Below are 117722 nucleotides of genomic sequence, written 5' to 3'. Positions count from 1 at the left end.
CTTCCAGGGCAACTCAAGAAGGCTACGTCAGAAAACACACATTGAACAGAAAGAAGTAAAAATACAGCTTCTATGTCAATAGCTGAAACAAGGAAGACTTTTTATTCTACACCCTTTTTTCTGGGTTTTCCAAGATTCTGGGCAGGCATAAGCATGTAAGCCACATGGTGTTTTGGAAAAGGCCAACCCCACCCAGGTTTTGCTCGTTGCAACATCAACAGCCACTTTGACAGATCCACATCACTTTCATGCCTCCCTAGTTGTCTACCTAGCAAAAAACTCAGCACATTTTTGGAGCTTAGTTTGGGTTTTAAGTATTCATCTGCCTTCCTTTTGGTACTCCGTGCCGGTGCACTGGGACTGACTTCACGTCTTCCTTTATCCATGACTGGTTGACTCCACACACAGTCTCGAGAAGACAGCACGACTGAGAAATCCTAAAAAAGACAATGAAATCCAGATAACCAAGTGGACCCATGGACCTCTTCCTCACAGTCACCTCCCTGCTCAGCCACTTGTTACCAGCAGTATAATAATCCCTCCTTATCCACAGGTTCATTTTTCCAGGGTTTTTAGTTACCTGTGCTCAACCTATGGTACAAAAATACTAAATGGGCAATTCTATAAATAAACAATGTGTGAGTTTTAAATTGTATACCATTCTGAAGTGGTGTGATGAAAATCATATGCCATCCCACTTTATCCTGCCCAGGAGTGACATGAATCATCCTTTGTCCAGCAGATCCACACTGGATATATGCTACTTGCTTATTAGTCACTATTTGTGTTCAAGTAACCCTTATTTTATTTAATAATGGCTCCAAAGCACAGGAACAATGATGCAAAGGAGGTACCAGGGCATAAAACATGGAAGAACAGATAAACTTATGGTACAATGTTGCAGAACATATAGGAAAAAGCATAGTTCTTATATAGTTTGGTACTATCTATGGTTTCAGGCATCCACAGGGTTCTTGGAACATAATTCCCCTCAGTTAAAGGGAGACTACTGTATTTATAACAGAGTACCATGGGGCATCATTTGATTTGCAATATCAATGTTATCATTTCATTTTGTTATTCACATGAGTCTGTGCCTAAAATCTATTTTGTTCTACTGATGTATGTACAATTCCTGTTTTAATTTCTAAATCTACCTTCTAGGTTTTCATATCTTGTTGGTCAAGTCCCTTACCAAGATCATCCCCATATATGTTCTCTTCCTTTTAATTGAATAATCAATTTATTGTATTTCATGACAAAATTCTGTTGAAGTTCATGCATGACATTGCACTAAATTCAGACATTAATTTGGAGTAAGAATTGATATAATAATTAATTTTCCTAACTAGAAAAAATGGTATTTTAGTGTGAAATGGGAAACAAAAAGTATTTAATGTATATTTCCTGCTATTTTAAGACAGCAAATTCATATATGTTCAGTAGTCAGTTTAAACTGGACATATTATTTCTATTATGTCATAATTTATTCTTAGAGGAGTATGCAACATCTTTTATGTGTTTCACTTATGTATACCTTTCTTTGGCAAACATCTAGGGAATTGATTTGGTTGATGAAAGAGAAGAGTGGCATTTTTTATAAAACCCTTTTGTTCATAGATTACATTATATCAATAGCATCAAATAAAATGCAAACATTGAAAAAAATGAAGGATTTCTCTATGTACGTACATAGGCTCTCCACAAAAGGTACTTAAAGAAAGAAGCTTTAAAACAATATATGTCTATCTTAGTTTTGTTTCTTCACTGAGCCATCTATATGAATAAAAATGGGATTATTTCAAACTAAGAAGCCTTTGGACAGCAAAGTAAACAATCAACAGAATGAGGGGACAATAGAATGAGAGGAAACATTTGCAAACTATTCATCTGACAAAGAATTAACATCCAGAATATATAAGGAACTAAAAAAAAAACCTCAATAAAAAAAAAACAACTAAAAAATGTACATATCTGTCAGATTAGGCATCTCTTAAAAAGAAATGCAAATGGTCAATAAATACATGAAAAAAAATATTGATATCATTAATCATCAGTGAAATGCACATTGAATATAAAACAAGATACCATTTCATCCCGGTAGAAGAAGGGCAAAAAGACAAATTAAGTGAATAAATGAATGAATGAATAAATGCTATCCTGTGGAGAAAAGAGAGCACCCGAAAGGCTGCTCATAACCCTGTTGGTGAAAATATAAATTAGTATAGCCATTGTGGATAACAGTATAAAGATTCCTCAAAAAAATGAAAAATTAGCACTGCCATATGATCCAGCTATCCCACTTCTGGGTGTATATCCAAAAGACAGGAAATCAACATATCGAAGAGATACCCACACTCCTATTTTCACTGCAGCATTATTTACAATAGCCAAGATACAGAATCAATCTAAACATCCATCATTGCATGAATGAATAAAGAAATATGATTCAATTATAAAATGAAATACTGATTAGGTTACAGTTCTTATAATCTAATAATTTCACCTCTTAATATTTCCTGCATTATCTCACATAAGCTTTTGGGGGACATCTCATGTCCAAACTATATCAGGCACAGAGAGACAACACCATCACAGGTTGACCCACATATATTTGCTTACCTGTTTCTTCCAAAGGAATTATCACTAGAACTATAACACAAAGAAGGAAGCTAGTCAGAGGGAAGGTACCCAAAATCAAAACCAAACCAAACCAACCAACCAACAACAAAGCAAACAAATAATAAAACTACACAGTGAAACTGACAATGGTGTTCAATGCAAGAGAGCAGACTTAGAGAAGAATCTTGACTCTATGACTTTAAGAAATTCTTATTCAGGAGGAAAAAGAAGAGGTGATGAGTCTCATTCTCCAAGTTCTTAGGCTCCCTTGGCCTCTCCCATTTTACCAGTAAAACAGTAATGAGCAGAGTAACACCAGCTATACCAGCCAACTGTTAAGGGATGTCTTGTCTGTCTTACAGTCACTTTTCCAAGGGTTTTACATACAGTAGCTCATACAGCTGGGGTGTAGCAATGTTAGTACTGTAGGTGTACATCCAGTAGCTTATTTAACCTCATAACAGCTTGGGGTGTGTGCTATCATTCCTATTTATCCAGGGCAGGAAACTGAGGCACAGGAAAGTTATGAAACTGGTCCAAGGTCACACAGCTAGTATGTGACAGAACCCAGATGTGAACCCAGTTAGTCTGGCTTTAGAAACCCTGGATTTTCACTCTTACAGGATGCCTCCTTTTGATCCTCATGGAAGACAAGCAAATGATTCTTGTCCTCCATTTTTTTTTTTTTTGGTCACAGAACATGGTATCAGTGTCTTTACATGGTTTTATTTAGAGTAGGAGAAAACCCAGATGACTGGGTCTTTCCTGCCACTCAAGAAAGGGAATGTGTGACCTGGGTGCCACTTACAAGCATCTGTGTTTCAATTTCCTGTTGTTATGAGACCAAGTTGGATGGCCAGTGTGGGGATAAGTCACATCTCTCATAGTAACTGTATTAGTTCCTCAATAGGACATTACAAAAAAACAAACAAACAAACAAACAAAAAAAAAAACAACCCTGTCCTCACCACTAACCATCTGACAGCCTACAAAGAGCCCTGTCCTACATCTCAATAATACCCACATGGGTCATACTTTAATAGTAACAATATAATTTTTCTGGATCAGAGACTTAGAAGGTACTATGGTTTGAGGAAATATGGACTATTCACAGCCAACAGTTCTGCAATTAAATACCCATCGATGTGAATTGTGTATTATAAAATTAGTGACTGCAGAGTCATGATCAAGGCTGATCTAGACATTAAGAAAGAATAGAGAATCCTACCTGGGAATGAGTTCCCTTGCAGCACTCACTGGTGATTGGATTTTGAGACCCAAATTGTGATCACTGCCCAATGCGCTTGTTTGGAAATGTGATGAACACCGTTAGGATGTTTTGGTAAGTCTTACCACAAGAGAAGATTCAGCGAAGAGAGTTCATATAAGGTAGGGAAGAGCTTTGAGGTCAAGATAGTTGAAGTGTCAAGAGAAGAGATATGGAGGTAGTACCTAAACATAAGTTTTATCTGTCCCCTCTTTCAGAACATCCTACTCACTGTATTTAGCCCTGAATTAAAAGTCACCAAGGCAGTGGTGGCCAGGGCTCAGATCTTGCCATTGTGTGCAGTATCAACATTCTGAGATCCATTATGAATCACCATGACTCCACCCAACCAATCAGGTACTGGGACAGGGAAAAAACTTGAGAGGAAGGATTTTTCCTCTCTTTTCCTACCTTCTCTTCCAGACCAATGCTACTCTTTTAGGAACTGAGGCTGCTCAGTGGTCTGAGAGACAAATCATCCAGATAGATCAAGAAAATGTACTCATCATCAACAAACTAATCAAATTAATGAATAACAACCCCACTGTATAATGACAAGGTAGGATTGTCATTTGCCCAAATTTGTAAAAAATCCCTGCATACAACATGATTAGGAACACAGGCTCAAGAGACAAGTGGTTTCATTTCTAATCTCAGCTCTTGGTGACTTGGGGCAAGTTCCTAAACTTCTCTGATCTTCATTTGAAAAGTATAAACAATAGCCTTCACCCTTGGGTGTTTGTGAGTATTCAAGGAGATAATACCACCAAAGTACTCAGAAACAGTAGATGGCATGTGGTGAATTTGCAGATGACCTTAGTATTTATCACTGTGGCCATCTCAGCCCACCTCTCTGAATAAAGCAGTTTTCATTGAATTTTTTCATTTCCTTGAAAGTCGGTCTCCCTGGTGGTATTGTTTCCTCTCTTTCCCTCATTTCTAAAGAAGAGATCTTGGGGTAAGACAAAGTTCACAGTACTCACAGTTATCAGAAAAGGAAGGCTCCTGGATGTCAAGCTGTTCTGTACCGCAGCTGATAGGAAGGTCCTTGGCTGTGCAATCACTTGTATTCTCTAAAGAGAGGATATTCTGTTTTTTTTCCCTGAGAGTTTAGCCAACACATGCTGTTGGGACCCTCAGGTGGGGTAATTCAGGATAAGCCAAACTCCCAGAGAGCTAAAATAACTACCCTTAGAGGTCATGCATAAGCTCAATTCCACTTCTTACCGGGACAGGGAATTCCAAGGTCTGCCTGTGAGCCCAGTAGGTCCCAGTCTGCACAGTTAGGCCTGAAGCACTGCTACTAATGATATTGATGGTGCTTGCGTGAGTCATGACCCCATGTCACATGAAAGATCATGAGATCCTATAGCCTAGGGCACACTGACCTTCAGCCTATGAATATAGTTGCTGGTGGCAGGGAGGAGAGTGTGTCCTCAGGCAAGAAAATGCATTTTTATTAATGTAGTAAGAGGCACAAATGAAAAGGTGAGCTTCATGTCCACTTGGTACAAAAGTTAATATAATACAAGCAACATCCTGTATTTTAAGTGGAGCAACTTTAGTAGTGAATACTAAATTTATAGAAATCTAGACACAATAAGACTCTTCCCTCTTACCTTGCAAATCAACTTGTTATAATTCAAATGCTTCCCAATTTGCCTCACCTGGATCAAGAACATAATTACTAATGCAAAGTAAATGTATATTCAAATAAACTTTCCATATCCCTGTTGTGCTGACTTTTCATCTTTTTTCATCTCTTGTTTTTCTTGTCTGTAAAGAGGGGTCCTAGTCACTCCTATCCCACAGTTTGTTAAGAAAATGTCCCTCATTCTAGTGTTGTTGAATTTATTTGTTTGGTACTGGGGATTGAGCCCAGGGGCACTTTACCTTTGAGCTACATCCCCAGTTCTTTTTTTTTTTTTTTAACTTAAAAGCAGGGTTTCAGTAGCTGGGCATGGTGGTGCATGCCTGTAATCCTAGCAGATCAGGAGGCTGAAGTAAGAAGACTGCAAGTTCAAAGCCAGCTTCATCAATTTAGCAAGACCCTAAGCAACTTAGTGAGACTCTTATCTTAAAAATAAAAAAATAAAGTGGCTGGGAAAGTTGCTCAGTGGTTTAGCACCTCTGGGTTCAATCCCAGGCACACATATGTATACACACACACACACACACACACACACACACACACACACAGATAGGTTTTCACAGTTTTCCAAGGCTGGCCTTGAACTTGCAATCCTCCTGTCCCAGCCTCCAGAGTCACTGGGACCAGGTTTGTGCCACCATGCCTAGCTCATATTCCAGTTTTGATCTTTGACTACAGACAGATTTTAATCCCTACTTTGCAAATCACATTCTACTCTCCAGAAAACCTCAGTATGTGTCATAAATATGTTCATAATCTCTTGGAGCATATATGGTATCATTAGGCTCAAGATCTAAATCAAATTTGAGCATAGCTGTAGGGTTGATAGGTATTAGTACAGTCAGCAGGTTGTCTAGACAACTGCTGCCACTTGGTATCTTTCATCTCTTGCTTTGTTTCCCTCACTGGCAGAAGAGATGTGCTCTGAGTTGCTTTCTATAGGCCATTTGCTTTTTGAGATGTGCTGCTTTGATCTGCATTTAATGAATCTTATAAGCTTCCATTTAAATTGCCTAATTTGGAAATTTCAAAGATTAGCTTTGGGGAGTAGAACTATGGGATTGGGGCCCTCTTTCTTAAAATGACTCTGGATTATGGGTCTCATTCCAGAGAGATCTGTGCATCTCAGATTTCATTGGGTGTGTTGATTCCAACATAAACCATGACTGGCACTATGCATTATGCTTAGGGAAATGACTCTTATCATGTGGCCACTGGTTATGCATCTCAGACATTGGTTCACTCTCCCCCACCTGCCTGTGCAAGGGATTGAACCACTGAGCTGCATCCCCAACACTTTTATTATCTATCTATTTATTTATTTATTTATTTTTGTGGTGCTGGGGCTTGAACCCAGGGCCTTGCACATGCTGGACAAATACTCTATAACTGAGGTACATCCCCTATCCTTTTTATTTTTTTATTTTGAGACAGGGTCTCTCCAAGTTGCTGAGGCTGACCTCGAACTTGTGATCTTTCTGCCTCAGTCTCCTGAGTCTCTGAGATTACATGCATGCACCATCACTCTCAGCCCACTGGCCTACATTCTATCAAGCTCAATGGAAAGAAGTATGCCCTTTGCAATATGTATGCCCCTTGGTTATTCATTTCTAGGAAGAGCAATTACCATATGTGATGCTGATTTAATGTTCCTAAAGGCAAATGTCTCTCTAGGACCCTGCAAAATGTTTTTGGTATTGTTTTAACCATGACTCTGTTACAACAGACCTTCTGACCCTCAAGGTAATGAGGTTCATGGCATCTCTATGGCAGAACCAAGAGGTTAATTAATGCAAACATAAATTAAGCTTGGGACCCTTATCCACAGTAAAGCATTCACTGCTGTTGGGGAAGCCTCTAATTGTTCACAATGACTTGAGATTATCTGAAAGAAGAAATCAGTAAATACCAGCAGGGTTTAGAGCATACCCTGCAGTGTATCTACTATTCCTTTTAAAAATCTGGATATAAGAAGAAAATTTTTTTAAAAAAGAAGCCAAAAGGGAGGTCCATAATTTGACATAATTGGAAAACCAACATGTACCAAAATAGCCAAAAAGTAAAAGAGTGTTGATTGGTTTTTATGCCTCTGAGTTCTGATTTAGTTTTAACATCTACTAAAATGCACCAATTGGTAAACCTTCATGATCTTAATCAGTACTAGGGCACAAAGTACAGCTATATCTGGGAATCCCACTGAATTTAAACAAAATACTTCCTTTTCTCTTAGGGCAGCTATAAAAAAAATAGAGGCTATAGAAGTATATGCTTCACCTTAAACAAAAGAAATATTTCCTTGCCTAAATTTCCCATAATCATAATACCCATTTTCCTAAAATATCGTACAGCAGGCATGGATACTCTGACCCAATGAATAAAAAAAATTAAGCCTTTGGCAATAATAATCAACATTATTTTTAAAAAACCCAGGGAATACCACGTACTCTGCAAGTTGGATAGTTAATATAGCCCAATGTAAGATAAAAACTCATTATGTATTATTATATACTATAACTCATTATATACTATTTAGAGAAGTGATTATCCACACTGCCTCTCCATTTAACAACCCTATTAGACCTGTTCTTAAACTTGGAAAAAAGAACGAATGGCGCCTCCCTGTGGATGTCCTAAACCTTGATGTTAAAGTTCACCCATTAAGGTCCTTATATTAGTTTTTATTGCTGCTATAAAAAAGCAACAATAACTTAGTAGCATGAATTTATGCAAATGTATTATTTTAAAATTACAAAAGTCACAGGCTTATTATGAATGCCAGAGGTCAGAGAGTGGGGCTGGGAATGGGAAAGACAGTATTGAATCGGACATAACTTTCCTATATTCACATATGAATACACAACCACATCATTTACCACCACAAGAATGGGAAGTTATACTCCATGTATGTATACTATGTCAAAATACATTCTACTGTCATGTATACTAAAGAGCAAATAAACAACTTTTAAAAATCAATCAATAAATAATAGATCAGAGGTCACATCTCATTCCCTGAATCTGACAAAGCTATTGATTGACTGTCTCTACCCATATTAAAACAATTCCAACATTTTTAATTATTTGGCGGTTCTGGAGACAACATGTTCCTTATTTAAGAATTTTATGGGCCGAGGTTGCAGCTTAGCGGTAGGATGCTTGCCTAACATGTGTGAGGCACTGGGTTCCATCCTCAGTACCACATAAAAATAAATAAATAAAATAAAGGTATTGTGTCCATCTACAACCAAAAAAAATTTTTTAAGAAAGAATTTTATGTAAGCCTACTTGTATTAATACTTCAAATCAGCTCACCTCAAATAGGACTCCTTCTATGGTTTGCATTCATAATATGCCCCAAAGACTCGTGTGTTAAAGGCTTGGTCTGCAACGTAGCAATGTTCAGAGTTGTGGCTCTTGGGAAGTGATTGGATCATGAGAACTCTATGTCATCTCTGGATTAATCTATTGATGATTTAATAATTTGATGGAATTTTGGGGAAGTAGTGGAAAATAGAGAATGTGGGGCCTACTTGGGGGAAGTAAGTTATTGGGCCTGTATCCTTGGAAACTATATCTTGTCTTTGGCCCCCTTCCTCTCCCTCTCCTCACCTCTCTGCTTCCCAGGTGCCATGAGTTGAGCAGCATTACTGTTATGCCCTTCAGATCTGAGCAACTCAGCAAAACCCTGTCTCTAAACAAAATATTTTTAAAAGGACTGGAGTTGTGGTGATGTGGCTCAGTTCTGGGTTGAGAGAGAGAGAGAATCAACTACAGAAACCTGGTCTTCCTTGGTTTCTGTTAGCTCTGGAAAATTCTAGGTAAAGATGTTTTCAAGATGGAAGAATAGAGGAGGTCCCTTTACTGGCTGCTTAGTGGTGTGAAACCAAGAAAGCAGGTAGGCAGCTTCTCAGCAAGGCGGGTGAAAAAAATGGGGGCACTTTACTGGGAATTAATGTTGGACATTCAAAGCAGATCAGGGACTCAGGAGGCTGGAGATGATAGGGAAGAAATCCCCAGCACCAGCACTACTACTGCCACTGCCGCCACCAGCGCCTGCTGGAACAGCTCCCGCTCCCCCAGCAAAGTAGAGGGATAAGAGAATTAAAGGAAGCCACATTTTAGGAGGTGTATGGTGTGTCTGGGTATGGAGAAAGCAGAGACCAGAGACATTGCCAGACTAACCTGAAAGGCCTGCTTCACAATATCCTTGTGCTATAAAGAAGCCACATCACCCCTGGAAGCCTGTAAACCAGGAAGGAGCCGTTTTGTAGCTGTGCCACAGGCCTGGACGTGGGGGAAGCAAACCTGACAACCCAAGCGGGGCACAAAATACAGACCTGTAAAACCCACACCACTAGACACAAAGAGTACCTAAGTGATGAAGAGAAAATCAGCTGGAGAAAGGGGTTTATATAGGGGAACACAGGTCGTGGTAACTCACCCAGGTCCGCCTCCTCCTTAACTCCAGCCACTTGCAGGACTGGCTGGGAGAGACACGCCCTGCCGGAATTCAAAAGGGAGGGGGAAGGAGTGGGAGTGATTGAGTTTGGAGACTGAACCTGAGAGACCAGGAAACATGGGGTCTGTGGGTGACAGAGGTGACAAAGGATTTGCTTCTCTGCCAAGGGAGTGGGACTCATGAGAGATTCCTGGGGTGCAATCCCCCAGTGTGGACCAACAACTGCTGGGCCTCGGAGGTGCGCTGAGTTAAAATCTTCAGACCAATCACCATTCAACAAAGAACCTGGAGCCTACCTAACCATAAACCCAGCCTCCAGGAGCTCCACCTATGGGTTCTCCTCTCACATGCTAGTGAACCAACACTGAGGGTGGAGCAGAAATCACACTCCAGCCAAACCTAGGACTGCTGAGAAGGGAAGCCGAAAAATGTTTGAACTCCACCAGAAAAAAAATTTTTGAACTTTATATGGAGATCTTTCTCCCCCTCCCCCTCTCTAATTGTGACCTGACTTTTTTTTCTCATTTCTAGCATTTTTTTTGGGGGGGATACCAGGGACTGAATTCAGGGGCATTCAACCACTGACCCACACCCCCAGCCCTATTTTGTATTTTATTTAGAGACAGAGTCTCACTGAGTTGCTTAGTGCCTCACTTTTGCCAAGGCTGGCTTTGAACCCAAGATCCTCCTGCCTCAGCCTCCTGAGCCACTGGGATTACAGGCATGCACCGCTGCACCCAGCTGTAGCACTTTTAAAGGCAGTTATCTTTCATGGCTCTGAATTTTGAGGGCTAGGATGTATGATTTGTTTATTTTTATTTTGAATTTTATTTTTAATTAATTTAAATTGTTTTTTTAATTTTGGTGGACACAGTACCTTTATGTTATTTATTTATTTTTATGTGGTGCTGAGGATCAAATCCAATGCCTCATATATGTGAGATAAGTGTTCTACCACTGAGCCACAATCCCAGCCCTTATTTATTTATTTTTTAATTTTTTTAAAGAGAGAGTGAGAGAGGGAGAGAGAGAGAATTTTAATATTTATTTTTTAGTTATTGGTGGACACAATATCTTTGTTTGTTTGTGGTGCTGAGGATCGAACCCGGACCGCACACATGCCAGGCGAGCACGCTACCGCTTGAGCCATATCTCCAGCCCTATTTTTAAATTTTTATTTTATGTCCTTTTTTTCTCTAACTTATCTTCTTTCCCTTGATTCTTTCTTTCTTCTGCCAAAATCCAAACTCTATTGTTCTCTCTTTAACTCTTCCTTTAATATTTTACTTCTGTTTTTCTCTTCTCCTCTGTCATAATCATCATATCCTACTCCTCCTCTGTTCTCTCCCTATCCACCATTTGCAATTTTAAACCCATTTGCAAACTTACTGTTCTTACAGATGACAACATTTCTGTTTATTGTGACAATTAGCATTTAGATGTCATAGCAGGAAAAATGTGGTTTAATGCTGTATATTGTTTGCATGGGTTGTTTTTTATTATTTGTCTCCCCCTAAATGGTGAGGTACTAAAAACATTCAGGGACACTGTAAGTCCATAGTGTAGACACTCTACTGACTGCCTCAGATCCATACTGGTAGATGGGTAGACACACAAACAACATGAAAAAGCAAGGGGAAAAAAAAACACCTCAAACAAACCAAGATACTTCAGTAACAGAATCCATTGACACCACAGTGGAAGAAAAGTCAGAGAGGGAATTTAGAAGTTCATAGTTAAAATGATCTGTGAGGTAAAGGATAATGTATTAGTGAAATCAGAGATAAAATACAGGAAGTGAAAGATCAGTTCAATAAAGAGAGATTCTGAAAGATAATCAAGTGGAAATTAAGGAATCAGATAATCAAGTGGAAATTCAAGGAAAAGCATTACCAACAGACTAGACCACCTGGAAGAGAGAGTTTCAGGCAATGAAGATTATATATATATATATACACATACACACACACACACACAAACACACACATACATAAACACACACACATATTGTACTGGGAATTGAACTCAGAGTCATTTGACCACTGAGTCACATCCACAGCCTTATTTAGTATTTTATTTAGAGACAAGGTCTCACTGAGTTGCTTAGCATCTTGCTATTGCTGAGGCTGGCTTTGAACTTGTGATCCTCTAGTCTCAGCCTCCCAAGCCACTGGAATTATGGTGTGTGCCACCACACCTAGCAAAATATATAACCTTTAAAGTAAAGTTGATCATGAAGTAAAGATGTTAAGAGACTATGAACAGAACTTCCAAAAAATATGGCATAACATGAAAAAACTGAATATAAGATTTATAAGGATAGATGGAGATGCAGAGGTATAAACCAAAGGAATGCACAATCTTTTCAATTAAATAATATCTAAGAATTTCCCAAACCTTAAGAACGAATTGGACAATTAAATACAAGAGGCTTACAGGACCCCAAATACACAAAATTACAATAGACCCACACCAAGGCACGTTATTATGACAATGCCTAACCAACAAAATAAGAATAGAATTGTAAAAGCTGCCTGAGAAAAATGACAGGTCACATTTACAGGGAAACCAATAAAGATCTCAGCTGAGTTCTCAACCCAGATCCTAATAGCTAGGAGGTCTTAGAATAATATATACCAAGATCTGAAAAAAAAATGGATGCCAACCAAGAATACTATACCCAGCAAAATTAAGCTTCAAAAATTGATGATGAAATAAAAACCCTCCATCATAAACAAAAATTAAAAGAATTCACAACTAGAAATCCTATACTACAAAACATATTCAATGAAACATTTCATGAAAAATAAAATTAAAATCCATCAAACAGAGGAACTACACTAGAAGAACAGTCAATCAATGTAGAAAATAATTCAAAACCAGAAAAAAAATAAAAATTATAGGGAATAAAAACATTTCTCAATAATAACATAGAATGTAAATGGCCTAATCTCATCAATCAAGATACATAGACTGGCTGATTGTATTAAAAAACAAGCCTGAACAATATGCTATCTCCAAGAGACTCACCTACAGAATGAAGGTAAAATGATTTGGAAAAAAAAATATCATTCACATGGATCTTGTAAACAAGCAGGGGTTTCTATCCTCATATCAGATAAAGTTGACTGAAAGCTAAAGCTAATCAGAGGGGACAAAGAATGTTATTTCATACTGCTTAAGGGAAATATAGATCAACAAGACAAAATAGTCAAAAATATTTATGCCCCACACAATGGAGCATCTATGTATATCAAATAAACCCTTCTCAATTTCAAGAAATAAACAGACCACAACACAATAATACTGAGTGACTTTAACACTCCTCTGTCACCACTGGACAGATCATCCAAAGAAAAACTAAATAAAGAAGCTATAGAAGTAAAAAATACAATTAATAATTTACACTTAACAGGCATACATAGAATATTTCATCCATCAATGACTGAATACACTTTCTTCTCAGCAGTATACAAATCATTCTATAAAATAGACAATATCTTAGGTCACAAACCAACTCTAAACAAATACAGAAAAATAGAGATAATACCTTGCATTCTATCAGATCATGATGGAATGAAATTAAAAATCAATGATAAAATTAAAAATAGAGGTTACTCTAACACCTGGAGACTAAATAATATGCTATTGAATGACGAATGGGTAGCAGAAGGAATTAGGGGGTTAAATAAAAAACCACTTAGAGGTAAGCGAGAATAGCGAGAGAACATTTCAAAATCTCTAGGATGCTATGAAGGCAGTTCTTCGGGAAAGTTCATTGCATTGAGCTCATTCATTAAAATAATAGAAAAATGACCAAATAAATAACCTAGCATTACATCTCAAAGCCCTAGAAAAAGAAGAAAAATCAAAAGCAGAAGACAGGAAGTAATTAAAAATAGAGCCAAAATTAATGCAATTGAAACAAAAATTTTCAAAAATCAATATAAAAAATTGTTTATTTGAAAAAATAAATAAAATTTATATACCTTGAGCCAAGCTAAGCAAGAAAAAGAGGGAAAAAACACAAATTACTAAAATCCGTGATGAAAAAAGTTATAGCACAATGTAAACACTGAAATACAGAGGATAATCAGAAACTGTTGTGAAAATTTATACTCCAATAAAATAGAAAACATTGAAGATATGAACACATTTCTAGAGACATATGACCTACCCTTAAATCAAGAGGACATAGAAAATTAAAACAGATCAGTTTTAAGCAAGGAATTTGAAGATGCCATTTAAAGCCTACAAAGAAAGGAAATCACAGGACCAGATAAATTATCAGCCAAGATCTACCAGACCTTCAAAGAACTAACACCAACTCTCCTCAAATTATTCCATGAAATAGAAAAGGAGGGAACACTTTCAAGCTCATTCTACGAGGCTAGTTTTACCGTGATACCAAAATCAGACAAAGACATATCAAAGAAAGAAAACTACAGACCAATATCCCTGATGAACACAGACTCAAAAAATCTTAAGGAAATACTGAAAATTGTATTTAAAAAACACATTATAAAGATAGTGTAGGGCCAGGGTTGTGGCTTGGTGGTAGAGTACTCGCCTAGCATGAGTAAAGCACTAGGTTCGATCCTCAGCACCACATAAAAATAAATAAAGGTATTCTTTCCATCTGCAACTAAAAAATTTTATTTTTAAAAGGTAGTACACCATGATCAAGTGGGGTTCATACCAATGATGGAAGTTTGGTTCAACCTACAGAAATCAATAAATGTAATTCACCACATCAATAGACTTAAAAACAAAAAAATCACATCATCATCTCAATAGATGCAAAAAAGCATTTGACAAAATACAGCACCCCTTCATGTTCAAAACACTTGGAAAACTAGGGATAGTAGGAAGATACCTCAACATTGTAAAAGCTATATTCATTAAACCCAATGCCAACAACATTCTAAATGGATAAAAACTGAAAGCATTCCCTCTAAAAACTGGAACAAGAAGGGGTTGCCCTCTTTCACTGTTTCTATTCCACACAGTCCTTGAAACTCTAGCCAGAGAAATTAGGCAAAAGAAGTAAATTAAATGAATAGGAATAGGAAAAGAAGAGCTCAAATTATCCTTATTTGCTGATGACATGATCCTATATTTAGAAAACCCAAAAAAAAATTCTACCAAAAAACTTCTAGAACTAATAAAAGAATTCAGCAAACTAGCAGGATATAAATTAAGACCCGTAAGTCAATAGCATTCCTATACACCAAAAATGATGAATCAGGTGAGATAGAAATTAGCAATAGCCTCAAAAAATATGGGCTGAGGTCGTGACTCAGTGGTAGAGTATGACACATGTGAGACACTGGGTTGGATCATCAGCACCACTTAAAAAATTAAAAAATAAATTAAAAAAATAAAATTCTTGAGGGGCTGGGGTTGTGGCTCAGTGGTAGAGTGCTTGCCTGGCATGAGTGAGGCTCTGGGTTCGATCAGCAACGCCACATAAAAATAAATAAATAAACAAAATAAAGTTATTGTGTCTAACCAAAAAATAAATACTTAAAAAAATAAAATAAAATTCTTGGGAATTGATCTAATAAAAGAGGTGAAAGAACTTGACACTAAAATCTACAGAACACTAAAGAAAGAAATTGAAAAAGACCTTAGAAGATTGAAAGGTCTCCTATATACTTGGATAGGTAAAAATAATATTCTTAAAATGGCCATACTACCAAAAGTGTTTTACAAATTTAATGCAATTCTTTTAAAATCCCAATGACATTCTTCATTGAATTAGAAAAAAAAAGCAATCATAAAATTCATTTGGAAAAATAAGATACACAGAATAGTCAAACAATCCCTAACAAGAGGAGTGAAGCAGGGTTCATCACAATACTAGATATTAAACTATACCAAGAGCCATAGTAAGGAGAAAGGCATGGGATTGGCACCAAATAAGACATGTAGACCAACGGTACACAAATTCATAAGTCATAGAAATGTTTTTGATATGCACTACACCTGAGAATATATATTAATAGTATGATTCTGGATGGGGATTGACTATACAAGAAAGAAAAGTAATATGTCAAGAGGAACAAAACAAATTCTAGGCACCCTGAGGTGACATTTTTCACTCAGATCTCTTTGTCACCCTCCTAGAATGCCAACCTGTAGGCCACACTGGACCATCAACTATAAAGCATGAATGACTGGAATGTCTAGCAGCAGGGATGTGTCTGGATAAATTGTGGGGAATCCACGATGGATTACACAGAAGCCGCTGGAGCCATGTGCTGGGTTTAGTTGTGCCAGGGGGCAAAGATAGACACATAGGTTATCGCAAGACAGCGGCAAGCAACATTGCAGGTCAGAGTACATATCATGACCCAATGTCTGTAAAAACTGGCAGTTTTGAAATATTAAAGTATTAGGGTGGGTACACAGTAACACGCTGGATACAGCATAACTGGGGGAGGGGCGTGGGATTTTTGCCTCGTGGGCTATACATTTGATTTGTTTTCAATTTGCATTAAATGTTTTATATCACATGATGTGTGTCCAGCGCATATATGGGAGTGTAAGCTAATATGGTAAAACAGAAAATAAGTCGGGTTAAACATCAGGACATCAGGAGGGGCCTTTCAGGGTTTTTTTTTACACAAGCGTAAACAAAAAATGTTTAAAAATCTCATTAATCAAGTTTCATGTGTATCTGAGTTTCCATTTTCAACACTCCAAGTTTGGGAAAACTATTCATCCTGGCTCTGGTGTGGTTTACTTTCCTCAGCTAAACACAAGCAAACTGTGTTCAGCTGTCCCTTTTGAAGTGCCTTCACAGCAGTGCAAGGTGGCACTTGTATGCTCAGATCACTGCCATCCTCCTGCTACAGTGTCTGGCCTGCCTCACTTGCCAGTGAGTTCTAAAAAGGATCAGCATAATGCCGCAGTCTGGCTGGGCACAATCAGGAGCCACTTGTCAAAAGAAACTAACTTTATTTTTAGAACCACACACGCCAAACAAAACAGCCTCTCAGGAAAAACCCTCAGAGCCTCAACTGCCACCACCGGCTTTCCACAAGCCTCTCTCTCCCCCACAAGCTTCTCCCCACCTCTCCCACAATCCTCCTGCTCTTGAGGCCAATTGGCTGGGTCACGTGGGCGGAGCCAAAAAAGTCCCCCAATGAGCAGCTCCGTGGTCTGAAAGGGCAGGGAAACAGCCCAATGAGCATCACCACAGAGGAGCCAATCAGCTAGATGTTGCTGGGGCCGCTGTGAGCCAATCATCAGCCGGCAGCTGGAAGTTTGCTGGCAGCTGGAAGTTTGCTGGGGCCCCTTCGGCTGTGGCTCTCAACATCTACCCCTCTCTGTTTAAACAACAAGCATGTGGCTTAGGGACCGTGCCTGCCTTAGGTTGTCCAATAGTACATATGGTCCTTAGGTTGGTACCATTGCAATTGGATCTTACCCGTCACTGACTACCGGTCCAGTATACAGCCACACCTGTGGAGAGGTCTTTGTACCAGCGGGGGGGTGAGGTTCTTTGCCTCACCTCTGTTGGCCCCCAAATTTTAGCTGGACGATCATGACAAGCAGAAGGGAGGAAGATACACCAAGCCAATTGACGGCTCCTTTTGGAAAAATTGTACCACTGATGACATCATCAGCAAAAATACGCCAGCACTACCACAATTCGCTGCACCAACAGATAGTTCACAATGCATACAAGTGATACATAGTCCAGGCAAGTTCTGCAAGCAGTTCAGTGATGGCTATTGTAGAAGCTGTAGATTGGTTTTATCTTTGACTTCACCACCACTGGGATGAAGATAGGAATTCTGGCAATAATGGCTAAAGAAAAAATTATGTAACATTCCAGAAGGCACTAAAAGAAAACAATTTTCTTAACAATTTACATTGTCTTCACCGGCACTGGGATGAAGATAGGAATTCTGGCAATAATGGCTAAAGAAAAAAATTATGTAACATTACAGAAGGCACTAAAAGAAAACAATTTTCTTAGCAATTTACATTATCTTTAAGAGAATTATTAAATATAATGAAAAGGAAAGGTGAAAGTAAACAAACAGATCTGTTAACCTTCTTTTTTGTTTACATATTAAAACAATCCTCAACAGTTGTTTACCCAATTTAAATTAAACCATATAAATCACGTGAAAAAAATATTTGGATCCATTTTATCATGAGCGCTCATCATATATGATATATGGACATACGTACATTCAAACATATAACACAAAACACAAGTGTGCACACATAATATAATACATACAACACATAACATTATAGTAAAGGCCTTATAACTTTTTACAGGTGAAATCTCCATTGCAATGTTTAAAAACTCTATAGTCAAAAAATAGAACTGATCAGCAAAACATTAACCTAGGTCTGTATGAGCTCAAAAAACAAAATAGAACTTCATGATATGGCAAAGGGCAATAATAAAATAGATATTGAAAAAAGCATCCTGGTTCTGTTGCAGATGTAAGAATAGCCAAACTGGAGTTTTGGATATCAGTTGTTATGGATTTGAGCCAAATCATCTTCTTTTTGGTCTGTAGAAATCGCTTTAGTTAATCTTTCTGGAATCCAAATCGGCTGCTGTTCTCCCTGTGGAAACACATAAACAGACCCCCGACTTCAGACAATCACTGGGTCAGGACCTTGGTTAATCTCTCTGGAATCCAAATCGGCTGCTGTTCTCCCTGTGGAAACACACAAACAGACCCCCGACTCCAGACAATTACTGGGTCAGGACCTTTCCATTGTCCTGTTAGAATATCCTTCCAAAGTACCTTGGGCTTATGCACATTTTTTGGACACATATGCCTTTCCGCAGCACTAAGTCCTGATGAATCCAAATTTAAAAAGTTTAGAGTAAAAAGGGTTATTTTAAGTTTATCTTTGGGGAATATATACCCCTTCCCAGCATAACCCTCTACCAACAGGGGGCCCACACTCTGAATGAACTCTGTGGTGGGTGCAGTCAACAGACTACCCTGCATTTATTGAAAACTTCATCAGGTTCTGTGTGCTGATGTCCAAAGAAGCACATGCATACATGAAGTGAGGAAAGCAAGTTCACAGTAGAGTGTGTCTACCAGGTCCCCATTTTCAAATGGGGGAAAAATCTCTGGTAAAATATCTGGAAGGAGACATAAGACCTAGCCTGGCCACCTCTAGAGTCCAGAAGTAGAGAAGGAGAGTTTGTGCCATCCACTCCATGTCCTCCATATACGTTGGTAATTTTCAATGAGCATGTAAATCTCCATCACAATAAAGAGAATCCCTGGAAATATTCTCTGTGTAAAACAATATAGAAACACACAAAAATGCAGCAGTCTCACTGTTCCAGGGACCTGTGGTGTTTGGTCCACAATTCACATAGGTAAAATTTGTTAGAATCTCATCTTGGAGAAGGTGGATTCTCTGGGATGCAGAGGATTCAGAAAATGATTTGTAAAAGCGGGTTGTGTCCCTTGAGAAACAAATAGGTGAGGTTTTTGAACCAGGCAGGGTTTAATTTCCCAAGTCAAAAAAGGATCCTTGAACCAATGAGGGAGGAAAGAGCACAGCCCTACCTCTGAAGTACACACAAACACAGGTACGCAGAGTGGGCATCAGCATAACGGAGATGCAGACTCTAAGCGGGCCACAGAAACTGCCTCCTTGACTAGCAAAGTGAACAAAGTGGCAGCCCCGTGAACTGCTAGGACCTCTCCTTGGAATTCACACAGCATCACTTCTGCTGTGATAGATTATTGCTGAGGGCCTACCCTTCAGCATCGACTGTGGGGAGCTTGACGGTGGAGACACACTCCTCTGGAGATGGTTTCAGAGAACTGCGTCTGCTTTATTGCGCAGCAAAAAGAGCTTTCATAGTGGGTATGTGTCAATTTACACAGAACAGTCACAATAGGCCAGAGGAGACACATAACCTATCATCTTACAGGAATCCAGACACCAAGAGTTCAGAAACTGCCACGCAGGGTGACCTTGTACCAATGGGGAATAACTTCTTGTCAAAGGAGCAAGGAAATGGAGCTTCCCAGTGTTCTGACAGCGCTTTGTAGCAAATCATAGCTTTCTTTGTTAGGACTTCCCTGCTGCACAATGAGCAAGATGAGCATTCCTCCATGAGGGTCCAAGGTCAGCCCCTGCAACAGATTATAGGTGACTTCCCTCAGATGAGCACATCATTCAGCGTGAGAGCGGACATTCTGCAGTAAGAACCACAGGGGTTTCAAATGCATCCTTCAACCTTCACGCACTGAGGGTCTCTAGCACCTGCAGTGTTGTCCTGAGAGGAACATCTTGGAAGGCCCAGGTAGTCAGAAGAGTCTCAGGGGATGTAACATGGAGGAGCTCCCCTGCACCCACACACAAGGAGGGGACCTTCTGCACCCACTGTCTGCCCTCCACACTCCCTGCTTCTTAGTCAGGGAACCTTGGTGGGAAGCAATGGAGGAAGAACAGTCTACAAAGCCCAAGGCTGATTAGACTCAGGAGGCCACTGTCAGTTAACGTCTACTCTTCTAGAAGGGTCTCACATTTTAGGGTTTGAAGTTACCTTCAGGATGGCATCCATTCCACTTCCCGTGTGTAGCATTAGAGACATGATGGAAGGTATTTACAATCTATCATATGTATGTGTGTGTCATATCTGAAATGTCAGCGTCCTTCACAAACGGGTTAGATGCCTGAGAAGTCCCGTCTGACCACATCAGCTGGAAACAACCAGTTGGGAATAAGAAAGCCCCCAGCTACCCAAACTCAGTTGCTAACACCCAAGACATGGGGGCTGGCCAAGTTCAGCATGAATGCACAAGAGAGGCTCAGGATGAGCTCACCCTGTCCATCCAATGCACACCTGCTGTCTGCACTGCACAGGACTCAGGGCTGGGCCTGGCCTTAAGAGTGAGATTTGGTAAGTTTTGAGAAGATTCTGCCCATGTCAGAGGCTAGAACAGAGAGAGGGTTGAGGACCAAGGCTCACACAGTTTCCTGGAGGTGCAAGAGACTGTCCTTTCAGAAGGCCTGGGGACCTCAGGTGTAGGAGGCAAAGAGCAACGACTCTCCTCTGCCACCTAGTGGTGAGACTCTTGGGCACCCACTCCCATGTATGTTCCTATTGTCCTGGATTAACCTCCTTGGCACACTGTGAAACAACCCCTGCTGATTCATGAGGTTCACAGCCACAAAACCCACCCAGGGTCCCCTGCAGGGACTCTCTGCTGACAGGAGGACCAAGAGCTATGCCATGGCTGCATAGCCTTAGGAGAGCTGCTGCGGGATCTGTCTGTTCTTCGGAAAAAGACAGCGATGGATCCCTGAAGGTGAGCCTTCTCAGAGGCCAGGGCTCCCCTACATCCTCAATATAGCCTTCTGTATTGACTGCCAGCCTCAAAAACTAGGCACCTGTTATAAACTGTGCTTTAGCTTCCTGAAAATTGGCCCAAAAGAACTTGTCCAAAGGAACACAGGGAACAAAGCTGCAGGCCATCTGAATGCCACTCCACATTGCTGTTCCGGCCCGAGTGCCAGGGATGCTGCCAAAGACTCGAAATTAGAGTCCCCAGACTTCTCTCCAGGAGTGTGCCCTACAAACCCAACCCTTATTTCCTGTGATGCATGTGAAAGAATTCACAAATATCTAAATGATTATTCCAAAGCAGAAATAGAAGGGATGTCATTTATTAATCAAAATGCAATACAACCAAAATGGACAGGGATACATCAACATTGGGAGCAAAGAGGAAGTGACATGAAAACTTCACTATAAGTAGTTGTAAAAGCACAAGCAAGAACATTATCTCAAAGTCACGGAAGGTGAGCAAAGCTAGACTCCAAGTCAAACCGGAGGCCCTACTTGCTTTCATCGTTTTCAAACAACAGGCAAAATCAAGGCAGCTGACACTTATTGGAAGCTTCTGCAGGGCAGAGCCTGCAGGTTAACAGGTTCTGTATTCTCACCATAGTATTTGTGTGGGCTTTGTGTGGTGGGGACCCTCTGCTGTGCTTCACTGGCTGCTGTCCCCATGAGTTGGCCTTATCTCTTTGAAATGGTCCACATGTCAAAAGTGGACCATGCCATCAACAAATTTCTAGAGGCATATGATTTGCCCAAATTGGATCAGGTTGATCTACACAACTTAAACAGATCAATTTCAAGCGATGAAATAGAAGACGCCATCAGAAGCCTACCAAGCAAGAAAAGCCCAGGACCAGATGCATACACAGCTGAGTTATACGAGACCTTTAAAGAAGAACTAATACCAATATTCTTCAAATTATTTCATGAAATAGAAAACACGGGAGCACTTCCAAACTCATTCTATGAGGCCAATATCACCCTGATTCCAAAACCAGGCAAAGACACAAAGAAGAAAGAAAACACCAGATGAATACTTCTAATGAACATAGATGCAAAAATTCTCAATAAAATTCTGGCAAATCAGATACAAAAACATATCTAAAAGATCGTGCACCACGATCAAGTGGGGTTCATCCCAGGGATGTAAGGTTGGTTCAACATTCGGAAATCAATAAATGTAATTCATTACATCAACACACTTAAAGATAAGAATCATATGATCATCTCAATAGATGCAGAAAAAGCATTTGATAAAATACAGCACCCCCTCATGTTCAAAACACTAGAAACACCAGGGATAACGAACATATCTCAATATTGTAAAAGCTATCTATGCTAAGCCCCAGGCCAACATCATCCTAAATGGAGAAAAACTGAAAGCATTCCCTCTAAAATCTGGAACAGGACAGGGATACCCTCTCTCCCTCTCTCACCACTTCTATTTAACACAGTTGTTGAATCACTGGCCAGAGCAATTAGACGAAAGAAAATAAAGGGATGCATATAGGAAAAGAAGAACTCAAACTAGCACCATTTGCCAATGATATGATTCTATACCTAGAAGACCCAAAAAATTCCACCAGAAAACTTCTAGAACTAGTAAATGAATTCAGCAAAGTAGCAGGATATAAAACCAACACCCATAAATCAAAGGCATTTCTGTATATCAGTGACAAATCCTCTAAGGAAATGAGGAAAACTACCACATTTACAATAGCCTCAAAAAAAAAAAAAAAAGACTTGGGAATCAACAAAAGAGGTAAAAGATCTCTACAACAAAAACTACAGAATGCTGAAGAAAGATATTAAAGAACACCTTAGACTGGGGATATAGCTCAGTTGCTAGAGCACCTGCCTTGCATGCACAAAGCCCTGGGTTCAGACCATAGCACCACCAAAACAACAACAACAAAAGAAGACCATAGAAGATGGAAAGATCTACCTTGCTGTTGGATAGACAGAATTAAATTTGGGAAAATGACCATAATACCAAAAGCACTATAAACATTTAATGTAATTCCAATCAAAGTCCAAATGACATTCCTCATAGAAACAGGAAAAGCAGTCAAAAATTCATCTGGAAAAATAAGAGACCCAGAATAGCTAAAGCTATCCTGAGCAAGAAGAGTAAAGCAGGTGGCATCACTATACCAGATCTTGAACTATCTACTACAGTGCAATAGTAATAAAAACAGCATGGTATTGGCGAGAAAATAGACTGGTAGACCAATGGTACAGAATATAGGACACAGAGACTAAACCACATAATTACAGTTACCTTATAGCAGACAAAGGCACCAAAAACGTACATTGGAGAAAAGGCAGCCTCTTCAACAAACGGTGCCCGGAAAACTGGAAATCCCTATGCAACAAAATGAAATTAAACTGCTATCTCTCACCATGCAGAAAACTCAACTCAAAGTGGATCAAGGACCTAGGAATTCAACCAGAGACACTGCGCCTGTTAGAAGAAAAAGTAGGCCAAGTCTCCATCATGTCGGATTAGGCCCCAAATTCCTTATAGAGCAAGAATTAAAATCAAGAATCAATAAATGGGATGGATTCAAACTAAACGGCTTCTTCTCAGCAAAAGAAACAATCAGTGAGGTGAATAGAGAGCCTACAGTTTGGGAACATTTTTTTTTTCCTACATGTACATCCGATAGAGCACGAATCTCTATCAACAAATGGGCCAAAGAACTGAACAGACACTTCTCAGAAGACATACAATCAGTCAACAGATATATGGAAAAATGTTCAACATCCCTAGCAATTAGAGAAATGCAAACCAAAACTACTCTAAGATTTCACCTCACTCCAGTCAGAATGGCAGCTATTAGGCATAGAAACAACAATAAGTGTTGGCGAGGATGCAGGGGACAAGGCACACTCATACATTGGTGGTGGGACTGCAAAATTGGTGCAACCAATATGGAAAGCAGTATGGAGACTCCTTGGAAAACTGGGAATGGAAACACCATTGGACCCAGCTGTCCCACTCCTCAGTCTATACCCAAAGTACTTAAAAGCAGCATAGTACAGGGACACAGCCACATCAATGTTTATTGCAGCACAGTTCACAATAGCTAAACTGTGGAACCAACCTAGATGCCCTTCAGTAGATGAATGGATAAAGAAAATGTGGTATAGAAGCTGGGGTTGTGGCTCAGTAGTAGAGTGTTGGCCTAGCACGTGCAAGGCCCTGGGTTGGATCCTCAGCACCACATAAAAATAAATAAATAAATAAATAAATAAATAAATAAATAAAGGCATTGTGTCCAACTACAAGTAAAAAAATAAAAAGAAAAAAGAAAAAGTGGTCTATATACACAATAGGGTGTTATTCAGCATTAAAAGAGAATAAAACCATGACATTTGCAGGTAAACGGATGGAGTTGGAGAATATGATGCTAGGGGAAATTATCCAATCCCCAAAACCCAAATGCTGAACGTTTTCTCTGATTTAAGGAGGCTGATTCATAATGCAGATGGGGCACATGGGAGGATTGGATGAGCTGTAGATAGGGGAAAGGGAGGGAGGAGGAGGGAGGGGGCATGGGGGTACGAAATGAGATGGACATCATCACCCTAAGTACGTGTATGAAGACACAGATGGTGTGACTTGACTTTGTGTACAACCAGAGATATGAAAAATTGCTCTATGTGTGTAATATGAATTGTAATGCATTCTGCTTGCTCTCATATATAACAAATTAAAATTTCTTTTAAAAAGGGGGGGAAAGAAGTGGACCATGCGAAAGACCCAAAGGACACAGAAACAGCGCCAGGGCTGCACAAAAGCAGTGCTCCTGGCCTGGCCTCTTGCAGGAGTGGAGAACAGTGCTTGCCCCCATGTTTTAAATATATGTTATATTTTTAGTTGTAGATGGACACAGTATCTTTATTTGTTAATTTTAATGTGGTGCTGAGAATGGAACCCAGTGCCTCACATGTGCTAGCTAGGCAAGCGCTCTACCACTGAGCCAGGACCCCAGCCCCCTGCCCACATGTTTGAGAACAGCATCTCCAGGAGGTTCAGACCTTGAACTGCAAGGTCCAAACCGAAAGAGGGCGAGCCTTGCACTTCCTCCACGGGTCAGACCTTCACGCTTGAAAATACTGCATACCTGCAGAAGGATGGGTCACATCCGCCTTGAGGGTAGGGGCCCCAGGTCCCACAGGAATGCCAGCCTTTCCAGGCCTCTTACTTATGCAAAATTGTGGCGACTTGGGACAAGAACCCAGCGATTAAACCCGATGTTATGCACCTCGCCAGGCAGCAAATGGCAAGAGCAGGAGAACACTCTAGAATGTGCACGCCTGGGAAGGTGCGTTCACACTGGAGCTGAACGCAAAGCTGTTCTGGGAAAGGAGGTCAAACCAAAGCATTGTCCCGCCACAGCCGACCGACCGCAGGCACAGCCCCTTAGGGGTTACAACTGTCACATGGCTCGGGACCCATTTCCTGCACCGGGTTCCCGGGGAACTCTTCTCTGAAGTGCGCGGCCTGGTGCGCGATGAGGCCTGCTTTCTTTATGAAGCTCTTGGAGCAGTGGCTGCAGGTGTAGGGCTTCTCCCCGGTGTGGATTCTCAGGTGGATCATGAGGCTGGATCGCTGCCTGTAGCTCTTCTCACAGTGTTGGCAGGAGAACGGCCTCTCCTGGTGTGAGTCCTCTGGTGCAGAGTAAGAGCTGTCCGCCGGTTGAAGCGCTTCCCACAGCTGACGTTTCTCCTGCGTGTGAGTTTTCAGGTGTCCCATCAGGTTGGCCCTGCTGGCAAACCTTTTGCCGCACTTGTGGCACTGGGAGGTGTCTTTGCCACAGTGCCCCCTCTGGTGCATGGTGAGGTGCGCGCCCTGAGTGAAGCGCTTGTGGCACAGGGAGCACTCGTAGGGCCTCTCCCCGGTGTGGATGCGCACGTGCCGGTCCAGGTCTGAGCGGTGCAGGAAGCCTTTTCCGCAGCCGGGGCACTGGTAACCCAGCTCCCCCGTGTGGATTTTCAGGTGAGCAGAGAGGCGCTTCTTGCAAGCGAAGCACTGTCCACACTGGCCGCAGCGATGGGGTTTCTCTCGCGGCTTCCTCGGCTTGTGGGCTGCCAGGGGCAGGGGCTTTCCCGCCGCACAGGGCCTCAGAAGGTGCAGGCGCTTCCCGGAGGAGCTCAGCAGCTCCACTGCGGGGCCAGCCCTCAGAGGTTCCTGCTTCTGACAGCCCACGCATGGACCAGCACGAAGTGCTTTCGCGTCTAAACAAACGAGACATGGACGTTGCACCCCAGGTTTCTCTGCTCTGGCGCACTTCCTTTGCCTCCCGTCCCAAGAAATGGCAGGTGCAGGAGTCCCCGTGTTCCAGGGAAAACAGGGACACGGAGCCAAAGAAGAGCTCTACTCCCAGCCTCCAGGAAAGGTGGGAACCCCCAGGCACCCTCCCCACCCCCTCCCCCGGAGGAAGGCTGCAGGTTTCTCTTCTTTGTTCCCGGGCGCTGGGGCGCTGGCGCGCTGGCTGAGCCCTAGCCTACCTCTCCTGGACTCAGGTGATTGCTCCATGCGCTGGGCGCCCAGCAGCTCCACCATCCCTGGCTTTCTCCTGCGGTCCAGCCGGCAGCTCCAGCGACACTCTGGGGTGGCATGTCCTGGCCACAGGGAAGATTGGGGAGGAAGGAGAGTGTGAATCACCCCAGGTTTTCCTCTGCCTTGGACAGGCGCCCTCTCCACATCTGCTTCCTCCTCAGTCAGGCTTCCTTTGCCCAGAGCCTCTGCCACACAGTGTTGGTGTGTGTGTTTTAATTCCAAGAAAACAAAAGCAAGTGAGGGGACAAGCCCAATGTGCCTACTTGGAGGCCTTCTCCTCTGATGGGTGGAAGGGTCAGGGCTCCATCCAGGGTAAATTCACTGAACTGAAAGAGCTTCACGGGAACTTTGGGACTGAGAGTATTTAGCTGAGGGGCAAAATGCAAAGTAAATCTTCCTGTTGTGTGTTGGCATATGGAAGCTGAGGGATGTCCTCTTACTACTGCAAGGGGCAGAGAGAGGCAGGGGCAGGGGCCAACACAAGCTGGAAAACCGCTTACTAGTCTCACTTCTGTAACAATGAAAATGACAACTGAATTGGATTGGAAACCAGCCAGGAGCACCTCTGTATGTGTGTCTCAGCTGAAACCTAGAAGCGGATTCCTCTTCCAATACCCCAAGAAAATACAAACAGTGTCCATCTAGAACAACCAGATAACCTCTCTACCACTCGACGTTCCCGTGCCCAACCGTCCCTGCCCTCACTGACAATCCCTGTGGCTGACTACCTCTCTTTCCTCATCTCTGGCCACGTTGCTACTGCAACATGAATTGTCGGTAGAAATGTTAAAGTGGGATCCAAACAGAGGCTGGTATTGAAATTCGAGCATCACTGAACCACAGTGGCAAGGTAGCTAGCTGCACCAGGCTAACCCCAAGAGAAATCTAAGCTTCAGAACATCATATCAAGACACAGGATACACACACACACACACACACGTGCGCGCGCGTGCACCTGAAGTTGAGTTTTTCTTGAGAGACGACTGTATACTCCAGATTCCGAAAAATGACATGCATTTCAAATAAAAATCTGCTTGAATTCACAGTTTCGGTTATGCTCACATGGGATCAGAGGATAAGGAGGCACAGCTCAAATAACGCCAGAGGGCAGAGGTCAAAGGGAAGCTGCCATCAAGTGAATTGGGAGGAAACTGCAACATGGGAGTGGGAGGAAGCGGGAAGGCAGTGGAAGAAACATGGGGGCTGGGAATATCCCCAATGGGTGAGAAGCCAAACAGTATGCGAAGGCAGGAAATGCACCTAGGTCTGCTTCCACACCATTCCCCTAGGACCTGAACCTGTCAAAGTCTGCAGAGTTCATCAAATGTCCCTTTGAAACCAGGCCACACACCAGTCCCTTGGTTGGAATGGAAGCTAAAGACCTAGTCAGGGACCGAGAGCAGCCCTCTAGCAGCATCTAGTAGCCACGAGTTGTGCCACAGGGCAGCCCTGCGTCCCGGGCTTTCCCCTTGGCTCCCATATCCCACTGCTGCTTCCTGTAAGCACCACATACAGAGCAAAGGGAACTGCGGCCCCAGCAGCACGCTCTTGGTGCCAGATTTCAGAGAGGTTGGCTCAAACTGGAGCCTCTTCCTGGGTATTAACCCAATGCATTTTTGGAGTGAGCACCAATTCAGCCCTTCCTGCCAGTCATGATGGTCCTGAGCAGCGCTGGGATCCAGGGGCCTCCATTCCCTGGCCTATGGAAGCCCTACTCCTGTCACTCTCAGTGGTTTGCATTTCCCGACCTTCCGCTCCCAGTACATGGCACCTAGACCCATTCCCCGCCCCCATCTAACCTGGGTCCACATCTGCCACTCTTTTTAGACACTGTTTTTTTTTTTTATTGGGGGGATTTATGTATCTATCTATTTATTTATTTATTGGTATCAGGGATTGAACCCAGGGGAGCTTAACCATTGAACTACATCCCCAGCCCTTTTTTGAAAAAAAAAAAAAATTCTTTAGATACAGGGTCTCACTAAGTTGTTTAGGGCCTCACTAGGTTACTGAGGTTGGCTTTGAGCCTGTGATCCTCCTGCCTCAGCTTCCTGAGCCTTCGGGATTACAGCGGCGTGCCACTGTGTCCGGCCGCCACTCTTGTTACATGGAATAAATTACCATCAATAATACTGAATGAACCTGACACTCATCCACCATATTTTCACAGATCTTGGCACCATTTCTGTGTGCCAAGATGGTGAGGACAGCCGTGGCTCCTGTTACAGGCCAAGAACAAACCATCAGAGGAGACCCAATGTAGGTTAATGCCACAGTCTGGCTGGGCACAAATGCCGCAGTCTGGCTGGGCACACAATCACGAGCCACCACACAGCTTGTAGATTCAAACAGCAACTCTTTATTCCCGAACTCACACCAGCCGTCTACAAACACGTTCTGGGGAAATCCACGTTCTCTGCCCGAATCCACCTCCACTGGGCTTCTATCTCCCCAAAAAATACTGTCTGAATCCCGTGAGAACTCAAGGGGAACTCAGGCAGCAGGATACGCCCTATTCCCAGCAGGAATAATCTTAAACCTTAAACCTGGAACCTAAACTGGGAACGCCCTAAACACGATTATCATAAAACCGGGAACACCCTAATCTGCCTTGGTCCTTGAGCAAGGTCACCTACATTCAATGTCGCTGCAACATGTCAGCAACATGGGGTACGCTGGCAAGGAAATTGTCATACCTACTTGGCTAATGGCTCCCAGCATCTCCCCCCTTCTGATTAATTAAACAACAAGCAATGTGGCTTAAGGACCGTGCCTGGTAGGTTGTCCAATTCAACATATGGTTCTTACCCGTCATCGGAAAACTGACCTTTAGGCGTCAGCCTCCTGTCTTAGGTTGATACCACTGCAATTGAATCATACCCGTCACTGACTACCGGTCCAGCATACAGCCATACTTGTGGATAGGTCTATGCACCAGTGGGGGGGTGAGGTTCTTTGCCTCACCTCTGTTGGCCCCCAAATTTGGCCTTGGTGCCAGTGGGGGAGTGAGGTTAATGTGGCTTATGGACCGTGCCTGGTAGGTTGTCCAATTCAACATATGGTTCTTACCCGTCATCGGAAAACTGACCTTTAGGCGTCAGCCTCCTGTCTTAGGTTGATACCACTGCAATTGAATCATACCCGTCACTGACTACCGGTCCAGCATAAGCCATTGGCCCCCAAATTTTAGACCATCATTAGCAGAAGGGAGGAGGATACAGAAATGCCATGACACCAAGCCAATTGATGGCTCCTTGGGAAAAATTGCATCACTGGTGACACCATCAGCAAAGATATGCCAGCATTACCACAATTCGCTGCACCAAACGATAGTTACATAGTCCAGGCAAGTTCTGCAAGCAGTTCAAAGCAGAGGAATCTATCAATATGTCCATTTCCTCCCAAAATCAGTTTCCTCCCAAAGTAAGTTGACTCTTTGATTGAACATTACTTGTTGAGTTCTTCACTGGCACTGGGATGGAGATAGGAATTCTGGCAATGATGCTAAAGAGACATTATCCTGAAAAGAATTATTAAATATAATGAAAAGGAAAGGTGAAAGTAAACAAACAGATCTGTTAACCTACTTTAAAAACAATCCTTAACAGCCTTTTACCTAATTTAAACTAGTAAACAAACAGATCTGTTAACCACCTTTAAAAACAATCCTTAACAGCTGTTTACCTAATTTAAATTAAACCATTTAAATCACGTGAATAAAAAAAAATAATAATAATAATTCGGATCCATTTTTTCATGAGCGCTCCTCATATAAGAAATATTGACATACGCACATACAGACATACAACACAAAACACAAGAGTGTACAGAAACGTACAACACATAAGAAAATAGTAAAGGCCTTGTAGCTTTACCTGGGTGAAATCTCCATTGCAATGTTTAAAAACTCCACAGTCAAAAAATAAAACTGATCAGAAAAACATTAACCTAGGTTTGTATGAGCTCAAAAAATAAAAATAGAACCTTATGATGTGGAAAAATGCAATAATAAAATAGCTATTGAAAAAAGCATCCTGGTTAATCACTGTCGCAGATGTAAGAATGGCCAAGCTGGAGTTCTGGATATCAGCTGTTATGGATTTGAGTCAAATCATCTTCTTTTCGATCTGTAGAGACTGTTTTAGTTAATCTCTCTGGAATCCAAATGGGCTGCTGTTCTCCCTGTGGAAAAACACAAACAGACCCCCGACTCCAGACAATCACTGGGTCAGGACCTTTCCATTGTCCTGTTAGAATATCTTTCCAAAGTACTTTAGGCTTATGTACATTTTTTGGATACATATGCCTTTCCGCAGCACTAAGTCCTGATGAATCCAAATTTAAAAAGTTTAGAGTAAAAAGCGTTATTTTAAGTTTATCTTTGGGGGATATATACCCCTTTCCAATTCCCTCTTTTTGCTTTAATAAGTATGTTTTAATAGTTTGATGAGCTCTTTCAACTATGCCTTGTCCCTGTGGATTGTATGGGATTCCTGTTATATGAGTAATACCAAATGATGAGCAAAATTGTTTAAAAGAGGTAGAGGTATAGCCAGGACCATTATCAGTTTTTAACTGTTTAGGAACGCCCACAGTGGCAAAATTTTGTAAGCAATGAGCTATAACATCTTTAGTTTTTTCTCCGGCATGAAGGGAGCCCATCAAAAATCCAGAAGAAGTATCGACTGTAACGTGTAAATATTTTAATTTTCCAAATTCTGGCAAGTGTGTGACGTCCATCTGCCAAATATGGTTAGGTATCAGTCCTCTAGGATTGACTCCAAGATTAACTTGTGGTAAAAATGTCACACAATTTTGACATTGTTTTATTATATGTCTGGCTTGTTCCTTAGTTATTTTAAAACGCTTTTGTAAAGTATTAGCATTAACATGAAACCTTTTATGAAAATTTGTAGCTTCTTCAAATGTAGAGAAAATATGTATGTCATGTGTAGTTTTATCTGCTAAATCATTGCCTAAACTAAGGGCTCCAGGCAATCCTGTATGTGCCCTAATATGTCCTATGAAGAATGGATCTTTTCTGTCCCAGATTAGACTTTGTATAGTGGAAAACAAAGAGAAAACAGTAGAAGAAGGGGAAATCCTACCAGCATCTTCAAGAGATACTATAGCATTAACTACATACTGACTATCAGAAAATAAATTAAATACAGAATCTTTAAACATCAAAAAAGCTTGTAAAACTGCATTAAGCTCTACCTTTTGAGCTGATTGTTTCGGTACTAAAAATGTAAAAGTTCGATCTGGGGTAACTACTGCTGCTGTACCATTATTTGACCCATCAGTGAATATATTTGGAGCATTCATGATAGATGTTTTTCTTGTCATTTTAGGAAAAACTACAGGATGCTTAGACCAAAAAGACAACAAAGGATTAGATGGTAAATGATTATCAAATGAAATATTAGATTTACACATGATTATTGCCCAAGTATTTAACTCATTAGCTAACTCATCAATTTGATCCATAGTATATGGAGTAATAATTTTATTGGGAGAAATTCCAAACACTCCCTTCGCTGCTTTTATTCCTTTGAGTATTAATTGTCCTACAGCCTCAGGATACCTAGTAAGAATAGTGTTAGGAGAATAAGATAAATGTATCCATAATAATGGACCTTCTTGCCAAAATACTCCTGTAGGAATATTTTTTGTTGGTAGTACAATAAATAATAAAGGCAAACTTATATCAATTCTATCCAAATGCATATTTTCCATATATGTTTCAATAATTTTTAATGCCTTTCTTGCTTTAGGAGTTAACATGCGGGGTGAATTTGGATCTGATGGACCTTTTAGAATATCAAATAAAGGTCCCAACTCTCCTGTTGGTATACCTAGATAAGGCCTTATCCAATTTATGTCTCCCAATAACTTTTGAAAGTCGTTAAGTGATTTGAGTTGATCTACTCGTATTTGAATTTTTGGTGGACGGACCATGGTTGAGGATAATAGAACTCCTAAATAATTAATTGGAAAATTTAATTGTACTTTATCTATTGCTATCTCTAGATTATAATTTTTTAATAAGTTTGTAAGTGTGGCATAACATTCCAGCAATATGTTTTTATCTTTATGTGCCAATAATACATCATCCATATAGTGAAATATTTGTAGTTCAGGATTTTGATTTCTAAGTGGCTGGATTGCTTTGTTAACATATATTTGGCACATAGTTGGACTGTTAGCCATCCCTTGAGGGAGTACTTTCCATTCATATCTCTGATCAGGACCTTCATGATTTAATGCAGGGATAGTAAATGCAAAACGTGGACTATCCTCGGGATGAATTGGAATTGAAAAAAAACAATCTTTAATATCTATAGCTAAAACATGCCAGGGTTTTGGCAAAGCAGACAATTGAGGAATCCCTGATTGAGCAGGTCCCATAATAACCATCTCATTATTAATGGCTCTTAAATCTTGCAATAATCTCCATTTACCAGATTTCTTTTTGATGACAAAAATGGGAGTATTATGGGGAGATATGGAAGGTTGTATATGTCCTTCCGCTAATTGTTTTTTGACCAGATCATGGGCTACTTGTGTCTTTTCTTTAGTCAGGGGCCACTGAGGAACCCACACTGGTCTTTCTGATTTCCAAGTAATTTTGATTGTCTCAGTGGCCCTTTCTGAAAATCCAACCCATGTCTGTCTGTTCCTTGATCTATTTGTACTGGTGCTGCTATACCTTGCCCTTGTTTTCCTAATCTTTTTTCTTTCCTAAAGCCTTGTCTAGCCCTAGTAGTGGGCGCATTAGGATTGATGTTATTTGTTAACGTCAAACCTAATTGATCTAGGACATCTCGTCCCCATAAATTTATAGGAAGATGATCCAATACATATGGCTGTATAGTTCCTTCACATCCTTCAGGATCCTTCCAATCTAATATCATAGAACTTCTATGGGGATTAGTCGCCACTCCTAGGCCTCGAAGCGTTTGAGTGGCTTGTTGTAATGGCCAATGTTTTGGCCATTCTTGACTAGATATGATGCTAAGGTCAGCTCCTGTGTCCAGTAGCCCATTAAACTCATGACCTTGAATATTTAGTTTTAGCATTGGGCGAGAATCTAAATTTAAAGACAACATAGCCCAATCTACACCTGTGGAGCCTAATCCCCTGGAACCTCTTTCTACACTATGACTAGGAAATTTATTATGTAGGCTGGGTATTATTAACAACTGTGCTATTCTATCTCCTGGTGAAATTACTGATATACCTCTTGGAGAACTAGCTATAATTTTTATTTCACCTACATAATCGGGATCAATTACCCCAGGACTTATCATAAGTCCTTTTAATGTAGATGAACTACGTCCCAGTAATAAGCCTACTGTTCCTTGGGGAAGAGGTCCTTTTACTCCTGTGGGAATGATTTGAACTCCCATCTCTGGAGTTAATACTGCTCTGGCAGAGGCGCAGATGTCCAACCCTGCGCTCCCTCGGGTTTGTCTGATGAGGGATTTAATGGACAATGTGTCCTGGGCACTACCCTGATGGTGTTGCTGGGATCCTCCACTGCCCCGTATATTTGTGGTTGTGGGCCCCGGAGCATTGGGCCCCCCTGTCCGTTTTTTGGCAATGGAGCCTGATGCCTTTCTCCACGATATCTTGGATAAATACCTGGTCTTTGTCCGTTTTTTGATAAGGGAGTACCTTCTATGGTGGTTTGAGAACGGCATTCATTAGCCCAATGTCTCCCTCTACGGCATCGTGGGCAAATACCCGGTATTCTATTCCTTTGATACCTACTTTTGTTAAACCCTCCTCCTATGGGGCAATTCCTTTTAAAATGTCCTGTTTGTTCACAATCATAGCATGTTTTTGGCCTGGCATCTAAAGCCTGTTGTACTGCAGCTGCCAAGACTTGCCCTTGTTCATTAATATCTCTACATAATTTAATATATGTGTTTAAATCTTCATGTCTCCATGGTCTAATAACCTCTCTGCAGCAACGATTTGCTTGGTCATAAGCCAGTTGTTTTATTAATGGCATTGCTTGTTCTGTATCCCCAAAAATTTTGGCAGCCGTTTGAATTAGCCTATCTACAAAGTCAGCGTAAGGTTCATTAGCTCTCTGTATTACCTTAGATAGCTGACCTTGTAAATCTCCATGTCCTTGTAAAGTCTTCCATGCCCTAACTGTGTCTGCAGCAATTTGTGCATATATAGCAGGATCATATTCAATTTGTTGCCGTTGACCCTCATAAGGTCCTTTTCCTAACAACATATCTAGATTTCTTTGAGGGTAACCGGCTGCTGCATTTCGCCTAGCTGTCTCCGTGCAAAATTCCTCATTGGCAACCTTCCATAACAAATATTGTCCTCCATTTAGTACAGATTTACACATGCTAGCCCAATCTGCTGGCGTCATGTCCAAGTTAGTAATGGACTCAACCATGCTTACCGTGAAGGGAGCTTGGGGACCATAGGTTGTTACAGCCTCCTTTAACTGCTTCACTGTTTTAAAATCTAATGCACGGTGAATTCGCTGCCCTCCTGCCTGTTCAAGTACAGGGCATGCTAATCTTTGAGGTCCTGTCTCAGGATCCCATTTATCAACTACGGGGTTTGAGGGCCACTCAGCTGTCTCCATCGGTGGGGCTGTTGGTTGAATTACGCCCTCTTGTGATAAAACGGAGTTAGTAACAGCCTCCTGTTGTGGCCTTTTTCCTAACAACCCCTTTTCCTTTAAATTTTCTTCCTCTGTCTGACTAGCTCGAGAGACCTTCTCTTTTGCTTGATCTAAAATGTCTTTCTCCATGGTCTGAACCTCTAACAATTTACTTAACATCTTTTCGGTTTGTTTTTTACTAATTTCTAATCTACTATAAAGATAACGCAACCCAATAAGATAGCACAAAACAAAGCCGAAACTGAATGAAACAAAAACGGAATAAAAAATCGTTGTATCAATTTTCTCTTCCTCAGGGCTGACAAACTTCAAACCTTTAGCCAACCATTTTTCCCAGTTTGCCTGAGAAATTTCTAGGGATAGGCAGCTTGAAACAAAAACAAGATAAATCAAAACAATAACACATTGTTTTTTGAATTGGTCACCCATTCTTTCGCTCTTCCTCAGGGGCGAGCAATTTCACTTACCTCCAAGCTTTAGACGTCCCCGCACGGACCACCAAATGCCACAGTCTGGCTGGGCACAAATGCCGCAGTCTGGCTGGGCACACAATCACGAGCCACCACACAGCTTGTAGATTCAAACAGCAACTCTTTATTCCCGAACTCACACCAGCCGTCTACAAACACGTTCTGGGGAAATCCACGTTCTCTGCCCGAATCCACCTCCACTGGGCTTCTATCTCCCCAAAAAATACTGTCTGAATCCCGTGAGAACTCAAGGGGAACTCAGGCAGCAGGATACGCCCTATTCCCAGGAGGAATAATCTTAAACCTTAAACCTGGAACCTAAACTGGGAACGCCCTAAACACGATTATCATAAAACCGGGAACACCCTAATCTGCCTTGGTCCTTGAGCAAGGTCACCTACATTCAATGTCGCTGCAACATGTCAGCAACATGGGGTACGCTGGCAAGGAAATTGTCATACCTACTTGGCTAATGGCTCCCAGCAGGTTAACAGAAGGAAACTGACACTCACACAAGCTTCAGCAGGAGGGTGCCGGCACACAATTGTTTGTGAGGACATTTGACCATGTCTATTTATATCTTAAAAGGTCTCCATCCACTGAACAAATGACCCTTTTTTGAGAAATGTCTCCTGTGGACACATGGCCCAAGAAGGATGCTCATTGTGGTTTACGGCGTAGCTCCAGGGTGCTGCTGTCAACATCCAGTGCTACTGACAAGCAAAAGGCGAGTCCCTGGGCCATCTTCTGCTGCAGGGTGGGTGGCTCTTGGCTTGAGCCCTGAGGCCAGCCACTCTGGGTTGTGAAGGAAACTACCTGAGCAGTAGTCATACAACGAACATGACCTGCCCTTTTTGCCCTGGTCCCTCTGTCTCAAACCCTGGTGTCCCTTCTTAGCTCCCATTCCACACTGGCCATTTCCACCTGGAAACCCAGGACTGCCCCAAGTTCCACATGTTCAAAGGTCAACTCATCTAGACCTACAAAACCTGATCCTGCCCAGTGTTGTCTGTGTCGGTGATTAATACTGTCGTCTAACCAGTTCACTGGCCAGCAACCAGGATGCCACCTTTTAACCTTTCGTGTCAATCACGTGACACCCCATCAATCCATGAGTCCTCTATTTCAAAACTGCTCATTATCTTTTGAGTCACCCCTTTTCAATCTATCCTCAATGAAACAGCACCCCTACTCCTGCCCACCCCTCAGAGTGTAGCAGCAGGTCTTCTCTCTGCCCCGGGGCCTCTGCACTTGCAGCCCTTCTGCAAAGGCTCCCCCTCCTCACTCCCAACACTCAATGGCTGACTCCAATCCATCCTAGAGCTACTACCCCAGATCCCCCTCCTCCAGAGGTCTTCCCTCTCAGCCTAATGATGGCAAGGGCCCCTGCTGTGTGCTCTGCCAGCATCCTAAGCCCTCCAACACACGTTCCCATCACATATCCAACATATCTGGACTGTCCACCAGAAGTGGGTGCCGGGACAGCTGGGGCTGCTTTCCTGCCTCGTGGACTGTCTAGTCACAGGGTCCAGCAAGATGCCTGGCTCTTCACGGTGCTCAGAACGTTGACTGTGGGAATAAATGTGGAGAAGTGGAAGGGGACACAGTTGCTAAGCCCTGGCCGTGTGCTAGTGATGGGGGCATCCCACATTTCTGTTTTGCAACATGGACCGTTCTCCACCTATTTTCATCTGCAGGGCTCTTTGGTGCTCTCAGGACTACACAGTGTCTTGGTGTGCCAACATGGTGACGCTGAGCTGCTGGGGAAAGGGAGAGGACTCCCACCACACTTGGGCCCAAGCTTCAGTGGGGGAGGGGAGGGCTGGGACAGGGCGTGGGTAGCGATGTAAGGAAATGGCAAAGGGAAGGGAAACAGGAACACCCAGGCATCCAGTCCCGCTGCCTTTCTCCACCTGGCCTTTTCTCCTGCTAGCACGCACCCATTTGTGTCCAGGGCTGTGGTTCTCAAAGGGTGGTGTGTGCAGCACTTTGCTCAGAGACCTTGTTAAACCTGTACCCCAGGTGGTGCTGGGGCTGAGTGACTGCTTACTCATGAGAAGGGTGGTTACTTTCACCTGTTCCCCATGACGCTGTACCCAAAATGCATTTTCCCCTGCTGTTCCCAGAGAGACATCTCCTCTTCCTCCCGCTCCTTTCCATCCAAGAGGTCCATTTCCACTAGGGAATCCATGTTTCCCAGCAACCCCAACCTTTGAGAGCTCTTGTGCGCTCAGTCAGACACAAAAGAGCAGAAAGAAAACCCCGCCTTACCAGGATCCAGAAAGGGCTGGCATTCCCCAGCAGCACCATAGTTCAGCTCCGGAGGCCCTGCCTGTGGGATCCAGGCCCCTGTCACGGGAGCCTCCTGGACAGGTCCCAGTCCCTGGAGTGCAGATGTCTCCAGGTGCATGTTTGGAGACATGGGTACAGTTCCTGAAGGCGCCTGTTCTTCAAAGAGCAAGTCATGCACGTCAACCTGGGGGAAATGCCAGAGTCCATTGCTCAAGAGTCTAGACCCATTGGGAGAAAATCCACCTTGCCCTCACACCAAAGGAAACCTTGCTGCCTTAGCAGTCAAAATAGAGCCACGTGTGTAGTTTAACATTTTCCAGTATTCGCAGGACACAGTGTAAAAAAGGAACTGGGGAGTCCCCAATCTTAATAGCATGTTGTATTTAACACGACATATGGAAACCATCAGGATTGCAGCATGCAATCAATCCAAACAATTACCAAGTACTACCTCCTCTTCCCCTCACAGCTTCTGCATGGGCTATGCAGTTTACACCCACAGCAGGTCTTAACCAGCACTGGCCACATTTCAAGTGCTCAAAAGCCACACGTGGCCCGTGGCTCTTGTGCTGGGCAGGAGCACTTCAAGTGCCAGTCTAGAGCACTTGAAGACGAAATCTTGTATGGTAAACAAAACTAATAAGACAGGAGGGAAGGGAAACCACTAACGCATTCCACTCCGGGGAGGCAGGATCCTTTAGAAGCCTCCTGGTCAGACCTCTCTGTGCCCTGAAGCCAACAGCTCCTGCAGAGCCCTGCCCAACAGGACACCCAGCACTCCAACACCCTGCTAGAAGCACATGCTCCCCTCTCCCAGACACACCGCCCTCCCCTCAGCCCTGCGTTCCCCAAACACAGGCATCCTGTGGTAGGTACTTCTGAACCCAGGGCAGTTCCAATGCCCCTGTGGAGTCTCCAACATATGCTGGCTGGTGCCGGCTACGGGGATTCGGTGGACCAGAGATGGGAGCATCGCTCACCAACCAGAGTTGTTCCGGGTCCCTACCAACTGTGCAGTTCCCCCCTCAGGCATTCATGTAGTTAAAGTACCTCATCGTGGTGACCAGATACCGAGAGACTAATTTTGCATATTTTAGCATGACTTGGATTTCCTAGGAATGCACTGTGCAAATCAAAGGATGGTTACTCTACTTGTTCTGATTTACTAAGACAGTTTTTCAGTTGGGGAGATCATGCGGCAAGTAGCAACAGCGCATAGTGCTTGAGTCTTACTCAACGTCTGACTGTCCCATCCCAGTGACTCTAAGCAGAGATGTAGGCATCTGACAACTTCATGATGTCTTCCAGTGAAGTCCAGCCCCAGCATGTTTATGCAGAAATGCACATTCGTTAAGAACCAACTATGTTCATTCTCCTTTACATCCTCTCTGGACTCGACTTGACCCACAGTTGACAAACTTTCTCTGAAGAGCCAAAATAGTACATATTTTAGAGTGTGGGCTACATTTACTCTGTCATTTCTTTTCTGTCTTCCTCCTCACTTAAATTTACTTGTTGAGATCTTATATGATTGGTAGGTACTAGGGTTGGAAGCCAGGGAGGTTTTAGCACTTAGCTGCACCTCCGGCCTTTTATGTTTTATCGGAGACAGGTTCTCAGTAAGTTGTGGAGCCTGGCCTCAAGCTCGCCATCTTCCTGCCTCAGCCTCCCAAGCGGATGGGATGACAGGCCTGTGACACCCCTCCGGCTCCTCTTTTGGGGAACCGATTCACGAAGACGGTAAAAATCACCAGGGGCTTGCAGGGCACATACAAACAGACTGTGGCCAGATGAGGCCTGCAGGCCATAGAGCAAATTATTGAAGCTCATGGTTGATGCACGTGGGTAGATGATGTCATTTGTGAATTTCACTTGCGGATAATTGAGGAGACATTACAGAATATGTGTTGTGGATGCGAGACAGGGTCTGATAGGGTTCGGAATCATGGACTGAGAGGCTGATTCCAGGGGAAGGGAAAATGAAAAGGGATCTGGAGAACCACTGGGGCTGTGGACTGACACACAGACAAAATGAGTGTTCCAGGCCCTGCTGCCGTAGCTCTTCTTTTGCACTAATAGCCGAAACCCCAAACTCTTTTCTCACCTGCAGCTCTGGTATGTGACGCTGTCTCTGCCAGTCTTCTATCAGGGCCAAAAGCCTTTCTTTACTCTCCGGGCCATATGCGCTCACCCAGGTCTCCATCTCCGTGGGCAGTATAGTTAGGAATTGCTCCAACACCAGCAGCTCCAGGATTTGCTCCATAGACCGCATCTTTGGCTTCAGCCACCCACAGCAAAGCTCCCAGAGCCTGCTGAAAACTTCCCGAGGCCCCACCGCCTGCGTGTACTGGAACTGCCTGAAATGCTGGCGGAACACTTCACAGTCCTTGCTGAAGTCCTGCAGCATAGGGTCCCGCATGCACAGCCAGGTGGCCTCGGTGGCAGTGCCTGGGCCAAGAGCCATCGCCCCCTCTGGGAGTTTAGTTTATCTGGAGCCTGAGGTCTCAGGTTCGATGGTCCTCCTGGAGCTGAGGGTGAAAAAACATGAGAAAGAAGACACAGCCGTGAAGACAAAAAGGCATTAGAAACTGCCCTCAAGTTTGAGAACCTGCTGCAAGCTTCAAACTCACTTCCCAGGAAAATGCACGTATGCATCCAACTCTGCATTCAGGTCCCCCAACAGCAGGAATAAATACCACGTCTCTCTGAGGCTTAGAGGGAAAAATGCTGAGACTTGAGGAGCTGTCTGCCCTAGCCGAACTATGGACTGCTTGATCACTAATCAGATATTTAAAAAAAAAAAAAAAACTCTCCACCAGATTTTATCAATCATCCGTGATCCTGGAGCCATCTCTGGACTGCAGCATGGCTGAGCCTAAGGAAACTGAAAGCCAGATCCCTGAGTTTGCAGCTAGTGAGCCCAGCAATCCTGTGGAAAGTCGGAAACTGGGAGCATTCCGCCTGGGGGAACACAGGTTAGAGAGCCCTGAGAAAGGTGGGCTCTCCCCAGCTCGGCAACTCCTGAAGCGTGCGGGGACTCATGGGGCTGCCGACTGCAGGTTGGAAGGTTAGAAGAGGGTGTGAGGGCATCTTGCTCTCAGCTCGCACAGCCAGCTAGTCCGCCGCCCACTGGGTTCCTGGTACCCACTCGGGCCAGCACTCACCAGATCCTCGCACTAGCCTGGACCCTGATTCCATCCCCAGTCTGGCACCCACAAATCCCCTGATCCTGCCAGGTCTGGCCTCAGTCCAGCACCCAATAGGGCTCTCCAGCTCACCAATCCCGAGTCTCCCATCCCCTCCCTAGCTCCCAGCCCAGCCCATTGCTTGCAGCTACTTGGCTGGCCCACCAATCTCAGCACCTGGTCTTGATCTGCCCCACAGGGAACAGCTCTCCACCACCAGTGCATAGGCCCTGGTGCCCAGCCCTCAGAACCACCTGGGAGAGAAGTGCCTGACCAGGAATTCAAAACGGTGGGGGCGGGAGAGATCGACTGAGAGACTAAATCAGAGACCAGCAACGACAGGGTCTGTAGGCTATGTAAGGGGCCAAGATCAGGCAGCTACATCACACGAGTGGAAACCAAAGGAGATTCCTGGGGTGCAGTCTTCCAACGTGGACCGACAATTGTCTTCATATATTTTGTCCTCACCATCCTTAGGGTGGAGCTACCATCAAACTCCAGACAACCCCACCTATAGGCTGAGAAGGGAAGCTGAGAAACTTTTGAGCTCCAACGGCAACAATTGCTCTATTTTCCAACAAGATCCTTTCTCTCTTCCTCTCCCTCTCCCTTCCCCTCTCCCTCTGCCTCTCTCTCTCTCACATCTCTACCATTTTTGAAACCAAGTATTTTCATGCATCAGTTTATTGAGGGCTTGAATGTCTGCATAGTATATTACAGTTTTGTTATGTATTCTTTTATTTTTACTTTTTTCATTTCATAATTTCTTTAAATTTTACATACATTTTCCCTTACTTGTCTATTTCCTTGGATTCTCTTTCTCTCTTTTCTCCTGCTAACAGCCAACCTCTATTAATTCCTCTTTCACTCTTCCTGTATTTCGGATGTCTGTCTTCTCTCCTCCTTCCCCATGAACATCACTTCCTACACCACCTCTCTTTGTCCAACATCTGAAACTGTAAACCCTTTTGCAAATTAAGTGTTCATATTGTAGACAGTATTGAACACACCAATTGTGTTTATTGCGGCCAAACTGTGGATGTCTTAATAGGAGTTATTGGGTGTGAGGCTGTATATTGTTTGCATTGGGTACTATTAATATTGGTCTCTCCCTTAAAGGTGAGGTACTGGAAACCTTCAGGGACACTGTAAATCTACAGGGTAGAAACTGTACAGCCTCAGATCCCCACTGCTAGATGGGAAGACACAGAAACAACATGAAAATTGAGGGAACAAAGTGCCCCAAACAAACCAAGATGCTCCGATAATGGAATCCATTGACAACACAGTAGAAGAAATGCAAGAGATGGAGTTTAGAATGTACATAATTAAACTGATCTGCCAGAACCACCTGAGAGAGAAGTGACTGACTGGGAATTCAAAAGGGCAGGGCCGGACAGACCCATGGCGGTGGGCTAAATCAGAGACCAGGAAGGATGGGGTCCGCAGGTGATGTAAGGGGCCAAGATCAGGCTCCTACACCACACAAGTGGAAACATAAAGGACAACGCAAAGAGAGAAATCAGAGATAAATTTCAGGAGGTGAAGTTCAACAAAGAGATAGACATTCTGAAAAGAAACTGAGCAGAAATCTTCAAAATGAAGGTATCAGTAAACCAAATTAAAAGTTCATCGGAAAGTATCACCAACAGACCAGACAACCTGGAAGACAGAACCTCAGGCAATGAAGACAAAAATATAATAATCTTTTTTTAAGAGAGAGAGAGAGAGAGAGAATTTTTTAATATTTATTTTTTAGTTTTTTGGCGGACACAACATCTTTGTTTGTATGTGGTGCTGAGGATCGAACCTGGGCCGCACACATGCCAGGCGAGCATGCTACTGCTTGAGCCACATCCCCAGCCCCAAAATACATAATCTTGAAAACAATGTTGACCACACAGAGAAGACTGTAAGAAACCATGAACAGAACTTCCCCTAATTATGGGATAACATGAAAAGACCAACTCTAAGCTTTATCGGGAGAGATGAAGGCACAGAGATACTAACCAAAGGAATGCACAATCTTTTTAATGAAATAATATCAGAAAATTACCAAACTTAAAGAATGAAATGGAAAATCAAATACAAGAGGCTTATAGGACCCCAAAGGTACAAGATCACAGCAGACTCACACCATGGCACATGATAATGAAAATGCCTAACACAGAGAAGAAGGATAGAATTCTAAGGGCCACAAGAGAAAAATATCAGATGGGAGAAAGCAATTTGGATCTCAGCTGAGTTCTCAACCCAGACCCTCAAAGGTCGAAGGTCCTGGAATAACATATACCAAGCTCTGAACGAAAATGGATGCCAACCAAGAAACGTATATCCAGCAAAATTAAGCTTCAGATTTGAAGATGAAATACAAACCTTCCATGAGGGAGCTGGGGTTATGGCTCAGCAGTAGAGCACTCGCCTAGCATATGCGAGGCCCTGGGTTTGAACCTCAGCACCACATAAAAATAAAGAAAGAAAATAAAGGTATTTTGTCCAACTACAACTGAAAAATGGATATTTTTGAAAAAATATTTAATAAACAACATTGTTTTCAAGATTATGTATTTGGTCTTCATTGCCTGAGGTTCTGTCTTCCAGGTTGTTTAGTCTGTCGGTGATACTTTCCTATGAATTTTTAATTTGGTTTACTGATTCCCTCATTTTGAGGATTTCTGCTTGGTTTCTTTTCAGAATCTCCATCTCTTTCTTGAAGTGATCTTCAACAGAATTCACAACTAGAAAGACTGCACTACGGAACATACCCCACAAAATATTCTATGAGGATGAAATGGAAAAAGGAAAAAGTGAAAACCAGCAAAGGGAGGAACTACACTAAAGGAACAGTCAACCAAAGGAGAGACTAAGTCAAATTAAAAACCAAAAATAAACCAAAATGACTGTCATATTTCAAAATACAAGTCATATTTCAATAATAACCTTGAATGTGAATGGCCTAAACTGATCAATCAAAAGATGTAGACTGGCAGATTCGATTACAAAAACAAGACCCAACCATATGCTGTCTTACAGGCAAACACATCCACAGGCTGAAGGTGAAAGGATGGGGGAAAAAAAAAACAAAAAAACGTTGCTCACATGGATCACGTAATCAGGCAGGGGTTTCCATCCTCGTATCAGATAAAGTGGACTTCAAGCCAAAGTTAATCAGAAGAAACAAAGAAGGACACTTCATACTGCTTAAGGGAAACATTCACCAATAAGACATAACAATTGTAAATATTTATGCCCTACACAATGGAGCCTCTGAAGAGCATCAAACAAACCCTTCTCAATTTCAAGAAGCAAACAGACCACAACACAATAATACTGGGTGACTTTAACATTCCTCTGTCACCACTGGATAGATCCTCCAAACAAAAACTAAATAAAGAAGCTATGGAAGTAAAAAATGCAATTTAGACTTAACATAGAATATTTCATCCATCAATGAGCAAACACACATTCTTCTTAGCAGCATATGGATCCTTTTCTAAAATAGACCATATCTTGTGCCACAAAGCAACTCTTAACAAATCAAAAACAAAACATAGGGATAACGTCTTGCATTCTATCAGATCATAATGGAATGATATTAGAAATCAATGATAAAATAAAAAAAAAATAGAAGCTACTCCAACACCTGGAGACTAAATAATATGCTATTGAATGAGGAATGGATAGCAGAAGGAATCAGGGATGAGATAAAATAATACTTAGAGGTAAATGAGAACACTGATACAACATATCAAAATCTCTGGGACACTACGAAGGCAGTGCTAAGAGGAAAGTGCAACGCATTGAGATCATTCATTAAAAGAATAGAGAGCTAACAAATAAATGTCCTAATAATACTACACCTCAAAGCCCTAGAAAAAGAAGAAAAAATCAACACCAAAAGCAGTAGAAGACCGGGAATAATTAAAATCAGAGCCGGAATCAATGAAACTGAAACAAAAGAAACAATTCAAAAAATTGACAAAACAAAAAGTGGGTTCTTTGAAAAAAATAAATAAAATTGATAAACCCTTAGCTACGCTAATGAAGAGAAAGAGAGAGAAAACTCAAAATACTAAAATTCGTGATGAAAAAGGAAATATCACGACAGACACTACTGATATACAGAAGATAATCAGAAACTATTTTGGAAATTTATACTCCAATGAAATAGCAGATCTTGAAGACATCAACAGAATTCTAGAGGCATATGACGCACCCAAACTGAATCAGGAGGATGTACACACTATAAACAGATCGATTTCAAGCAACAAAATAGAAGACACCATCAAAAGCCTACCAACCAAGAAAAGACCTTCTTGGGGCTGGGATTGTGGCTCAGCGGTAGAGCACTCGTCTAGCACGTGCAAGGCCCTGGGTTCGATCCTCAGCACCACATAAAAATAAAGAAATAAAATAAAGGTATTATGTCCAACTACTTCTAAAAAATAAAATGTTTTTAAAAAAAGAAAAGACTTTCAAAGAAGAATTAGCACCAACCCTCCTCAAATTATTCCATGAAATAGAAAAGGAGGGAACCCTTCCAAATTCATTCTTTGAGGGTAGTATCACCCTGGTAACCACAATCAGACAAAGACACATCAAAGAAAGAAAACTTCAGACTAATATCCTCAATGAACACAAATGCAAAAATTCTGGCAAATCACATACTAAGAAGATAGTGCACCACGATCAAGTGGGTTCATCCCAGGGATGCGAGGGTTCAATATACGGAAATCAATAAATGTCATTCATCACACCAACAGACTTAAAGACAAGAATCATATGATCATCTCAATAAATGCAGAAAACGCATTCAACAAAACACAGCATCCCTTCATGTTCAAAACACTAGAAAAACTAGGGATAGTAGGGAGATACCTCAACATTGTAAAAGCTGTATGTGCTAAACCCAAAGGCCGACATCACTCTAAATGGAGAAAAATTGAAAGCATTCCCTCTAGGAACTGGAACAAGACAAGGATGCCCTCCCGCTTTCACCACTTCTATTCCACACAGTCCTTGAAACTCCAGCCAGAGCAATCAAGCGGATGAAAGAAATTAAAGGGGTACGAATAGGAAAAGAAGAACGAACGCAAAAGATCACTATTTGCCAATGACATGATTCTATATTTAGAGGATCCAAAAAAAATTCCACCACAAAAATCAGAGAACTAATAAATGAATTCAGTGGAGCAGCAGGAAATAAAAATCAGCATCCATGAATCAAAAAGTGTTCCTATACATCAGCGATGAATCCACTGAAAGAGAAATTAGGAAAGCGAGCCCATTCACAAGAGCCTCAAAAAATAAAATAAAATACTTGGGAATCAATCTAACAAAAGAGATGAAAGGCCCCTACAGTGAAAACTACAAGACACTAAAGCGGGAAACTGAAGAGGACCTTAGAAGATGGAAAGATCTCCCATGCTCCTGGACAGGCAGAATTAATATTGTCAAAATGGCCATGCTACCAAAAGCATTCTACAGATCTAATGCAACTCTTACAGAAATCCCAATGACATTCTTCCTAGAATTAGAAAAAGCAATCATGAAATTCATTGAGAAAAATAAGAGACCCAGAATAGAAGAGTCAAAGCAATCCCAAGCAAGAGGAGGGAAGCAGGAGGCATCTCAATACCAGACCTTAACCTTACCAAGAGACACAGTAACAAAAACGGCATAGTACTGGCACCAAAACAGACATGTAGACCAATGGTACAGAACAGAGCACACAGAGACAAACCCACAAAAATACAGTTATCTCATACTAGACAAAGGTGCCCAAAACATACATTGGAGAAAAGAGAACCTCTTCAACAAATGGTGCTGGAAAACTGGGAATCCATATGCAGCAAAATTAAATTAAACCCCTCTCTCTCACCATGCACGAAAGTCAACTCAAAGTGGATCAAAGACAGGCACTAGAACAGAGACTCTGCACCTGATAGAAGAGGAAACCAGGCCCAAATTTTAACCAGGCCGGCTTAGGAATTGACTTCCTTAACAAGACTCCTAAAGAGCAAGAAGTCAATTCAAGAATCAATAAACGGGATGGATTCAAACGAAAAAGCTTCTTCTCGGCTAAGGAAACAATCACTGAGGTGAAGAGAGAGCCTACCGTACAGGAGCACATTTTTTACCACACGCACATCAGATAGATGTGCCAATCCCCAGGATATATAAAGAACTCAAATGACTTAATGCCAAAAAAGCAAACAACCCAATTGATAAATGGGCTAAGGAACCGAACAGACACCTCTCAGAAGAAGATATACAAGCGATCAACAAATATATGAAAACGTGTACAACATCTCTAGTAATTAGAGAAAGGCAAATGAAAACTACTGTGAGACTTCATCCCACCCCAGACAGAATGGCAGTTATCAAGAATAAATGCAAGAATAAGTGTTGGCGAGGATGTGGGGGGAAAGGTACACTCATACATTACTGGCGGGCCTGCAAATTGGGGTAACCATTATGAAAAGCAGTATGGAGAGTCCCCAGAAAACTCGGAATGGAACCACCATTTGGCCCAGCTACCCCACTCCTCGGTCTATACCCAAAGGACTTAAAAATCAGCATACGGCAGTGGCGCAGCCACATCAATGTTTATAGCAGCTCAACTCATAACAGCTAAACCATGAAACCAACCTAAGTGCCCTTCAACAGATGAATGGGTACAGAAAATGTGGTGTATATACACAACGGAATGCTACTCAGCCATAAAGAAGAATGAAACTCTGGCATTTGCTGGTAAATGGTTGGAGCTAAGTGAAATCAGCCAATTCCCCCAAAACCAAAGGCCCAGGGTTTTCTCTGATATGCAGATGCCAATTCACAATAAGGGGGAGGGGGCGGGGTGCTAGGGAAGAACAGAGGTACTCAGAAATAGACAGAGGGGAGTGAAGGGAGCGGGAGGGGCATGGGGTTAGGAAGGATACCAGAACGAATTGGACATGATTACCCTATGTGCGTATAGGACTACACGACCGGTGAGATTCTACAACATGTACAACCAGAAGAACAAGAAGCTTCACTCCATTCATGTTTGGTGTGTCCAAATGCATTCTACTGTCATGTATTACTCGTCCGAACAAATTTTTCAAGAAGTGATGAAAATTAAAAGGTCAGCTCCTAGGCACATTTCAGCCATCCACAGCCATCACTGCAGAGAGCTGCAATGGGGAGGGCAGCTCCCCGCCAGCATTCCAGGGCCCGGGCCAGTGACACATGCCCTTTAGGAGCCCCCTACCGATGCGCAGGCAGCCAACACCTTTCCCAGTCTAAGGAGGGCAAACTCGGGTTTCTGAATACAGGGAGGCCTCCAAAGAAATGCAGGAGGAATCCTTTCAATGCTGCTGCTACACAACCTGAGACTTCATGTCAGGGCTTAGAGGCCTCAAACAAAGGGACCTCAGTTAGAGCCAGACCATGCACTGGCAGCCAATCCTCAGTCCCTCATTCTTCTTGTCATGGAGTGTGTGTAATGGCACGAGTATGCCCACGCCCTCCTCCCGACACCCCTGCTGCCTCAGCTTTGCGAGTGTCTCTCCGAGGGGAACAATACGCTGCCAGGCCAGACTCTGCATTCCTACCTAAGGAAGGACATTAATTATGTGGCATCTCCTGTTCTCAGCATCCCACATGTAGTAGTTACAGAACCCTCACCTGATATTCAGAGCTGGGTACTCGTGTGATCCCCTGAATGCGGATGAGGGAACAGAATTGAGGATCAAGGGTGTGAACCAAGTTGTCCAAAGTCACATGCAAACCACCAGAGGGACGTGGTGCTGAGGTCTGTGCCCACGGTCTCCTGCATCTACAACATCTACAAAACATCCAAATCCTCTTGGGACAGTATCTGCAGTCACACTGCTGGTCACATACCTGTCTCCACAGGTCTCAGGACCTCGATCTTCTGGTGCAGCGTGGGTCCTCTCTCTCGGCTTTTGCTGGCCTACCTGTCCTCCTCCCTGAGAAGGAACATGGAAAAGAAATGGTCATGATTCTCTCCCCCGCCCCAATCCTCCAGAATCAACACCCCGCCCCCACACTGTTCCTGGGCAAGGTTTCCTAAGGGACACCCCGTGCCTCTGTCTGTAACAGGAGGATACTCATCCATGCACTTCCTAAAATATCCTGGGAAGATCCAAGTTCGGGCAAAGAGCAGAGTCCCTGCGCAGAGGAAGTGCTGCCCAAAGTTACATTTGGCCCGCTGGGGTTGGGCCTGATGGGATGCAACCAACAACCCCACACTGAAGATGCTGGGGAGAAAACTGCATCTGTCCGTGATGGATACCGACCTTTTTTCCTCGTCATTGTTTCTTAGCCACACAGTATCACAACAACTATTCCCACAGTGTTTACATTGCATTATGAATTATAAGTCATCTAGAGTGGTTTAGAGCAGATGGGAGGTTGTGCGTAGGTTGGGTTCAAATTTAAGGCCATTTTCCAGAAATGGATTGAGCATGGGAGCATGTTGGTGCCCAGGGCCTCAGAGAGCCAGTGCTCTAGGGATAACCAGGAAGGACTGTATTTGCTGGTCCTGCCTCCTTCCTAGGAGGCTTCCAGTTTTCTAGCCCAGGCACCTAATGGTTGCTGGAAGCCTTTGGCTGTGGACCACCCACACATGGGCTCCAGCCTCACAGGTGACCAATCCTCCCCTGACTGACCCGAAACCCTCCACGAGGTCTACCAGGGAAATGACCCTCGGCTTTCCCTCCATGGGCCCTTCACAGCTCCACTTCACTTCACCAGGGGGCGTCTGGTCTCTAGAGCCCCATGCCATCCTGGATGGATGTGCCTTCACCAGGCCTGGGAAGAAAGCAGTGTGTGAAAAGAGGGCACGTGGCTGACTTCGGTACAAGCCTGTAATCCCAGCTGCTCCAGGGCCAGGGCAGGAGGATCTCAAGTTCCACACCGTCCTCTGCAACCTAGGGAAACCATGTCTCAAAATAAAAGTAAAGGGGGCTGGGGATGTAACTCAGTGGTCAAGCACTTTTGGGTTCCATCCCTAGTCCAGAAAAAAAAAAAAAAAAAGGAAAGGATAGAAAAAAAAACTAAAACTTAAGAAAGGAAGCAAGGAGGAAAGAAAGAAAAGAGGAAGCAAGAGGTTAGCACACAGCGTAGTCCCTGAGGATGGCTCCTCCCACTCTGAGGACCCCCAGTAGGGGGCTTTCTCTGTGCCCAGGAAGCTGACTGGGGACACTGGGCACATGGGGAGTCCAGCTACCGACACACAAGTCTCGCAGACCCACTAGCCCCACCCCCCCCCCCCCAGGACCCTGTCCCTCCCCCAGCTCCAGGGCCCCACAGGCTCATGCCACTGTCGCTCCTGTCCATCCCAGGCCCTAGGGATGAGAATGGACCTCCCTGGGGCTCTCTGAGCCATGTCCCCACCATGACCTGCTGCTGGTCGATCACTCTTCTTCACACCCTGCGGCCCCCGTCAGGATCCGAGGCAGCTAGTTCCGAAGCCCTGGGCTGAGGAAGGAGCTCGTGCCTGCGCAGACCACGTGGGCCAAGTAGGGGCAGCCACCCACCTGAAGCTCCCAGGGAACTGTGGCTCTTTCCCGCCTTCTAGAGAATGGAGGGCGCCACCTAGGGCAGGCCTGGAAGACGTCTGGGACTGGGCGAAAGAGAGCTTCCAGACCCCTGAGGACATGGGATCCTAATTCTGCCTCCTCCCACAGACTGACGGACCACTCGCAGCTCCTCCACAGTCCCTGGTCTGGTCAGGGTTGGAAGCCACCAGCTACTGTCACCCAGTCAGGCCAGAGCAACAGTTCCCACAGCACCACATGGGGGCGACACGACCTGCCCCCGGCTCACGCTTCCTCTGCCGAGTGCGCCCTCCTGTGGGGAGACCACGGTGGCTGGCTCCCCGTGCTTTGGGGGACTCCCTGTCTTCTCAAGCCTCCCAGACTCACCCCCCAGGTGTCCCTGTGCTGTCTCAGAGGGGTTGATTTTTCGTGACCTCACTCTCATCTCGATCCTGCCTGACCTCCCAAACCCGAGGTGCAGATCGACAGTCCACATGACACATTTCCCGCGCCTGCGGTGTTAAGCTGTCTAGGAATACCCAGTGGTGGGATGTCGCTCTTCTCAATGTGCTTTGAGTGAGGTCAAGCATACGCCACCTGCTCCACCACAGCCAGTAATGGAACAGCCCATGGATGAGCCCGAAGGAACCCAGGCACTGAGACAGTAGGTCCTGGAGGGTACAGATTCACAGGACAGGGGCTCAGACTCTTCCTTTCAACCCCTGGCTGGGAGTGGACCTGGAAGGAGCTGCTCATCTCTGTCCCTGTGTGGGGCCGGGGCAGGTTCCCTGAACATTTCTGGGGTGCCCCACCACCAACACCCCCCCCCCAGCGGGGCTCCCTTCTCAGGCCAGCCTTGTGTCAGATGTGTGCAGACAATCTGGGTAGTTTTACACTGAAACCACAAACACAGGAGTCTTCATCTTAGTGGAATAAGAAATAGGACACACCATGACCAGAAGTTGAACAAGTAATATGTTATTAAAACACAACTTAGTGGCAAAATAAAATGAAAATTTAGGCTCCCTGGCAGCTCAAGACCAGTACCACATAAAGCAAGAGCCACTAAGCCCATTAGAACAACTGTGCAGGATGGAACATGGCTTGGAAATGTTTTCCCTGGCCAGTGGAAGTTACCACGACCTAGCCCAACCCAGCCCAGCAAATCAATAAAAATGTGCATCTCCCTTTGTTCAGGGAGCAGCCATGTCCTCCTTCCTCTCAGTCACAGCTCTCTCCCCTCAGCTGAAGCCCCAGTGAAAACCTTGCTGATGTATTTCTGCTCACTTGACTCGATTCCATGTTCACCTTCACCCAGCCCAAAGTTCCCATCTCCGGTATCAATAAAGTTATGCACTGAACACAGGGCCAGGGCTCTGTGCCATCTGGCTCCCCATGGCAATGACACTCTCCTTTCCTGTCATCCCTCTTTCATGCCATCCCACATTTACTCGCCAGACTCACCCTCCTTCATCCTTTTAGTCCACAGAACATGCCAGAAACTTTTCCTAGCTTGGAAATTTTACCGTTGATGTTAACTGGCTCTTTCTGCCTGGTGGGATGGGGACAACGTGCCCCTTTATTCCTGAGCTACACGGCCATTGATGGAGCTTCCACAAGTACAGGTTATTAGCTCTCCTCATCTTTCAAAATGCAGCCTGGCAGGGGCTGGATGATGGCAGGGGTTCAGAGTCCTGCTTGTACAGCACAATCAGGCATCCCCAGTTCTCCTGACTCCAGTCAGTCAGTCATGGTCACTGCACTGCTCACCGCACCATTTTAATGGAGTCACACGCTGGCTGCTCCTAGTTTGACTGGGAGCTCGCCCCTTCCCTAACCATGGGGAAAACAAGGTTAACCTTCTTCCCATCCTAGACAGAGTCATCTGTCTTTGAACTCATGGACCACAGGAGTGAAGGAATCTGGACTTTGGGGCTGGCAGCAGCGGGTCCTTGTCTCTCAAGGCTACAAATGAATTATGACTCTTGACAGGGAACCACTGGAGTGCAGCCTTTGTGTCCCCCTTAAAACCCCACTCACTGTTCCCACTGAGAGTTAGAATCACAGCCTCTGGGACAGCAGTCCCCCGTGTTTCTCCTTTGCTCACAAAGCAATAAAACTTCCTTTCCCTCTTTCTCAAAACCTTGTCCTTGTTATTGGACTGGCGCCTGGGGGAAGGTATCACCAACTCATAGGAGGCCTCATTATAGATCTTTATCACAGTAGCCCTTTGCCAATGCCAGGTATATACAACAGGATTCTGCAAATAAGTAAATACAGTGAGGATGAAGGGTGGCAAAGTTCCAGAGGTCCAAGAAGGAAGCAATAAACACAGAAAGGTGGAAAGAAAGGGAAACGTAGAACAAACTCTGCTTTTGGACTCTTGCTCACGATGAGGGTGTAAGTCACAATTCTCTTTGCATACAGAGAGGACACCTTTGGGTCTAAAGTCCATGTCCTCCAACAAAAAGGAATAGGGATCCTTGGAGGTATGGATGAAGTGATGGCATTTTTATCTTCCCAGGAACCAGAAAACCACACATTAAGCATGACAAAGAGGGGTCCTTTACAGTCACAAAACACACCCCTTAGGGGGATACAGTGGACCTTGAAATGATGAAGGATAATCCATCAGAAATACAAGTAGTAGTAGATAAAACACAGTCGGGATGAGATGCTTCAAGCACCTCTCCTACTTCTTTCATAAAGTTGCCTTGAGAATTAAAAGAGATTGTGCCTCTAAAACATTTATTCTGATTTCACACATAGTAATAATTGTTCAAAATTTGTAGCTATTTTTTATTAAATATATCCTCATTTTTAAGTGGAGCAAATGAAGCTAGAGAAGTGACATAATTGTCACATATATGTTATCAGCAGAACCAAGATTGTGAACCCAGGTCTGTCTGACTCCACATTGATCTTTTCACTTTTTTGTGTATGAACATATGTATATGTTTCAGTCGACAAAAACACATATATAATTGTCCTGGATTTGTAAATATCTTGCAGATGATGTTCTGGTTCCCCAATACTGAGTGGACTTATCAATTTAACAAACTAAATGCTTCCTTGGTGATCTGAAAGAATTATGATTGAATGACTAACATCTCCAAAAAAAATAACATTAGCAATAAATACTCCTAGCCTAAGAAGAGTTGATGTACTGTTTGTGTATTTAAAGATATTGAGAAGACTTCATTAGATAATAATCGATGAATACTGGTTATAATAAAAGCCTTACAATTTGGCTGCCCCCCCCCCAAAAGCAGCTCTCTCCATAAACGATGTCCATCACTGCGATCACAAACACCGTACATACATGCACCTGGCCCTCAAAATTTTCAAAGTCCTTTAATGGAACTCCATTTCAAAGCCTCATTTCAGGCAGTGGACTACACTTGGCCCAAGACCACTACTTTTCCAACCTCTTCTCAAGATCATTGTCTTACTTCCTTTCCTGGGGGTACAGTAGCTGTGGCTGATTCACACCTGACTGGGCTGACAAAATCCACAGTTGTTCTCTGAGAACACGCTAATGCATCTGCCAGACTGGAGAATGAATGGGAGGTCCTGGAATCCATGGCTCCCGCACCTCTCAGTTCCAACCCTGGCCTTTCTGTGTAATTCCCACTGGTGTGAAGCTGCTTTGGAATGATGACTTCCCCAGGGACCTGCAGCTGCCACAGCTCCCGCTGGCCCTTTCTCTCCTGGGAGTTCCTGCTCCATGGGTCAGGAAGCCCAGGGGGCAGTGACAGAAGCCAAGTTCCATTAGGGCCTGGGATTTGGTCCTGTTGGCTTCACTCCAGTGCCTGGCATGTAAAATGGGATCGACAAGAATTTGTGAGTGGAAACACAGCCTCCACAAGCTATTCCTGACTACCCCACTCCCTTAAAATGGAGAAGTAACCACTGGATGGTTGGGAGGTCCCACTAGACCTGTAAAACAAACCCAGAAGCAAACCCTGTTTATTCCGGGGGCCAGGGAGTTACGGTGGAATTAGGAATCCCAGGACTGGGGCTGAGCTCACAGCCACTTCTCTGTGATGCTGAAAGCTTTAAAACGACACAGTTACCTCGTTAGATGCTCTCTGAAGGCAAGGCAGGAAGCTTCATGGAGTATACCTGTGGGATTTAGGTAACATCCTTCCCTCTGGGCGAGCAACCCCCCAACACACACACACACACACACACATGCATGCATCAAGGGGCTCTGTGTTTGACCCCTGAACCATGTCTGTAGGCAGGATGCACCTCTCCCACAGAGTGGCTCAAGGGGGCTGAAGGGTACCATATGGGCAATGTTTTTGTTTAAAAAATCCATTGAGGACCTAATGGCATGCTAGAAAATTTTATTCCCAGGGAGTGAATGATGAATTAACCACAGATGAGCATTATTGCCACTCAGGTAATTCATTTATTGAACTTAATAACATGCGACGTGCTCCTGGTATCTACCAGGCACTATTGTACATGCTGGCTGGTGGGTTAATGAAAACAAACAAAAACTGCCCTCTTTTCATGGAATTACCATACTAGTATGGGAAAGAAGGGACATAGGTAAACACTAAATTTAATAGGTTGAGATGGTGTCAACAGATGGAGAATATTGTGGAAAAATAAAATTTGGGCAGATAGCCGAAGGAGGACTCAAAACTGAAGGCAAGCTGTGACTTTAAATCCTGCCCATTAATGGGCTGGCCCTGCAGCCTCTTAAGTACTTTGCCTCCCTGGGTTACTTCAAAGTCATACGAGACCACCCACCATCAGCACAGAATCCACTCCTGGCCATGGAAAGCCAAGAATTCAATCACCCCCTGCTTGGGCTGACTAAAACCCACTGTTTCACTCCGAGAGCTCTCTTTCACATTGGCCAAAGAGGAGAATTAAATGGGTAGTGGTGGGATCCACAGCCCATGCATCTGTCAACATCCACTGTGGCCTTCCGTGTAATTAATAGCAACGTTACTTCTATCCTACAATCAGGAACCAGTTTTAGCATCTTTTTGAACAGATTAGGCACATCTCTAAAGTGGGACCATGGTCCCCAGGGAGCTACCCAGTAAGTCTACAAGAAAAGGCTAATTTAATGTATTGTTTGGGCTCACTAAGCTTAGCTTTTCTTTAATGGTTTAATACCAGGCCCTTTACTGCCCATGGGAATAAAGACCAACAGGAAACAAAGGGTTTTGCTTTTACAATATGTGCACAGGGGTCATAGAAACTGCTCTCCAAATATAGCAGGACTGAACGCTCTCTACTATGACCACGTCAACGATGTCATTTGGTTGAGGTACGTAACCGGCAGGAAGCTTCAGAGAATCCAAAGTGAAAAAGATGGTGTCGTCCACCACACCATGTCGCCCATGTACACTGCTAATGCAGACCTGTGATGAGAAATGATGGGAATGGTTGTGTAAAAGCACAGTCCATCCTCACCAGCTCTGCACCTCCTCACTCTGCCTCTAACCTGTGGGTCAACTCCAACCCTGGCACTGATTTCCCAACCTGCCTGGCACACTGGCAATGCCAGGGGTGCTTTTAAAACACACCAGTGCCAAGGTCCCACCTCATGCCAATTAAATTGGAATCTCTGGAGACGGGCCCCGAGACTGTGACCAGAGACCTTGGGCTAAATATTACCCACAATAGACATGGATCCTATTTCCCTGAGTTTCCTACTCATCTTCAGGCTGCAGTACCCAAGTCATTACCCAGCTTTTGCCAGTAAGCTCCAGACTCACAACCCACCTCATTCATTTTTTCCCCAAACTTTCTGGCACACAAATTGCTTTTCCTTAACTGTTGCTCTCAGAATTTTTTGTTGTTGTCTGTTTTGGTACTGGGGATTAGACCCGGGGGTACTCTACCATCCCCAGTTACATCCCCAGCCCCTTTAAATTTATTTTTTTAGACAGGGAAAAACTAAGCTGCTGAGGCTAGTCTCCAAACTTTGATCCTCCTGCCTCGGCCTCCAAAGGAGTTGGAATTACAGGCATGTGTCACCATGCTGGACAATTTCTCTCTTTTTCTTTCTTTCTCTCTTTCTCTCCTTGTCTTCCTTCCTTCCTTCCTTTCTTCCTTTCTTTTCTTTTCTTTTTTTTTTTTTGGTGATCCTGGGAACTGAACTCAGCTGAACTCAGGACATGGCCCATGCTAGGCAGATGCCTTACCACGGAGCCACTCCCATATCCCTCTAATAACTTTCTAATACAAAAAAAAAAAAAAAAAAAAAACCAACTACATAACTTAGAAAGTAATTATGCATGTGGTCTACATTACATTTTATTTAGATCCTTTTGAAAGCCCTTCCTTTTCTATAAGAAAATAGGTTTCTGTTTGGCAAGAAATACATGTTCTAGATTTCTAACCACACCCAACAGACTTTCCCTCAAGAAAATTATCGTTAAAGGAAGGATAGGCAGAAACGAATGACCAGTGAAACATGGACACAGATTACCTCATCCACATGCCTACAGTTCATGGGCTTCACGGAGAGGGCATTGATGTTTGAGGTGCCCGGCTGCACGCAATACTCGACCTCTAGCCAGTCGCCCTTATAAGGCACGAAGCCTAAAATAACCATGGAGAGATTTCAGCGTCATTATCTCTTCACTTAGGCCACATTCCATTTCATAAGTCCCTTTGACATGGTAATACCCTAACACACCTTCTATTGTATGTAAAGTACATTCTGTACACATTTAAACAGACATATAAATCATATCAGTCCTGCTCTTGGAAAGTCAGTTTATATGCCTGTAGCCACCGTTTCTCCTGTCCCGATTTAACAAAGTCAAATGCGGAAAAGTGTCAACCACGTGTCACAGCCAACTTTTTGGCAGCGGCACGGGATTCACTAATCAACTAGCAACATTCACAACTCCTTTGGGAGAGTCAGCTAAGGACATAGGTGAGAGCACATGATTGAACTTGGGTACCTGCCAGTATAGCACTGGCTAGAAACAAAATCTTGGAACTTATCTGCCGATCACAAATAGAATGCAAAAATGAGCATGTGCACACATGTGCGCGCGCGCGCACACACACACACACACACACACACAGAGGTATAAGGCTGTCTCCAATCTCATTTTGAAGCATTTCATTTTTTTGGAGAAGGGTATCCTTTTCACTTGCAGAATGTTTTCCTTGACTTAACATTACACACATAAGTGAAATTTTATATAGACATTAAGGACTGCATTCACACAAAGGAGGGAATCGCTGATGTTTTTATGAATATCACCTGTCTGTCCCTGTATCGTGCATTTTTTTCAATTCCTAGGGCCCACGTCACATATCCAAGAGCTGTAAACTGCAGCCAAGTACGTAATAGCCATAGCTCTTTCTCTGCAAATGCAAAACATACCATCACGAACGATAGACAGTGAGAAGCAAGTATCTTTATTAATGTAGACCGCGTCCTTTGTCACTAAGGTGGCACGACTGATTAAAACACTGGTTCCAAGGTCAGATGGCCCAGAATCATCAAAATGGTCAGATATAGCATCCACCTGTAACACATGGAAACGCTTATTACAAACAAAACTAATTTTTACAACAAGAACGTGTATGATCCCCTAAGAATCTCCCTCATAACAACTACAATTCAATGAGTTAGCCTGGTCATTGTAGGTTTGCAAGACATACGATTCCTGTGTCAGAGACAAAGGACTTTGTGACTCACAGCAAATACAGCCACTGCCCACCTCTGTTGAACCGTTGGTGTTCAGGAAATATCTTAAACTACCCTCTTTGACACTAGTCCATATATTTCGCATGACAAGTACATCATAAACATGAGAGGATGCTAAGAATAACGTCTGTGCTTTGTGGATTACAAAACCGCATCCAAAATGTTAATTGTGCATCCATGTTTAATGTGTTCACAGCACTAGGCCCAAATATGAAAAATATAATGTCCTTGCCAGAGAGGAATTCAAAGTTCAATAGAGAAAATATCTAGTTCTGAACAAGTTGTGATAATGGCTATAAATCATGTTTGAAAATGGGTCTTGCAAATCCCCAGGGGGAGAACATTTTAGCCTTGGAGAGAACGGGGTTTTATTTGGAGGAGGTGAGACTTGAGCTTTGTCTGCAAGAAGACGAAGTCTTTACCTGGTCAAAGGGGGTGGGGGCAGGTGCAGAGAGAGACAGGAACAACAAACACAGGTTGGGAGAACAGGGAGGAAAACACAATTTTCAAGATCTGGTCCTGGGGGAGAAAAACATGAGAGAGAGTTGGAGAAATAACCACGACAGGAAGAGATCTAAAAATGGCAAGTGGCATTAGGGCCTAGTTTTTCTACCACAGAGAGGGTACAAATATTTCAGCTCATCAGAAGTAACGATCCTTATTTAAAATTGTTTTTGATTAGAGCATGATGGCACACTCCTGTCATCCCAGTGGCTTGGGAGGTTGAGGCAGGAAGATCGCGAGTTCAAAGCCAGCCTCAGCAAATTAGCGAGACCCTAAGCAACTTAGCAAGACCCGGTCCGGTCTCTAAATAAAATATATAAAGGGCTGGGGATGTGGCTCATTGGTGAAGCACCCCTGGGTTCAGTCCCTGCTACCAAAAAAAAAAAAAATTGTTTTTAATTACACAAACAATACATTCTCATTAAAGACAAAAGGAAAAGACAGATGAATATGAAGCAGAAAACAAGCACCCATCATTTACAGTTTTCCATTGCCTAGAATATATTATGGTATCAACTGTATTATTTCATTCATCATGTTCCAGACATTTTTTTCTGTGAATAAATATATGCCCAGTTTCCAAAACAAAACTTAATATGCCATGCAGTGTTACAGGTTTCAGGTCCTAATCTTTCTCATAAAACAAGACTACTGAAAGGGTAATATAGCATCCCTATGAATGGATTGTCATAATCAATCAATCCAATCCCACATTATGTGTTATTTAGTTTGTATCCTTTGCAATGCATCGCCTACCCCTCTCATTGACTTCTGTAGCGCCAAAGTCCTAGGAGTGATATTTTTTTGGTTCAAAGATTTCTGTTGGAAACATGAGCCCCCAAGATGTAACGTTTTTTCCACGTCTTTTCTAAAGCCTATTTCATTGCTACTCCTATATCAAAACTGATGTCTTTCCAGCTGTCAATACCAATCTCAAGGTCCTTTTGCCCAGATTCACTTTCTTTGGGGAAGAAAGCACCAGGCTCCTGGCTGTCTATCCAGCACCACTTTTGTCAGAATCCAAGTGGGTGATCCTTCATATACCCTCTCATAACTCTGTGCCCTGACTCCACACTAGCTCACAGCCATACTGTACAGCAGGCTGGCGCCCCACCACACCCTGCCCCCACCCAGATTTCACGCCAAACTCCTCTCCCAAATTCCTTTTCTTTTCCCTTGCTACCATCACTAACACAGTAGGGCATACAGACAGATTCAAAGGCTTATGAAGAAACATCTTACCATACACATGGCCTTTCCTTTCCCATCAACAGGGGGATAGAGTGAATTGATCATCCAATTCACCGTAAGGGACAACTGGGTAGCAATTAGCAAGCCAAGATATGGGTCCTTCTCTCAGACCGCTCACCTCAATCAAATCCAGGCTAGTCAAATGTTGACATGTAAATGCACAGAGAACTTTCAGAAGAAAAGGCAAGTGAATGTGTGTGCACATTATGAGTTGGAATGAGCCCAAGAATTCCTGCTGAACACAAAAGCCACATGGACAACATGGACATACTTATCTTACAGGAAAAATAAACATACACAATAAAGAAAAAAGATGGTGTTGGAGGAAATAATGCAAGAACTCCATACCTTAATGAAGCTACGAATAAGAAGTTTAAAATGCACCGTGTTTGACGTATGTATTCCACCTTGAACGCATACCTCAGAAAAGGAATATATATATATATATATATATATATATATATATATATATATATATACATACATACACACACATACACATATATATGTATTTTTAGTTGTAGATGGACGCAATACCTTTATTTTATTGTTTTTACATGGTGCTGAGAATCGAACCCAGTGCCTCACGTTAGGCAAGCATTCTACCACCGAGCCACAACTTGAGCCAGAAGATGGCTCTTTACCAGAAAATCTGTAGAATTTTATAGAGTCCAATGATATCATCATTAACAATTATTTATTTATTATTAATTAATTAATTAATTAATTTGGTACTAGGGATTGAACTCAGGGGGCACTCAACCACTGAGCCACATCCCCAGCCCTCCATCTTACTTTGATGGCTTTCAACACATGAGATGCTTTATCTTCTTCCACAAGTGCAGTAACCTTTTGACCAGCTTTCAGAGGCACATTACCAGTCACAGCATCAGTACTGAAGTAGATGGACCCATCAATCTGGCCATAATCAGTACAGAAAGTTGTCACAACCCCCTGTATAGTTCTCAAATTGCTGTCACCTATGACACAGAAAAACAAAGATCACATCATTTAAGCTCCAATGCAAATGCCCACTACAAATAAGTCCTACACTGGCCCTGAGCACATTTCTTCACTCCTCGGACCTGTTTTCACCTTTAAACAACATCGATAAGTTTCTGTGCCTCGGGGTTGGTGCGAGTATTAACTGACACATAGATGCCACCTGTTAGGAGCTGTGAGTGCCCTGCCCAAGTGAGAGTGTGAATGTTGATGCGATCACCATGGCTGCATGCAGGAGACTCTAAGCTTCCAGGACGGCTGCGACGACCCTTCCTCAACATCACCAGCAGTTTCTCCAGATCCTTCAACATCTCCCGGAAGCAATAAAAGGTTTCGGGAGACGTTAAGACTCGCGCCCTCGGCTTCAAATACATGCCTATTTGGGTTAGAGACCAAGTTCACCCCCGAATTAGGGCGGTTCACGTCTCGGGAAATGGAAAGGGGTGTCACGCAAGGGGGTGGCAGCCGCAGGGCCTTCTCTGTGGCCGTCTAAACACCCTTCCCCTTTGGACCAACGGGAGACTTAAGATCGAGGTTCGACGGAGGACCCTGGGCCACCCTCACTCCAGGCACACCATGGCAGCACCCCCGCTGCCCTTCCGGCTAGGCCCGAGCCCCGTGAGCCCCGTGAGCCCCGTGAGCCTGGGCGGGCTGAGGAGAGGCCCCCTCTGAGGAGGCTCCTCCTGTGGAGGCCAAGGGGACTCACAGAGGACTACCTTGCAGCCCCTCATCAGGTTCCGCCCTCTCAGGATCCTGAGCATGTTGCTACCACCACAGCCGCCCTCGCCACACAGACCAAGCACCAGGCCTCCTCTGTGGGACACCCTAGCATAGGGCTACAGTTGTAGCTCAGTGGAAGAGCGCTTGCCTAGCATGCATGAGGCACTGGGTTTGATTCTCAGCACCATATAAAAATAAATTTAAAAAAATAAAGGTATTGTCCATCTACAACTAAAAAAAAAAAAAAAAAGTCCTGGCATGTAGGTTAATACCCACCCATGATAGCAAGAAACATGTGTTAGGAAATAATGGACAATGTGTGTTCACATGGCTTAATGGCTGATGTGTTTATGGGGTCTGGGGGACATTGGAGGTATTTGTTGGTACTGACTTAGGTCTTTCAATTATTCTGTGTGAAACCCAAAGCAAAATACATTATTTCTGTATGGCTAATGATAAAGCAGAGGCCTAAGAAGTGACATGATTTGCCTGAATTAGTGCAGAAGGGTACTATGGGCAGGAAGGGCAGTTACAGCCCTTCAACCCTTCTTACCTGGATATACTTCATGAACCGGTGACACTTCCCACAGCGTGAGAGGGGCTTGCCTGTGGCTGCCAGGGGTGAAAAAGACACCTCCATCAACTCATCCATACCTGAAAGCAAGCATAGTATAGGACAGAGTTACATCCTTTCTAGTCTCTGGCAGCCTACCCTCCAGTATGTGGCTTGGTGTAAATGGGTGGGCTGGAGTGGGGGTTACCACACATGGTTGATGTCCTTAGTGTGAACACATCCTTGCAGGTGGTGGGGTTTCTACTGTTGGTGATGGAATGGCAGAGCAGTAGCCCCATTTGTCAGGTGTGTGTGTTCCTGGCAATGTGTGTGTTGTTAATCCATCTGCTATTTAATCTCAATAATAACCAGTGAGGAGGCATCATTTCCTTAGCCTGCAGAGGCCTGGAGTTCAGATCTGGTAATGGGCCTCATATGGGTGCCCTTAGTTCTCTAAGTACTGCCAGCCCTGATTGGTAGTGGTGATGGTGGGTATCCTTTGGTGGCGGGGGAAGGGAAAAGGTGGAGCTTACCAGCGATGGAGTCAACAAAGTAGTGGAACTTCCTCTTGAAGACATCCAAGGTGTGGCCTAGGACCTGGCGGTAGTCAGCCTTGCCTTGGGCAATCAGGTTCAACTGCTTCTCCACAGCACTTCGGATGGTGGGAAGCACAAGCTCTGCATCTGTGAGCAGATGGGTGGAAACTGCTACAAGCACTTGTACCCAAGGCCCTGCCATCCCCACTGCCTGCTTGTCCCTCCAAATCCAGCTTGCCTCCTGGTCTCTCCCTGGGCTGTTCAGCCAGAATTTGATGGCACCAGGCTGACTCCTATACCCATAGGCCTTTCCCAATTTCCCACAGGGAAATCTTGCACAGAGTGGGTGAGAACATCTTGTCTAGGATCATATTACAGATATGGCTGTCCTCAGGCCACATCTGTGCTGTGGTTCTGCATTCCCAGAGGCCTAGGACATCTCTACAGGAGAGAGCTGATGGGCTCCTTAGCGAGCTATCCTTACCTATCCTAGGGCTTGTCTGTGGAAAAGAGCCCCTTACTTTCCATTTTAGATCTTTCAAGCATGCCTGTAGGTCCTGGGCAGCACTCCTGCAGTGGGAGTTGGGGGAGTACATGAGGGGGTAGGGGCTCAATGCAGGGCCAGGACCCATCTTGAGGAGACAGCAGAGTCACCACTTAGGGAGAAGCTGGGGAGTCCACAGGCTCTAGGATACAGGACCAGGGGACTCACCAATCTTATAGTAGCCATGCACCAGGACAATGCCAAGGTTGGTGGGCTTGAGTCGGCGGCCACTCTCCACAGTGACATAGTTGCGCTGACAGATATTGTTGATGTGCACAGGGATGCTGGCATCAGTCCCTAAAACACATAGCAAGGCCCTGGGTTTTCCTTAGCCTGCAGCCAACAGTACCCACTGGACTGTGCACTTGAGCTTTATCCCCACCTGATGTTGGGACCCTCCATCTCAGTGCCTCCCAACCACCAACAGGAGGGAGGACTGCATGCCTGTGGTTCCCTCTACACGGGGCTGGGCACCACACTAAGTGCCTTTCCTATTTTGTCTTGTGAATCCAAGGACAACCACTCATAGGGTACTTATTTTAGCTTTATAATTGAGGCCAGAGGCTCAGAGAGGTTAAGTGACTCTGTCAAGGTCACAGAATTTACTCTGCAACCATTAAATGTAACCTCCTTGGCTTCTATTACCTGGAAACTATAGCAAGCAACCCTTCCTGGAGGAAGAGCCCCAGTACCTTCCAAGGGGAGCTTACAAGTTCACTGTTGAACCCAGCTGGTTTTACCCATTTCCTATCTCCCACTTTCTCCATCTTTCTAGAGTTCTTCATGATCCCCAAGGCAGGTTCCCAGTTCCAGGGATGTAACTCCCTCAGCCTTGAGGAGCCTACTTGGTCGAGAAGGCAGCTGAAAGTAAGGCATTCTGAGTGTGGTGTGCGTTGGTCAAGAGAAGGAAAAAGGAAATTCATGCTGACGGCACACCTGCCAGTGCTAGTGGGTGACAGGCAACTCAATGAAGGAGAATTTTCCATATGAAGAAATGGGTACCTGGAGTCTAAGAAGCATGCTGAAGTTCCAGAGCTCACAGACCCTGTGGATTAGGATAGGAGTGGTTCTGTGCCCATGTAGGGCTCTGAATCCCCAGTATGTTCTTGCCATAGCCTTGAATGGCAGCTCTGCTCAGGCTCCCCGGCCCATTTTCCTTTTGGCAGTACTGGGGACTGAATTCAGGTCCTCATGTATGCTAGGCAAATGCTTTACCACTGAGTTATACCCCCAGCCCTTTAAAAAATTTTGTTTTGAGACAAGGTCTTGCTAAACTGCCTAGGCTGGCCTCAAACTTGGGATCCTCCTACCTCAGCCTCCAGAGTAGCTGCGATTACAGGTGTATGCTGCTGGGCATACAGTGGGCTTGACCAGACCCTTTTTACACAGCCCTGTGGGCCTCCACCAACAAGGCTACCCTTGCCCACTTTCCTGTTTTGAAGGTCACCTAAAAGCCCTCTTCGCTGTAACAAATGTAGCTTGTTTTAGTCACTGGGTCCAGATCCCTTTTTCATGTATGGCTGCTAGAAGTCATGACTTGAAAAGGGTTCCTAAGCCAGAGAGGGGCTGTTCTGTTAATGGGAAGGAGCTAAGAATACTTGGGGAGCAGCACCCATACTCCATAGCAGGCTGAGGGCTGCTCCATTGGGACTTACCACAGGTGCCCCAGGCCCCTAAGAGAAGCAAGACCAGAACCTGATTCCAGGAAAGGCATGATCAGTTATGTAGACTTGGGAGGCTGCTGATCTGACTTATGAATCTTTTGGCATTGTGGGTCAACTCTCAGCGCTGTGTGTGCTAGTTAGTACATGACCTCACAGTGCATGAGAATGTATCCTGGCCTTCACAAAGAAGGCTAGGTCCTGATGTGACAGTGTTGTGAGTTGCTTCCCACTGTGGATCTGCCAGGATCAACTATTCTACAGGGTGCCACCAGTTATCAGATACTGGTCCACAGATTGGTGCTGGGCTGGGTGTGTAGGGGTTACTGGGCAGCTTTGCTGGTATATCCTTTTGGCCCCAGTCCTGGGGAAGGGAACCCTGGGTCTAGTAACTGGGTAGATGCACCCACCGATGCCATGCTTCTCCATGAGTGTGATGAGCTCAGCCTCAGTAAGGTAATCAGGTGGGCTTGTCTGTTTCTCCAGCATCTTCACCTCACCCACAGCAAAGGTATCACCCCTCTGGCAGGTGGGTAGGCTCTCTTCCAGGGGCACGCTCTGCCAGGGCATAATCTCTGTGAAGCCTAAAGAGAGATAGCACCACCATTTAGGGTCTCCATCCTGGGCAACCCAGGCCTCAGACCCTAGGCCTACCATCTCTGGATCCAAAATCTGTGAAGGAGGATTCCTAGGACTCACAGTTTTACCTGGTGAGATGACAGTCTTCCCTGAGCAGGTAAAGAGCTCAGGACCAATCCTGAAGGAGATGGTGCTCTGGAGGTACTTGCAGTCATGGCTAACGGTGGCAATGAAGTGCCTGGTGATATACTCATAGAGCCGCCATGCATCACCCCCTGCAAAAGGCCCACAGTCAGTCACTCTGGTGGCCTGGCCAGGTTTTAAGGACCCCTAGCACTTTCCCTCCAGCCTTGGCATGGATGCCAGGGATGGCCTGCTCCAAAGTCCAAAAAAGAAGGAAGGAAAACACACAGCAAGGGAAAGCCAGTCTCCTATGTTTAGTGGTATCTTCATAGCCATGGCTCCCACCTCTCTACACAGCCTCTACCTGTTTCTCTGGGGCTGCTCTTTAGGCTCCAGCCTGTCCTACTGTCTAGTGACATGCCACCTCACTTCAAACTCCAGTGTGTGTAGTAGCTCCTGTTTCCACTTGGACTGTTCTCTCTTCCCCATCTGCCTTTTCCTGGCATGAGATCCATGTAGGAGGTGCAGCCCATCATTGAGCCCTGTCACTCTCTGCCTGGATCCCATTCCATTTCCTCTGATGTTGTCTGCTCACTGACTTCTCCCTGATCAGTTGCCACAACTTCACTACTAACCTCAGTCCATGGTAATGAAGCAAAGCTTTCAGGTGAACCCCTCACCAAGCCAGGGAAAGAGGAGCATATTGCCAATAGGGCCTGACTCTGTCTAATGGTGCTGTGTAGCTATGGTGTCTTGCCCTTTTCCCTGCCCCGCCAGAAGCTTGAGAAGTGTGTGGGGAAGCGGGCGGGGCATCTGATACCTAATTCTGCTTCTGTGGCAGACCTCATGGGTGTAATAGGAGGATGATCTCCAGCATCGTGGCCTTTCCGTGGGCGGTTGATACCTTCTGATAACAACCGCTTCACCTGAGGAAGAGAGCACAGAGTGGAACTGAGTCTGGGCATGGCTGCCTCCTACTAGTCCTGGGTTTGACCAAAGTGCCTGAGCCTGTTCTGAGGCCTGAGTGAGCAAAAGCAAGGTCCACTCCACTTACCGTGTCTGCCCAGTAGGGGTGGTTGGCCTGCTGCCGCAGAGAACCCTTCAGGTCAAAGTTCTCAGGATAGTGGGTGGTCTCTGTCCGTGGGTAGCTGATGTAACCCTGTGTATACAGCCGCTCAGCTGTTTGCATGGCATGCTGTGGTCCCATGCCTGTGAGAGACAGGAGACTCAGGAGCCTGGAATGTGGGGATAGCCGGTGTGCTGACCCTCACATGCTTTATTGTCCAAGAAGAAATTTACCTGCAGCCCTGCCTGGCTTAAGTGGACAGGATATCTTACATTCCTCAGCAAACTACCTGTTATCTGCAGGAGAAATACAGGCCTGAAGTAATGTTGATAAGAGGAACTCCAGTTATGCTGAAGGAGGAAGGGAGACTTTTGTGACCCTTTTCACAGACTACATCCCAAAACTCAGAGAGATAAGGATAATTCCTATTAACCATAAAATCTGTAAGAATTTATGGTTAAGAATACAATTAGAACTGGTCAGCATGGGCCAAGGTAACCTAGAGTTGTCATGGCAGTGGGGACTTGAAAGTTTGATGTCATCCTGCTATCAGTCAAAAGTCAAGAGGTAGACCTGAGTGAGACTTTCTAGAAACTTCTCTGGGATCCCAATAAAACTGGAGTGCAGGGGCTGGGACTGTAGCTCAGTGGAAGAGTGCTTGCTTAGCACATATGAGGCACTGGGTTTGATCCTTAGCACCACATAAAAATAAATATAATAAAGGCATTCTGTCCAACTATAACTACAAAAAAAAAATTTAAAAACAAAATAAAACTGGAGTGCAGGAGAGGCATACTGTCCTTCTCCTCTTTGAGAGGACCCACTCTCTCCCCTGAGAGTGTCTCCTTTCCCTTTTCCTATCCCTTCAATAAACTCATCCCTGTTATTCTCAGTAATGTCCTTAATATTTCTAATTTGATCACAAGAATGGGGCTTAAAGGGGGGGTATCTTTATGAGGCCTCAGTTTCCCAGAAAGCCTAGCTCTGTAACAATATCACATGCATGTTACTCACGGCTATGGTGATGATGGAGCACCTCTCTTATACACATATAGCTATAGGGCTATAACCATAGTGGCTATTGAGCCTACTATGATAACAAAGAGCACAATCACAGTTCTGAGCCATTGTGGTGTTTTATCCTTCTCAATATACTGAGGTAGGGTTCATCCTGCTGCTCCCTGACCAACAGAGGCCAGCACTAAGCTAATGATCACTTAATGATACCACTGTCCTCCTGGGACTCTGGAGGCACTGATCCGCAAAGACATAGCCCATGGCTCCCCATGGCTGGGCCACCAAAGCCTAGAGACTGCTAGCTGTTAGAAACTGCCAGGTTTCCAGCCCAACCCCTTTATGATTGAGTAGGAAGCTCAGAGATAAAGTTTACATCTATTTCTAGTTGGCTGAGGCCTCTCCCTTGTGCTAGTGAAGCTGCTTGAGAATTCTAATGTTAGGTTGTCCCTCTCAAGTAGAGGCCAATATTATCATTGCTATTTTAAAAGATGCTATTTCCCATAATTTAGTCTTTATAGCAAACCAAAGACACAGGTAATATTGTTGCCCCATTTTCTCAGGGGATAAGAAACTGAGGCTTGGGCTAAGAAAGGAAGTGGTTAAGTTGAGTTTGGACCAGAGTTTGGCTCTGGTGATGGATCTCCAGAGTAAAAGGCCTCTGAGGGATTCTGCTGACCCAGGGCCCTGCATTGAAGGTAGCCTCCATGTGTTTTATCCTGATAGCAACTACTGAATCACTGAATACTATGAGACACTATTCTCTCGTTTACATTGACTTATTCCTACTCTGGAACTTAAAGAGAAATGAAATTGGCCCCCACATACCCAGAGCAGAGCTAGCCACACGCAGCATCTCCACAGTGTTCAGGGCCAGTGGCCTCTGCTTGGCCTTTTCTTTCTTACTTGTGGTCTCCACCTAGAAGAAGGGATATTTTGAGTAATTTTTGGAAGGGAGAAGAGCCCATAACAGAGGGAATCCAGATGTGTGGGCAATGGATTTGGTTTAATTCATTTGGTCTTCCTGCTTCTGATTTCACTCTTTCCAGTAGTATGAAGACTGGATTGAATATTCAGGACCAGGAAAGGAAAAATAATGAAAATTCTTTTCTAGAAAAAGAGAAAACATGGAGGTATGGGGAGAAGTCAGGGTAAGGGACAGCAAATACAAATCCCATAGAGGCCAATGTTACGGGATGGTACATGGGTCTGTTCTAGGGACGGTGGCTGTTGTTTGCTGTGCATGGGAATTGCTGACTGGGCCACAAGCATTGCTACAAAATTTTCTAATTTTTCAAGGGAAGCTGCAAGTCCGTATTGTTATGTGATTTTTTGTAAAAGGCCATGCAGGTTAAATGGAAACATCAGTGGGTTGTGCTTGGTTGGTGAGCTACAACTTCCTACCTCTGGACCACACACTTGTTGGAAGAGATGATTCTTTGTTTTGTCTTCTGCAAATACAACCAGAATAATTCAAACTCTGCCCTTTGCCCTTGCCAATCCCTTGTAGACTGGCTAGGGTGGCACATTCTGAATTCCAAACTGACAAATGTGGGTGCTAATGCTGACGCCAATTGTTTATGTGTAGCAAAGGAGACTAGGGTCACTCAGGGTGAGACCTGGAGGTGGAGATGGCGTCTCCGTAGGAATGTCATTGTTGCTATAGGCATGGAACCGCTCTAAAAGAAGTCTAAGAAATCTGAGACAACGGAAACCTGGGCAAAATGGCATGCAAGGAAACCTTAAGAAAGACAAGAAGAAGGCAACTGAAGAAAGCCAAGTTGTATTTCACTGACTTTGGGAGTTATCGGAGCTGCAGGGCATTGATCTGCTGTGATGGCAGTGACTTTCCCCCACTTCCTGTAGCCAGCCCCTTGCCAGGCTGCTCTTCCTAACAGCCAAGCAGTATGTCCTTCTATCTATCTATCTATCTATCTATAAGTAAGAAATACAACTCTACAGAGTTGTGAAAGTTGACTGAGGATCCCAGGTCTATACCCTGCTAGCTGAATGATCTTGGGCAAGTGTGTCCATGTGCACATAGGTCCCTCTATAGTTGTTAGCTTTCAATATCATAAAAAAGGGACATCTGTGTGAAATGAAGTCCTGACAAAGGAGATCAGTTATGTATGGTGGAAAGGGGAGAATTAAGAGATCTGGCAGGGCCACAGGTGTGTGTAGTGTCTGGTAGGGAGTAGATACGCAGAACTTTGGAGCTACCACACTGGCAGAAGTATCTTAGGAGTGTATGTGTGAGTAACTATTCCTCTTTCCAAAAAGATATCTGTTTCAGAAAGGGGAAGAAAGATGTGACCCATGGTTATAGACTGTACCTCTGGCCAGAGGTTTCTTTTTTCTCTTTCTTTTTAAAAATTTTTTTAGCTGTAGATGGACACAATACCTCTATCTTATTTATTTACTTCTATGTGGTGCTGAATATTGAACCCAGTGCCCCACACATGCCAGGCAAGCGCTCTACCACTGAGCTATAACCGCAGCCCCTGGCCAGAGTTTTCTGGAGTTCTACATCCACAAAAGGCAAATATGATAGATATGGGAGTAGGAGGCATACCTGAGCTTCCTTCTCCAGTTTTGTCATGTTTAAAAACATTTGTGCAATCTCCCTGTCAAATACTCTCACTCGGTCCCAGTCCAAAAGGAGAGATTTGTCTTTATCTGTGTTAACCTGTAGAAAGGACAAAAAGTGAACACACAAGAAGTATCCAGGTGAGCTTTCTCAGGGAAGGGAATCAGGGGAAGTTGATCTTTGTACGGGAGCAAAATGGTCTCCACTCTGATTTCTCCTAACTGTAGTTGTTTAGCTTACAGATATGCAGGCTGGCATCTAATCCTCCCTACTCCCCTGCCAGCAATTGGGTGGGTGGTCTCAAGAGGGTGGCCTGGAGTTGAGGCTGATGTGTCATTAAGAAAGTGTCTGAGCCTTTATCTCTCACTCCATCCCTGCCTAGCCTCAATGCCTGGCTAGTCTAGGTGCCTAGGTATGCCCGTACCAAAGATCACCAGCCCTGTGTCAATCAGAACAACTCTGCTATGCTTTTTTTTTTGGGTACTGGAGATTGAACTCAAAGGCACTCGACCACTGAGCCACACCCCAAGCCCTATTTTGTATTGTGTTTAGAGACAGGGTCTCACTGAGTTGCTTAGTGCCTCGCTTTTGCTGAAGCTGGCTATGAACTTGTAATCTTCCAGCCTCAGCGTTCCGAGCCACTTGGATTACAGGTGTGTGCCACTGCGCCCAGCTTTGTTATGCTTTAAATCAAGCTTAAAGAGGCTTTTATTCAAAGAAAAGTTCTAAGCACTTTCAAAAAGTTTGAAAGCCCATGGCCTCAATCCAGTTCTTGGATCTGACCACCATAGTTGCTGGTCCCTTAGGGGGTTGACTTCACCCTGTACCACTAGAGTGAAATTCATTCTTACTTATCCAAATTCAATATATTCAAGTCCAACCCAGCCCCACTACCCCCCATGAAGGCAGGGAACCTCTTTTCTGGGGCACAGAAAACCATTCTCATTTACAGCTATTCACATTTGTGTCCTTAGCCAGGGGACTGCAGGATAATAAAAATGATGGTGGTGGAGGAAAACTCTGAGAATCCACTCACCAAACCTGGAACAACAGAGAAGGAATACAGAAGGGGGGAAAAATACCTTGGCCTGCAGCACCCAGTAGGTCTCTGGTTTGAAGGATTGGATTTTATCATGTCTCTCCACACAAAATCCCAGGGTAGGAGTCTGACATGGCCCAAAGGAGATGAGAGAGCTATCTAAATCACCGTATTTCCCTTGGAAATATTTTGTCTGGAACCTAGGGGGAGTGGTGGGGTAAAGAGAAAGACAGTTGATTAAGAATTCACTTAAGACATTATCATTAAACCCCTGTGTGAGTCTAGCCTGGGGCTTGGGGTGTATGTTGGGAAGTGGTACAAGTAAGCTGCTATTAGTTTGAAGTCAGTGTAACAGAGTGTGTCATGCAGGAATCATGTGTACATATGATGGACAAGTGAGTGAGACCCAGGGAGTCTCCTATTATTTTGAGTGAGGGGTCCTTCTATTATACTCTATCCATCCATTGCATTCTTCTTAGGACTCTTGAGTAAGGATACCCTCTGTTTATCAAGTGGCAGTTTGTGTGATGTGTATGCCAACCATATATGTAATTTTCTTCATGTTTTTTTTTTTTTTATGTAGATGGACACAATATCTTTATTTTATTTATTCATTTTTATGTGGTGCTGGGGATCAAACCCAGTGCCTCACATGTGCCAGGCAAGTGCTCTCCACTGAGCCACAACCCCAGACCTTTCTTTAAGATTTTTAAAATGTGAAAATTGCCTGTTGCTGATCTGGGCTCCAAGAGGCTCTGCGGTTGCAGATGGGGACCAGCAAAGGCAGGTACCTAGGGTAAAGGGAGGGAAGGGGTATGCTTGGGCCCAAAGTACATGTGTATGTCTGGGTGGGGGACAGCACCTGGTGAAAGCACAGCCAATACGCAGGTCCAGTTCCTGGCGGGCATCCACTGAGAGTGCCTCATTGTGGTCTGGCTCACCCAGGCGGGCCATGGCGTTACAGATGTCCGTGTCAGTAATGGAGCTGAACCTAGCCCGGAACACGGTCTTCTCATTGCTGTGGGCTTTATTCATGACAGGCAGAACAGCATCAAGGACCTGGGGGGAAGGAGGCCTGGCTGTGATTGTCCCCAGGCTACCTGCCTCCACACCTCTGCAGTTGGGCCTGGCTCTTTCCAGTGCTGAACCTTTTGTGTGGGACACCTTCTTTCACCCCTGCCAGACCCTTCTCCATCTCTCTGCCTTTTCAGAAGCTTTGGTCTCTCCACAAAACCTTCGTCACATGGCTCCCTTTCCTTCCAACTATAAATATGCCTGGACACTCCCCTACTTACTATAACTCTGCAACTGCCACCTTTCTTGTCTTCTGCTCCCAGTTAGTAAATGCTACTGCCAAGCATACAAGGGACACCAAATCTACCCCACTTGATCTGTTTCCCCTTTTCCTGGAGGAGAGTGTGCTTAGAAGGGTAAGTGAAACTTTCAGATGACTGGAGGAAAGTCGGGGAAAGAAAAAGGAAGGAAGAGGAAATGGGCAAAAGTGGCAAGACCACAGGTGGGTTCAGCTTGTGGGTGGGGGTTGGGCACAGCAGGTCCTAGAGTTGAGATGCACTATGAAGGCTGTGCAGAGTGACAGGAGTGTCCTTATTGGGGAGAAGTGGTTTTATTTCTGAAGGAAGAAAGCTAATGAGCTGCTATCATTCTCCACCCCCAGATGCAAAGGTCCCTGGAAGTGGGTGGGGAGGGGGTAGAAGGATATCTAAGAAGGGAGTATGCAATTGGGTTGGTTGAGGGTACTGCACTAGAATGCCAGGTGCCCTGAGAACCCCATCTCACTGTAATCATCTCCTGAACCCAAAGGCATATCAGACCATAGGTGAAAGCTGAGGGTACAGGGACACAGGGTGACTTGTATGGAGCTACAGCCTGAGAGGCATGAGTGAGACTGGCAGTTATAATAAGCATGAGAGTACTATGACTTAAGTAAGCACAAGAAAGGGATACATGGGAAGAGAGGGAAGCCCTCCCTCTCTACAGGGTGGGCTGTGTGACTGGGGGTGACTGGGAGGTAGGAGGGCATTCTGAATGAAGCAGAGGATGTGTAAAGGTGGGAGATGAGAAGAATGAGGTCTCAGAAAGGTGTTCTGGTGCTGAGGTGATCAATCACATCAACTGAAGGTCCCAAGGCACTGAGCTGGGTCTGGGACCCTGAAAACTAACTTACTACATTTTGAAATCTGCATCTCCCTAGATAATTCTGCCCCCTTTTAAACCAGCTCCTACCATGTGTCATTAGAAAGCAAAGTAACACTAGGGTCTATTCATTTTCAAGTGTTTATAGAATTTCCCAAATAAAGGGTGGGGAAGGCATTTTAAAGCTGCTGTAGATAACCCCTTACACTTCAGCTTCAGGAATAATGGGACTGAGGGTGTTAGATTATTGGAAAAGTTAAAAGTGAACCAAAGTGGGCACTATACTTACCTCAAAGCAAATGTTCTCCCCTTCCTTGTCACAGTCTAGCCATAGCACAATGTAATCGCAGCCTCTGCCCTCCACCTGTCCAAAAGCACACATTAACATGCATCTGTCACAGGCCCAGGCCCTGTGATACTCCCCTCTGGGGACAACAGGTAGAGCCTGGGCCCTGGGGACTAAGTCTTGGTTATGAGGACTAATGCCTAAGCTGAGCAAGGAGCTGGCTACAGTGAGGCTGGCTCAGCTTCTCAGAAAATAATTTATCTCAGAAGGGTTGTTTTTTGGATCAAAAAATGATAATTATAATATGGTCTTTATCCCCAAAATTGAAATATTAAAAGTCCTGAAATGAAATAACCCTTATTAGTAATGGTGGTTGTCTTGGGTCATGTGGTTAGAAATAATTTTTTTCTTTCTGCTCATCTATAATTTCCAAAATAAATATGTATTTATTTTAAAATTGGAGGAAAAAAACTCAACTAAACCAAAGCAGAATGTCTACTCTTCAGGATTGAGTGATAGGAATGACTAGGATGGGGGAACCAGGCCTGAAGGTGCCTTGTGGGCCAGCAGGAGATGCCCACAGAAAGGGCAGAAAGGCAGCCCAGGGCAGCCATCAAAGGTTTCTGTGTCTAAGATGAAGATGAGGATGAGGACTTAACTAATGGCAGGCAAAGACAGCTGGAGTCACCTGATGAGTTCCTGTCCCTGTACGTACCTGCAGGAACTTCACCATGTTCAGCTTGGGATTAGCTTCCTTCTTCTCTGTTGGAGCTTGGCTGAACAGCTCTGCAGGGTCCACCTTGTCCCACTTGTTGTACTTTCCTACAAACCACAGTCTCGGTGAAACTGAGTCACACTGCACAGCTCACAAAGGCTTGGCCTCCACAACTTTCATAACCCCAGGGAGACAGTCTCTTCTCATTAATGAAGAGAAGGAGGCTTGGATGAAGATTGGCCCGAGGTCACTTGACAGTCAGAGGCAGCAGGGCTGATATGTGGATTCAGGTCTTTGGGTAACCCCACCCACCAGGCCTTCCTTCCCCTGGGCTGTTAAGCTGATGATACCCTGACCTGGCCACTCTTGGGAACCAAACAAGCAAACTCTCAGCAGGGTTGCTATTCTAGCCTTTCTTCTGGTATTTTCCCTATAGTGGAAAGCACCATTTCTGGGTTGGTTCACTTTGCCAGGGCCCTGAACTCATGTGTCATCTTCTCTTCAAAATCAAAGGATTTTGTAAACCTTTCCCACCACACAGCATTTCATAGGGTATACGACAGGGGCCCAGATGTTCCCTGTGGAAGGTCAACCTCTCTTGGCCTCATGTCTGGTACCTCCACCTACTTCTCTACTTATGGTCTGGCTCTTGCAAGCTTGGACTTCTGGCTTTATTTTAGGCCCCATTCTTGCTGCCTGGGAGTACATGGTCAGATGGAGTTCTAATCCTTGCTCTCTATGTGCCTTTTGGAGAATAAAGCCTGGGGCCCCAAAGCTTGGCTACACCACTTCATCGCCTTTGTTATTATTGGTATGGTTATGGAGCAAGAAAAACTACTGAGGCTTTAGTGCTTTTGATACCTTCACTATCACATAACAATGAGTTCCTCTTGGGAATGGGAAGAGGACATTGTTGTACATTTCACAAATGAGAAATGGCAACTTAGTCTGAGGAAGTAGCTCAGTGGTACAGCGCTTGCTTAGCAAACCTGGGTTCAATCCCCAGCCAAAAAAAAAAAAAAAAAAAAAAAAAGGCAGGGTGAGAGGGAGAAAGAGAGAGAGAGAGAAATGGCAACTCAGAGATGTCTAATCATTGCCCTACTCCAGCTGGTGGCATAGTACAGAAGCTATGGTCTGAGAGTCCCCCAAGGGTTCATGTGCTAGAAGCTTGATTCCTAGTGTGGCAGTATTGGAGGTATAAAACTTTTAAGAGGCTGGGCCTAATGAGAGGTCTTTAGGTCACTTAGGGCACTGCTGTCAGAAAGGATTAAGGTAGCAAGTTGTTTTAAGAGCAAGCCTGACCCTAAATCTTTCTCTGTTTTCCTGCTTTACCATGTGATCTCTCCCTCTTGCATATGCTACTAGGTCCAGATGACACTGTGATATGCCATGATGTCTTTGCTAGAACTGGCACTATGCTGTTTGGATTTTCAGCCTCCAAAACTATTGAATTAAATAAACTTACTTTCTTTAGAAAGTTAGTTTACCTCATGCATTCTGTTGTAGTATAAAATAGACTAATATGGCAGGTCAGAGCTTGGGTTGGACTTATGTTAACCACGTGGTTCTGCACATAGACCCAGGTAGTCACTAATTCTGGCCTTATCAAGGAAATGGATAACAGTAATGATACAAGACAATGGCAGTTCCAGTTAGATTGGCAGCCATTATGAAGTCAAACAACAACAAGTGCTGGCGAGGATGTGGGGAAAAGGGTACACTTGTACATTGCTGGTGGGACTGCAAATTGGTGCAGCCAATTTGGAAAGCAGTATGGAGATTTCTTGGAAAGCTGGGAATGGAGCCACCATTTGACCCAGCTATTCCCCTTCTCGGTCTATTCCCTAAAGACCTAAAAAGAGCATGCTACAGGGACACTGCTACATCGATGTTCATAGCAGCACAATTCACAATAGCTAGACTGTGGAACCAACCTAGATGCCCTTCAATGGATGAATGGATAAAAAAAATGTGGCATTTATACACAATGGAGTATTACTCTGCATTAAAAAATGACAAAATCATAGAATTTACAGGGAAATGGATGGCATTAGAGCAGATTATGCTAAGTGAAGCTAGCCAATCCCTAAAAAACAAATGCCAAATGTCTTCTTTGATATAAGGAGAGTAACTAAGAACAGAGTAGGGTCGAAGAGCATGAGAAGAAGATTAACATTAAACAGGGATGAGAGGTGGGAGGGAAAGGGAGAGAGAAGGGAAAATGCATGGAAATGGAAGGAGACCCTCAGAGTTATACAAAAGTACACACAAGAGGAAGTGAGGGGAAGGGGAAAAATAATACAAGGGGGACAAACGAATGTCAGTAGAGGGGGCAGAGAGAGAAGAGGGGAGGGGAGGGGAGGGGAGGGGTGATAGTAGAGGATAGGAAAGGCAGCAGAATACAACAGACACTAGTATGGCAATATGTAAATCAATGGATGTGTAACTGATGTGATTCTGCAATCTGTATATGGGGTAAAAATGGGAGCTCATAACCCACTTGAATCAAATTGTGAAATATGATATATCAAGAACTACGTAATGTTTTGAACAGCCAACAATAAAAAATTAAAAAAAAAAAAAAAAAAAAAAGACAATGGCAGTCACCCAATGACCAACAGACAATAGTTAACTCAGCAGGAGCAACAGCCCTCTCTCAAACATGTGTAAGGGCCAGGCACTTCATGAGATAGATATCACCACCTCATCTGCACAGGAAGGTGTACAGGGCATAAGGTGCCTAAAGGGAACTACTGGGACAGGAACTCTGAGATGCTGAGCTCTACAGCCTGAGTTCTGGGCATCTCACTCAGTGGCCCCTAGTCACTAGTCCATGACCTCTGGATGTAGGCTGTAACTAGACCTTTAGCAGTGTTGTGCAGGGCTCCCCTCAATAGGATGAAGGTGGGTGGGGGTGCTCACCCAGGAAATCCAGGGTCATCACATGACCACAGACAGATGTCATCTTGAAGCGGACTGGTTGGCCAGCAAAGGTTCCTGTGTATTCATGGACTGAGCAGGCCCCGTTCAGCCCTTTGTGTGAGGCCATGTTCCCTGAAAAGAAGAAGCATAGAGAGATGGAGCTGTGGATACTATGAAGACCCTGGGCCCAGATGTCATCTCTTGGAAGGCCAGAGTCCTCCTTCCCCAGAGAGGTCAGTTTTAATATTCTTTAGGCCACTGTGGGTAATTTGGTACTGGGAGATTTAATAATAATCAGAGACAATAGCATCTGTAAATGACCTAGTACAATGCACTCACAACACAGAACCCATTGACTGGGAGCAAGAGGCAGACCCTCTTGGGCTTTTTATCTGCAATTCTGTTTCCACTTTTCAATTTGATTTTTGCCTTACTATATTTGAACTTTAAGTTCACCAGGGATTAGGTCAAATTATCAAATTCTATGGTGTCTTTTTCATCTTTTCTACTGATGGTTCCGCAGGCCAACTTTCTCGGCCTCTGAGGGTGAGATGCCATTTCTTGAACCCCTTTAGACTATAAATGCTCAGGTGTACTATGACCTCTTCTTTCCTAAACTGCTGGATCAAGGGTAGATTCCTGCCACTGCTGGGTACCCAGCATCCAAATATCCTTCATATTTAGAGGGAATTAAAAGAAGGAAGGGAAATGGCACTCCACCAGGCAGCCACCCTAGTGTGTTCAGAGGTAGGCATGAGAGGCAGACGTTATCTTTCCAGTTCCCTGGTCTCAGGAAAACTGGAACTTGGCCCATGGTCAAGGCTCCCCCATAGGCTCCTCTTGAATGATGTGAAGTGCAAAGTATGTGAGGCATTGGTGAATTTCCAGAGATGACAATGGCCATGGCATAGATATGGGAGGGGGTCCTGGCTGTCTTGTGTACCTCCTTCCAGTTTACTACTTGTGTCCAATGCCCCTGACTGGCTCAGAACTCTAACAACGAATGCACCTTCCACCTGACTGTGAACTATGTCTTTTTCTTTCTTAAGAGTCCCAGCCCTGGTACACACCAGGTGTGGAAGTAAACACATCCAGGGTGACTACTGTCCAGATGCTTCATTAATGCCTTCTGATCTGAACCAAATCTACCCTGACAGAGGTAGAATCACACTTTGGAAAAAAAGAGAAACATTCTGAATAGTAAAAATAACAATGCTTACAGACCAAAGCAATAAAGAAAAGTTAATGTTGGTCTTTCCTACCTCGAGAAAGGATTTTGGCGATGGACTGTGCCAGGGATGGCTTCTCTGCAACCATGAGAACAGTCTTCATTTTGGCTCAGGGCTGTCAGGGTCCTCAGCCCTAAACACCCCAGTTTCAGAACAACAGTAATGCAAAAGTTCAGAAATTGCTCTTCTGTGGCTCAACACAATTGTCAATGCTAATGCCTAAGGAGAAGAAAAGAAACTCAGGAAACAGCAATTCTTTCAAGGGAACTATATAACTAACAAGGAAATTCACTTAAAAACAAAACAAAACAAACAAAAAACCCAAGACAAGAGAAAGAAAAATTAGGGAAACTGGAAGGCATTTGGCATATAGATAATGCTCAGGTCAACTGAAGTGGGAATTTGGCTTCATTTGGGGGAAGATGAGGTGACCTGAATGATATCAGATCAATTTTGTCACTAAATCTGTGCCTAGGAAGAAGCTGGGGTATACAGACCTGGATTCAGAGGTTGGGGCAGTGTGGTGCCTGGTCCTTCCCCCTGGGCTAGCTCTTTCACTTGTCAGTGGATTCATCTCTTGGAGGGGAGAGGAACAATCGCAGCCTTTCCTGCACATCAATTCTGTTTGCTCCCAGGCTGAGTGGCATAGCCATCTTGGCTCAGCACTGGGTTACCATGGGATGCTTTACAGAATGCATACGGTCGGCCCGTGCTCCCTAGGTCCTACAGTTGGGTCTGAAGCCCATTGGTCCAGTCCCCAGAGGAGCTCAGAAAGCCCTTCATATCTACCTACCTTACTCTGCCTGTTGCTTTGCAGGCCACCCTCCAGCCAAATTAAATTGAATACCATCATTTAAAGTAAAAAAAAAAAAAAAAATCCATTTGAAGCCTACTTTCTTGCCTGGCAACATCCATCAAACCTGGAGAATGCAGCTTGGCTAACTGCAGGCCCAGCCCAAAGTGAACTCTTCTTTATATTTTAGTACTAGAGATTTAACCCATGATAAGCAGTGCTCTATTACCCCCATCTCACTGAACTTTTCTTTACAGAGTTCTCCTAGCACCCACTGGCAGGATGAATCACTTCCTCCTGTGTCCAATGTCTCTTGGGCAAGGTCTCCATCTCAGCCCACTGCCCATAGTGCCACTGTCAGTTACTGCCTCATCTCCCCAAGCGGAAACACTGCTGGCATTTGCTACAGCTTTCTGGGCCTCCTACATCACTTAACAACTGCTGCTGAGAAGAAAAAAACCTCATACAAACCCTTACTGTCTTTTTTTTTTTTTTTTTTGCAGTGCTGGGGATTGAATCCAGGGTTTCATGCATACGGGGTAGCTCCGTTCCCAGCTCCCTTTCTGTATTTTTATTGTATGTATAGCATTGTATTTTAAAAAAAAAACACACAAAGACCTGTATTGAGACAATTGGATAACCATCTGGGGAAAAAAATATAAAATCACACTTCTACTTCTTAACCTCCACCAAAACAGATAACAGAGCCAGCAAGATTTAATAAAAAATTAAAACCAGAAAAATACCAGAACAGAAAAATGAACTTAGTAATATGAAATGATGTCCAAACATTCAACAAAGAAAATTACAGCTAAAATGAGTTTGTACTTATCTCATTAGCAAAGACCCAAAGTCCAAGCATGCAATCCACAGGGGTATGGGGGAAGTAAAATTGAATTGACATCTATATGAAGTGATTTGACAATACTTTTGAAAATTACAAGTGCACAGCCTCAGCAATTCCACTTCTAGGAGAGAATTCAATTATTTCAGTTTTTTACTGAGCACCTACTATAAGCTTAGCTTAGTTTTAGTGCAGGGAATATGGTATGGAGCAACACCAGGTCCTGTCCTGGAGCTCACATAGCAGGGCTGAGGAGTTCATAGTTGGGAGGGGACTGGGTGGCATCTGGAGAACAGTTCAGACAGAAGGACAAGGCCCTTATGAGAGATGGCTTGGTGGAGAATTAGGGGGTCAATGAGGAGGTCAGTGGGCTGAGGAGTTGGGTTTGCTCTGGGGGAGCTGAAAGGAAGAGGAGGGTTTGCACAGGAATGGGATGATCTGACCTCAAGTGTTAAAGGGACTCTGTTTGCCATGCAGAAGGGAGTGGGCCCTGGTGGTGGTGGGGGAGAGGAGTCAGTCTGCTCAAGACTGAGATGGGCAGGACATGATATGGGGAAGAGCAAGGATGACTCCCAGGTTTTTGGCTCATACAACTAAAGGAAGAGTGGGGGAAATACCCAGGAGGGAGCAGGGCAGGGCTGGAACTCAGGAGCAGCATTTCAGGTGTGTTAAATGTGTTCCATTAGCTAGATAGCCAAAGTGATTGTGGAGAAGGCAGCAGTTGTGAGATATTGTGGTGCATGGAAGGAGCCCAGGATGGGGGTCAGGGAGATGAGGAGGAGCTAGCAGACTGTGGTAGGAGAGGTGGGGCCCCAAAAGCCAAGGAAAAAAAGCATTTCAGGGGGAGTCATTGACATGTCAAAGGCAGGCTGTGCAATGTGGCAGCAGAGACCTGACCATGGGGTACGACAATTTGAAAGACGCCAGTAACCCTGATGGGAGCTATCAGGGCTCCCTGATTTTTGAATGACAGAGGCAAAAGCTGAGCAGTGTAAGCTCAAGAAAGCTGGGAAAAGGGGAGGGGATGTTGTACTTTTTCCATTTTAAGATGAACAACATATCAGCATGTTTGTACACTGATGTACTCCAGGAGAGAAGGAAAGAGAGGAGATGCAATCGAGAGTAGGGAATTGCTGGAGTGATGCTGGGGTGGGTGAAGGGCTCAGGTAGCAGGCAGCTAAGACCATGGAGAAGAGGAGGAGTCCAGTCAGTCATCTGTTAGTAGAGGAGGAAGCCAAAAAAGGATAGGAGGTAGTGCTGGAGTAGGCTCCTAGAAGGGGAGCCTGGGATTTAGACAGGATCTTCCAAATGAGTATGAGGCAAAGACATGCCAGGGTTTGAGGGATGTGATCATGATGACAGACTTGACTCCAAGAAGGATGATGAGAGAGATAAGGGGATGGGAAGGTTCCACACAGCCTACACACTGTGGCCTCCAAGAACTGTAGGAAATGAGGCATTAGGGTAGAGAGGGAGTCAGAGGAAGCAATTCTCAGGGGGCAGAAATGCTTGAGTGGGAATTACTCAGGAGCTCGGCAGTCAAAAGTTGACTTGGGGAGGGAAAGGGGCCTGAAGTGGGTGAAGGGTGAAGCTGCCAGGAAAGAAGTGACAGAAGTAAGTGGTGGGCACTACTGAAGACTGCTCATGGGAGTTCCTGAGAGGCAGGATAGGACTGGGGTGGAGTGACTAATAAAGGTGGACATGGCACCACCTATGACAAAACACACCACTTGAGGGATTCTCTGCAGCATTATCATTCATGAGAATTTAGAAATGACCTAGAGTATGTTAACAGGGAATCGGTTAAGTAAGTATGACATATCTATACAATGGAATACCCACAGAAGTTAAAAAGGAATCAATCCGCTTGCTAAACATAAAAGTGAATCAGATTGCAGACAAATTTCATCAAGAAAGGTAGGCATTTGGGCTGGGTTGTGGCTCAGTGGTAGAGCGGTCGCCTAACACTTTCGAGGCCCTGGATTCGATTCTCAGCACCACATAAAAATAAATAAATAAAATCAATGTATTGTGTCCAACTACAACTAAAAAATAAATATTTTTTTAAAAAAGAAAGGTAGGCATTTAACTGGTGTGTAGAGAGTGCTGCCATCTGTGATCAAACTCACGTGAGCATGCATGTGCTTTACTCGTTTACAGAGAGCAGATGTGTCTGGGTAGAACTCAGAAGCAGTTGCTCTGAGTGGGATGTTAGTGCTGGGGGCCTGTTTTCTGGCTACCGTCCCTTCTGTACCTTTTGCATTTGATGCCATGGATATATGTGACTGGTCAAAAATAACAAAGATAATAAATTTAAAAGTAAAGAAGAAATAAAATAAAATCAGAAAACTGAAAGACAAAAAGATGTTGACAAAACCCCCTTCACTAATGGGGTCTCTGTTTCCTAATAATGCCCAGGAGAAGTGGTCCAAGGATTGACCTGGGCTGTCAATTCTGGCCCTTACTGTAGGACAAAAATGAAGCTAAGAGTATTTATGAGAAAGTTTCCCCAAATAAAAAAACAATTTAATTTGGTCCCTTCAATTAAGTACTTGGATGTTCCTCCTAAATATACAATCGTCTGTGAGGGGTAGAATTCAAGATCTCTGGGAGTGATGACCTTGGCAGTTTGCAGGTGAGCTCACCAGCTCATATCCTACCAATCTCTCACTGCCCTGCTGTAACCCCCACCCTGTAATTATGGCTGTTTTTGCCTTCAGGCCTCCACCTAGATCACTTTTCCCCATTAGTCCCTGGGACTAATGCTCTGATCCCCTGCCTCTCCCCTCCTGAAAACTGCACCTGGTGTTGCAGATATTTCTCCCATAGACTGAGTCATTTGCTGCTATATTTCTGGCATCCTGTGCACACCGAATGTTTGGTGGATGAATAAATGAATGAACAACTGTAGCTCTGCTCTCTGCTCTGGGGGAGTTTTGGTTCTAGCAAAGGCAGAAGCTCAGAGTGAGGTTTAAGGAGACCCAAAGACTCCCTTTTTCCCACCTAGAGAAGTCAGAAGCCAGAAGGGAAAACTGGCAGCAGAGGGAGACTGTTCCCAATCTATTCCAAAACAGAAAAACGTTTGGTCCTAAAACATTCCTTCAGACTTTTTCATTTCTGTTAGAGTAGCCAGCAGTTATGGTGTAGTGACAATATGCCAGGTACCAGGCAGTCTTGCCATTGTACTGTTGTCCTACAGTGGGAATGTAGGGACAGAGACCAGAAACCCACTTGCAGGACTTGGATTTGAACCTGGATTAGTTTGTCTCTAGAACCTGCACTCTAAACCTTTATCTTGTCCTGCTTCTATGAGGATCCTGAAATACAACAGCAGCCCTGTTTTACTTCCCTATGGTGTTAACTAAACCTGATATGGTCTCCATCTATTTATTTGGTTCTTGTTTTGCAGCCCCTAGAACAAAAGTATGTGCCAAGAGAGTAGGGGTTTTGTCTTGTTCATTTTAATGATAAGTATTAGATGGTAAGCAAATATATATGACTGAATATATAAAGCGGTAATTTTACCTGTAAAATGAATAATAAAAATGCTGCATCTCTAAAATTAAAAAACTGATTTTAAGAGCATTGTAAACACTTCTGCTTCTTAATGTTCTTTTATTCCTATGGTGTCAAAGTTCCAGAAATTTCGCCTTTCTACTACTTCTCTTTCCACATAAGATCCTAGGTTTTCAATACATAATTAACAGTTTGAGAAGTCCCTTCAGAGAGAAACATTTTTCCTTAGCATCTTAAAGGGGATTACCTCATTTACCTAGCAAAAGGGATAAAATTGGGCAGTATGCACAAAGGCATGTGATTTCAGACTGCTTGTCCACCTGGCAGAAAGTGTAATTGCTATTTATGTTTGATATTCACCTGTCTTCCATAGCTTTGGCATTAAAGAAATACGAGTTCTAGTTCAACATTTTAAACTTAAGTACTATATGAGGACTTTGTAACATTCTTAGTGTCACTATTTTGTTGAAAAAAAAAAAAAAAAAAAACCAACACTGCTTCCTTTAAGGGAATGGGATCATGGACTTCTGGGGTAAGGGTCCTTGGTGGTCATATGGTACAACTATGGCAAAGAAGAACCAACTAAGTCTCAGAGTGATTTACCAAAGTTCACCTGGGAATAGTGTCAAGTTGGGCCTGCCTCTTTACTTTCAGTCCAGTACACTGTTCTTTAATTATATTTCTGCAGTCTTAATGGTGATTAATTTTCTGTGATTAATCTTGGGGCCTCTCTAGTTTCCCATTATGGGACATCTCTCATGGAAACCAAAGAGAAAACCTGAGAGCAATGGTTTGCAAACTTAAACATCATCTTCACACTTTTGCCTTACAAACATCATTACTCATTCTAGTTTTTGCTTTTTAAAAGGCTTAAGTAGGGTTGGGGTTGTTGCTCAAGTGGTAGAGCGCTCGCCTAGCACACATGAGGCACTGGGTTCGATCCTCAGCACCACATAAAAATAAAATAAAGATATTGTGTCCGGCTAAAACTAAAAAGTAAATGTTTAAAAAAAAAAAAAAGGCTTAAGTATATAAAAATGGCCAGAAATAGGTTCTTTATGATATACCTACATGGTATATCAATTCAATCTTATTGACCATCAAAGCTCTAAGCCTGCAATTTGTATTATTCCAAAAAGAGACAAGCAAGTGCTTAACCGGGTGGTTGACAGCAAACACCCGAACTAGGATTGTATAGTAGGACTGAGGTGAATTAATATGAGTAAGCAGGTTAGTTTGTTAGTACCCTGTCAACTCTCACCAGCAATACCATCACTGGTATGTGTCCTTTAGAAGATACTAAACACAGAAATTTCTTTCCATGTGTCTATGAACCAGTGGATTTTAGCTCGGGAGTGAGAGTGGAGGTCTAACAGAATTGAGAGTCTAGGATTTCCCACTTCAGCAACTTTAGCAAATACCTACTGAATCGGGAAAAGAAACCTACATTTCTTAAGCTCTTCCACTGTACTAAATATTCCATAACTATAAACACTATTTAGTCTACCAACAATCTAAAAGACAGGCATTGTAACTTTTAAAACCACGAGTAAACTTAAGTTCAGAACAAATCAGACTATCATCAGTTGACCTCGATAAAGGAATCCCAGTGCTCTCTGGCCATCAAGTCCAAGATGAGCTGGTTTCTCACAACCCTGTTCCCAAAGGCGAGAGGGACAGAGGCAAGACAAGGCCATCATTTTCCCTTTCACCTCTGTAAGAAATTACTGTCCCTGGATTCTAAGTAATTTATTCACAAAAGTTTGCTCCCTCTACTACCGAGATCGTGTCTGAGAGCCAGGGTACCCTCAAGACCGAGCCAGGGCCCAAAAGGCTAAGTGTGCAGACTGCACGGACCTGGACCTCTGACGGTCGCACTGCCTCCCGGAGCCTGTTTCCCTACCTCTGAGACCTGGGAAACAGACCTCACCTCAAAGAGTTGTGAGAGGGTTTGGTGAAGAAGAGTACTAATCGCAGCGCGTCCTCCCTTCAGACAAGGGGCTATACGCGCTGACCCACACCACTTCCCTGAACTCCCACAGCAAGCTCGGGAAAAGGATCACCGACAGCGAAAAAAAGAGGAGAGAAGGTAGAGCCCACCCGGGACCCTCTCCCAAGCCCGCGCCCCAGCCCGAGGTGTGCGTTCAGCTAGCACTCAGGAAACAAAAAATTCCCAAGCTTTCCGCTTCCCTGCGCAGCCCGCCACGGCGATCGCCGCCCACCGCTCACCGGTAGCCCTATCGCGGCTCTTGCTCTGGCCGCAGCTCCCGGGGCGCCACCGGCCACCCCTACTTCCGGTCCGGCCGCTTCGGGAGTCGCCGCGTCTGGCGTATCACCGTATATCCTCCGATGCCCGCACGTCCGTGTTCGCGAGTACCGCAACTTGTGCGTTCCGGAAGCGGGTCCCGGAGTTGCTCTTTTAATTTGCAATAGGCTGGGAATCCCAGACTTTCCCTACTGAGCCCTGTGTTTCTTACCGTTGCGGGGTCCCTAAGCCTTAGGCATGACCCCTCCCCTCTACAGTCCGTAAGCAATCCCCAAGCCTTCCTTCTAGATTATTCCCTGGCCAGAGAGAAAATAATTACAATTAGCATTACAACGATTATGAAAACACGCACGAAAACATATATGCTTTTAATTAAAATAAAAACTACAGATCTGTGTACAACAGGCTTCTTTCAATGCTATAAACATTGCAGAATGTGTTGTTATATCTGGAATATGAATCAAAAATTTTTTTTGTGTTAGAGCATTAGGATTATGGAAGGTTTAAAATAATTTCATGACTTTATTTGAATATATAATACACATTTTTAATTTTTTTAGACTGCTCTCACTGTGTTACTCAGGGTGACCTCAAACTCACGGGCTCAAGTGATCCTTCCCAAGTAGCTTAGCCTTAGTCTCCCAAGTAGCTGGATACCTTTTAAATAATACCACATACACATTTCCTTGGTCTCCTGTAGACACTTTTCCTAAGCTGTCTTTACTGGAATACCATTCTCGAAAAATGGAAAAAGAAGATTTCTATTAGCAAATTAAGGTTGAGAAAGGCCACAAATTAAGAGTCCCAGTTAGATTTCACTTTCAAAACAGGACTCCTGATTACAAATCTACTCCTTGGCAGGTGTTATGGTTTGGATGTGAGGTGTCTCCCCAAAAGCTCATGTGTGAGACAATGCAAGAATGGAGGAGAAATGATTGGGTTGTGAGAGTCTTAACCCAACACCCTGATAGGAATTAACTGAATGGTAACTGAAGGGGGTGGAATGTGGCAGGAAAAGGTGGGCTTTGGGACCAGTGGCTTTGGGGACCAATGGCCTTGGGGGGTATATATTTTGTATTGGGCAAGTGGAGTCTTTCTCTCTGCTGCATGATCATCATGTGAGCTGCCTCCCTCTGCTACATTCTTCTGCCATGATGTTTGCCTTACTTCAAGCCCCAAGGAATAGAGCTGTCTGTCTACAAACTGAGACCTCCAAAACTGTAAGCCCCCAAATAAACTTTTTCTCTTCTATAGTTGTTCTGGTTGGTTCTTTTAGTCACAGCAGTGAAAAAAGCTGAATAAAACAACAGGTTCATTCTCTATCTTTAGAATGACAACTCCATCTTCCTGGATCATCAAGCCCAATGCCTCAGAAGCATCCTTGACGCTTCTCTTTCATTATTTATTCACAGATCCTGTATTCAAAATATTCTAGAGATCTACTCAATCCTCCCTGCCTGTGATGCCTGATTTAAGCCCTGCCATCTCCCTCCAAGGTCTACTGGCTTCCATCTTGGAGCCCTTTAGTCTTTTTTCCACTCAGTTCTCCGTTGCAGCATCAGAGCTACAAGGTTGGATCTGAGGGATGTGACTAGTTGGTAGAAAGGCAGGCAAAACCTGAGCTTCTGTTCATTTAATCCAGCTCCAAGGTTCATCCCAGAGCTGGGGAAAGGACTTGAAGCCTGGATCCACCAGGGGGCGCTGAGTGATCAGCTCTGGAGGCTGAATGTCTAAGGATGTTCTTTGTTTCACCCGAGAAACTGTGCTGCTGACCTGGGAGAGCCCAGCATCTGAGCCTTCTCCCAAGACCTCCTGGGTCAGGCCCTTAGGTTGACAGATCACCCTAATTTAGAGGAATACTCCCAGTGTGGATCATATCCACTGGCCGCCCCCCCCCCCCCCTTCAGCTACATTCTGACCATTGGCCTGTTTTTTTTCCTCCTTGTTGTATACAAAGTATAGTCACACCATTTGTGTCTTTCTATATGTACTTTAGGGTAATGATGTCCATCTCATTCCACCATCTTTTTCACCCCCTTGCCTCCTCTCTTCCCCTCCCTGATTCATTCTACTATCTTTCCTATTCCCATCCCCCTCCCTTCTGTCATTTCCCTTTGTCTAATCCAATGAACTTCTACTCTTCCCCCCTGCCATTATTGTGTGATAGCATCCACATATCAGAAGGAACGTTCTTTTTTTGGGATTGGCTTATTTCATTAGCATGATAGTCTCCAGTTCCATCCATTTACTGGCAAATCTCGTAATTGCCTTCTTCTTTATGGCTGAGGAATATGCCATGGTGTATATATACCACATTTATTTATCCATTCATCTGTTTAAGGACACCTAGGTTGAATCCATAGCCTAGCTATTGCGAATTAAGCTGATTTAAACATTGATGTGGCTGCATCACAGTAGTATGATGATTTTAAGTCCTTTGGGCATAAACTGAGGAGTGGGATAAGTGGGTCAAATGGTGGTTCCATTCCAAGTTTTCTGAGGAATCTCCATACTGCTTTCTGGAGTGGTTGCACCAATTTGCAGTCCCACTACTGGCTTCTTTTTGTATGTGGGCAGCACCAATGCCCCGACACACTGTTGGAAAGCCATGACACCAGAAGGAACCTTCAGCAGATGAAGAAAATTTATCTCTTATACTCTTGATAATAACATGTAGAACAGCTACAATTATGAGCCTGCATGTCTACATCAGAGAAGTTGTGAGGGATCAGAGGCTCTTTCCCTTACACTATAAATTATCAGTTTTTTTTCCCATCCTTGGTGACTGTGTGCCCAACTGGGAGCTGCAACTCACTGCTGCTGCCCCGTCTCTACAGGGAGGTATCATCTTGCATATTGTGCTATGGAAAAAAAATCAAACTTCAAAATTCAAAATATGGTTTCTACTGAAAGCGTATTTCTTTCATTTTAAAACTATTGTGAAGTTAAAAAATTAAACCATCATAAATTGGGGACTGTCTGTGTAATTGAGGTTTGAGGAAGCATTTGAATTCTCAGCACTGGAAGGAATTCCAACAGTGTCACGTCCCCCATCTGTTTTTTTTCTGTTCCTCCTTTGCCTGGAGGTTTGCCCATTCAGGCCTCTGCCCAAATGCCCATGCAGGTCAGGTTCTTGCCACCCAGATTCAGCTTCTCCATTCAGAGAGATGTTTGATCACAAGCCTTTCCTTTTCCCTTTCTTTTTTTTTCTCGTCTCATCAGCAAGCCCTGCTCCCTAAGACTTGACCCTCTCCTCATCCTGAAATAATACCATTTGTTTGCCACCCAGGGCAAGGACTTATTATTTTTAGCTTTACCTTCTACCCTTGCAAAAGTACTCGTCAGGGCTGGAGATGTAGCTCAGTGGTTGATAACTTGCCTAGCATGTGCAAATAAACAAAAATAAAAACAGATGTACCTTGTCATTGTGCAGGCATTTGGCAGGCACTTGTTAAATAAATGAATGATGTGAAAACCATACTCCACTTGGAGACCTTTGGAGATGAATGCTGGCACACAAACACAGGGCGGGTACACAAGGACTGCCACTAATACGTCTCAAGCATAGTGTCTCTCTTACCCTGTGTAGGATTCCTGTGAGGAAGTTACCAGGCATTATTAACAACCTGGGGTCAGGAAGCCAGGGAAGGGCTAAGCCTGCTGCAAGATGGCTCATGAAAGGAGGAGTGCTTCCTCCTCCAGGCAGAACATTTATTGAGAACCTTTGTAAAAATGTGTCTTTCTTATCTATCTTTGGTTTGAAAGTGGGGGTTGCATGGATAGGGTCAGAACACCTAAGATGGGTCTTAATCAAGGACAGGATGTAGAAGGTAACAAGCAGGCTAGCAGAGCAGACTGACAATCCGTTCCTTTCCAGCTTACTGGGAACAGGCCATGTAGTCCTCTGGATGTTCTGTAAATCTTCTGCACTTGTGATCAAACATCTTTCTGAATGGAGAATCTGGATCTGGGTAGCAAGAATCTGTCCTGCATGGGCCATCACCCTCTGGCTTTCTCTGGCCCTGCATGTCCATTTGATCTAGGTTTTCCCAGTGCAGCCTTTGCATGTATCTTGGCCATTTGTAGGTTCTCTGGCCTCCTCATTTTTTCTATCTTTATCAGCTTTGACTACATTCTATGCATGTGATGCTAGGAACCTGGGCCTATGGATCTCCAATCTCATTTCATGACCCTCACCCTCAGTCCTTTTGATCAAGCTCAGATCTGTAGCTCAGCAATTGTGCTTTTCTGCTTTTTCCCCAGGGAGGCTTGCTCCATGTCTCTTCATTAGATGCAGGTCATGGCCCATATGTCTCCTTCCAGAGGTAACTTCTGTAACCTGCTTGGATAGTCACTCCTGGTTCCTCTCTGTCTTTGCCCTGTCACAGGGACTTCCTTAATGGTCATGGCCTTGATCTTAGTGTGAGTTGTGTCTTGGGCCTTCTGTATGCCCAGACTGAGAACAGCAGTGACACATGTGCTCCAGGAAGCCCTGCTAATTAGTTGTGTGTTCTGTGAATGCAAGAGTGCTTGTGTGAATTTCCTTCCAGTCTCCCAATGTCCCCTTGAGGTTCTCAGATCTCCAGAAGGAGATGATGACCAGAAGATGGAGACGTCAACTAAGGCCCTCATTTTATCCAGAAGCAAAAGACAAGAAAGAAAAACAGAGGAGTAGTCAGAAGAGTGACCCAAGTTAAGTGAGTTCCTGCTCAGGAAGGCCAAACTTCTGATATCTTTCCATCCCTGGCAGCTGACCATAAAGCCACCTTGATAACATGTGTGGATTGAATGAACATTTGAAGGAGTCTAGGCTTTGGACCGAGGAAGGGAGTGATGTAGAAGAGAAGAAAGCACTGGACAGTTCTTGTGGAAGTTTCCTTTATATTCCTTGCTAAAAACATGTGCCTGTCAGGAAGTTGTTGGCCCTGGATATTTTTCCTGCTGCCTACTCTGATCACAGTCTCCAGTCCCTCACTTGAGCTGCACCAGCCTCATGGGCAAGGGCTAGGGCAGTGGGGCCTCCATTGCATGTCGGCTCTCTGCACAGCCTGCAACAGATTCTGTATCTCAGCCTGCACCTGGTACATCTTGTCTTTGTTGACAGGACCCCAGGAGAGGCCATGCAGGTATGTGCAGCACTCGACTGGAATGGGGTACAGCACCTGCTTCAATTCCATCAGCCCTGCTGTGTGTTCCAGTAGGCTCAGGAGGCTGGCTTGGGATATGGGATTGTCAGACAGGCCCAAGTAATGGAGCCAGGAGCAGTGGCGCAGGGCTGGCAGGATGGCACTGAGGTGGGCATCCTTTAGCTGGCAGTGGTTCAGGTTCAGATGCTGGAGTGTCCCTGAGATCTTCTCTAGCAGGGTCTCTAAGGAACCAGGGACCATATAGGAAAGGTCGTTGCCACTCAGATCCAACTTCTTCAGGCAGGTGACATGAAGGCTCTGGGATAAGTAGATGATGTCGGTGTTCAGAAGTGTGCAGGAGCAAATCTCCAGAGCATGCAGTGGGGACTGCAGGCAGCTGAGGAGAGAAGGTGCAATAACTCAGGTGAGGGCCCAGTGCTTCCTCCCTGGGTATCTGCTTGCCCACAGAGGAGGCTAGCCCTAAGGCTACTTCCTCATCTGGGAAGACATTTACCAGGAGGTTTAGAATCATATGTCCTTTGATGTCCCAAGGCCTGGCTGTGTCTCAACATAACTATGAGGTCCTCCACCAACCCCTTTATTATGGTTTGGATCTTAAGTGCCTTCCCCCTCTAAAGCCCATATGCTAAAGGCTTGGGACCAGCCTGTGGACTTATATGGAAGTGGTAGAACCTTTGGAATGGGGGAACAAGTGGAAGGAAATTAGGTCATTGGGGGCATGACCTTAAAGGGGGATATTGGGGCCTTGGCTCATTCCCTTCTCTCTCTTTGCTTCCCAACAGCTGAGGTGAGCAGGTTTGCTACACCACATACTCTCTGCCATAATGTACTGCCTCACTACAGGCCCCAAAGTGATAGGAACAACAAGATGTAGACGGAAACATCCAAAACTGTGAACCAAAATAAATCTTTCCTTTAAGTTGATTATCAGATATTTTGTCACAACAGTGGAAAGCTAACATACTCTCCAACTCTTTCTTTTTGGTGAACTCGTGACCTACATGTTATATGTGTCCAACATGACTGCTGAGAGGAGTGGTTTGGAAAGAGCTTCTTTGATGATTAGGAATTCATTGGATGGGCCCATTAGTACTCTGGTTTGGGTCTGGGGAAGCTGCTACTCAGGCTCCTATTTAATGCCCCATTGGGAAGTTTTTAGAAAATTTTCATAGAATAAGACAATTTCCTTGCACAATTGTCCTGCAGGGCCCTGCATCTATCTGCCTGGGCAGCACATGCTCCAAGAGGAGAGCCCTGACCTGTGTTGTCTCTGGTCCTTTCCTCAAGCCCAGTACAGCACTCAGTAGTGCCTAGAGAAGTTTGTTGAGTAGATAAACATATTGAATTGAAAATTTAAAATATATAATTAATGTAGTAACAACTATTTAGGTTAATAAAGTATCTTGCCTTAAATTAAAAAAAAAAACATTGTTAAACAAAATTCACAGGTAGTTGTTATTTGGACTGAGCTCCTGTAGTAGGCCCCAATAGACCAGCTCAAACGAGAATAAAGTCACTTAGTGGTATGTATCCAAGTTGAATTTTGGAATAGGTCAGCTTTATAAATTATAAGAGATTCACAGCAACTAATCAGAAAGGATCCAATTTACCTGAGCCTGTATGATGAGGAAATCCTCCTCTTAACCCTATAAGGAAAGGAACTTTGAAAGGACCTTTGTTTTCTTCAGTCCTTTTTTGCCTATACAACCAAACTCCTCTGCTTAGCTCACCGGAGACCTTATCTTATGGTATTCTATTTTCTTCAATTCAAGAATCAATTATGTCTTTAAACTAGATTTATTGTATTTCTTTTTAGCAACATGCATCTCTCCCCACTATTTCTGTCTTCCAAAGCAGATCCCAGTCATCAGCTGCCTAGGAACACCCAGGTTCCCAGGTTGTGCCCAGTATTTCATGAGCACATGACAATGGGCCCTATTTTCTGACTTGATCCCTGTCCTGGCTTGACTTGGAGGCCCCTGCCCACCTGTTCACCTGAGCACTTGATGTAGGTTGCCTGAGAGGTAGGAGTAGGAAAGGTGGAGCTTCTGGAGGTGGCCCAGCTTGCTGAGCTGTGAAAGAAAGTAGCTGGAGGACTGCTCACTCACTGGGGAGAAGGCCCAGTGGTAGTAGGCCAGCTTGAGGCTGCGCAGGTTGCAGATCCTCCCCAGCTGTGTTGCAAACAGCCTCTGCTCAGACAGTGCCTGGAACCAGTCAAACACCTCTAGCTCCTGCATGAAATCCAGCTCAAGTGTCTTCAAGATCCCTACCAGGCTGTTAAAGGGCATTTCCTCAATGTGCAGCTTCCTACAGCAGAGGCGCAGGGACCCACCACTCTGTTTCACTTTTGTCAGGAGGCCTGAAAGGAATGGATCAAACTTGAAGGGGACTCTCAGGAAAAGATCAATGTGTAATTCCACAGGTTCCCACAGCTTTTTTGGTCCTCTTCTTGTGTCCTCTTCTGAATTGCTCTTAACCATGGCCTGGGGCATTGGTGCCTTGACTGTTGATGGTAACCAAAATGGGAACATGGCCAAGGCCTCAGAAACCTTTTTACTCTGGACCTGATCAAAGTTCAGAGTCAAATCCAGCACCCTCAGTTCTGACCTCCTGTAGGGAAGAGAGTGGTGTGATGAGAGGCTGATATCTGGGGGAACACAACTGGGCCCAGGTAAGATAAGCAGCAGCACGTTGGGCCACTCCCAGATGCCAGCATGAGCCCACCCATCCTCCCCTCTCATATGAGCTTTTCCTTGGATTCCTTCTCAGTCTCCATTCTTCATACAACCTGTACCATAATCCTTAGAAGACTGAAAATCCCACTTCTTAATGCCCTTCAATGAATTATATCATCAACCACTTAATCCAGAAACCCATAGATGGCCCATTTGCACCCTCAGCCATATTTAATGCTCCTCTGTTCTGGGTCCCACATCACTTCCTTTCTAACTCTGTGCCAAAGCATTGGGCCCAGCATCCCCCTTACCTGGGATAGGCCCCGTGAGCAGGAAAGTCCTCCAGCCCATCCAGCACAGCTTGCAAGCTATCTTGTTTGGGCCACTGTACAATCAGAGAGCCCAGTCGGAGAAAGGGGAAGGGCCAGGCCTGCACCAGGGCCTTTAGAGCCTTCTCATGCCCCTTGGCAAATGCAGCAGTGAGCAGTGGTGGGAAGAGGTTGACAGTGAACTCTTCCAAGGCAGATATAGCAGAGGCCTCATTGCTTAGCAGGCTGTAGGCTGCGAGTTCCAAGAGCTTGGGTAGGGATGGATTGCTCATCTCTGTGAACCTGATGCAGAGTAAAGTAGAAATCCTCAGAAGACCTTTAGCTCAACATACTTCCAGATCAGCACAAAAGACATAAGCCTTTCACATCCATCACAGGTTCAAACACCATTTACATCTTCCATTCATGACACAAACCTTGCAAATATGAGACTCCAGAGACCCTCAGACTCTGGGAACATGGAGCCCAGAAACTCAGGGTTTTAGATCAATTCTTTGATAGACTTCAGAGGCTTTGAATGGGTCCTAACTTTCCTTCTTTGCCTTCACCAGCAAGATTACCATGACATTTACTAAGGACATAGGGCCTAATTCCTTATCAACTTTCCAAAATGAAGTACGACTAGTCATTACTTCCACTTTTACCAAGCCACCAATATTTCTGGTCTCTGCTAGTATAATGGCCTTCTAAAACTTGTCTTCCTGTTTCTAGCCTGATGCCCACTACGGTCTGTTAGATATGTCTTTCCTTAGCTGAAAACTCTCCAATGGCTTCCCTTTCACTCTGTATAAAACTTATCTTTTGTATTGAACTTCTAGAATCTAGCCTCTTAGCACTCTAGGGCTCAACTCCTGTCACCCTCTCCAGTATTTACTCTGCAATAGAAACCAATACTGACTTCCATGCCTCTTCTCCAACTCAAAGGAGAAGAGGCCCTGACTCAGGGCCTTTGCATTTACTCCTCTCTCTGATTTTTTTTTTCTTAGAGAAATCTTCCAGATATATTCATAACTGGCTTCCTCACTTTATTCAAGTCTCTGTTAAAATTTCACCTTGTCGGGGCTGGGGCTGGAGCTCAGTGGTAGAGTGCTTGCCTTGCATGTGTGAGGTACTGGGTTTGATCCTCAGCACCACATAAAAATAAAGAAAGATAATGTGTCCATCTACAATTAAAAAATATTTTAAAAAAATTTCACCTTGTCCCTGATCACTCATGCAGAATAGCACTTCCATCCTTTAATTATGTTTTTATCCTATCTTAGTCTCTAGCACTTATACTATAATTTCCTTGTATTTCTGCCCTTTTCTCTCACACACATACATGTGTGCATGTGAACACACACAGTTACTTATTGTCTGTTTCTGCTCTGCTTAATGGCAAGTGCCATGTAAAAAAGAGCCATGTCTGCTTTTATCATTACTGTAGCCTAGTTATGAATAGTGCCTCACATATAGTACACAACCCAAGGCATATTTTAAATGCACTTAAAAGCAAGTTGAAGCACACAATATAACTCATCATATCTCACTGAATGAGTTTAGGGTGATATGGAACAGAGATTTTCTTTTTCAATCTCAAAGCATCAGTTCACAGTTAATTATGGATTCTATCAACTGTCCAAAGTAAACCCCTTATTCCTGCCCAGTGAAATACAAGGAATCATAGCCCCATCCCATCACCCTCTGTGGGCCACCCAGGCTACACTACAGAGCAGAGCTTGGTACAATGATGGAGGATGTTCTAGACTTGTGCTGTCCAATATGGGAGCCACAATCCACATGTGATTACTGAGCACTTGAAATTTGACTAGTATGACTGAGGAACTGACTTCTACATCTTATTAAATTTCAAATAATTTGAATAGCTGCATGTAGATAGATGCTTCAGTTTTGGACAGTTGAAGTCTAGAATCTATGGAAGTCAGAGACAAGAAACACTTATTCACATTTTCCCAAGCTATGAAATCCCACTCCAATGCGGCTATTATAGCCTTGGTAATACAACTGACCAAGGCCAATATAAGAAAGGACAACTATTGCCTGATCTCACTTGTTGAAGCTAGATGCAAAAAGCCAAAATAGTAAAGTACTAGCAAATGAAATCTATAAATATCAATAAAAAGGCAATCAAACACAACAAGTACAACTAATACCAGAAATTCAAGAATGGTGAACATTAGGATTGTGATTTATTAATGTAATTGTGTCAATGGACTCAGGAAAATCAAAGAAGGAAGAGAATGGAAGTTCTTAAATATTTAGTAATGACGTTTTGTAAACATTGCCTTTAAAATCAGAAATAAGATAAAGATTGTGTGGCCACCTGCATGGGAGGTACATTTTCTATATCTGGAAGAAAGGAATACCCTTATTTCTGAAGGTATAGAACCACCAAGAGAAATATGAACACATAAGCCTTGTTCTTTCCTTCAGTTTGTTACACTTATACTTCCTCTGTCCTATCATATTTCTTTTTTTTTAAAATTTATTTTTATTTTTGATAGACCTTTATTTTATTTATTTATACGTGGTGCTGAGAATCGAACCCAGCGCCTCACACATGCCAGGCAAGTGTGCTACACTGAGCCACAACCCCAGCCCCTGTCCTATCATATTTCTATAGATGCTCTACTCTTCATCAAACTTAGCATAAAAACACTGAACTTTAACCACTTTCTTGGGTCTTCATTTCATTTCCTTATCAAGGTCCCTGTGTCATATAAAACCTACATTAAATAAATTTGTAATGCCTTTTCTTTGTTAATCTCTCTCTCTCTCTCTCTCTCTCTTTGCTTTAGGGGGATCATCCAATGAATCCAAGATATGGGGGGAAGGAAAAATATTTTTCTTCCCTTATAACATGGAATAACTCAGGTGTTATTGCTGCTTTTGTTCAACATTGTAATGGTGGTCCTTTCAATACACATTTGCAAGAAAATAGATCAAGTAAGCACTGGAAAAGAAAAAAACCACAACTGCCAATATGTACAGATCATGTGACAACATAGGAAATCTAAGCTATCATAGACAAACCAATGGAATAATGAGTTCATCAAGGTTGCTAATCATAAGACCAATATACAAACATCAATGGTGGTTCCTATATACCAGTGGCCTACTGGTCACAATTACACTAGAATGTTTTTTTAAAAATATTTAATTTTTTTCTTATGGTTGGACACAATACCTTATTTATTTATTTATTTTTATGTGGTGCTGAGGATCAAACCCAGGTCCTCACACGTGCTAGGCTAGTGCTCTACCGCTGAGCTACAACTAGAATGTTCTTAAAGATAAATCTAACCAAAAAAGGTCATCAAGATGTCTTTAAGAATTTTAAAAAATCTGGACCATAACTAATAACAGAATAAACAATATAACTTGAGGGCTGGGGTTGTGGCTCAGTGAGCTTTAACCACTTTAGCGCTTGCCTAGCATGTGTGAGGCACTGGGTTCAATCCTCAGCACCCATAAAAATAAAAGGTATTGTTGTCCACCTACAACTAAAGAATAAATGTAAACAAGTTTAAAAAAAAGAATATAACTTGACAACCACTGAAACTGACATTTAATTTGCCCAGAAATGTTTAGAATAACCGAACTACAACAGATGATAAAATAACAAAAGTTCATTATTAGGGAAATTAAAAATAAAATCTCCTGCCAACCCAGTACAGTCTCTCAAAAAATGTTAACAAGATTGAAACCATTTTGTTATTGAATAAATATTAAACCATGTTGTGATTTAATATTTAATAAATATTAAACCACAGGCAATCCACTAAGAATATTGCAAAGATAGAAAAGAATCTCATTCTTTTAGGTAGGTAGATACAAACTATTACATATGAATTAATTGTCTTTCTCCAAATGAAAAAAAATAAAAATAAAACAGTTTCTCTTTTGAGTACCAGTAGTTACAACTCATAGATAAGCGCTTGGACTAAACTACAGAGGTAGAGAGACAGGATCCCATCTTCCTCTATGTTCACATTTCATAGAGGTGGCTTTAAGAGATATTTCTGGAATGTAAAACTGGAAAGAGGCTTACCTAACTTAAAAAAATACATACATTTGGAAGAGACAGAAAGGATTTAGGATCACAAGTTTCTGAAGGAAATATTGAAAGAAAATATTGAAAGAAAATATTCCCTTTTGGCACCAGGGAAAATTTAAAAGATAGAATTTTTTAGATTTATATTTATCTTTACACACATATCAAGATGTATGAAAGCAAACAAAGCAAAGCAGTTTTTTTTAAAGAGAGAGAGAGAATCTTTTTAATATCTATTTTTTAGTTTTCAGTGGACACAACATCTTTATTTTATTTTTATGTGGTGATGAGGATTGAACCAGTGCTCTGCGCATGCCAGGCAAGCGCGCTACCGCATGAGCCACATCCCCAGCCCCACAAAGCAGTTTTTTAAATTTAAAATTTTTATTTTTTAATTGGTGCATTATAATCATACATAGTAGTGGGACTCATTATGCCATATTGACACATGCACAAAACATAATATGATCAATCTCATTCCCCAGTATTTTCCTTTTCCTCTCCTCCTTCCTTCCCTGATCTACTTGCACTACTGATCTCCCTTCTATTATTATTAAGTAATGAACTATAATTGTATATATATGTGGGATTCATTGTAGTATATTCAAACATGGACATAGCATAATTTGGTAGATTTTGTTCCCCAATTCTTCCCCATGCTCTCCCCTTCTTCCCTCTTGATCCCCTTCCTTTACTCTATTGTTCTCTCTTTCTCTTTTTAAATTTCCTTTTCCCCCTCTGGCTTTCACACATGAGATAAAATAATTGATCATTGACTTTCTGATTTTGGTAAAGTTTTAATCAAAGATAAATCAGATTCTTTCCATTACTAAAGAATACTGGAAAAAAAAATGCTACAATGCAGTTAGTAAGAAGAACAAAGTTGCCAGGCATGATAGTGCACACCTATAACCCCAGCTGCTTGGGAGGATAAGGCAGGAGAAACGCAAGTTCAAAACCAGCCTCAGGAACTTAGTGAGGCCCTAAGCAACTTAATGAGACTCTGCTTCAAAATAAGAAATGAAAAAGGGCTGGGGATGTGGCTCCATGGTTTAGCACACCTGGTTTAAAAAAATTAATCACAAATATAGTAGAAGACAAGGCATCATTCTGAGTGAGGACAAAATAAATGAATTGAGATCAGAAAAGCAGTAGGTATAGAAATGAATTCCACACTCATTTTATAGGGGAAAAGTAGGTAAGTATACGGCAGTGAAACAGACTGAATTTGGCTTCTCCACTTCCACCTCCATCAATTAAGAGCAAATTCCTTCTACTGAGAATGGGACTGAAGGGTTACAATCCACTCTGACAGGCACCAGAGAAACTAAGAGTGAAGACTCAGCCTAAAGTGGGTGAACTAAATCTGCTTACGTATGCTTCTTGCCTTTTGTCTCACTTCACTGCCTCTTCTCCTTTAAAAACCTCTGCTCACCTTCAGAGGTTTCAAAGACAGAACTTTTGAAACTTTTGATAGAAGTGTCTTCTATCTTCTTTCATAGCTGACTTTGAATAAAACCTAACAAATATTTCTCTCTCTCTCTCTCTCTCTCTCTCTCTCTCTCTCTGTGTGTGTGTGTGTGTTTTGGTGCTGGAGATTGAACCCAGTGCTTCATTCATGGAAGGCAAACACTCTACCACCAAGCCATATCCCCAGCCCTAATGGAGTATTTCTGGAGCAACGAGTGTTGTCCTCTAGCCTTTTCCTCTCTGCACTGCTATTGGTCACAGCAGTAGAAAAGAAAAGTGGGAAAACACAACTAATAAAAACTAGAAGAGTCGAGTGTGGTGACACACATGCCTAAAATCCCAGCCACTCTGGAAGCTGAGGCAAGAGGATAGCAAGTTCAAGGCCAGCCTGGGAAAATAAGACCGATCCTATCTCAAAAAATATATATATAAAAAAAGGGCTGAGGATGTAGCTCAGACTTGTTTGGCTTCCATCCCCAGTACCTCAACAAAACAAAACAAGAAAATAGTAAAAAGAAAAAAAATTACAATTATGGATACACACATACATGACAACAGAATCCACACCCATGGATATAGGAGCTGTGTTGTGGGTATTTTTGACAACATTGAAATTAGGAACAAGCATGACTACTTTTTGACAACATTGAACTGTCAACACCAAGGAAACTTGAAGCCAGGACAATAGACATAACAATCAAAGTCCCTATAGCAATAAAAAGAGCAAATGATTATGTACGTAGTGTAGGAAAGATGTGTTTCAATGGTGTGTTGGGCTTAGAATGTGACCCTAAAACATAATGCCTTTGGAGGTCTCTCTTTGACTTTACCTCTCCCTTTTGTGCAAGAGCAGGCCATGAAAGAATTCTCTGACCTATCTCTCCTGAAACTTGGTCATTGGACTTTCATGTGAGAGGTGACCTTCTATTTACAGGAATACTACACAGAGGCCAAGATGAATCTGAATAGACTTTGACAAGTTCAAGTTCCCAACAGTTTATTCTCATTAGGTCATACTCGTGTGTGTGTGTGTGTGTGTACACACTTGTCTGTATGGGGGGAGTACTAGGGAATGAACCAGGGGTGCTTTACCATTGAACTACATCCCCAGCCTATTTTTCAATTTTATATTGAGACAGGCAACTATTGTTGCCTTGGGTGTCCTGCCTTAGCCTCCTGAGTAGTGGGATTTCAGGAATGCATAGTCATTCCTGACTTAAGTTATAGTCTTTTTATTCAGTCAGATTTCTCATAACTGTGTGTCCTTCATTTAAACTAAAGATAAAAATACACAGTTCTTTGGGTCTTAATTTCTGAAGATTTCTATGTCATGTGAGTTCTTTTTTTCAGTACTGGGGGAATTGAATTCAGGGGCTCTCTACCACTGAGTTACATCCCCATCCCTTCTTATTGTATTTAAAAAAATTTGACACAAGTTCTCCCTAAGTTGTGCAGGCTGTCCTTGAAATGGGATTGTAGGCTGTGACAAAACATCCAGCTAAATAAATTTGTTGTGCTTTGTCTTGGTAGTCTGTCTTCTGTTATAAAGACACCATACATGATCTTAATGACAGGTGAGGAAAAGTTATTACGTTTTTCCCTATATGGAGACAGCTATACATCCTTTTACAATGAACCCTTTGGGTTACTGGATTCTAATCCTGTTCATTTTTTTGAGTTCTTTTGTAACTTTATAAGGATTGATTGAACATATTTCCCTGTGGGTCAAATTTCTAAATTTAGATTAGTTCCTGTATATTAAACTGAAATTTTAAACTTTTTTAGTGGTTTTATCTTTGGGAAAGTTTTCATTTTACTTCTCCCAATGTATAGCCATTTATTTCAAGATATGCTGCAGCCTATTTATTGTTGATGTTCCAAATGTTCCTCATGTCACTAACTGAAAATATAACTTTATCCTCTACTCTGATGGTCTATGGAAATCACAGCCCATGCTATGGCCAAAAGCTACAATATCTGTTGTAAAGTATACAAGCATTACTTTGATCTGTATCTGATACAGCTTGGTGGTGTGAGTCATTACTTGCAAATCAATAAGTCCTGCTTTAGCCATAAAATAAAATATTACCAGAGGGTGAAATGCAAATTTTTAATATTATAGATATTACCTCTCACCTTGATTTCCAACATATTATAATTAACTAACAAATGCACTTAAAATTTTGTGTCACCTCTTGGTGTGCATACACAAAACACTGAATCCTGTTGGAACAAATGTAAAACAAAGTTCAAGACTACCAGAGGAATTCATCATGATATGGTAGACTCATGTTTGGTTGAAGAATGTTGTGTGATTGATTTGGAAATATTGTTTTCAAGTTCCTTTTACTGCAATGTATGAGAACAATTTTCTGATAATGAATATGATATTTCCTTTTATTACACACATCAGAACAATTTTCTGTTAAGTAATATGGTGTTTTAACTTTTGGTTTCAGTACCAATACTCAGGGACAACTTCTTCACTTGAATACCTCTGAGGTGAAAATTATTTAATTGATCCTATTACAGATATATAATTGATAATTAATAGATATATAAATTTCATCTGGTCTGGTAGGATTTTCCCATAATGTCCAACTGTGGTAAAATCCATTCCATCTCCATTTGCAATTCATTTCAACATTCCTTCATGTCATATAAATCTGTGCTACTTTGACTCTTCTTATGGATTGGCTTTAACATCTGCATGGTACTTCATGGTATACAAGCAAAATCAATTCTTTAACATGTTTATTTTTTAAAAAAAAATTTATTTATTTTATTCATTTTAGTTGTTGGATGGACCTTTATTTTTTATTTATATGTGGTGCTGAGAATTGAACTCAGTGCCTCACATATTCCAGGCAAGTGCTCTACCACTGAGCCACAAACCCAGCCCTACATGTTCATTTTTATATCTGTAAGAGAATCAAGATTCTTTTTCTGAAAATTATATTTTAACATTAGAAAGGTAAAAAAGATGGGGGTGGGGTTGTGGCTCAGTGGTAGAGCACTTGCCTAGCATGTGTGAGGCACTGGGTTTGATCCCTGGCAACACATAAGAATAAAAACAAATAAAAATATTGTATTCATTTACAACTAAAAGAAAATATTTTTAAAAAAGATACAAAAGAGGAAAAGACTACTATGACTAATAGGAGTTTATAGTTTTTTTAGTGTCTTGTATATAGGATGATGGGACATAATGGTTTAAACATAACAAAACATTGATGTGATAGAATAAAATTAATAAAAGGAAATACACATAAATGCATTGAAAGAGCAAATACTGAAAAGATATAAATATTACTGAAATGTAATTGGAATATTTTGGGTAATCTGTTCAAATAATCATAACTTTAATCTAGAAGAAATAGCAGAAAACTAACAGGAGAATATTGAAGGGATACCAACATTAGTATATGTTTTATATTTTCAATACTGGGGATTGAATTCAAAGGTGCTCTACCATTGATCTATATCTGCAGCCCTTTTACTCTGAGAGAAAGTCTTGCTAAATTGCCAAGGCAGGGCTTGAACTTGAGATTCCCCTGCCTCAGCCTTCCAACTCACTGGGATTACAGGTATGTGCCATTACACCTGGCATTACCATAAATCTTATATAAAGCAATGTAATATTCCATTGCCCACCCTGAAACCTGTGCCATAAATTGGCAACAATAGACCCTCTCTCTCCTCTTGCCAAATGTCGAATGACTACAAGAGAGGCGGATTTGTAAAATGGACCACCAAGGAAAGAAAAAGAAAATGCTGTTAATTAAATCTGATATCCATGAAGTATGGCTCATACTTATTTCTGAATTGTTTATCTCTAATACTTCCATCATATACAATGTGTGGGATTCTGGTTGGTGGATGTATAGTGATAAAAGGTGGATTTCAGTGTTAAAAAATAATTTTCTGGCCAATAAACAGATGGGAAGATGCTCATCATTGATAATTATTAGAGAGAAACAAATCAAAGCTACAACAAGATACCACCTCACAATCATTAGGATTACTACTATCAAAAGAAAAAAAAATAGTCAGGCACAATGGCACATATCTATAATCCCAGAGATTCTGAAGGAGGTTTGCAAGTTCAAGGCCAGCTTCAGCAGTTCAGTGAGGCCCTGAACAATTTAGTAGGACTCTTCTCAAAATTAAAAATGAAAGGACTGTGAATGTGGCTTAGTGGTAGAGCACCACTGGGGTCAATTCCCAGTACCAACAAAACAAAACAAAACAAAGACTGAATGGCCATTTTTAAAAAAGGATTATAAATATATCCATCAATTCCACTTTTGGGTTTGTACCCCAAAGAATTAAAAGTAGGGTCTTAAAGAGACATTTATATACCCATGTTTCTACTGCATTATTCATAAAAGTCAGAAGTCAAAAGCAGCATAAGCATCCAGTGATGGATGAATGGATATACAAAATGTCACATATGCATTTGGTGGAATATTACTCAGCCTTAAAAATATCACCCTTAAAAAAGAAAAATGTTCTGACACAGGTTACAACACAGATGAACCTTGAGGACATTTTGACAAGTGTAATAAACCACTCACAAAAGGAAAATATTGTGTGATTCCACTAATACCCCCAAGACATGGTATAAAGATTATTATATAAGCTTAAAATATTTGAGATACAGCAGATGCAGAAAGTAATTTTCTTAGGGGTTCCCTTTTTTTTTTGACTAAAGGCAGACCCTTCTAAGAATGAAGCTGCCATGATTGGATTAAAAAAGACCCAACAATATGCTGCCTCCAAGAGACTCATCTCATAGGAATATATATCCACAGACTGAAGGTGAAAGGTTGGAAAAAATTATACCATTCACATGAACTTCAGAAGAAGCAGGGATTTCCATACCAAATAAAGTAGACTTCAAGCCAAAGTAGACTTCATATCAAATAAAGTAGACTTCAAGCCAAAGTTAATCACAAGGGATAAAGAAGATATTTCATACTGCTTAAGGAAACCATTCATCAACAAGACATAACAATAATAAATTTATATGCCCCAAACAATGGAGCATTTATATTTATCAAAAAATTCTTCTCAGGTTCAAGAGTCAAATAGACAACAAAACAATAATTCTGGGTGACTTTAACACACCTCTTTCACCACTGATAATTTGTCTAAACAAAAGCTGAACAAAGAAACTACAGATCTCAATAATATAATCAATAACTTAGACTTCATTGACATATATAGAATATTTCATCCTTCAATAAATAAATACATTTTCTTCTCAGAAGCACATGGATCCTTCTCTAAAATAGAGCATACATTATGCCACAAAGCAACCCTTAGAAAATATAAAAAAGTAGAGATACTATCCTGCATTCTATCAGATCTTAATGGAATGAAATTAGAAATTAATGATAAAATAAAAAATAAAAGCTACTCCAACACCTGGAGACTAAATAATATGCTACTGAAAGAACAATGGGTTGCAGAAGACATCAAGGAGGAGATTAAAAAATTCTTAGAGGTGAATGAGAACACAGATACAACATATTGAAATCTTTGGGACACTATGAAATAGTTCTAAGAGGAAAGTTCACTGCATGGAGTTCATTTATTAAAAGAAGAAAAAGTAGACAAATAAATGACTTAATATTACATCTCAAAGACCTAGAAAAAGAACAAATCAACACCAAAAGCAGTGGAAGACAAAAAATAATTAAAATCAGTGCTGAAATCAATGAAATTGAAACAAAAGAAACAATTGAAAAAATTGACAAAACAAAAAGTTAGTTCTTTGAAAAAATAAATAAAATTGACAAACCTTTAGCATGCTAACAAAGAGTAGGAGAAAGAAAACTCAAATTACTAACATACTTGATGAAAAAGGAACACAGTAGTGTAATAGTGTCACAACAGACACTACAGAAATACAGAATAATTATAAATTATTTTGAAAACTTGAATTCCAATAAAATAAAAATTATTGAAGGCATTGACAAATTTCTAGAGTCATATGATTTGCCAAAATTGAATTAGGATGATATACACAATTTAAACAGATCAATTTCAAGTAATGAAATAGAAGACACCATCAGAAGCCTACCAACCAAAAAAAGCCCAGGACCATATGGATACACATCAGAGTTCTACAAGATCTTTAAAGAAGAACTAATACCAATAATCTTCCATTTATTTCAGGAAATTGAAAAAAGAAGCAGCACTTCCAAACTCATTCTATGAGGCTAATAACACCCTGATTCAAAACCAGGCAAAGACACATCAAAGAAAGAAAACTTCAGACCAATATGTCTAGTGAACATAGATGCAGAAATTCTCAATAAAATTCTGGCAAATTAAATACAAAAGCAAATCAAAAAAATCATGCACCATGATCAAGTGGGATTAATCCCAGGGATGCAAGGTTGGTTCAATATAGGGAGGTCAATAAACGTAATTAATTCATCACATCATTAGACTTAAAGATAAGAATCATATGATCATCTCAATAGACGCAAAAAAGCATTTGACAAAATACAGCACTCTTTCATGTTCAAAACACTAGAAAAACTAGAGATAACAGGAACATATCTCAACATCATAAAGACTATCTATGCTAAGCCCCAGGCCAACATTATTCTAAATGGAGAAAAATTGAAGGCATTCCTCTAAAAACTGGAACAAGACAGAGATGCCCTCTTTTCACCACTTTTATTTAACATATAAAGTTTTTGAAACACTGGCCATAGCAATTAGATAGATGAAAGAAACTAAAGGGATACACATAAGAAAAGAAGAACTCAAATTGGCACTATTTGCTGATGATACGATTTTATACCTAGAAAACCCTAAAAGTTCCACCAGAAAACTTCTAGAATTAGTAAATGAATTTATCAAAGTAACAGTATATAAAATCAAAACCCATAAATCAAAGGCATTTCTGTATATCAGTGACAAATCCTCTGAGAGGGAAATGAGGAAAACTACCCCATTTATAATAACCTCAAAAAAAAAAAAAGATACTTGGGAATAAATGAAAGAATTGAAAGACCTATGTAATGAAAATTACAGAACCCTAAAGAAAGAAATCAAAGAAGACCTTAGAAGATGGAAAGATCTACCTTGCTCTTGGATAAGCAAAATTGATGTTATCAAAATGACCATACTACCAAAAGCAATATATAGATTTAATGCAATTCTGATCAAAATCCCAATGACATTCCTCATAGAAATAGAAAAAGCAGTCATAAAATTCATCTGGTAAAATAAGAGACCCAGAATAGCAAAAGAAATTCTTAGCAGGAACAGTGAAGCAGGTGGCATCACTATACCAGACCTTAAACTATACCACAGAGCAATAGTAATAAAAACAGCTTGGCATTGGCACCAGAAACAGACTGGTAGACCAATGGTACAGAATAGAGGACACAGAGACGAATTCACAAAATTACAATTATCTTATATCTATATCTTATCTTATTGGAGAAAAGATAGTGTCTTCAAAAAATAGTGCTGGGAAAACTGGAAATCCATATGCAACAAAATGAAATTAAAGCCCTATCTCTAAACCATGTACAACACTCAAGGATCTAGTACCTAGAAAGTAAACTAGAAACCCTGTGTCTAACAGAAGAAAAAGTAGGCCCAAATCTCCATCATATAGAATTAGGCCCCTACTTCCTTAATAAGACTCCTATAGAGCAAGAATTAAAATCAAGAATCAATAAACGGAATGATTCAAACTAAATTTTTTTTTCTCAGCAAAAGAAACAACCAGTGAGGTGAGCAAGTTTGGGAGCAGCTTGGGAGCAAGTTTTTACCACTTGCACATCAGATGGAGCACTAATCTCTAGGTATATAAAGAACTCAAAAAGCTAAACATAAAAAAAAACACAACAAAACAAAAACAAAACACAAAAAATCCTAATAATCCAATCAATAAATGGGCCAAGGAACTGAACAGACACTTCTAAGAAGATGATATACAATCAATCAACAAATATATAAAAAAGTGTTCATCATTGCTAGCAATTAGGGAAATGCAAATCAAAACTACTCTAAGATTTCATCTCACTCCAGTCAGAATGGCAGCTATTATGAATACAAACAACAATAAGTGTTGGTGAGGATGTGGGGAGAAAGTCACACTCATACATTGCTGGTGGGACTGCAAATTGGTGCAGCCAATATGGAAAACAGTATGGAGATTTCTTGGAAAACTGGGAATGGAACCATCATTTGACCCAGCTATCCTTTTCCTCGGTGTATACCCAAAAGACTTAAGAAGAATATACTATAGGGACACAATCACACCAATGTTTATAGCAGCACAATTCACAATAGCTAAACTGGAACCAACTTAGATGCCCTTCAATAGATGAATGGATACAAAATGTGGAATATATACACAATGGAATATTACTCAGCAATAAAAGAGAATAAAATCATGGCATTTGCAGGTAAGCGGATGGAATTAGAGAAGATAATGCTAAGCAAAGTTAGCCAATCCCCCAAAACAAAATGCTGAATGTTTTCTCTAATAAAGGAGCCTGATTCCTAGTGGGGTTGGGAGGGGTAGCATGGGAAGATTAGACAAACTCCAGATAGGGCAAAGGGGAGGGAGGGGAAGGGAGGGGACAAGGGGTGTAAAAAAGATGATGGAATGAGATGGACATCATTATCTTAAGTACACGTATGAATACATGAATGGTGTGCATATACTTTGTATACAATCAGAGATATGAAAAATTGTGCTCTATATGCGTAATATGAATCCTAATGCATTATGTTGTCATATATAACAAATTAGAATAAAAAATTAAAAAAAAGAATGAAGCTGCCATAAACTCCCTCCTTGGGGGAGCTTCACTCCCAGGTAGCACCACTTGCAATTAAACGGGAAATCATATCAGTAAACGTATTATCAACTGTTATACCTTCCATTTGTTCTCCTAAAAGCTTACTTGTCTTTTCCATAGAAATCCTTTAAGTTGGTGTATAAATCCCTACCTCTACTCTAGTAGTTCAGGGAATCTGAACATGTCTATTCTTTCATATGTATGTTAACTTTTTTTTCCTGTTAATCTGCTAATTAGCAGCTCCCTCCTCCACTGCATCTAGCTTGGTAGAGGAAAAGTGTTTCCTTTGGGCACACTCATATAAGATATGAAGAGATATCTAGAATCAGATTCACAAATAGAAAGTAGAAAGGTGATTTTTAGGAGCTTGGAGTAGTGGAGGGTTATTTTTTAATGTGCATAGGATTTCATTTTTGTAAGATGAGAAGAGTTCTGGAGATGAGTGGTGGTGATGGTGGCATAACAATGTGACTGTACTTAATGCCTCTGAACTGTACACCTAAAAATGGCTAAGATGGTTTATTTCGTGTTTTGTGCAATTTAATGACAATTTTTAAAGTTGGATCGTCTTAGTTATACATGACAGTAGAATTCATTTTGATAAATTATACAATTTTTTAAAAAGATAATTTTCCAAAAATGATTAAATCCTGACTGCCATACAGATATAAAAACGAATGCATTTTCAATAAATATTGAAATGAATGTGTAAATGGAAGTAAAACTGGTCTTCAATTTGAATGAGGAAAAATGAATCATTGTGCATTGCTATCAGCAGTCTTCCAAAGTAACCAACAACAAAGGAAGACTGGGGCTAACGTGAACCGTGTGATCAGAACAATGCAAAGTTTTCCACTGAAGTACAATTTTTTTTTCCTTCTAGCTCATTCATCCCAGGCCATATTAGATTCAAGGGTATGTTCCATGAGACAAACTAAAACTGACAGAGCTAATTTAAAAATTAAATGAAACATTAATTAGAAATTCTAAAACATAAATTGACAATGGTGGTGTAGAAAGAAAGCTATAGTCTGACCATATAATGAAATGGCACTATTAAAATAATTAATTGGAAGTCCATTAGACTTAGTTGACTCCTATATCTTGGACTCCTACTGAAGCAAACTAAACCCAGATCAATATGCTTAACTAACCAGAAGCTGTTAACTAACCTCTGATTTGGGACTTTCCACTTTGGTCAATCAAATATATTTTGTTTTGTTGAACACGTTATAAAACTTTTCTCTGAAAAGAACCAGAGGGAGGGAGGAGGGAAGGGAAATAGGAAATACTGAGGAATAATATTGGCCAAATTGTCATATTGTGTGCATGTATGAATATGTAACAATTCCACCACTTTGTACAATTATAGTGCACTAATAAGAAATGTGGGGTGGGGTTGCTCAGTGGTACAGCACTTGCCTAGCATGTGTGAGGCACTGGGTTTGATTCTCAGCACCGCATATAAATAAATAAAATAAAGGCTCATTGACAACTAAAAAAAAAAAAAAAAGGAAATATGGGGGAGAGCTGGGGTTATAGCTCAATGGTAGAGCTCTCCCCCATATTTTTTCATGTGTAAGGCACTGAGTTTATTTCTCAGCACCACTCCTATATTTCTGGGAAATCTTTAAATCTTAAATTTAACCATAAATTTACTCATATATGTTAATTATCTTGTGCAGTGTTAATTAGTCTACCAATAAATAGATTACACAAAGAGAGATACAATATTTTGACAAAGTCCTCTAAAATTAACTTAGGAGACGACTTTGCAGTGTTATCTACCTATCAGATAATAGAGATCACATCAGCCTAAGGATCTTGAGAAAAACCACATGACCACAAACCAATTACCAGACAGATGTCGCCCCTACATACCTTCCTATGACTACTCTTCACTAAGTTTCCTTTAGAAGAAGAGCTGGGGATTCCCCAAATGCATCTCTTACCCTTGAGATGGCCCACATTTTGCTTTGAATCCCTTTATTTATTTGTCAGTGACTCAATTTACATGTGTTGAAATTCTTTTCCATTGGTATTTGTCAAGCATCCCACTTGTCCTGAGTTGAGTTCCCCCCTTCTCTGGGAATTCCTCAAGATACTATCCCAGAGACATCACTTTTCTGGTGATGGTATAACAAATGAGAAATACTAGGAATGTAAGGATTCTCTAATATGAGCAGACCATCTCATTATATATAACAACATTCATGAAATTCCAACCACATTAATAAGACAAAAAAGGGGGAAAGAATAGTCACACACACAGTTCTCTAAAGGGATGAAAAAATGTAAAGGAGTTATATCCTTAATAATCTGAAATTCTGGTTTATTTATAGCTTAGTGAAATTGAAAATGACTAAAAATTATTAAGAGAACCCACAACACATTCATATAATGGAATATTTGTCAGTATTTTAAATGATGGTAATTGTATTTCAAATAAAATAAGATAATTTTGACATGATGTTAATTTTTAAAAGCATAACAAGACTTACTCTGTGGTCAGTTTGACTATATTAATATGCACACCTACAAAATAAAACTTAAAGTGAAAGCAGTAAGATATTATTGATGCTGTTTTTCACTCTTTCTTCACACAGTGCAGTGAATATTTTTATTAGTGCTCATAGGTTCTTTCAACAAACTTGTTTATATTTTCCTTTGGTCTTAAGGGGGCTGGGCAGACTGTGGGAAGTGATATGAGGCTCCTTTTCTGGTGAATTGTAAATAAGCACACATCAAGTCAGAAACCTTCCAGGAAGATAAAAGGGCCACATAACCACATAGGAAAACAGAAAGCAAATGGAATTGAATGATCACAAAATCTTTACCCAGGACTATACATATTAAGTTTACAATAATGAGTCCAACAGCTAACATTAAGAAAGTGTTTAATAGTTTATAACCACTAAATCATTTAATCTTCACACACACAAATTTGCAAGATCTATAGTACCTTGTTTCTATTTTACTGATAAAAAATGCTTTGCTGTAGCCATGCAGGTATGAATTGGAGTTATTAAATATTTACACTGCACACTGGTTTCTCCCTGTGGAAAGTACTGAAGATTAAATGTGCCGAGTTATGTTCACTTCCTTATCCCAGTGTCTGCCATATAGTAGTAATTAAATTATAGCTTTTATTTTTAAATTACTAGGTTTAGTGTTTACCTTTGCATAGGTTGGGGTTCCATTTAGAAGTTTCCCAACTGTTTTGTCCAATCTACATACTTCAGTGTTATCTGGTGTGTAGATGAATATGGGAAACCTTCAACTCTGTGGTTGCATGAGTCAATCAAATGTTAAAACTAGGAAGATAGGAGCATTCACGGTTGAAAATTTATAACTCAGCTGTTAGTAAGATTGTAGGTCAGGTTGGTGAGAGAAGAAAGTAATGAGGAAATAGGGTCATCCTAGTTCCTGGACAATCTTCAGTTGTGAGCCGACATGTGGCAACACTTTGGAATGAGTACCACACTCTGGAGTCTGGCTTTCAACACCTATTGTTCAAAACTTTGGTTTAGTCAGGATACACAGAATTATTTTGGCTCTTGGAAATTATTAAAGTAAATAAAACTAATCAAAGAACTAATCTTTAAATAATAGTGTCAATTATGTATATACAGCAATATGCCTCTTCTAGGGTGGGATATTTTGTGTTAGTCAGTTCTCTGTCATTATAACAAAATATCTGAGATAATTAATCTGTAAAGATAAAAGATTAGAGAGCTTCCAATCACTTCTGCAAGGTAGGCGGGCCTGCGACCCACCGGCAGAAGAGGAGCAGCGGCCTGCTGAGAGGCAGAGCCGCCCCCTCCCCCTGCGCCAGCAAGGTAGAGGGAACTGTGACCACCCACAGAGCAGGCCCAGCAGCCTGCTGAGGGGCAGAGCCGCCCCCCACCCCCCGCGCCTGCCAGGTAGGCGGAACTGTGACCACCGACAGAAAAGGCCCAGTGGCCCGCGGCGGGACAGAGCTTCCAATCACTCCTGCAAGGTAGGCGGGCCTGCGACCCACCGGCAGAAGAGGAGCAGCGGCCTGCTGAGAGGCAGAGCCGCCCCCTCCCCCCGCGCCTGCAAGGTAGACTGAACTGTGACCACCATCAGAACAGGCCAGACCTGCAACCGAAAGACAGAACAGGCCCAGTGGCCTGAGGAAGGGTAGAGCCGCCCCGCCCCCCACGCCTGCAAGGTAGGCGGACCTGAGACCCACTGGCAGAACAGCCCCAGAGGCCTGCAGAGGGGCAGTGCCGCTGCCTGCGCCTGCAAAGTAGGCAGAACTGCGACCACTGACAGAACAAGCCTAGCGGCCCGCAGAGGGACAGAGCCGCTGCCCGCGCCTGCAAGGTAGGCGGACCTGCTATCGACCGGCAGAGCAGGCCCAGCAGCCTGCCGGCATGGTAGGCACATTGCCCCAATTGGAGGAGGGGCAGAGCCGCCGCCCATGCCTGCGAGGGAGACTTTGCAACTATACAAGACCAATATAAATATATAGGGGGAAAATTCAATAGCACAACAGTTTCACCAAGTAGAAAGGAACGCGAACAGTATGAAGAGACAAGGAAAGAAAGGACCACAAGCAATGCAGGTCAACTCAACGTTAGAAGAGGTAATAGCTGCAGCAGATGGAATGTCAGATAAAGAATTCAGGATATACATGCTTCAGATGATCTGGAGTCTCAAGGAAGACATCAGACAGCAAAATCAGACAATGAAAGATCACTTCAACAATGAATTACATAAACAAATCCAAGAAGCAAAAGATCAACTATACAGGGAGATAGAGGTTATAAAAAACAAACAAACAGAAATCCTAGAAATGCAGGAAGCAATAAACCAACTTAAAAACTCAATTGAGAATACTACCAGCAGAGTAGAACACTTAGAAGATAGAACATCAGACAATGAAGATAAAGTATTTCAACTTGAAAAGAACATAGACAGCTCAGCAAGACTGTTAAGAAACCATGAGCAGAACATCCAAGAAATATGGGATAACATCAAGAGACCAAATTTAAGAGTCATTGGGATACAGGAAGGGACAGAGTTTCAAACCAAAGGAATGAGCAATCTATTCAATGAAATAATACGAGAAAACTTCCCAGACTTGAAGAATGAGACAGAATCCCAAATCCTAGAAGCCTACAGGATGCCGAATGTGCAAAATCATAAGAGACCCACACCTAGACACATTATAATGAAGATGCCCAACATACAGAATAAGGAGAGAATTTTAAAAGCTACAAGAGAAAGGAAGCAGATCACATTTAGGGGTAAGCCAATCAGGATAACAGCTGATCTTTCAACACAGACTCTGAAAGCTAGAAGATCCTGGAATAACATATTTCAAACACTGAAAGAAAATGGGTTCCAACCAAGAATTGTGTTTCCAGCGAAATTAAGCTTCAGGATGTAAGATGAAATTAAAACCTTCCACGATAAACAAAAGTTAAAAGAATTTGCAGCTAGAAAACCATCTCTTCAAAACATCCTTGGCAAAACATTACAGGAAGAGGAAATGGAAAATAACAATGAAAACCAACAGTGGGAGGTAGGACAGTAAAGGGGGGAAAATAATCAAAGAGGAAAACAAACCATGTTTAGTAACAGAAATAAACAAATATGGCTGGAAGAACAACCCATATCTCAATAATAACCCTAAATGTCAATGGCTTAAACTCACCAATCAAGAGACACAGGCTAGTAGAATGGATCACAAAACAAGACCCAACAATATGCTGCCTACAGGAGACGCATTTGATAGGAAAAGACATACATAGGCTGAAGGTGAAAGGTTGGGAAAAATCATATCACTCATATGGACTTCGGAAACAAGCAGGAGTGTCCATACTCATATCAAATAAAATAGATTTCAAGCCAAAGTTAATCAAAAGGGATAAAGAGGGACACTACATACTGCTTAAGGGAACCATACACCAACAAGACATAACAATCATAAATATATATGCCCCAAACAATGGTGCAGCTATGTTCATCAAACAAACTCTTCTCAAGTTCAAGAGTCTAATAGACCACCATACAATAATCATGGGAGACTTCAATACACCTCTCTCGCCACTGGACAGATCTTCCAAACAAAAGTTGAATAAGGAAACTATAGAACTCAATAACACAATTAATAACCTAGACTTAATTGACATATATAGAATATACCACCCAATATCAAGCAGTTACACTTTTTTCTCAGCAGCACATGGATCCTTCTCAAAAATAGATCATATATTATGTCACAGGGAAACTCTTAGACAATATAAAGGAGTAGAGATAATACCATGCATCCTATCTGATCATAATGGAATGGAACTGAAAATCAACGATAAAAGAAGGAAGGAAAAAGCATACATCACTTGGAGAATGAACAATAGGTTACTGAATGATCAATGGGTTATAGAAGACATCAAGGAGGAAATTAAAAAATTCTTAGAGATTAATGAAAACACAGACACAACATATCGGAATCTATGGGACACATTGAAAGCAGTTCTAAGAGGAAAATTCATTGCTTGGAGTTCATTCCTTAAAAAAAGAAAAAACCAACAAATAAATGATCTCATACTTCATCTCAAAATCCTAGAAAAAGAAGAGCAAAACAACAGCAAAAGAAGTAGAAGGCAAGAAATAATTAAAATCAGAGCTGAAATTAATGAAATCGAAACAAAAGAAACAATTGAAAAAATTGACAAAACTAAAAGTTGGTTCTTTGAAAAAATAAACAAAATCGACAGACCCTTAGCCATGCTAGCGAAGAGAAGAAGAGAGAGAACTCAAATCACTAACATACGGGATGAAAGAGGCAATATCACAACAGACACTTCAGAAATACAGAAGATAATCAAAAATTATTTTGAATCCTTATACTCCAATAAATTAGAAGATAGTGAAGGCATAGATAAATTTCTTAAGTCATATGATCTGCCCAGATTGAGTCAGGAGGATATAGACAACCTAAACAGACCAATATCAATTGAGGAAATAGAAGAAACCATCAAAAGACTACCAACTAAGAAAAGCCCAGGACCGGATGGGTATACAGCAGAGTTTTACAAAACCTTTAAAGAGGAACTAATACCAATACTTTTCAAGCTACTTTGGGAAATAGAAAAAGAGGGAGAACTTCCAAATTCATTCTAAGAGGCCAACATCACCCTGATACCTAAACCAGACAAAGACACTTCAAAGAAAGAAAACTACAGACCAATATCTCTAATGAACCTAGATGCAAAAATCCTCAATAAAATTCTGGCGAATCGGATACAAAAACATATCAAAAAAATTGTGCACCATGATCAAGTAGGATTCATCCCTGGGATGCAAGGCTGGTTCAATATACGGAAATCAATAAATGTTATTCACCACATCAATAGACTTAAAAATAAGAACCATATGATCATCTCGATAGATGCGGAAAAAGCATTCGACAAAGTACAGCATCCCTTTATGTTCAAAACTCTAGAAAAACTAGGGATAACAGGAACATACCTCAATATTGTAAAAGCAATCTATGCTAAGCCTCAGGCTAGCATCATTCTGAATGGAGAAAAACTGAAGGAATTCCCTCTAAAATTTGGAACAAGACAGGGATGCCCTCTCTCACCACTTCTGTTCAACATAGTTCTCGAAACACTGGCCAGAGCAATTAGACAGACGAAAGAAATTAAAGGCATCAAAATAGGAAAAGAAGAACTTAAATTATCACTATTTGCAGGTGACATGATTCTATACCTAGCAGACCCAAAAGGGTCTACAAAGAAACTATTAGAGCTAATAAATGAATTCAGCAAAGTGGCAGGATATAAAATCAACACGCATAAATCAAAGGCATTCCTGTATATCAGTGACAAATCCTCTGAAATGGAAATGAGGACAACCACTCCATTCACAAGAATTTACAGGGAAATGGATGGCATTAGAGCAGATTATGCTAAGTGAAGCTAGCCAATCCCTAAAAAACAAATGCCAAATGTCTTCTTTGATATAAGGAGAGTAACTAAGAACAGAGTAGGGTCGAAGAGCATGAGAAGAAGATTAACATTAAACAGGGATGAGAGGTGGGAGGGAAAGGGAGAGAGAAGGGAAATTGCATGGAAATGGAAGGAGACCCTCAGAGTTATACAAAAGTACATACAAGAGGAAGTGAGGGGAAAGGGAAAAATAATACAAGGGGGACAAATGAATGTCAGTAGAGGGGGCAGAGAGAGAAGAGGGGAGGGGAGGGGAGGGGAGGGGGGATAGTAGAGGATAGGAAAGGCAGCAGAACACAACAGACACTAGTATGGCAATATGTAAATCAATGGATGTGTAACTGATGTGATTCTGCAATCTGTATATGGGGTAAAAATGGGAGCTCATAACCCACTTGAATCAAAGTGTGAAATATGATATATCAAGAACTATGTAATGTTTTGAACAGCCAACAATAAAAAATTAAAAAAAAAAGATAAAAGATTATTTTGGCTTATAGTTTTGGGATTACAACTCAAACGATTGACCCCATTACTTTTG

At 42.6% G+C, this 117722-nt stretch overlaps 3 protein-coding genes across 6 annotated transcripts; all 3 read right to left on the bottom strand.

The window, feature by feature from the left end:
• Positions 1 to 25787: 25787 nt before the first annotated feature.
• LOC139703163 (zinc finger protein 449-like) lies at positions 25788 to 40755 on the bottom strand. The gene is given in 6 exon segments (XM_071606093.1): positions 25788 to 26023; positions 26026 to 26084; positions 26086 to 26602; positions 26876 to 26989; positions 38328 to 38532; positions 40453 to 40755. Coding segments are annotated over 6 exon segments (1434 nt in total).
• Positions 40756 to 55483: 14728 nt separating this feature from the next.
• LOC114084444 (DNA topoisomerase 3-beta-1-like) lies at positions 55484 to 86713 on the bottom strand. 4 transcript variants are annotated; one of them, XM_071606347.1, is made up of 19 exons: positions 86645 to 86713; positions 79296 to 79481; positions 78034 to 78165; positions 75112 to 75218; positions 74400 to 74474; positions 72819 to 73015; positions 72000 to 72156; positions 70903 to 71016; positions 69159 to 69249; positions 67305 to 67459; positions 67071 to 67176; positions 66256 to 66402; positions 65959 to 66132; positions 64056 to 64184; positions 63341 to 63490; positions 62808 to 62908; positions 58451 to 58595; positions 57539 to 57651; positions 55484 to 56465 (listed from the first exon to the last, which is right to left on the bottom strand). In XM_071606347.1, the coding sequence occupies exons 2-19, from the start codon at positions 79363 to 79365 to the stop codon at positions 56274 to 56276; spliced, it is 2355 nt and encodes a 784-aa protein (XP_071462448.1). In that variant the 5' UTR covers positions 79366 to 79481; positions 86645 to 86713; the 3' UTR covers positions 55484 to 56273. The 4 variants fall into 4 exon arrangements, 3 of the variants coding, with proteins under 3 accessions (XP_071462448.1, XP_071462449.1, XP_071462450.1); XM_071606348.1 differs by lacking the exons at positions 55484 to 56465; positions 57539 to 57651 and adding an exon at positions 59200 to 59296 and having other exon boundaries at positions 58465 to 58595; XR_011705661.1 differs by lacking the exons at positions 55484 to 56465; positions 57539 to 57651; positions 58451 to 58595 and adding exons at positions 59224 to 59296; positions 61411 to 61512.
• A 4959-nt stretch (positions 86714 to 91672) lies between these two features.
• Positions 91673 to 95104, bottom strand: LOC139703162 (melanoma antigen preferentially expressed in tumors-like). Its single transcript, XM_071606092.1, has 3 exons — positions 94815 to 95104; positions 93824 to 94438; positions 91673 to 92204 (listed from the first exon to the last, which is right to left on the bottom strand). Exons 1-3 carry the CDS (start codon positions 95102 to 95104, stop codon positions 91673 to 91675), a joined length of 1437 nt encoding a protein of 478 aa, XP_071462193.1.
• Positions 95105 to 117722: the final 22618 nt, after the last annotated feature.

This window comes from Marmota flaviventris, chromosome X (genome assembly GCF_047511675.1).
Source record: "Marmota flaviventris isolate mMarFla1 chromosome X, mMarFla1.hap1, whole genome shotgun sequence".
Taxonomy (NCBI): Eukaryota; Metazoa; Chordata; class Mammalia; order Rodentia; family Sciuridae; genus Marmota; species Marmota flaviventris.
This window is presented reverse-complemented; position numbering and strand designations above follow the sequence as displayed.

Excerpts from the sequence above, each read along its gene's own strand:
- LOC114084444 (XM_071606347.1), bottom strand. The coding sequence starts at position 79,365 with ATGAAGACTGTTCTCATGGTTGCAGAGAAGCCATCCCTGGCACAGTCC. Across the intron at positions 67,177-67,304 it reads ACCCCTACTGGGCAGACACG|GTGAAGCGGTTGTTATCAGA; the intron begins GTAAGTGGAGTG and ends TCTCTTCCTCAG. Across the intron at positions 62,909-63,340 it reads CTTTGTTGACTCCATCGCTG|GTATGGATGAGTTGATGGAG; the intron begins GTAAGCTCCACC and ends GCTTGCTTTCAG.
- LOC139703162 (XM_071606092.1), bottom strand. The coding sequence starts at position 95,104 with ATGAGCAATCCATCCCTACCCAAGCTCTTGGAACTCGCAGCCTACAGC. Across the intron at positions 94,439-94,814 it reads GCTCACGGGGCCTATCCCAG|GAGGTCAGAACTGAGGGTGC; the intron begins GTAAGGGGGATG and ends TCTTCCCTACAG. Across the intron at positions 92,205-93,823 it reads AACCTACATCAAGTGCTCAG|CTGCCTGCAGTCCCCACTGC; the intron begins GTGAACAGGTGG and ends TTCTCTCCTCAG.